This window comes from Lissotriton helveticus, chromosome 2_1 (assembly GCF_964261635.1).
Source record: "Lissotriton helveticus chromosome 2_1, aLisHel1.1, whole genome shotgun sequence".
NCBI classification, from domain to species: Eukaryota; Metazoa; Chordata; class Amphibia; order Caudata; family Salamandridae; genus Lissotriton; species Lissotriton helveticus.
In genome coordinates, this window is record NC_136059.1 from 2051380046 (window position 1) to 2051524224 (window position 144179).

Here is a 144179-nt window from a genome sequence, read left to right on the forward strand (position 1 = left end):
AGTTACTTGCGACACTTTTGTGAGACAACAGCAGTGCAAAAGATGCACCATGTTTTAAGATAGGCCTCACTTCATCTGCATCAAGATACTGTTAGTTTAAAATGTATATCTTTAGGACTGTGTAGGGGGCCTGGAGAAGCAGAAGCTTCTGTAAGTGTCAAAGTTGTTGAAAAACTGTTTTTCCTTCAATCTTTTCCCTTGTCTTTTCTAATTTTTAAATACATGTTTTAATATTTTTCAAATGTTTGTTCTCTCTTTCACAGATTGAAAGTATAAAAATAAAAAGTGAGTAAGTTAACGACAATTATAAGGTAAATGTTTTGTACTCTTTTCGTTACTTTTCTATCACATTCACCTACTATTAGTTCCACAGCTTCATTTCTTTAACCCTCAGTTTCCTGCCTTTGCTACTTCCCTCATTCCTTTCTCTATTACCTACTTACTCAACTCCTTCCACTCTTTTTCTCAGTCCCTCTCTTCTCATAGTTCCTCACTCTTGTTCACTCACTCCGTCTCTATTACTCTTAGTGTCTTTGACTGATCACTCTTTCACTACTTGTTCATAATGCTTTCTCTGTGTAGTTGAAGCACACTAAGGGGCATATTATGAACACAGCCAATAAAATTATTGCTGTTTTTATTGGCAGAAAACTGCTGCAAAAGTGGTTTTAGCGGCAGTTTTCTGCCGCAAAAGCGGCTTTAGCGACACATTTCTGCCGATAAAAGCTGCAAAACTTTTATTGGCTATGTTGATGATATGGCTCTATGTTATTTACATTTCTTTGCTGTTTCAATTAATCTCTGTTATTTTTTCTTTTCTGTTTTCTGTTTTTTCTCTCTGTTATTCCACATGTTTTAATCTTATTTTGAACATTCACTCACATTCTCCAAGAAACTCTTCTTTGTTATTGTTCTACTCTCTTTTTTTTCTTTCACTTCCTTTTTTATTTTGTTTTTCACAATTATACCCTCTTCCATCTTTTCTTCGGTAAATAGATCTATTAAACAGTATCTCTGGTTTACTCCCTATAGCTGTCTTTCTTTTAACATTACTCTCTGTTTACTTCCCTTATACTAACTCTTCTTTTTTTTTTTGTAAAAATTTTTTGGTTCGCTCCCGGTTCGCGAACCGGGAAGCGAACGGGGAAGCGAACCAAAAGAAATAGAGCTTGCCAGAGTGCTAAACATTCTAGCAATTTTTTTTGAAAGGGGAGGTAGTTCTGAAAAGAACTTTTTTTTAATGTTTTTGTTGTTTTATATTTTTTTTTATTTTTCTGAACATTTTTTGTTTTTTTTGTATTTTTTGAACAGTTTTATGTTTTTTTTGGTTTTTGATGGAGGGGAAACAACAAAAAACAGGCATTGGAAAGGGCTCAACAGGAGCAAAAAAAAAAATTACTGTCTGCGGCGTTTAGGGCAATTGTGATTTTCATAAGCTCGGTTGATTAAGGTAATACTCATATTGCCACAAGACAGTAATGCACCACAATACAAGCAGGTAAACTTCATATGGACAAAGTTGTCCTGAATGTTTGGCACGGTTTCCAGTGCCTCTGCTGCTGTCAAAGATATCTGTGATGATGACCTGGCCACAGGAGTTGTTGGGTTGTCCTGCTGGTCACGCATCTCTGCCCGGCTGTAGTTTAATGGATGCCACCTGCTCATATGACGATGCATGGTGTAGTTACCGAAGCTGTATTTTTTTAAGGTGCCTCTAGATAACTTCTCCTTACATATGAGGCAGGTGACATATCTGGCATTTACTTTCTTCTGCCCTTCAGGGATCGGAAAAAACTGCCAAATAAAACTGGGTTTCCGATGAGAAACCCGGGGCTGCTCTTCTAAAAACTGTGGTCCTTCTGTCTCCTCTTCCTCTTGCTCATCCTCTTCCTCCTCTGTGTTGCTGATGAACTGGGGAGGTGGTCCTCTCTTCCCATGAGGAGGTGGTGGTGGTGGTGGGGGTCCACCAGCTGAAGCTACCAATGAAGCCATTGCTGAACTATCAAAAAAGGTCTTCCTCTCACAAAGATAAAAGTCAGAGTGAGGAAAGAAGGAGGGGTTTTCATCATTTGGGAAAAACAACAGTTCTAAACCAATGAAAAGTGTTATTTTTAGGTCACCTGACCTAGCCTTACATCATTATGAAACCAAAAGTGAAATGAACCAATGAAAAGTTTTATTAACAAGTCACATGACCTGTTACACTTATGTTACGCGCTGCGGAACGCGCCCCGGATCGCTTCCGGGTCGCTGCCCTTCGCGCCTCGGTTCACGCTCCGGAGCACTTCCGGGTGCGCTAACGCGGCGCGTCATAAGACGCATTACGCGGCAACGCGATACGTCGCGCTTTCGCGACGCGCCCCTGATCGCTTCCGGGGAGCTGCGCTTCGTGTCTCAGTTCGCGTACCGGAGCACTTCCGGGTGCGCTAACGCGGCGCGTCATAAGACGCATTACGCGACAACGTGATATGTCGCGCTTCCGCGACGCGTCACGATGTTGATTTCTAACGTGGCAGTTGCGCAAACGGAACGTTTACCGGTTCGCGGACCGGGTCGCGGCATCAAATTGAGCTAACGGGAAGCTTCCCGGTTCGCGAACCGGGAGCGAAGAAAAAAAATATTTAAAAAAAAATTATTAATAAACATATAACATATATTTTTGGATTTAAAGAAGAATACATTTTACAGCTACAGATATTAGCTTTTAAAAAACCAATGAAATTCACTGAAAAAACCATAGGTTATAGACCATATATAGTTAGGAATTAGCATTTACAAAACCTTGAAAATTCACTGAAAAAACCATAGGTTATAGACCATATATAGTTAGGAATTAGCATTTAAAAAACCTTATTTTACTCACACAAAACCATTGAAATTCAATATATAGTTAGTTGTACTAACTATATATCGTGCACCCGCAATCCACTGCTGATCATGTCACATATTACATCATTCATGACATGGTCAGTGACATCACTGATGACATCACTGATGACATCTCAAATGACATCACTGATGACATCACTGATGACATCTCAAATGACATCACTGATGACATCACTGATGACAACATCCAGTGACTGTATTTTTCTGTAAAGTTAAAATATGTCTTACATATTGAAGAATGAGTGGATGTATAAGTGTCTTGATGAAGGATTTAGTAGGGGCATGACTGACTGTATGAGTGACTGATTAAATGTGTCTCACTGAGTGCATGGGTTAGTGACTAAACTGTCTTAATTTGTGCATCATTATGTCTGTTGTTCTGTAAACTGCTGCATGTGTTGATCAGTAGCTATATGATTAACTATATGGGTTATTGATTGGTTGCCCAAGCATTTGTATGGGAGACTGAGTGTGTGTGTGGGTGGCTGGGAGGTGTATGACTCTCTGCATAGATGTGTGAGCAGTTGATTCACTAGATGTATGGGTTCAAAAGTGCATGTGGAAACAGCTGTATGGGCGGTTGACTGTGTGCATGAGTGTATTGGTGAGTGAATGGATATCTCAGTGCTACATGTCAAAGTAAGTACATATGTAAAATACAGTACATGTGAGAGTTGATATATATAAATAAATGTGCATAAGAGCCAGTGAATGTGTGAGTGGCTGTATGGATCATTGTGAACTTGTATCAGGGATTGTATAAGTGAGTAAATATGTTTTAGTATATGTTTGAATAAGTAAGGTGTGTATAACTGTATAGTTGAGGAAATGGAGGTGAAATTGTTTCTTTGCATGACTGACTAGGTGTGTGAGTAACTCCATGGATGAGTGACAGTGTGTGAGTGTCTGTATACACTGAGTGTATCTAAGGTTATATTAGAGTCTGAAGAGGTTTATCGTATTAGCACAAGAATGATGTCAAATGAGATGTCATCAGTGATGTCATCAGTGATGTCATTTGAGATGTCATCAGTGATGTCATCAGTGATGTCACTGACCATGTCATGAATGATGTAATATGTGACATCATCAGCAGTGGATTGCGGGTGCGCGATATATAGTTAATGCAACTAACTATATATGGAATTTCAATGGTTTTGTGTGAGTAAAATAAGGTTTTTTAAATGCTAATTCCTAACTATATATGGTCTATAACCTATGGTTTTTTCAGTGAATTTTCAAGGTTTTTTAAATGCTAATTCCTAACTATATATGGTCTCTAACCTATGGTTTTTTCAGTGAATTTCAGTGGTTTTTTAATAGCAAATATCATAAGCTGTCGAATGTCAAGTACATGGTAAGTAAAAACATTTTCGTGTTTATGCACACTGATCTGCTTTGAATGCTGCCCCCCCCTCCCCCTCATTTCTATTAGGAGTACTCTCTCTTTGCAGATAGTGAAGGGTAGTTAACGCAGGCCTTTGCCCCCGTTGTAATCCGTCGTGCCTGCTTCTCTCTCCATTTGATTGATTGTTATCCAAGCATTTACTGTTTTAGAATTGGTTCTCTTTGGTTCATTCTCTCTTTACAAACAAGCACAGAGTCGCAATACTCTGTTTAGTCTTTGCAGATAGTGAAAAATCGTGTAAAAAAACAAAAGGAATCGAGCAAAATCAGTAGGCCACTAATGGGATCTCTTTTTGACCTCGCTAAAATAGAAACATTAGGAACAACCCCTCATGAGAAATACGAAACTAGTGAGATGAACTGAGCTCCACACCATGATGGCTGCAAGACAGCTCGGCTCCGCCACCCACCCCGCCCAAAATAACGATAAACTTTATGCAAATATTACAAATATATACAACACACCAGCAAAGTAACAGGGTAAAACATTTTATTAAATAACTATTTACATAACTATTTTATACTTTTTGTTGCCCGATCTGGCTAGCTCAATCGATCGAGCATGAAACTCATGCACTCTGATAGTTCAAAGTTTTGAGGAGTGCTTGTAACACTGTCTGAAGCTTATTTGCACTTGCTACAGCTTCACTATTCTCAATGTAAGTGGGGGCTGTTTGAGGACGTGACTGCATTTGAAAACAATGTGATGCAGTGCCACCCTGAACCGCTTGACGGAGGCCCCCGAGGGACGGTGTGATGGCGCAGACTCGGAGGGGGCGCTTGGCTCCGGCCCCCTCCCCAAGTCGTGTTGCCCTGGTGTGGCCTGATATCGCCCCCGACATAGGTGGCCGGCTCCCGGGGTCAAGCGGAACTTTTTGCCTTTTGGTGACTCTTCCATTCTTGACCTTGTCCCACAATCCGTTTCACCTAAAGACACGCTGTAGTGGGGCGCCCCTTTACCGTTTCAGTTGCCATTCCGCCCGCTTTTGCTACACTGTGCCTCTTACGCTATTCAGCTGTTTACCGCCCGCTCTTTCGACTACAGCGTCTCGCTCACCATGTAGTTGAGTTGCTCCCGCTCTTGCGGTGCAGCGATAGGCGGCTGCCACAGGACTCTCAAAATGGCGGCCGACTCTTCAGATTTGGGCGTGGTCCACTAAAATGGCCCTGCGACACCTTGGAACTCAGACGCTTGTCTGCTAGAGCTTGGGCTCCATTCTCGAAAGCGTCCCCTCAGCCTTGAAGATTCTACAAAAGTCTTGGGGGCCCCCGACTCCCGCAGGCTTCTGGTGGGGAGCGGCTGCCATGATTGCTCGTGGAATGGCCACGACGGAGCTATGAGATGGTGGTGCTTTCATGCTGACGCCAGCTTCAGTCTGAAACATCCAGAAACACTGTAGACTACCAATTCGATCAGTTCCGGTAGCGCCCCAACGTGACCCGGTAGGGAAGAACTTGCCCTCCCCTCTTTGACTGATGGTTCTTGTTGCCTGTCCCTTCTGTTGTCATTTAACAGAACTATTTAGCCTGCTGAAAGGGGTTGTGTTCCGACCGCTGGTTGGTGGAGACATTTTGACTATATTCTGGACCTGCGTTGTCGCGTAATGCGTCATATGACGCGCCGCGTTAGCGCATCCGGAAGTGCTCCGGTGCGCGAAGCGCAGCTTCCCGGAAGCGATCCGGGGCGCGGCGCGCAGCGCGTAACGTAAGCATAACAGGTCATGTGACTTGTTAATAAAACTTTTCACTGGTTCATTTTACTTTTCTCATTCTAATGATGAAAGGCTTGGTCATATGACCTAAAAATTACGCTTTTTATTACTTTCGAACATTATTTTTTCTTAAACATATGTTATAATGTTCCAGGCTAATGTACTTTCCCGGAAAATTTACAACTGTCCTGCAAGTAAAATATATTCCTTTTTCGAGAAAAAGGGCGTTTCTTCATCCCATGACGGAGCCGTTGAGCAAAAGAGGCTCGGCCTGCTGTCTTAGTCGCCGATACACCTGAATATCAGATTCTTATCGATCACTTTCTGTTGCAGGAGTAGAAAACACAACAGCCCTTGACCATTTATCTTTACTGCGTTCCTGCGTATTATACCTTTTACCCTTCATGTAATTGGACTGCTTTATTTCACTTGCCTTTTACTGATTCTAAAACAGTGACTATTATTAAAAACTTTACCAATGTAAATACTACTACCATGTTTTCTTTTAAAAACCTTTATTGTGAAAATGTCATTATACAAATACGGGCCTATAACCACGTGGGCCGGCCACGGAGCAAACTGTAATCGTATATGATGAGTAGACATTTACACTGTAGAGGAACGTAACGGGCGGGCCATTAGGTTGCAAGAACTAAGGTGTCTAACAGTTGCGGAATCGGTGGACGTACATTTTATAATTAAAATACGACAGGGCCAGTTACAATAAAATTATCTAGATATACATTTGCGGGCAAGTACCATGGGTGACGTTAATTCGAACTTTCAATAGAACAGTAATCAATAACACATCAGAACTTAATATCAATAGGGATGTCGAAATATTCAATCAATTCTCGTCCCCGCCCGCCATGTGCTTCAAAACTGCATACGTATCTCGTGATATCAAGGTTGTGCAACCAGTACACAACAAGGAGTTACGAGTCCCATTTATTCCGGTGCCATTTTGGGCGAGGACGGGCAGGTCCAGGATATAGTCAAAATGTCTCCACCAACCATCGACTATGATGATGTTCATATGCTGTATTTATTAGAGTAACACTCATCTGTCCACATGAAATTAATTTGCCACAATCTAAACATGTCATTTTAATCTTTCCAAAGTTCTTCTAAATATTTGGGACCGTTTCCCTTGCCTCTGATGCTGTCAGTGCCACTTCTTTGGTGAATGTACTGGCAAGTCGGGGGTTCTCCTCCAAATCTCTCTTTTGTGCAGCACTATAATTAATCGGTGCCACCTCTCCATATGACGATGCATGGTATAGTTACCATAACTATATTTTTTTTCGGTTCCTCTGGAGAGTACATCGTGGCAGATGAGGCAGGTAACGTACCGGGTAATTACCTTTTTTGCATGTAGAGGAAAGGAAAAAAAATTCGAGCGTCCGAGTTCTAAGGTGTCCCAGGGCCATTTTAGTGGACCAGGCCCAAATCCAATGAACAGGCCGCCATTTTGAGAGTCCTGTTGCAGCCGCCTGTCGCTGTAGCATCAAGAGTGGCCGAAACTCAGCTGAATGGCAACTGAAACGGTAAAGGGGCGCCCCACTACAGCAGACGAGCCTCCACCTGGGGGGGCCCGTTCACGCCGCCTCCCCCCCCCTTCGGGCACCCCACGCCGTTATTTGGAGCAGCATTGTAGGATGGCCACACCAGTGCGGCAACTTGCTAGACACCACCTCGGTGCCAACCGAATCTCAGCGCCTTGTGGTGTCTTCCATTCCGAAAATATTGTTGTGCTGCCTTCGGCCTATTCGCCGCAAGTGCGCACGCAACTCAGCTGCATAGCGAGTGAAACACCAAGGGGCGCCCCACTGCAGCCGAGGAACCTTCATCTTGGGGGCGACGCACAGCATCACTTTCCTTTCCAATGCAGTCAGATCCTCAAACAACCCCCACTGACTGACGCGAACTCACAGGCCAACGGAGCGCCCCACGACGACTTTCGGCGCAGCATTGGAGGATGGCCGCACCAGTGCGGCAACTTGCTGGACCCCACCTCGGTGCCATCCGGATCTTGGCGCGTTGCGCTGCCTTTGGCCCTATTCGCACATCGGTCCGCTACTGACGCCACCTCACAGGCCAACGGGGCGCCCCACGCCGACTTTCGGTGCAGCATTGTAGGATGGCCACACCAGTGCGGCAACTTGCTGGACACCACCTCGGTGCCATCCGGATCTTGCCGCGTTGTGCTGCCTTCGGCCTATTCGCACATCGGTCCGCTACTGACGCCGCCTCACAGGCCAACGGGGCACCCCACGCCGACTTTCGGCGCAGCATTGTAGGATGGCCACACCAGTGCGGCAACTTGCTGGACCCCACCTCGGTGCCATCCGGATCTTGGCGCGTTGTGCTGCCTTCGGCCTATTCGCACATCGGTCCGCTACTGACGCGAACTCACAGGCCAACGGGGCGCCCCACGCCGACTTTCGGCGCAGCATTGTAGGATGGCCACACCAGTGCGGCAACTTGCTGGACCCCACCTCGGTGCCATCCGGAGCTTGGCGCGTTGTGCTGCCTTCGGCCTATTCGCACATCGGTCCGCTACTGACGCCGCCTCACAGGCCAACGGGGCACCCCACGCCGACTTTCGGAGCAGCATTGTAGGATGGCCACACCAGTGCGGCAACTTGGTGGACACCACCTCGGTGCCATCCGGATCTTGGCGCGTTGTGCTGCCTTCGGCCTATTCGCACATCGGTCCGCTACTGACGCGAACTCACAGGCCAACGGGGCGCCCCACGCCGACTTTCGGCGCAGCATTGTAGGATGGCCACACCAGTGCGGCAACTTGCTGGACCCCACCTCGGTGCCATCCGGATCTTGGCGCGTTGTGCTGCCTTCGGCCTATTCGCACATCGGTCCGCTACTGACGCCGCCTCACGTGCCAACGGATTTTCTACGCTTTTTATACCCTATGCCGCATAACAGGTCATGTGACTTGTTTATAAAACTTTTCATTGGTTCATTTTACTTTTGGTTTCCTAATGATGGAAGGCTTGATCATATGACCTAAAAATAACACTTTTCATTGGATGAAAACTTTTTTTTTTCCCAAACGATGAAAGCCCCACCTTGTTTCTGGATGTTTCAGACTGAAGCTGGCGTCAGCATGAAAGCACCACCATCTCGTGGCTCCGTCGTGGTCATTCCGCGAGCAATCATGGCAGCCGCTCCCCACCGGAAGCCTGCAGGAGTCAGGGGCCCCCAAGACTTTTGTAGAATCTTCAAGGCTGAGGGGACGCTTTTGAGAATGGGGTCCAAGACCTAGCAGACAAGCGTCCGATTTCCAAGGTGTCCCAGGGCCATTTCAGTGGACCAGGCCCAAAAAGGAAAGAGCCTGCCGCCATTTTGAGAGTCCTGTGCAGCCACCTATCGCTGCACCGCAAGAGTGGGCGCAACTCAGCTGAATGGCGGATTTTGGCACAGTGTACCAAAAGCGAGCGGAATGGCAACTGAAACAGTAAAGGGGCGCCCCACTACAGCAGACGAGCCTCCACCTGGGGAGGCCCGTTCACGCCGCCTAACCCCCCCCCCCCCGGCGCCCCACGCCGTTATTCGGAGCAGCATTGTAGGATACCAAAACCAGTGCGGCAACTTACTTGACATCACCTGGGTGCCATCCACATCTCAGCGCGTTCTGCTGCCTTGGGACTATTCGCACAACAGACCGCTACTGACGAGCCACCCCCCGGGACGCCCCACGCCGTTATTCGGAGCAGCATTGTAGGATACCAAAACCAGTGCGGCAACTTACTGGACATCACCTGGGTGCCATCCACATCTCAGCGCGTTCTGCTGCCTTGGGACTATTCGCACAACAGACCGCTACTGACGAGGCCAACCCCCGGGACGCCCCACGCCGTTTTTCAGAGCTGCATTGTAGGATACCCAAAACCAGTGCGGCACCCAGGCAACATCACCTGGGTGCCGTCCAGAACTCAGCACGTTGTGCTGCCTTGGGACTATTCGCACAAAACACAGCTACTGACCATTGTTGCTTCTTTTTTCCTAAAAATGTTTAAATGTTTTTACTGTTTTTGTTGCGTTGTATATATTTATAAGTTATTAAAGTTTTATAATCCTACTACTTTGTTGGAGTGCTATATATTTTTAATGTGACACATAATTGTAAAAACTTTGATGTACAAAGAGGCATCCCTGGAATCTTCCGCTTCAGGCTCGGTCCCCTCCCCAATCACAATACAGGATGGTTTTCAGATAGTAGGAACGCGTGTGGTGTGACGGATCTCATCGGGTGGGGGCCTTGATCTACTGTAACTCCTTTGAAGAGGGGTGATTCTTTACAGCTGGGGCCATAAACTACATCTGCAGGGCTAGCTGATAGCCTGGGACCGGCCTGGACAATCGGACACAGAGGAAGAGGAGTGTCAGAGGGTGCGGTAGTGAATAGGGCGAAAGGGAGGTGTCGGGCGGGCACAGGGTGTGATTCTCAGGGAAGAGCAGCGCAGATGGGGGGAGGTTTATTGCCCATGCATAAGACAGAGAGCGGGGGTGACCAGTGCCTGGGGGAGATGCTTGCGAGGGTGGGGAGCCATGCTAAGGATCGACAGCGTGCAGAGACTGGGTCTGGTCAAGGCATCTAAAATGGCGGCCGTGCACGACAAAAGTGTGGCATTTGAAAAAAAGCAAGATGGCACAGACAATGTTTATCAACACTTCCTGATTTCCATCGAATCGAACGTTAACAGACGTTATCTCTCCCACACTACCGGTCCCCCTGGGCTTAAACGCCGAGATGGTAGGGACTGCATCCCGTGGAGATAGGCCGAGACGTCACTCAGCAGAAAAAAAAGAAAAAAAAAAGTCTATAAACATACAATAAGTTAAAAGTCAATCATTCTTGTTTCCTTGTAGTTCGCTCCCCAGTCCGCTTCCCGTTACGCGAACCGGGCGCACCCCACCAAAAAAAACGTTTTTGTTTTTGTTTTTTTTTGCCCCGCGGAGCCCTTTTAAAGCCTCCACATCAAACCTAGGGGGTCAGGGAGGATCTACTATGCCCCCTTATGGTCATTTGCCCCTTCGCTTTGGCCTCCTTTTGTCTCTCGATCCCACCGAGAGACAAGATGGCGGCCGTTCCGTGCTGTTTGGAATGTTTACAGACACCGGAGAGCCAATCAGCTTCGCTTCGCAAAGCTCCGTAACGCGAAAAGTACGCGAAACGGAGCGCTACCCGGGACGCTGTCACAGATATATATCTTTTTTTGAACGTTAATTTCTCAAAATCCACTGGAGCACATATATTGAGACCCAGCAAAGGCACATCGGGCTACCGGTCCCTACAATTTTGCCAAGTTTCATGCAAATCCATTCAGCCGTTCGATTTGTTATTTTTTTTTGCCCCGCGGGGCCCTTTTAAAACCTCCACATCAAACCTAGGGGGTCAGGGAGGATCTACTATGCCCCCTTATGGTCATTTGCCCCTTCGCTTTGGCCTCCTCTTGTCTCTCGATCCTACCGAGAGACAAGATGGCGGCCGCTACGGACTGTTTGGAATGTTTACAGACGCCGGAGAACCAATCAGCTTCGCTTCGCAAAGCTCCGTAACGCGAAAAGTACGCGAAGCGGAGCGCTGCCCGGAGCGCTGTTACAGATATATATCTTTTTTTGAACGTTAATTTCTCAAAATCCACTGGAGCACATATATTGAGACCTAGCAAAGGCACATCGGGCTACCAGTCCCTACTACTTTGCTCAGTTTCGTGCAAATTCATTCAGCCGTTCGGGCTAAAAGTGAGGCCAACCGCCCTATGGAAATTAACATGGGAAAAACGCGTTTTGGGACCCCCCTTTTTTCTCGGCCCCCCCTTGACGAACGCCCCCCAAATTTTCAGGGGCTGCTCAGAAACAAAATGTTCCATTTTCCTGAAAATTTCAGCCAATTCCGTCCACAAACGCCAAAGTTATTAGACATAGAATTTTCAAAAATCCCATAGAGAAAAAATCCTAACTATATATACCTACTGGCGACCGCCAGTAGGTAATATATATATATATATATATATATATATATATATATTACCTACTGGCAGTCGCCACTAGGTAGTTATAGTTAGGATTGTTTTCCATAGGAAATCCGCAACATTCTATTGGGAATAACTTTGGCGCCGGTGGACGAATCTTCGCGAATTTCTCAAAGAAGAGGGCCCGCTCCATTCTGCTCCTTCCCTGAAAGTTTGGGGGGGATTCGTCAAGCGGGGGCCGAGATATTTGGGGTGTCCCAAAACATGTTTTCCCTATGTTAATTTCCATAGGGCGGTTGGACTCACTTTTAGCCCGAACGGCTGAATAGATTTCTTCCAAACTTGGCAAAATTGTAGGGACTGGTAGCCCGATGTGCCTTTGCTATGTCTGAAGATATGTGCTCCAGTGGATTTTGGGTAATTTAGGTTAAAAAAAAAAATATATCTATAAGCGCGCCCCGGTACGCGCACCGGGGAGCGCACCCGGTGCGTAACGCGAGTACGCGAGCGGAAAGCTGATTGGCTCTCGGGTGTCTGTCAACATTCCAAACAGTCCAGAGCGGCCGCCATCTTGTGTCTCGGTAGGATCGAGACACAAGAGGTGGCAAAAACAAAGGGGGAAATGACCAAAAGGGGGCAGGGTAGACCCCCCCTGACCCCCTAGGTTTGATGTGGGGGCCATAAAAGGGCCCCGCGGGGCAAAAAATAAATAATTTCTTTTTTCGATTTTCGCGGGGGGAGCGCCCGGTACGCGCACCGGGGAGCGTATCGGGGAGCGTACCATGGGGACAACCAAGTGAAACAGTAAAATAATAATTTAAAGTGCTTAGAGGTAGGGTAGCTCTGAATAGAGTTGTTGTGTCATGTGGATGATGTAAGTACCAACATGTAGTTACCAATGCAGAGTCTTAAATTCAATGTACACCGTCTCCTCTGTAGATATCTTGCATATTGTTACAGAAGTCATTGTGGTATATGGAATCCATACCATAGTCTGTCAGGAAAGCAGAAACAGATCCTTTAAGGACTCCCTGAGAAGGCCTAGGGGATCATGGGTAGTCTACCCTGCTCCCTTATGATGTTTTCAAGTATTACATTTTACTCTCTTCTGAATCTACAAAAAATTGGCGGTGATATGGTGCATTAGAGACAGACAGTGACAGAAAGGAGGCAGGAGATGAAAAAGAGATATGAAAAACACATTGGAGATAATATAGTGGGAGAAAGGAAGTAACTATGAGCAAACTTACTATTTAACACAAAAAAGTTGCACAGTATACTGTAAGTCTCAGTTTATATTATAATCATTTTGGTACTATTTCATGAATTACATAAAACAATGAATAATGTCTCGAACAATTTTTAATTATTAAATATAAATTTATTGTTGAGATTGTTCATAATTTAATAACACTTGTAACATTACATCATCCGGAATGTCCTCCAAATTTTCATTACATGATTCAATTGCTTCAAGACAGTCAATTAGTTCTTGATCCTCAGACTCATCCATGAAATCCAAGTCTTCGTTAAGAATGTCCTTATCCATAATTTCAAAAGAAATTGTATTGGTATCCTCTTTACCTTCCATTTTCTTTGCTGTAAATTGCATAAAAAATAACGATATCAGTAGAGTTAGGGCACTGTTGGGTTTAAGTTCAGACAGGTACTTCTGAGTTTTTAACAGTGAAGTTATCTTTGGGCAGTGTATGGTATCAGGCAGGAAGTAGAAATATAAAAAAGTGCATGTGATGAAGCCTAAGTAAATTCATAATTATACCAGAGAAGCCTAACTCAATCCATAACTATAACAGAGAAGCCTATCTCAATCTATAACTATAGCAGAGGGACAGTAAAAAACTATCAGAAAACGTTTTTCCAATTTAAGTTAAAGTGCAGAACATAGTTGCCCTTACACATTAAACTTACCTTTCAGAAAGGAGTAGATGTTTTCAGAGGAAATCTTTTATAAATGTACCTCAGGTAGTACTAGTCAAAATGGCCGTGTTTCCCTCTCATTTTTAATATATATTCATGTCTATAACCAATGAAATGTCAGCACATAAAAATACAAAATGAAAGTAACATTTTCAATGGTTGCAAATTCTAACACTTTCATATGTGTTTTAGTCATGTAATTTACCTCAGGATATTTAGACAGGGCTACAGGCCAAATGGCTCAAGGGAATTCGACAAAATCTGGGAAAATGGTAGGGACTGGTATGTAGTAGGGCCTATTCTATATTTGGTGAAAATCTCTACAGAGGTTTTTATGTAAATTAACCTTTAAACATTTTTTGGAGCACTTACCGGTGAGCGCCCCGGTACGCGTACCGGTAGCGCTACGGAAGTCCTCCATCTTGTGTTTCGGAAGAATTGAGACACAAGATGGAGGACAAACAACGTTGGGAATGGGTAAAAGGGGGCACGGTAGACACCCCCTGAACCCTTAGGTTTTCTGAGGGGGGCTGAGGAGGCCCCTCGCGGGGGGAGCGCCCGGTACGCGTACCGGGGAGCTTACCGGGGAGCGTACTTTGGTGAAAAACAGTGAAAAAAGTTAGAGTAAAATAATCATTTTGAATGATCAGAGGTAGGGTAGCCCTGAAAAGAGCTTTTGGGTTCTGTGGCTGATTTAGGTACCTACAAGTAGGTTCCAATGCACAGTCTTAAATTTAGGAGGAATATTCTATTCCCCTCATCTGAGAAGTGCACACCATCTCCTCTGTAGATATCTTGCATGTTGTAACGCAAGTTGTTGTTGTATATTGAACCCATTCCATAGTCTCTCAAGTAAGCAGAAACAGATTTATTCACATGTTTCCGTGCTTTCTCAAATTGTGGACAAAATTGGTTGGACCACTTCCATTTCTGTCTTTGGCAGTTTGTGGAAAAAGTGTCATCAATTGCCCAAAGGTGTCCTTTAAAACCATTTCCAGACCTACCCCAGTCAAAGTGCCTAGGTCATTTCCACCACAGTGCAAAATTAAGAGGTCAGGGTGTGGCAGATGGTAAAAGGTGTTCACCAATGGTATCAATTGATGACATCTCAATCCTCTTTGGCCAATCCACTTGATGTCCACATTTGGTAAATCAAGGTTGTGAACATTTCTGATAGCTGCATACCTTTGAGCCCAGTGGATGTAGCTATGTCCAATAATCCAGACAGAATACATGGTGAGAGGAGGTTCTGGTGCAGTCAGATGAAGTGTAGGAATGAAATGGCAGTTGGAACAGTAGGAGTTTGCGAGAAAAAAAACTGTGGAGTTTCAGTGCTCTTGAATCACAAGCAACGATTGGTGGATTCAGATAGTTGAAAACTGAAAGTTAGGGTGCATGCTTCTGTTCTGTGAAAGAAGTAATTTGAATGGTTAGGAAAAAGTCATTTAAAGAAACATAGCACCGGATAAGCTGGTGTAATGAGAGGTCAAACATCCTTGCTGAGTTCATTTGCAACATTGTAGAATAAACTTTTAAACCTGAGAGTTCAGTGAGGAGGGAGTTGCTATGGTAACTGGTAGAAAGGGCTGAGGGGGGAAGGGTGTTTAGAGAGGGAAGAGTTTTAATTGGTTAACATGAGGGATATGTGTGTAGAATTAGAGGTTTTCTGTGCCATTCATGGTTGCAGTGCCTGGAGTACATATCTTTTGCTCTGCTAAAGAAATATTGGTGTGTGTGTCTGACACTGTTCTCAATCTCCCAAAGCATTTGTAAAGGTGAGTAATGATTCATTTAATATAGATATAGACTTGTATTCTCTATGGAGAAGATTTGGAAGCAAAATGTGTTTTTTTAATGTGACTTTCTTCATGTTTTTTGAACATGCTTGATAAAAAGATGTTGCTGGAAAGAGGAATTGTATTTTGTAAAAATGTGAAGTTTCAGTAGTGACCTGGAAAGCTTGTACATATGACCTGCGCTTTGTTTCTAAAATGTTATTTAAAAAACGATTTGGGGGCAAATGAATGGCTTTTACATGTTTGAGAAGGAATAAATAGTGTCTGCATGATTAAATAAATATATTTGAACCATTCACAATCTTGTCACCTGTGTTACCTCAGATTAGGAAGCACGTTGAGCTTCTTTGCTGTTGGTTTGTGTCATGTTTTTTGATAATGCTTGGTAGGAATGTTTGCAAGAGAGAGGAAATGTATTTTGTAAAATAGTGAGGTTTTAGTAGTGAAATTGAATGCTTGTATATAGGACCTGCGCTCTTTTTCTAAAATGTTATTCAAAAAACGATTTGGGGCAAATGAATGGCTTTCACATTTTTGAGAAGGAATAAATAGTGTCTGCATGATTAAATAAATATATTTGAACCTTTCACAATCATGTCACCTGTGTTACCTCAGATTAGAAAGCACATTGAGCTTCTTTGCTGTTGTTTTGTGACATGTTTTTTGATAATGCTTGGTAGGAATGTTTGCAAGAGAGAGGAAATTTATTTTGTAAAATAGTGAGGTTTCAGTAGTGACCTGGAAAGCTTGTACATAGGACCTGCGCTCTGTTTTTTAAATCTTATTAAAAAAACAATTTTGGGGCAAATGAATGACTTTTACATTTTTGAGAAGGAATAATTAGTGTCTGCATGATTAAATAAATATATTTAAACCTTTCACAGTCATGTCACCTGTGTTACCTCAGATTAGGAAGCACATAGAGCTTCTTTGCTGATGGTTTGTGTCATGTTTTTTGATAATGCTTGGTATCAACATTTGCAAGATAGAGGATTTGTATTTTGTGAAATAGTGAGGTTTCAGTAGTGAAATTGAATGCTTGTACATAGGACCTGCGCTCTTTTTCTAGAATGTTATTCAAAAAACGATTTTGGGGCAAATGAATGGCTTTCACATTTTTGAGAAGGAATAAATAGTGTCTGCGTGATTAAATAAATATATTTGAACCTTTCACAATCATGTCACCTGTGTTACCTCAGATTAGGAAGCACATTGAGCTTCTTTGCTGTTATTTTGTGTCATGTTTTTGATAATGCTTGGTAGGAATGTTTGCAAGCGAGAGGAAATGTATTTTGTGAAATAGTGAGGTTTCAGTAGTGACCTGGAATGCTTGTACATAGGACCTGCGCTCTGTTTTTTAAATCTTATTAAAAAAAATGATTTTGGGGCAAATGAATGACTTTTACATTTTTGAGAAGGAATAATTAGTGTCTGCATGATTAAATAAATATATTTGAACCTTTCACAATTATGTCACCTGTGTTACCTCAGATTAGGAAGCACATTGAGCTTCTTTGCTGATGGTTTGTGTCATTTTTTTTATAATGCTTGGTATCAACATTTGCAAGATAGAGGATTTGTATTTTGTGAAATAGTGAGGTTTCAGTAGTGAAATTGAATGCTTGTACATAGGACCTGCGCTCTTTTTCTAAAATGTTATTCAAAAAACGATTTGGGGCAAATGAATGGCTTTCACATTTTTGAGAAGGAATAAATAGTGTCTGCGTGATTAAATAAATATATTTGAGCCTTTCACAATCATGTCACCTGTGTTACCTCAGATTAGGAAGCACATTGAGCTTCTTTGCTGTTGTTTTGTGTCATGTTTTTTGATAATTCTTGGTAGTAATGTTTGCAAGAGAGAGGCAATGTATTTTGTGAAATAGTGAGGTTTCAGTAGTGACCTGGAATGCTTGTACATAGGACCTGCGCTCTGTTTCTTAAATCTTATTGAAAAAACGATTTTGGGGCAAATGAATGGCTTTTACATTTTTGAGAAGGAATAATTAGTGTCTGCATGATTAAATAAATATATTTGAACCTTTCACAATCATGTCACCTGTGTTACCTCAGATTAGGAAGCACATTGAGCTTCTTTGTTGTTGGTTTGTGTCATGTTTTTGATAATGCTTTGTAACAACATTTGCAAGATAGAGAAATTGTATTTTGTGAAATAGTCAGGTTTCAGTAGTGAAATTAAATGCTTGTACATAGGACCTGCGCACTGTTCATTAAATGTTATTTAAAAAACGATTTTGGGGCAAATGAATGGCTTTTACATTTTTGAGAAGGAATAAATAGTGTCTGCAAGATTAAATAGATATATTTGAACCTTTCACAATCATGTCACCTGTGTTTTCTCAGATTAGGAAATAGATTGTGCAGATGAGGTGAGGCATGTGCAGGGGTGCAAAGGAGATGAGGCCTGTGTCCATGAGTGCAGTGTAGAGGACTCACGTCCTCTGGCTCTTGGACAAGACTCATCTCCTCTGTGCCCCCTGGACAGGCCTCAATGTATTGGGTATAATTGATGGTAACAGGGTGCAGATGAGGTGAGGCGTGTCCAGGGGTGTAGATGAGCTGAGGCCTGTCTAGTGGTGTAGATGAGGTGAGGTTTGTTCAGGGTTGCAGATGAGGTGAGGATTGTCCAGGGGTGCAGAGGAGGTGAGGCCTGTGTTCAAGAGTGTAGTGGGAGAGAAGCCTGTCCAGGGGTGCAAAGGAGGTGAGGCCTGTGTCTAAGAGTGTAGTGGGGGAGAGGCTTCATGAAGTCCATTCCACTGCCCTCTTAGACACAGGCCTCAACACCTCTGCTCCCCTGGACAGGCCTCACCAACTCTGCACTCCTGCTTAGGCTTCACCTTATCTGCATCCTATTACCATCAATTATACCCAATACATTGAGGCCTGTCCAGGGTGCACGGAGGAGGTGAGGATTGTTCAAGGGTCAGAGGAGGTGAGTCCTGTCCAATGCACTCTTCGACACAGGCCTTACCTCCTCTGCACCCCTGGACAGGCCTCACCTCATGTGCACAATGTACTTACTAATCTGAGAAAACACATGTGACATGATTGTGAAAGGTTCAAATATATCTATTTAATCTTGCGGACACTATTTATTCCTTCTCATAAAGGTAAAAGCTATTCATTTACCCCAAAATCGTTTTTCCAATAACATTCAAGAAACAGAGCGCTCGTCCTATGTACAAGCATTCGATTTGTAAGCATATTGTGCAGATGAGATGAGGCTTGTCCAGGGGTGCAGAGGAGGTAAGTCCTGTCCACAGCACTGTTGGACACAGGACTTATCTCCTCTGCACCGTTGGACAGGCTTCACCTCATCTGCACAATCTGCTTACTAATCTGAGGAAACACAGGTGACATGATTGTGAAATGTGGTAATATATATTTTTTAATCATGCAGATACTATCTAATCCTTGTCAATAATGAAAAACCAATTCATGTGCCCGAAATCTTTTTTTAAATAACATTTACAAATTAGAGCACAGGTCATATGTATAAGCATTTCATTACACTACTGAAACCTCACTCATTTACAATATACAATTCCTTTATGCACCAACATTTCTTTACCAAGCATTATCAACAATGTATTAGTCTCTTTATATACTCTTCCTGACTTATTCTATTTTTCCAACTGTCCCCTTCTAACACCCTCTCTCTGACTTATTCCTTTTTACATCCTGACTCTGTGTTACACTCTCTTACACTCTCTCTTAGACTTACTTTCTCTTACACCCTGTCTCTAATTTATTCCCTCTCTCTCTTTTTAACAGAAATTTGTAAGTCATACTTTCTCTTACATACTCTTCCTGATTTACTCCGTCTTACAACCTTTCTCTTTGTAACATTCTCTCCCAGACTTACTCCCTATTACACCTCTTGTCTGTTTTACACCCTCTCTCACTCTTTATGACTTTTTTATTCTCTTCCTCTCTTCGTGTTATACCCTCTGTCTGGCTTACTCCTTGTTACATCCTCTCTCTGATTTACTTCCTCTTACACCCTCTCTCAAAGTTACTATCTCTCTCTCCCTTTTACAGCCTCTCTGTGTTTTAGTCTCTTTTACATCCTCTCCCGGTCTAATACCCTCTCTCTGTCTTACATCCTCTTACACCCTTTCCCTATCTTCCAACCTGTTACATCCTTTTTCTGACTTACTCCCTTTCTCCCTTTCTTTGACTTACTCCCTCTCTCTATTACATCCTTTCTCTGTCTTACAACATATTATACACTCTCTCTGACTTACTCCTTCTCTATGTTTTACTCCCTCTACTTGTTTCTTTGTCTGACTCTCTCTGTCTCTTTGTGTTAGTCCCTCTAGCTCTTTTTCTCTGTCTTACTCCTATTTACATAGTTGCTGTGGTATAAACTTAGATATGTTGTAAACTTGTGTTTATATATTTTATTGTCATTGCTTTGTTGTTTGGTAATAGTGGTGTATAATGTCTTTTATTTTTTTTGTTTACCACAGATTGAAAACAAGATTTCAATAGTAAGGAAATATGCCATCAAGGCAGAGGACAAGAAAAGATGCCAAGCGGAAAAAATCAAAAACAGCAACGGAATTAAAGCACTCGTCTACAACAAATATTTCACAAAACAGGAAAAAAGCTCCTGGTAAGACAACTAAGTCTTTCTTTCGGAACATATGTAGATCAAAAAAAAAATGTTGATGAGGATGGGAATATACAGAAGGAGAGAGCAAATTTGAAAAGGAAGGAGAGGCCCCCCAAAAATGTTACTACTGGAGCAGGAGAGAATAATATGTATAGGAATAGAAGGCAAAACCAAGTTAGGGACATTCGTAAACGAATGTTTCGCAATAGGGTGGTTTTAAATTTGTTAAAAAATATTAAAAAAGGTAAACAGAGAGCTGCTTTTTATAAGAAAAAGAAAAGTGTAGAGAAGATTGTTGATCAGGCTTTTGAACTTAAGAAAAAAATATTTATTTTAGTAATCAATAGAATTAGGACACTTAACAAGACAATTGATGTTTTCAAATCAAAGAGTAGATGCAAAAGAGTAATTAATCGGACTAATTTTTGTAAAGTTTTTTCTGGAGAATGGATGCATAGTTCAAGTTGTGAGCCATTTTTTAATGAGGAGAGTTACTTCCAGGAGAATGATTTGGTGCATGCAGTTGACACCAGTGGTCGAGCATATGAGGTGAAAGACGGTTGTCCGTTTGAAAAAGAGAAACTTGTGTCTAGAAATGCAGAAGAGGTGTTAACTGATGAAGTTTTAGGGAGACGTACTAAGGGTCCAGTGTACACTTGGAAGTGTAGTAGTATTTGTAGTGTGCGACAGGAATCAATCGATTTGCTTCAAAATTTCTTACGTACATATAGTAAGAAAAGTCCAAAACAGAAAATGAAGATGTTGCAAGACTTAGATCCTTGCAGAGTGAGAGAAAACACAGGTTTGCAAGGGCATTCACTGGCTTGTCTTTCTAGAAAAGTATGTCAGAGTGTTTTCATCATTTTAGGATGTTAGCAGTGCATCATAACAAAATGAGGAAATTAGTGAGAAGGTTGTATTATGCAAAAAGTCCAGCACTTAAGCTTAAACAATTAAACAGTGCTCTTTTGCATGGAACTGAATTAGATGTGAAGAACATTTGCTAAGAAATTGAGATTTGTTATTTTGGTGAAAAAGAGGACAGTGTAGAAATTGACACAATAATAGAAGGTAATGTGGAAGACAATGTACAGATTTCAAGTACAGAACAGTTTGACCAGGAAATTACCAAGTTTAAGGTGAAATCAAGTGAAAGGCCTAATTATACTTGTGTGTGTTGTCGACGGACTCATTATAAGATTCAGACTAGGTTAGTTGATTTATATGCAGAAAGTGAAATGGAAAATAATAGTGAATGGAAGAATTTTACAACTTTTTTGTTGGTGGAGAATTCTTTTGATTTGACTTCTGATCAGCGTATTTGTAAATATTGTTATAATAAATTAAATGAAAACAGAATGCCTGCTAGAGCTGTTCATAATAATCTGGAGTTGGTAGACATTCCTTCTGAATTGATGGATTTAAATACCTCTGAGTCTATTCTGATTCAATGTGTGCATCCTTTTCAGGCTATTGTTCGCATGGAGCCTAAGATAGGGAAAGAGTATTAAAGGGAAGAGTTGTTTATTTGCCTCTAGATTTCAAGAAAAATATTGATACAATTGGTGTAGAAAAAGTGGAAGAGGAACCTCTGGTTAATCTAGTTAATGGGGTTCCGACAAAGAGTAAGAAAATCTAGTAAGATTTAGTGGATGTTAGGAAAGTCAAAAAGGCAACGTTGTATTTGGTCAAAAACAATGAGTACTACAAACATGTATGTGTTGGAGCAGAGGAAACAGTTGCAGAAGAAGACAGTGATTGTTCAGCCGGCCAAATTTAAAAAGTTGATGTGTCTAGAAGTGAAGAAATATATGAACATTATACTTTTCATCCTTTGCATTCCAAAGAAGTAATGGGGAATGCAATTGACTTGTTTCAAATGAAATCAGCAAAAGGAAGTCACATTAGTGTATGGGAAGAAAGTTTGGAAGCTCGTTGTTTTCCACAGCTATTTCCAACAGGTCGAGGTGGACGATATGACGATCGACCACTTCAAATTCCTGCATCTGAATACCGGACTTTAAGATTATATGCTGAAGATCCAAGGTTTCGTCAATGCATCACATATTTGTTTCATCTACTGTATGAAAGTGACTTGTCTGGGCTTTCTTATGCAGTAAACCATATACTGAAAAGTGGAGCACATCTGCAAAATGTTTCGGCGAGGGACTTTATGGAGAAAGTCAATCTGCAAGACAATATTTTGGAATCTCAACTAATCAATCTCATGGCATGTCAGCGTGGAACAAACGAGTATTGGTACCGTCGTCATGGAGAATTGAAATGTATGCTAAGAAACTTAGGAACTCCTACATGGTTCCTCACTCTTAGCTGTGCCGAGTATGCATGGGACGACTTACTTCAATTTCTACGAGAGGCAAATGCAAACATTTAAAATATAGTATTCAAAACACCTGGAGAACTGTGTTCTTTGGATCCAGTGAATGTATGCAGATATTTCAATCATAGATTTGAAGCTATGATGTCTTTCATTACCAACAAAAAAAATCCTCCCCTTGGAGAGGTTTTGGATTTCTTTTGGAGAAAGGAGTATCAAGCGAGAGGTGCTCCTCACATACATATGTTGTTATGGATTAAAGATGCACCTAAATTTGGAACAGATTCGGATGAAACAGTGATGAGTTTCATTGAAGAGTATTCATCATGTGTTGTTCCGAAAACTACCGAAGAAAACAGTTTAAGGCAACAAGTTTTACGCTTTCAATCACATCGTTGTGGAAAGTACTGTCGTCGAAAATTCAGAAACAAGGACAAGTTCTACACAAAATGTCGTTTCGCATTTCCACGACCAGTGATTTCTAAAGGAAGAGTAAATAATTTGATGTCTTCTTTACGACATACTGTGACGAGAAAATCACCAAAAAATACATACAATTTAAAAAGAAACGAAGAGTCCAAGTACATCAACAACTACAACCCAGTGATTTTGTCCATGTGGAATGCTAACATGGATATTCAATTAGTTGCTGACAACTCTATTGCTGTGGCTCGATATGTGACGTCTTACATCACAAAAAAAGAAAAGACAGAACTGAAGGAAATGTGGGAGGACATTTCACTTGAAAAGAGTATAAGCAAGAAATGATACAGTTTCAGTTTGAAAAGGTGTTGTCGCATCGAGAAATTGGAGCATATGAATGTTCTGATCGGTTATCATCAGCAAGTCTCTACGCCAAGTCTAGAACAGTTATTTGGATGAGTCTAGGTCTTGCTGCAACACGAAACCAAGTTTTGAAATCTGTACAAGAAATTGAGTATTTGGCGGAGAAAGAACCAAACAGTACAGATATTTTGAAGACAAACATGTTGGAGACATACTATCCAAATAGAAGTAGTCATCTTGAGAACAGTTGTTTGTATGAAGTTCTGCCAAACTATATTTATAAGAGGACCATCAGAGAAGATATCAACAATGGAATATATGCTATCATTGGGTGTGAAGGATGTCTAGTGAAGCAGAGAAAAGGCCATTTGATTAATCATCGAAAATTGAGTTGCGAAAATCCAGATAAAAGGGAATTTTACTATTTAGCTCTTTTGCAACTCTTTAAGCCATGGCGTACAGAAGAGGAACTACTTGGAGATTTTCTCTGTTACGAAGATTCTTTTAATGCAACCAAGGATACCATAGAATGTTCTGATTTTCCAAATTATCTGTAAATGTTGAACGAAGAAATAGAGCAAGAAGCCACAATTGCAGCAGAGATTGCTAGAGACAGTTCTCAAGACAGTCAGAGTTCTGCTTCATTGAGTCAGGATCCACTAGCAGGACCAATTATCCAAAATGAAGCTGCCACTGCCATGGATGAGGTGGAAAGAGCTATGGAACAAACTCAAGATGATGTAGTTAACTTAGAAGATTTGGTGAAACAACTAAACCTTCAGCAGAAACAGATATATGACGAAGTCACAGAACAGGTTGAACATGGATTCAGTCATGAGAAAAAAGAGTGTTCATGTACATCATTTAAGCCTGTCCGACTGTATGTGAGTGGAGAAGCGGGACCTGGAAAAAGTTTTCTGATTAAAGCAATTGCAACTTATCTGCAGAAAAGGACTGAATCACCGCTGTCTTGTGTTGTTACCGCTCCAACTGGGCTGGCAGCACATAACATTAAAGGGATTACTTTACATCGTTTACTGATGCTACCAGTTGAGCATGATAACAAATTACAATACCACAAGCTATCTGGAGATGCTTGTTCTGAAGTTTCCAGAGTCCTGCAGAAAATGAAACTTCTTATCATTGATGAGGTAAGCATGGTCTCAAATCTAATGCTTGCTTTTGTGCATTTGAGAATGCAAGAAATTCTTAGAACAGACTATGATGTCTTATTCGGAGGAAAACACATTATTATTTTTGGAGATCTACTGCAGTTGACTCCAGTGAAAGGACAACCAGTGTTTAAAATGCTCACGCATGAAGATACCAGGAAGTGCCTAGGAAGCATTGGAAACGTTAATATATGGTTAAATTTCAAATATGCAGAACTGCTTCAAAATATGCGCCAGGCAAAGGATGAAGATTATAAAAATATTCTACAAGTTGTAAGAATCGGAACAGTAAGCGAGCATGGGAAAGAAGCATTACATGCACGATTAATTTCAAATTTGTATCCAAATGAAAAAATTCTTCCAGAGAATATTTTTAAGAAAATTACTGAGAACAAATCTGGGATATGTTTGATGCCAACTATGCAAGTATGTTCCATCTTCAACCACAAAATGTTAAAGTTAGAAAATGAAGAGATTGTGAAACTGGAAGCTATAGATAAAATAGAGCATATGGGAGCAACAATTATTTTGTCTGAAAATTTGAAATCAATATTGGATTCATTAGAGAAGAGTATATCTAAAACTGCTGGTTTTGAAAAGACTCTGAATGTGTGTTTAAATTGTCGTATAATTTTGAGAAGGAATTTAAATGTTGAAAGAAGTCTGGTAAATGGAGCAATGGGTCATGTTTTTGATTTTGTGAATTACAAAAATAGAGATGGAATTGAAATTTTAATTTGATGGCATTGACGAAATAGAACACATTTGTCATTGTTCAGCTAGATTTTTGCTTGTGAAAGACTTATATGTTCGCCGAAAAAAGTTTCCTGTTTGTTTGGCATATGCGGTGACAATTCATAAATCTCAAGGTTTAAGTGTAGCTAGTGCTTTGGTGAACATTGGAAAATCGGGATCAAACATTCTGCTGTTTATTGAATTCTGTGTTTGAGAAATGTAGCAGTGATAGAGCAAAAATAGAAAGTTTTTCAGAAATTCGAAATCTTCTAGACATATGTTCTGGACAAAATCAATTTTCACAGAATATTCAGCAGGATTGTCAGGAATTTTTAATGTATATGTTTGATGTATTGGAAGATGAAGGTGTAGATATAAAAAATCTTTTTAGCCTTTCTTATCAATGGCAGCATGACTGGGACAACTGTAGTTTATCAAGTAGTACTAGAATAGACACTGAAAGATTTATATATTTGACTTTACCAGACTGCAAATCAGTGTCTTTTAATAATCTAGTTAAAGCAGCTGATCACAATATGGTGTGTACCCAATGTAAGTCTGCAATGCTGTCCACATTATTTTTACAAACTTATGGTAAATATGTCATTTGAATGTTCCAACGATGAAATGAAATGAAATGAAATGAAATGAAAAAGAGATTTATAAAGCGCTCTGTGGCCAAGCGGCTTCCTGGCGCTGAGGAACACATAAACAACTGCCTAACAGGTGCGGGGAGGAATTAGCCCGGGAAAGCCTGAAGAAAGAAAAAAGTTTTGAGGGCTTTCCGAAAATGAGAAAAGATGGGGATGGAGCGAATAGAAAGGGGAAGAGAATTCCAGATCTGCGGGGCACGCACAGAGAAGCGGGTGCCCCCTGTGCGGGACTTACGGAAGCGGGGAACGTGAAGGAGAGAGAGGGAGGAAGAACGGAGGGAGCGGGGAGGGGCATGAGAGGAGATCAGAGAGTTGATATAGAAAGGAGCGGAGCGGGCTTGCGCCCGAAAGGCCAGGCAGGCAAGTTTAAACTGGGACCTGATCTGAACGGGGAGCCAGTGAAGGGTTTTAAGGGCGGGAGTGATGTGGGAGAACTTGGGAAGACGAAGGACAAGACGGGCCGCCTGGTTCTGGATGGCCTGGAGACGACGAGTCTCGTAGGCAGGGATGCCTACGTACAGGCCATTACCATAATCCAGGCGAGATGTAATGAGGGCAGTGATAATAACTTTAAGGGCGTCAACAGAAAAAAACCGGGAGATTTTACGGATGAGGCGGAGGGAGAGAAAACAAGAGGATACAACAGAACTAATGTGCGCATGCATCGAAAGATCATTGCTGACCTTGATGCCCAAGGTCTGAACAGAGGAAACCGGGGAAGGTGGAGGACCAAAAGAAAGGGGCCAATGGACAGAGGACCAGGGATTGGAGGGACCACCAGTGAGGACAAGCTCTGTCTTGTCAGGGTTGAGCTTCAAATGATTGAAGCTCATCCACTGGGAGATAAAGACAAGAGTTGACCTGAGCTTGGGAAGAGAGTGAGTGGGGGAAGATAGATCGAAGACGAGCTGGAGGTCGTCAGCGTAGTTATACACCGAGACCCCCAGCTCAAGAAGCGAAGAGATAAGGGGGCGGATATAGAGGTTGAAGAGAAGGGGGGAAAGAGAAGAGCCTTGGGGTACCCCACACGTGACCGGGAGGGGAGGAGCAGAGAAGGTGGAGAGGTGGACTGCCTGTGATCGTCCCTCCAAAAAGGAGGCGATCCAGGAAAGGGCAACGCCCTGGATGCCCGCTGCGCTGACACGGTCAAGAAGAATAGCATGATCGACCGTGTCAAACGCAGCGGACAGATCCAAAAGGACCAAGGCCTGAGGAAGATTGCCAACGGCCTTGCCCTTCAGTTCGTCAAGGACCGCAAGGACCACACCCTCAGTGGAGTGGCCCGGACGAAAGCCAGCCTGGTGGGAGGCCAGGATGTTATTCTCCTCGATGTAAGATGAGAGGCAAGATGTTACATGACTCTCAAGAATCTTCCCTAGATAGGGGAGGAGGGAGATCGGCCTAAAATTCGATGGAAGGGAGGGATCCAGGCCGGCTTTCTTCAGAATAGGAAGCACAATGGCAGACTTGAAGAGAGAAGGGACAGAACCCAGAGCCAGACAGGAATTAAGAAAGGATAAGGGAGGGGTGGGGCAGCTAGTGAATAAAGTTCTAAGGATGCGGGCAGGTGCGCAATCCACCGGGGAGCCGGACTTGACCTTAACAAGGAGGTCAAGAAAAAGCTCGGGTGAGATAGGTGTGAAGTGATCAAAAACAGAGGAAGAGAGAGGGGGGTGGTCCGGTAGGTCAAGGTGAGGCACAATCGGAATGTTGGCCTTAATGGTGGTTATTTTGTTAATGAAGAAGGTGTTCAGCGAGTGACAGAGGGATTGTGAAGGAGCAGGGGAAAGGCCGGCGCGGTCAGAAGTGGCAAGGCTACGGACCAAAGAGAAAATCTCACGAGTTTTGTTAGCCGAAAGGGCAACGCGGTCCGAGAAGTATTTGGATTTGGCCGCTAGAATGGCCGATTTATATTTATTAAGAAGAGCCCTATACTTCAAGCGGAGAATGGGGCAATAGGTACGACGCCAGCGACGTTCCGACCGTCTAAGCTCAAGCTTCAGGGATCTGAGGTCGTTTGAAAACCACCTGTGGGCATCGTGAGGGCGGGCCGATCTAATCTTTTTAAGAGGAGCGGCCTGATCACAGGCCGAGGAGAGCCAAGTGCAAATGGCGTCCGCCTGGTTATCCACAGGGAGGTCAGTCAGACCGGGGGCCGATAGAGAAAGAAAGGAGGAAAGATCATTGAGATCGACTTTATTTATAACGATGTAGACCTGATGGAAGTAAATTGTCAACTTCTATTAAAAATTTCGTGGCTTCTCAGTTATCAATATCAGGAAGAACTTTTGCAACTGTAGCTATTATTTATCATGACGGTCCTTCAACAACATCAGGGCATTACACATGCTATTTAAAATGTCGAAAAGGTTGGACTAACTGTAATGACACACATTTGAATTTCAAACAACGTTTGCCTTTTGACTTAAAAAATTCATACCTAGTGTTTTTAGAACCAAAATTTAAGTAAAGGTAATTGCCCTATGAAGACGGGAGCAGTTAATACAAGTTAGTTTGCTGTTTAAAATTATATTGTGAGTAAAAGTGATGAAGATAATATAAAAATTATAGTTCTCATAAAGGTATGGTAAGTGGATCGCATAGTAAGTGATATCAGTATTATAGGAAATGTTCAACATGAGAGAGCCAGAGATGGAATTATGAATATTTAAATATTGTGAAAATGTTGTTTGAGCCTTTCTTTCAGAACGTCGGGAAAACGGTAATTTTAGAGTTTGTTTTAAGTAATTTGAAAATATACTGATACATCTGACACTATTTGGCCTTAAGGAAAGGTGAAGGAATGAGCAAAGAGTCATGACTGAACAGAAGGAGTATATGAAAACATTGAAACATATTTCAGATGTTCTTGGAGCTTTTTTTCTAGAGAGTCGATGAAATGGAATTTTTAGAGAACAGCAGAGTACCTTCCAACGTAAAAGACCTTCATGATGTACTATTTGGCCTAAAGGAAAAGTAAGTGAATCAAAGATTAGTGTACATATGTGATTTGTAAGTTTATATGTTTTTTTAAACACAATCTTTTTGATTGTGGTTTTTTTTCCTGCTGTCATATGATGAATAGTTTGAACTCACTGTTTTTAGTGAAATTCAATATGTTCCTAGAACAGCAAAAATAAACTATCTAACATGTTGTATAAATTATTCTACAGTTTGTATTGTGTAATTTATATTGTATTCCCATTGTCTCACACTCACTTTCCTTTTTCCTCTCTCTTTCAGCTCTCTTTACTCACTCACACTGCCTTTCTCTCACTCTGTTTCACACCCATTCGTTTACTGCACTTCTTTCACAACCCCTCATTTTCATTTCAACTGTCTGCATCCCCTCTCTCCCTTGCACCACTTTTCAGCTTTCAGTCTCTCTGTTTTACTTTCCTTTTCCGTCTTTTCCTCCTTTGCTCTTTTAGTAATTCCTCTTTACTCACTCACGAGTATTGTTGCACTTTATCACTATAACTCACCCACTCTCCCTCGCTTATCTTTGTTTGCTCCTTTTTTTCCCCTCTTCTCTCTATTTTCCATTCACTACCTCTATGTCCTCAGTCCCTCACTCTCCTTGTGTTATGTTCACTTGTGTTTATCTACCTTCTATCATTTCTCTTACAACAACTTCACTGCTCCTCTCTCTTCGTTCTTCACCCCATTTCTTTTAGTCCGGTTCCATTACTACCCCTCATTTCCTATCTTTCAATGTTTTTCTCTTTACTTTCATCACCGAATCACTTTCTCTCAGTACCACTGTTTTAGTCCTCTTCTCCTCTCTTTCCTTCTTTTGCTCCCTTTCTCATTTTCCTTTCCTCACTCATTGTACTCCACTTCACTCAGTCCTTCTCTTAGTCTCTCTGTGTACTAACTTCCTCACTCATTTTCCCTCATCCTTCTATATTATCCTCTCTCCCTTCATCCCTTCACTCTATGACTCTCCTTCACTTACTCTCAGTTATCTTCCATTCCTCATTCTTCTAAATGCATCCTTAATTATACTCCTTTCCCTCTCAGTCACTATCTTTTTAATTACTCCTGTTTCCTGATTTAGTTTTGCTAACTCACATTCTTTTAGTATCTTTCTTACCTTCAGTTCATTTCTCTCTTCTTCTCTTCCTCTCTGTCAGTGAATCTATATGCCTTACTCTTAGTAATTTGCTCTCCTTCTATTTCTTTTTCCCTCTTTTTGTCCTTCTACATTACTTTATTTACCTTTCTGTGTCCTTCACTCTTACTTTATTTCTTAATACACTGTTATGATTTTTAACCTCTTCATTTGTATCTTTTATTTTAAAATATATATTTTACTAATTATAACTTATTTTTTCTTCTCTCTTTCACAGATACAAAGTGAAGTGAAAAAATGTAATTAAAGTTACATTAATTATATGGTAAGTGTGACTTAAAAAATGTAGTTTGTCATCACCCTTTGCTTTAACCTCACTATTATTCTCTCACCCTACCTCATTCCTGTTTCCTTACTCTGCTTCCCTCACTTATTCTTATCCTCCATGTTTACTCCCCTTTCCCTAACTCCCCTCCCACATTCAACTTCTTTCAGTCCCCTGCTTTACTTCCCTTACCCTCTGTTCCCTTCCTTTGCTCCCTCATTCATTCCCTTTCCCTTAATCATTTACTTCACTCCTGTCACTCCTTCTCTCAGTCCGTCTGTCCTCACAGCTCCTCACTTCCGTTCCCTCACTCTGTCTCTCTTATTGTCGCTGTCTCTCTCCCCTCATTCTGTCAATACTCTTTCGTCATGCTCACTCCCTACAACTCACCCACACTCCCTCACTTACCTTTGTTTGCTGCTTCACTCACTCCCTTTCAGTCACTCCTTCCTTTACTATCTCTCTCCTTTCTCTCTGTCACTCCCCATGTCTTACACTTATTCACTTTTATCCACCCTCTTTCACCCCTCTTTACTTAGTCACTGCTCTTTTCTAATCCTCCCTCACTGTTTTACTATCTAATACACAGTCCTTTTGTGTTGCTCCCTCTAGCTCTCTTTCTCTTAACATCACTCTCTCTGTCCCTTTCCCTCATGCTCATTCTTTCATTCTTTTTTTTTTTTTTTTTGGTACGCGTACCGGGGAGCGTACCGTTACGCGTACCGTGGAGAAAAAAGAATGACGGAGTTTTTTAAAAATGTTTTTTTTTTTATAAATTAGAGGTAGTTCTAAAAAGAACAGTTTTTTTATTCTTTTTGTTGTTTTATATTTTTTTATTGTTTTTTTGAACATTTTGTACTTTTTTTGGCTTTTCTGAACAGTTTTATATTTTTTTTGTATTTTTTATAGGGAGAAACAAAAAACAGGGAATTGAAAATGGCTCAACTGGAGCACAAAAAAAATCAGGAAAAATTATGGTTTTGTCGGGCATTTGTGGTTATCCATAGCAACATTGATTAGTGTTATGCTTTGCTGACCATAACTAATTGTTTTGTTACAATATATACAAACAATTTTGTATCCCCCAAACTTTGTTTGTATATTTGGAATCACTTCACTTGCCTCTGCACCCGATGGAGTGGGTTCTTTGGTTGTTGAGGTTCTGGATGATGATTGGGGTAGGTTTCTGCAGAGTTCCCTCACCTCTGCTGCAGAACAGTTATTAGGGTGTAAACGCTGCATATGCCGAATCATAGTATGATTCCCAAAGGAATATTTTTTTGCAGGGTTCCCCCTGGATAGCACAGCACCACAGATGAGACAAGTCACCTTCGCAGCGTTGACTTTTTTGAACCCCTTGGGATTTTTGTAAAACTCCCATATGAAGTGCTCTCTTGGTTTGTATGGGGGATTGTCTTCAGGCAGAAACTGCCTTCTCTCTTCCTCCTCTTCCTCCTCCTCCTCCTCTTCTTCTTGACCACCAATGTGATCTTCTGGTGGTCCATGTGGTGGTGGTGGTTGTGGGGCAGATGCTCCAGCTGCTGATACTACTGTAGCCATATCTGTAAGCAAAAAGGAGGTCTTCCTCACTCAAAGAACAAAGTGAGAATGGGGAAAAAAGGTGGGGGCTTTCATCATTTGGGAAAAAAAAACTGTTCTGAACCAATGAAAAGTGTTATTTTCAAGTCACATGATCCAGGCTTTCATCATTTAGAAACCAAAACTGATCTGAACCAATGAAAAGTGTTATTTTCAGATCACATGACCCGACGCGCTTACGCTACGCGCCCCGGTGCGTGCCCGGGGGCGCGCCCGTCGTCGCGCCCCGGGGCACGCCCGGCGGCGCTTACGTTGCGCGATCGAATGCGCTCGGGTGCTTCCAGGTGCGCTTACGCTGTGCGTCATATGACGCATCACGCGCTACGCAATACGTCACAATGTTGTTTTCGTTCGCGGCAATAGGGCTAATGGGACGCTCACCGGTACGCGCCCCGGGGCGCGCCATAACAATGCGCTCACCGGTGAGCGCATCGGTACGTGCCCCGGGAGCACTCCGGGGCAAAAAAAGAAACAAATAAATAAATAAACATAAAAACAATAGTATTACATAATTATAAAATATAAAATTCATTATAAAAAATATTACAGTTCATACTGTATGTATATCAGAGCTCTCCCTAGTGAGAGCGCTAGGGCTGCGAGCTAGTTGGACCGACTATTGAACTTTATTGAGATTTTTATGCTGTGCATTTCGTTTTAAGGACATTTTAAATTGTGTCACTATTTCTTTGTTGGGGGATCTAATCTACTTATTTTAAAGGGGAATTTATTTGAGGCACATAGACACCCCTCCACACGCTACTGCTCCGTGCTCCCTGCCTCGCCCAGCCGTTTATTGACCCGGCTGTAAGCGACGGTGGGCGCCATCTTTGGTGTGGCTGGGGCTGCGCTCTAGTCGCGCCGGCCTCCCGCCCTCCCAAGCTATTTAGCTTGGCTTGTATCTTGCCTCACTGCCTATATCAGAGCTCTCCCTAGTGAGAGCGCTAGGGCTGCGAGCTAGTTGGACCGACTATTGAACTTTATTGAGATTTTTATGCTCTGCATTTCGTTTTAAGGACATTTTAAATTGTGTCACTATTTCTTTGTTGGGGGATCTAATCTACTTATTTTAAAGGGGAATTTATTTGAGGCACACTGACACCCCTCCACACGCTACTGCTCCGTGCTCCCTGCCTCGCCCAGCCATTTATTGACCCGGCTGTAAGCGACGGTGGGCGCCATCTTTGGTGTGGCTGGGGCTGCGCTCTAGTCGCGCCGGCCTCCCACCCTCCTCACACCCTATATAATTGGTACCATGACCAGACGGCGCAGCGGGCTGGCGCAGCGGGCGCGCGTCGAAGCTGCCCCTAAGCCAAGCCCATCTGCGCCCGTCCGTGACCGGACACGGCCCAGGGCCACGACCCCTGGCCCCTCAGTGCGCTACTCGTCTTTGCAATTAAGACAGCTGAACCCTGGCTACCTTTGTCAACATTGTATCCCCCTGCCTCTCTCCACTGCAGTGGGTACTATTCCTTCCCCGTGTCCTGGGTGCCAATACCAACTTCCGCGACCTCGCTTTCCAGACTCTCTAGTTTCTGACGTGCCCAGAGATATAAATGTCTCATGAGCTGAATACTATTCATTTTCACGGGTGTCGAGCAGCGCTTATTAACACACGCTCCCTCCCATGCCACAGTTTATATATTAGCGACTTTATTATTGCCTATGATCTCGATTTTCTTTTCGCCACTGAAACCTGGGGAGACGCTGGCTCAGGACCGGATTTTTGCCAGGCAACCCCTGAGGGCTACAGTGTTGTGAGACATGACCGACACACAGGAAGAGGTGGAGGACTTGCCATTATTCATAAGAATCAGTACTGTACTGGGCTTGAACCTATGCAATCTGCCAACTGTGAGGCAGCCACTTTCTCTATCAACATTAACTGTAAACAAGCCCTTAAAGGAATTCTGCTATATCGACCTCCTGGACCTCAAACCCCTTTCTTGCTACACTTTCTGAGCTAAATGACCATATCATATGTTCAACGGAATATATGATATTGGGAGATTTTAATTTCCCTTTGGAGGAGCAGGGTAACCATGATACTATTCAACTTACTGCTGATCTCCTAACTTTAGGACTTCAACAATTGATAAAGGGAATTACTCATCAGGCGGGACACACTTTAGACGGGTTGTTTACTAACAACCCGAATATCTCTGTATTAGATACTCTTCCCCTTACGTGGACTGATCACAGGGCCATTATCTTCAGCATAGATACTCGGCCTGTTAACCCTCCCCCCTCCAGGCCACGCACTAGGACAGGGACTCGTGCCTGGAAGAATGCAGATATCCCTCAGATGGCAGATATTCTGACATTATCCCCCCCTACAGGAGGAGCCAATTCTGCCCCCTCAGCCTCCGATTTCCAAGATTGGATACAAAAACGCTGCTGATCAGGTGGCCCCTGAGAGGCTCATACGACCCAACAGAACATCTCCGTCGGCGGTTTGGTACACCGAAGAGCTCAGGCTCCACCGACAACACTGTAGGAACTTAGAAAGGCGTTGGAGGAAATCCTACTGTATCATAGCCAAGCAATCCTACAAAGATGCCCTGACAATTTATAAAAAGGCTATTACTGCTCGAAAAACTACCTTTTTCTCGGCTCGAATAGAGAATGCCAGGAACTCGGCCAGAGAACTGTTCTCAGTGGTTACCACCTTGTCTACCCCTTCTTCAGGCCCCGGGGTTGAACCTTCCCAGCCTCTCTGTAACGCTCTGTCCAGCTTTTTCATCACTAAGGTGGCAGACATCTACTCATCCTTTGCTGGGGATGTAAGGACAAGATCCAGGGCCAGCGGTAAGGAAGAACTGTCCATTGACTATGACTCTTTCTCTTCTTTCCTCCCCACTACGCTAGACCAAATTAGCAGACTTGTTTCTACTATTAAGTCTGGCTCCCCCCTGGATCCCTGTCCCCCCTCAGTGATGGCCAACTTAAGAGAGGTGATCTCTCGCCCTCTTATGGAAATCTGTAACACCGCATTTCAAACTGGTCTCTATCCTGCTCCATGGAAGAAGGCAGTGATTAAACCTCTTTTGAAAAAACCCTCCCTGGATCCTACTGCATTGGCCAGCTATAGACCTATTGCGTGTCTCCCCTTTCCCGCCAAAATATGCGAAGCTCTGATGAATAAACAACTCTCTGATTTCGTCGATACCCACCAACTTCTCGACGAAACGCAGTTTATCTTTAGGAAAGGGCATGGAACAGAGACCGCCTTAATAAAGGCCTCTAATGAGATAAGAGCTATCATGGACCAGGGAGGTGCGGCCGTTCTGATCCTTTTGGACCTGTCTGCAGCCTTTGACACGGTCGACCATGCTATTTTGGTCGACCGTGTCACAGCTCTGGGGATAAATGGCATGGCTAGAGATCTTATTTAATCTTTTCTCGCCAACCGCACCCAGACAGTGAAGTTGGGTAATTTCTACTCCCCTATCTCTGCACTCCCTTGTGGAGTTCCACAGGGCTCCTCGCTAAGTCCTACGCTATTTAATATCTATGTAGCGGACTTAGCGAGGGTAATAAAGGCCCATGGGGTGCGACTTACATCTTACGCAGACGACACCCAACTGGTCCTAGGAATCCATAAGGACGGCCCAGTGGTGGCAGCCAATTTCCAAAAGGCCATGCTTGCTGTCAGTACTTGGATGTCCTCCAATTGTCTGAGGCTTAACTCGGACAAAACCGAGGTCATGACTTTCGGCAAACTTTCCCCGGAATGGTCCTCCATTTGGTGGCCCAACCAGTTGGGCTTTCCTCCGGCCCCTGTTGAGAAAGCTAGAAACTTGGGAGTCATTTTTGACAGCAAATTGTCATTTAACCTTCACGTCAACAAGGTTGTGTCATCTGCTTTCTTTATTCTAAAGAAAATCAGGAAATTGTTGCCTTACCTCCCTATTTCAGCTGGGAAGACCCTGGTCTCCACCCTAGTATTCTCTAAAATTGATTATGGGAATGCCCTTTTCCTCAACTCTCAGTAACCTGTTCTGTCTAAATTGCAGTCCATACAGAACATGGCTGCTAGAATTCTTTTAGACATTCCCCGCCGCCAGCCTACCACTCCTGCCATTCGTCTTCTTCATTGGCTAAGAGTAGAGGGCCGCATTAAATTCAAGGCCCTCTGCATTGCCTACAAGGCAGTGCATGGCGTCGGTCCTAAGTTTCTGACCGAAGCATTTCAGTTGTATATCCCAAAAAGACAGTTGAGATCTGCTAACATCTGCCTCCTGCCGGTACCTCGCACAAGGACAGTAACCTGGCGAGACAGACGTTTCCTGGTCGCTGTGCCTAAGCTTTGGAACCTGCTGCCACTCGCTATCAAAACTGCCCCCAATTTGATGAGCTTTCGGAGGCTTCTAAAAACATGGTTGTTTAACCAGTGAGCTTGCTGCTCGGTCCATCTTGCCGCCACATGCGCCAAGACACCTTCGGGTAATTGTTTGCGCATTAAAAATTTCAAAAATAAATAAATAAATAAATAAATACCTATAGAGATTTGCTATTAAAAAACCTATGAAATTCACTGAAAAAACCATAGGTTTCACATCAGTTATAGTTAGGAATTAGCATTTAAAAAACCTATAAAATTCACTGAAAAAACCATAGGTTTGACACCAGTTATAGTTAGCTGGAAATTTTACTCGCATAAAACCAATGAAATTCCCACGTTATAGTTAGTTGGACTCACTATAACTTGCGCGTGCAATGCACTGCTGATGACGTCACATATTACATCACTCATGACATGGTCTGGGACATCACTCATGACATCACTGATGACACCATCCAGTGAATGTGTGTATTTAAAAAAAATGATTATGTGTTACAAATGTATATGTAAAAGTTGATGGAAGAATACATGTTTAAATAAGTGTTTACATGGATGTTTAAAAAAAAAAATTGATTGGTTAACTCGCTTATTAAGTGTATCTTAGTGAATACATATATTAGTGAGTAATGTTTAAATATTTAAATATATGGATTAGTGTTTCACTTTGTGTATAAGTGGCTGCATGGGTTGGTGAGTAGCTACATGTGTAGGTATATGGGTTATTAGATGTTTTTCTTAGTATCAGTATGAGTGCTTGTATGGTTTGCTGGGGGTATTAGCACATAGATGCATCAACATTGATAAGAGATAATGGTCGGTAGGAGGTGCAGTCCTCCGGAGGTTTACCCGGCTTTAATAGCGTAACGATAATTGCTTCATTTATCGTTGGAGGCATTGTACCACTCTCCGCAACCAGTTCAATGAGCATTAATAACTTAGGGATCAGCAAATCAGAAAACGTTTTATAAAAGGAGGCAGGAAACCCGTCACTACCAGGGGCAATGCCAGCCCTCATAGAGGACAATGCCCAAACTATCTCCTCTCTTTCGAACGGCCGAACAGGGAACTCACGATGTGTGTTAGTGAGCCAAGGTAGCTGGATATACGTGAGATAGTCCATGATACTGTCCTCTGACACCGGGCCCCTGGAGGAATAGAGGGTGGCGTAGTAGTTGCGAAAACGGTCTGCAACTTGAGCCTCGGTCAATTCTCCGCCATCTAGCAGAGACCATATAGCGGGTATGGCTGTGGCATGTCTGCGCTGTTTAGCCAACCTGGCCAACACTGCGCCTGGGCGCTCACCCTCCCTGTAGGAGCGGGCGATAACGTACTTCCCTAGATGTTTAACCTCAGCATCTGCCTCCTCATGATACTCCCGGAGTGTCTGTGCCAGCTCCTGTGTCAGGTCCGATTTGAATCCCCCACCAAACGTGCCTCTATACTCTTAAGACAATTCTTTAATAACGCCAAGCGGTCTCGAATGGATTTGAGGACACCAGCATGTTTAGAAATGATGACTCCACGGATGTACGCTTTAAAGGATTCCCACACAGTGAGGAAGGACTCCACTGTTCCCTCATTTCTACCAAAAAAGTCTTCTATTTCTGTTGCCAGATCTTGGCGAAAGGCGTGATCTAGCAACGCGTATGGTGGCAGACGCCAGGAGAAGGGGGGATGACGATGCACCAGGACGCGGATGGTAACTAGTAGGGGGGAATGGTCAGAGTAGGTGCATGGGAGCGTCACACATGCCTGTACACTGGAGAGGATGTGTGAGAAGAGGAGCCAATAATCAATGCGAGTGTGTATGTCATATTGTGTGGAGTAGTGTGTGTATCCCCCTTGCGTTGGGTGTTAAGTCCTCCAGACATCCTGTACCCCCAATCTAAGCATCTCCGCGGTCAGTACTCGAGACAAACCCGAAGGTCACCTGCTGGGTCCGTCCGATGGATCCAGAGCTGGTTGTAGTGTGAGGTTAAAATCACCTCCCCATAGGATATGCCCCTCCCCGAGATTCCTAATTTTGCTGGCGAGGGTCCCGTAGAATGAAAGGCAGTCAAAGTTTGGGCCATAGGCCATAGGCCATAGGCGTTGACAACGTGAAATGTCATACCTTTCCCTTCGCATTTAGTAATGACATAGCGGCCCTCAACATCTGTCTCAACTGGAGTGAGCGTCAAATGGGACCTCGGGTTCACCCAAGTAAGAACTCCCCTAGCACTTGAGGTAAATCCGGCCGCATGTACATGACCCAGAAGGCCTCTATAATGTAGTGTTGTACTGTCCTGTCTCAGATGGGTCTCCTGCAACAACGCTGTGTCAACCGCATGTCGTGAGAGGTATTGGAGTACTCGCCTTACCTTCCTATGAACGTTTAGCCCCCTAACATTCCAGGTCAGCAAAACTATAGTGTCATTGTCGTGTGTCTGTTGTACCCGTCCAGTAGACACAATGCGCAAACGGACAACATCACCGTTGAGTATGCTTTGTGCCATAGCGATGGCAATGTATATATGTGTCAGCTAGTGTATCCCTACTTGTCAATGAGCAACACGCACTGCTTCCATCTGTCATGCCAACAACGGTCCCTTAAACATCTGCAACTATAACACATATTGCCATTTGCATTAACTGCAACAAAAGGAACACGCATGAAATCCCCCAACCCCCCACCCACGCTTGCCCAACCCCAACAAGGCTATGCCCCCCAACCCCCTACCTCCCCCAACTCCCTCCCCTCTATTCAAAACAGCACTACTGTCTTCCTCAGCCTCCCACCCCCATCCTGCAAACAAGGAGGCCTAATCCCAATGAAGTAAGCTAAACAACACAATACAATAAATCGTCCCCAGCTGAAAAGGCAAGGTAGACGAAGGGTGCAACACACAAGGGCAAAGGTAGCCTGCTCTCCAATATGTTGTGACAATAATCAAACTAGCAGCTTATCGCCCCGTGCCACCCCTCCAACCTAAGTAAAAAGAAAGACTAATATGACTATCAGCGACCCCATAAGCAAGTAGCAAACATCAAGGGGATGAACTAGGAACCTCCCCCCTGATTAGAACTCCACAATCAGCTGCATGGTCCGGTAAACATGTAACCTAGAAAGAAAAACTACTGCAGTTCCCCACAGCTTCAACACATCATTATATAACAGGCCTTGGTTCAACAGTGACTGCTCCAGTCATAGCAAATTTAGCGGAGCGAGCCCCGCCAAGCCATAGGTCCAGGCTCTGTAATAAGCAATCAAAGAAAAGGGGGGGGGAGTGGAGAGTGCTTCACCAATCAAACCCCCAGACACACTGCGTCCCTGTAGTGGCGCATCTGCTCGCAGCATCCCAGCAATGCAATGTATCATCTATCCGAGTGCAAGGCGGGCACGGCAATACCACCGGGCGAAAGAGCATATCTCTCTAGCTCTGGGGTAGTGGTTGCTGCTCTCACCAATGAGGAATCCCAAAGTCAATCCTGGTCATCCATGTTTCCGCCCGAGGCCTCCCCCGACAGGTCATTATCGTCCGTGCTGAGCCGATCCCTGAGCCTGTCTTTCATGGCTTTCTTTAACGCTCTCGGGTCCATGAAAATCGTGGACTTTCCCTGTCTGTTAATCCACAGCTTGGCTGGATAGAGCATTGCATAGTTAACGCCCATTTCGTGTAGTTGACGCTTCATTGGGACAAATTGTCTTCGGGCCTCTTGTACTTCCCCTCGTAGTGCAGAGGCTGCTTCTCGCGGACCAGTTTTAGAGCAACGTCTCGGTCCCTATAATTTAGCAGCTTGGCAACTACGGGCCGACGGGGTGCCCCTAGCTTGGGTAGCGGGCCCAGGGTGCGGTGTGCTCACTCAACGACGAACATCCCAGAGAATGCGGGCCCCCCCAGCAGTTTCTTCAACAGGCCTTCCACGAACAGTTCCATGTTGCCAGTCTGAATGGATTCCGGCAGGCCCGTGATGTGTATATTGCATCTACGATACCGCGCCTCTAAGTCCTCAGCCGTGTCTTGGAGAACTTGGAGCACCCTACCAAGCTGCTTATGTTCAGTATCCAGGGTCATCTGCGATTCCTCAACTTCTCCAATACGTCTCTCTGACATATCTATGCGTTCAGCATGTTTGTCAAGGCGCTCTGCCACGCGGTCCATTCGGTATGTAAGGGCGTCCATTTTGGTCCCCAGAGAGGCTATGCCGCCCTGCAAGTTTTTCTCCATGGTCAGTAATATAGTACGTATATCCGGCTCAGTCTTATCCCCTCCCGATGCAGTGTCAGCGTCCTCCCCTTCTGCACGAGTAGGAGTATCCACGGGCTTTGGCGTTTTGTTTTTCTGAAACGTCAGCTTAGGCTGCGATCTGTCCTGTCTCCCCATGGCAATCCTCAGTGACGTGTCGCAAGCGTCTGAAGAACTTCTTGGTACGCCAGCAGCCAGCGGTAGGGCACGGGATATAAGCACCGGGTGGTATGCAACGCCACACCCTATAGCCGCAGTCCGTCTCAGGGGGGGGCACTCAGGCAGTCCAGTTACCGCCACCAAACACCCAGCCATGGCAAGATCAGCGCACAGAAGTCCACAATGCGCCACTATCCACGCATTCGGAAGATGGACTGTTACAGCAGTGGGTGCGCAGGGGGCAGCAAGTATAACACCATAAAGCCCAACGTCAGGACCCGTGCCCCTCCAGTGGCATAGATCACGTACTGCAAGTCCCAGGGCGGCGGCAAGAGGCAAGTCCAGTGACACCGCTCTCCAAAAAGACTGCCAGTGCTTTAAGTACACCCTAAGACGGGCCTCACAGAATCAGAGCAAATGGGGATGCCCAAGATGGCGGCACATGGTGGGATCGGTGATGGCACCCCAAGCCGAGCCACCAATGCTGTAATTACTCCTCCAGGCGGGCCCCACAGGTCCAGGGCTAGGGGGCTGCAGCTGGGAAGGGACCGGGACTGGAGCCCTCCGCCGCGTGCCCCGTGCTCCCCGTTCTGTACGTTGTAGCCTCCCACTCAGGTCTCAACAGGGCCACACAGGTTGTGAAGGGCCTGCACTCCGGCCAACGAAGACGCAGCGACGTCGTTAAGGCCTCCGGGGCGTCGCACCTATGCGCTGGCACTACCGCAGGCACCACCGCAGGAGGTATGTGCCCTAGTCCATTCCCCGCAACGCTGCTAATCTCAGTCAGGGGGCAGGCCCGGCAGAAGCCGCAAAGCCGGGAACTCGATTTTTTAAAAGCCGCGGCACCAAGGGGCTGCAATGCAGGGTGACACCTCCCGCCCGGCCGCCCCGCTCACCTCGGCACTCGCGATCACAGCGCTGCCACCTCCGTCAGTACAGCCCCTCCCCGCAGCGCTCCGGGGATGTCAGCGCCCAGCCCATACTCTGTCCCTCACGCCTCCGGGGCCGGGCAGCGTAGCGGTCTGGGTTCAGGTAGGCCGCAGACCCCTTGTAGACACCGCAGTGCACGGCATCCCTGATCAGCCAATCTGTAGCCCCGATCCGGCCCTCGTCTGGGTCAAACTGTGCACCGCACGTTCAGCGGCAGTTTGGAGGCTCTTTCAGCGAAACAGGTCACCAAAGTCATCAGGATAATTGCATGGATCGAGGTTTAGGCGGAGGAGCGCACAGATCTGGCGGCCATCGCTGTTGCCGGCTAGCTCCGCCTCCCACACATGTTATAGTTAGCTGGACATTTCACTCATACAAAACCATTGAAATTCCCCCGTTATAGTTAGTTCAGCTAACTATAACTCGCGCGCCCGCAATGCACTGCTGATGATGTCACATATTACATCACTCATGACATGGTCAGTGACATCACTCATGACATCACTGATGATATCTGAAATGACATCACTGATGACATCACTGATGACATCATCCAGTGAATGTGTGTCTTTCTAAAAAATAAATATTTTTTATATATGTAGATCTAAAGGTCGATGGAAGAATAAATGGGTAAATAAGTGTCTAAATGGATTTTTTTTGTAAAAATTATTGCATAATTGACTTATTTAGTGTATCTTATGTAATAACAGGTAATGTTTAAATATGTAAATATAAGTATCAGTGTCGCACTTTGTCTATAAGTGGCTGCATGGGTTGGTGAGTAGCTACATGGGTGTCTATATGGGTTATTAGTTGGTTTTTTGAGTATCGGTATGAGTGTATGGTTCGGTGGGGAGTATTACTTGGCGCATAGATGCATGAATGAGTGACTCACTGTTTGTATGTGTTTTGAAGACAGCATGTGTGCAGGACTGTATGGGTGGATGAGTGTGTATTGTCGTGTATTTCTATAGGTTCTGAATCGATCCCCCTATTCCTGACCCTATTCTGTTTAAACTAACTAGCTAGTTAACTAACAGTCAGCCCATGAGGCAAGAAAACCCCCATGATGCAGATACCGTTATCTGACGCAGTCACACTACGGCACAGGAACGTGTTATCTGATTAGGTCATAACGCTTGAGATCTAATTAGACAAGCGACATTCCTCCAGCCCCTGATAAGGCATACGACGTTCTCATAACAAATCAAACCTATGACAACCTGGATAATCCGTGCGGCCATTGTTTTGATTTCACAGAGAACTTTAGTAAAGAATGTGCTAACGAGCAAGTCGTATGACATCTTTATTGACGTACCTATGTCCATCCTTACGTCAATCCCGGCACCTTTAAGGTATAAATATTGCCGACCTTGCCCTATGCAAACACACGCGTGGTGACAAGACGGAGCAGCCATACTTGCCGAAGCCGAGAGCAGAAGCAGACCCCGCTGGCAGCAGCCCCGCCTTCCTGACGCGCTGAGAGACGCGCTGCTATCTCAAGCCGAGAGACCCAGCACCGGCGCTTCCGGGCAGCCCTCGCAGGCAGCCTGGAATATCGAGAGCAGAGAACGAGATACCATTCCTCATCCATCCTAAATTCCAGGTACAGAACTGAATAACCCCTCCTAGAGAATTCTTTAGTTATTCACTTGGCAAAAACAAACTTAACTTAAACTGTAACTTTCTATTCCCGCCCACGCATTAGACTTAGGTCAGGTACACGGGGTAGGCGTATTTAGAAACACCAGTTGAGTACGTTTAGTCAAATGTATATGTGTATGTAAATATATTTTAATCATTCTAAACATCATATGGCTCAGAAACCATATCAATGTTTTTACAGTATTATTTTATACTATTGCTTCTAATGTATGCACTTTACTTAACTATAAGTATTGCAATAATATCGATCCATTTCTCTTGTACGAGAAAAGAGACTGATCAATAAATAACATCTTTTATTGAACACGCCCGTCTCTTCCTTTTCTCTACATTCTGATGAGACTAAGAATGCACGTACTGACTGAGTAAAATAATTGCCTTGTGCTCACACGACTCTTGAGATTGACTCTTGATTAGGGGAGAGCAAAGTTGTCATGTTCTATGGTTGTCAGAAACTAAATCCCTTCTTGTCTAATCAGGGGAGTTAATCCTTCCTTGAACATTCGAGAAAGTTTCTAGCGAACTCTGAGCTTAGCTGGCAAACCCAAAAATTAAGTCTAGTATCGACAGTAGTAGACCTAGTTAACGTCTGGTCTAGGCCTTTACTGCTGTAGGTACTATTCCAATGCGCAGAGCCTATTGGGAAACTAGGAGCTACACTACATGGCGCCCAACGCGTTTGGAAAGGGCGATAAAACTAACGTAAGACATTTAGAGTAACTCAGTCGTGCTTTCTCACTCAGACCCCTTTTCCCAAATACTCCAAAGACGTCTGGAGTGGGTGAAAGGTTATTATATCCTCCAAAACCTCGCAGGAGGGAACTCCTATGTATGGTTCTTGGTCTAGTCAACGTTGAAGGATAAAACAGTTCCAGAATATTGTGCATCTAATCTCTGATTCCATAAGAAACCTGATCTGCAAATAAAAATAATACCATCCTGTCAGTAAAATGGGAGACAGTGATGGAGAAAGAGAGGCAATTAGATTAGCTACTGAAATAGCAGATGCTGATGCTACCATGCAAGCAGCAGACGCGGATATAATACTCATTCCGGTCATTAAAAGGAGATCTATAACCTTAAAACTTATAGAAAATGGACTGACACCTAGAGGTGGCACAGTCATATTCGTAATTGAGGCACACGAATATCGGCAGACAGAGGTATACTATACATGGATACATTTTCCAGCAGCAAATGCTGTAACAAAGTACTTCCACTATTACAAAGTAGAGGAACCTCCTGAAACGTACACTCCTTTTGAGGAGGTGGAAGTACCACTCAAATTCCAAGAGCATTTGCTCTTATTTGATGGCGCCCTAATACATAACAATCACATTACAAGGCTCGGTCCTTTAGGTAGACCAGGAGCAACGTGGCCGGTCTTAGCCGGATACACACCACACCCAGACATCGAAGGGATGTCTACTGGAGAGCTGTTAATACAGCTAAAACAATTACTAAAAATTCATAGACAATTAGTTCAGTATGTAATGCGGACTTCAACAATTCAGCCAGCGATTAAACTTCCACAGCTGACCCCTCACCAGGGGAACACAAATAAAATTACACCACAGAACATCCAATCCTGCCTAGGTAAAGTTCCAGCTAAACGGGAACAGATACCATTCTGGTTGGCACAGAAAATTACCCAAATAGAGGCGGTGTTTCCTGACACCACCCCGCTGGAAAAACACAGGATTCTGACTATATGTCTCCCAATGGGAATCGCACCACACATTGAGGACTGTGACACTTGGGGTACAGTCTTTGCTTCCATCTATACAAAAACGCACGGTGTTCCATCCATTTCGGTAATACCAGATGTGCTAAAACAAATTCAAGATGAATACGGTCCAGAACCTGCTTTAACTCTTGGTATGAAATTACTAAAAGACTTCAAGCAGGTCTCGGCTATATTATTAGCCAACATAAAAGGTGAAGCAGCAAACGTGGCGATCCGCCAAAGGTTAAAAGAGACAGATATAGCAGACCAACCAGCTGAAATTGCCAGAATCATAGAAAAATCCTATGAAGAACTAGGCAGAGATAGTCTAGGTGGAATACCAGTAAAACCGCAACTGACTACAAGTCCAGAAAAAATATTTTTTAATAATAATAATTCACCAAAAAAGAACTGGGATGGAAATAAACAATCCAATCCTAAAGAAAAGAAATTCCAGTCCAGAGGAAGGTCTCCTAGGCGAAGAGAGAAATCTCCAAACCCGAGACAAAGGTCACCCCAGAGTGACCCCTCTGGGAATAGATATAACCTTAGAAATAGGGATAATATTAAAAAACCTGATAGATATCAAGACATTGATACACGTCCCTCTCAATCTTTTCAGAATTCCTCGCAGAAATCGGAAAGAAGAGGACGATCAGAAGAGCACGCCAAGTCCAAAGACAAGGAACCTGCTCAACTGAAAAAGAAATCACAATTTCCAAAAAAGAAGGTAGCCAGTATCAAGGTAGTTAACAATGCCGAGAATACTGAGGACACAACTGAAAAACGGAGAGTGGGCTCAGACAATGCTAGACAGCGCAGCAGAGGTGAGCATAGCTCGCAAAGTCCTTATGAATCATCTGGAGACAGTGGACACGAATGAATACCTTCAAGTGGAAACTGCAGATACCAGAGTTAGCAAGCCCCACAAAATATACGAGATAACATTACGTATAGAGGGAGATAAGACTAGGAAAATTAGGGGACTATTTTGGGATAACCTCTCCAAAGGCTATGACATCCTTCTAGCTGAAAAAGACTGGCCACCAGAGTTTGTCAGGGAGTGCCCTCATGGCGAAGAAGTAATTATGCCTGCCTTCTCGAATCAAATACCGATTCATAAAAAATATACACTTGCTAGAAAGTGGGCAGTGGCCTTAGCACCTGCTTTATATAAAAATCATGTAGGATGGGATGAGGATTCTCCTCCTCACAAAGTCCAGTTAAAATCACAACCAACTGCACAAAGGCAGTACCCAATTAAGCAAGAAGCTAAAAAACAAGTAAATGAAATACTAGATCAGCTAGAATACCAGGGGGTGATTGAAACTTGCACCTCACAAATGAACAATCCTTTGTTTCCGGTCGCCAAACCAGACAACTCATATCGTCTAGTTTTGGATTACCGACACCTTAACACATGTTGCAAAACCTTTGCAGTGCAAAACTCACACAGTGCTGCACTAATGAATAACATAGTGCGCAAAAAATACAAAACAACCTTGGACATCTCCAATGGATTCTTTTGTCAAAACATAGCACCAGAGAGCAGATATTTAACTGCATTCTCAGTAAATGGCACTCAAAAACAATTCTGTCGGTTAGCCCAGGGGTACAAGAATAGCCCGGGGGTATTCTCAGCGAGAGTAACAGAATTACTACAACTATATGATGATGAAGCATTATCTTATGTCGATGACATTTACTTAACAGATGATGACTTGGAGACTCACTTGAAAAGAGTGAACACCATAATACTTGGTTTCGCTGCAGAGGGTTACAAATTCAACTTCAAAAAGTCCAGAATTGCCCATCTGACGGTCCTATTCTTAGGATATGAGTTATCAAGTGAAGGTAAAAGCCTGGCAGACAATTTCCTAGAGAAATGTGCCGTAATCCAAGCTCCTAAAACACTAAAAAACCTACAGTCAATTCTAGGCTTCCTAAATTTCGGAAGAACATATATTGCAAATTACGCAGAAAGGGTCAAACCCCTTTATGATCTAATTAAACCAGACTTTAAAAGATCCAGTTGGACTCAAGCACACACAGAAATTTTGAGATCCTTACAAACAGACATGCTAATTAAAACAAAATTAGAAACCCGTGATAATACACGCAACCTTGTGATCCGAGTCATCCCAGGGAGATGCGGATTCACATACCTAACCTCTAATGAGGGAGATAAGGTACCAATTGCATTCAAATCACACTTGTACACTAAGGCTGAAATGAAATTTAGCCCAACGAAAAAAATTCTTACAGCAACACAGACAGCTATAGCAAAAGAACGAGCCCTGGCACAAGGTAAACGAATAGTAATCGTGACACCAATACCAGCCTTAGAGGCGGTAACAAAGGCAAGCATTCCAAATGCTAAAGCACTCCATCCGAGATGGATACAATGGGCTAACTCTCTTGCTGCAACAGACGTGGTGTACGAATTTGATCCTTACTTAAAAACACAAAAATTTCTCCAATATGAATTTGAATGTCCTCCGCCAACCGAAATTCTGCCTCTAGAACACTACGGCTGTATAATATATACAGACGGATCAGCACAACCCGCAGTAGGGGGTAAACAAGCTTACAGTGCTGCGTGCGCGATTGTTAAAGGTCGTTGGCACGAAGGGAAATTTAAACCAACCCTCACTAAAACACAATCTCTAGGAGATTGCACAGCTCAGCGAGCTGAACTACTAGCATTCAAGATGGCGCTTGAAAATACCGATCGAGAATTCCCCACACTTATAGTGTGCGATTCGTATTATTGCGTTCAGTCTTATAATGAATACTTGCAGATCTGGCTTCAGAACGGTTTCAAGGATGCGAAAGGTGGCACAATCAAGCATAAAATGCTCTGGGAACAAGTAGCTCTTTTACAAAAAGAACTACCAAAGACTCACGTGATACATACACTGAGTCATCAACGTGATGGCGTTCACGTTGCAGGGAATTCATTGGCTGATGAGGCCGCGAAAGCAGCTGTGCAAACGGCTTCCGTAGCAGCCGTCACCCGGTCAAAAACAAAAATAGACAGCGAAATATTACAAGCTGTCAGCGCTTCAGAAAAGGATTCGATAGAACCACTCCCTAAAGGCTTTCCAGTAAAATACTCATACATAACTGATGAAAACAATGTTCCTTTTGCTCGAATCCCTGGAGTGGGGGATAGGGCAATTCCAAACATGGAACACAGATTAGGACTAATAATAGCGGCACACGAAGGGCTTGCTTCTACCCATGCTGGCGTCTCAGCCACAGTATCATTATTAAAACAGAGATACTGGTGGCCACAAATGAGAAGACAAACAAGGAACTATGTTCTAGCATGTGAAATATGTCAAAAAATGAAAGTATCAACTGTGAGACGTCCAGCACAGACGCCCCTTCTAATCTCGGATAAACCATTAGCATGTGTTTATCTAGACCACTGCGGTCCCTTACAAAGGGATGGTAACTATAAATATATCTTGGTCGCAGTGGACTCATGCACGAGATTCATATGGATGTGGCCCCAGCGAACGGCTGACGCCAGAACTGTTATAAAAGATTTGCGGGTCTTTATCGGCACATACGCAATTGGCATTCTGCATTCGGACAATGGTCCTGCTTTTAGCTCTCGGGCTTATAAGGAGGCCATGGTCAGCATGGGCGTGCAATTGCGGTACTCTTGTCCATTTCACCCTGAGGGGAACGGAATTGTTGAAAGAAAAAACCGTGACATAAAGCAATCTATAACGGCAAAGGTATTAGGTTCGGGAGCTGGGTGGGTCAAACATCTAATAAGTGTCCAACGTAGTCTAAATAACTTGCCAAGAAATTCTCTGAAGGGATTCAGTCCGTACGAATTATTATTCGGAACTAGGATGTTGATCTCTGACCTTGATAGTCAGACTTCAGTGGTAATAGAAAAAACCTTTGATGTCAAAGACCGTTTGGCTATTTTGCAGGACTTAAACAAAACAAGAAAAGACCTGAGCAACATACAGTTGAAACAACAGCCAACGACCACTGAAAATTCACCACCTGTCCCAGCAAGACCTGTCTGGATTCCAAAAGTCGGGGATCTAGTCAGGGAGAAGATCGCGGTAAAGAAGGAATTTGGGCCTTCTTACAGAAAAGCAGTTCCTGTCTTGTCTGTCAACGGGACAAGATCAGTTGTACTACCGCCACTTGCTGGAAAAAAGGAGAACCGAGTTGTATCCATCGACCTGGTAAAACCACAACATGTGGCCAATAACAAACAGTAGGCCAAGTGGACTCCCAATAAGTAGCAGAACACCAAGGTTTGCTACCAGTACAGAGGTCCTATCAAAGAGGCTCATCACATTCGAAACGCCTACAGAAGAACAACAAGGACTATGCAACAATGCAATAGAACAAAGACCTCTGAAAACCCAAATAAAGACATTTAGCAGAGAGACACCAATCTATACTGAAGTGCCAAGTGAAAATGCAAAAAACAAAAATCCTGAACCAATTGGAACAATTGACAGAACTGCATCTGGTTACTTCATCAACTTCGATGATTCCTCTGACGGCTTCAGTGAACAAAAGACACAGCCATCATCAAAATCCTTTAAAGACAAAGCAAAGGAACTTTTGAAACAACTAAAAGAAACATGTCTGATTTCTCCATGGATTGAGTTTTGGGTGGGTTTTGGTGCATTTATCCTCATACTTTGGCTCATCATGGTATTTACCTTGGGATGCTTCATTGAGGGAAAATATGCTAAAATGGACACAGCAAGTCAGAACATCAACTTGGTCCTCAAACCACACACATCTTCACACGTCGAGAAACAAGAACTTTCTTCAGAACTTTCTTCAGCCAACTTCACAGCAATTCCAATACCTGGTGGGGTAGCCTGGGACAACACTGACTATGAAATTTATGGTCCGGTCGAGATCCTGAAATATCCACACCAAATCAAGATCTCCTTGAGTGATTTTGCAAAACCAAACTCATTTGCTGATGATTGGGACTTTGAAAGTATAAACAATATGATGTCTGACTTAGTAATGTCTGCTAAATTTACAAAACATGATTATTTGCAGGGTTCTACAAATTATGATAGTATGTATTGCTATAACCATTATGGTAACCATTTCTTGCATAAATCTGCACAACCTAGAAATGTTTTAAATTATAATCAATGGGAACATTGTGCTACACCTCCAAAAGGGAGCTCTAGAACCGTTTATGACAAATATTCATGTTTTTCAGGTTTTAACATAACTAATGCTGAAACATTTTATTACAAATTGTCAAACAAGACGGGGATGAAAACCATGATAACCAACACAAAATTGATTTATTCTGATTCGTTCTTTGAAAAAATGAATACTTTTGGATTTGATTATTGGGACAAAAATGTTGATTTGAAAAGTGTTTGGGGTACAAAAGAATGGCAAGTACAGGGTTTAGAAGCTTTGTTTAGAGCCTGCATGATCCCAGAACAAATGATATTTTTAAATGACACTGTTCAACAAACCACCTGTCTTGGCTTAGCCAAAATCAAAGATTTAAATAACCTGTCTATTCCAAAGCCAACAATGTTTAGCAATAACTCTGATACAGATGAAGAAATAGACATAAGCCATATACTTAACCAAAACAGAACACATCCTGATTGGAAACAATGGTTGATCTGGCCCACAGATACAAATAACTGTCAAGATAGATTCCTGAATAAAACACAGGGTTTCAAAATGACCAGGCCAGACCCTAGATATCCCCAAAGACATCACCCAGGGATAATAACAACCTACAGTGTGGGCAAATTATGCCTTCAATGGCTGCAAACTTCCACACTGCCTGAAATTAAGCAACACCTAACTTTACTTACTGATGGTGCTGACTTGCGTGATTTCATACTGGGACCACGCAAACAGCGTCATAAGCGTTTCATAGCAGCCTCTGTATATGCAGCATACAATGAGGCCTGGAAGGTTACTCAAATTGAGACAGCAGAGAGAATACGTGAAATTGATCGTATTAATTTGGAAAAATCACTTTCTGTAGTGGACAATGGGTTAATGACTCTGTCCTCCAGAATTTTTTCATTGGACAGCATTGTGTCTTCAGCAATCGATATATTATCGCAAGACTTACTGTTATTACAACATGGACAGTCACAATTGCGTTCTATTGTACAGCTTGGCTGGACGTTACAAAATCTGCGTTCAGGCTACGTGCCTTGGCGTTTAATCAACACAACGTCACTATTCCAAATCTTTAACCTTACTGATAGACAAATCGGTATGGCGCAGAAGGGTGCTGATTATACAATCTTGAGCATTGAAAAACTAGAAAGATTACCAATGACAATGTCAGAACGACCTGTCAGTGAATGGATAATCCACGGAATCATAAATATTCCAATCTCAACCTTCAGGTTTCAATACTGCCAAAAATATATACAGGCTGGCATGTACGAGAAATTGGGAAAGGGGTACCTTAAAACAACTTGGAACCTGCCCTATTCACATGCATGTGTCAGTAACAAAGGACAGAAAGTGTTTCTTAGTGGCAACAATTGTGCTATGTCACTAAGCGGCACGCTTCTGTGTAACGGTATTAGTTTGCACGGAGCCTGTGAAGGGAATTCATACAACCTTTCATGTCACCAGCAAGGCGCACCTGCAACAGAAATAGAACCATTCTTTCAAAGACTCTATAATGGGAGTTACATTCTTATTGTAGACCGCAGATGTTGTAGTCTTATGCCCGGGACTCCTTATCTCGTCACTACGACGGCGAAGGTCAAGTGCTGTGGACGTTCTTTGTTCCCCAGCTCCTTTCCAGACAGGGAGGCGAGGGCATGGCCCAGTTTGAAAATTACTTCTATTCGAATAGATACTTTAAGCAGAATGAAAACAGTGCTTCTTCAGACGCCTACAAGGCTCACGTCATCAAAAGAAACGTATGATCTACAAGTCGCAAGGACGACTGCAGAGATACATACATTATTATCAACTAATTCCCCCGTACATTTCGCGGAAATCCTGAGCGAAATCTTAAATATTTCTGATACCACTGGGGTCTCAAAGGTATTTAAGACAGTATTTTCTATGGCATTAACACCATTCAAAGCCATACTGGGTATTTTTCCAGATTTCGTCCATTCGATTTTTGGCGGACTTCCCCTGATCCTGGGACTAATTGCAGGAATCCTATTCCTAGTCCTTATTTTCCGTTATGGCAACCCATGTCACAGATCAAACTCTCGCGACAATGGAAGATACGATCCTAGCCATTGGATACCGGGACCGGATATCAAAAATCCTGGGACTCTCCCGGCTTAGAGACCTAAACATGACTTGGTTTCTATCATTTCGACCAATGTGGCAAAGGTGTGTTTTACCTGTACTAAGGTGTCTGCTATGCGGAGAAGAATGCGTGTTGGACACCTGTCTGACGCTACAATCGGATGCGCCAGTGGATGCAGATACACTGTTGGTTCCTACCAAGGTTCACGCACTGTGCTGCCCTCAAAGGCTGCCAATTCTGATGACGGCATTCCTGGAATCTTCACCACTACGATTGAAGGGTAGTGAAGTTCGAGATGAAAGCAGCATCGAACAGGTACGACCTTCTGTCAGCAATGCAAATCAGAATGTCAATGGAGACAATCATGCGCACGAATGCATGGTTACCCCTATTTCCGACTTAGAGGAACTTTCCCATGAAGCTGTTGACAGTTTTTTCGAAAGCCTGAATGATATGATGTTCTCTCCAGAACAGAAATAGAGACTTTTGAGTAAACTCGCACACGGCGTTCCCTGAATTCGGCCTTCAACTTTAAAAAATAAAGTCACATGAACAATTACAATCCAGTTCACGGACAGCAACTTTTTTCAGCAAGCCCTTAAAATATTTTTCTATATATTTTTTCCCCGGGACACTGATCTTCTGCTTAAAGTAAGAAACTATTCCTAGAGAACTAAGATTTCTATTTTTAGATACTTTATATAGACTTTGGCTGCCCGCTGGTATGTTCACAAAATATATTATGTGATGAAATGGTTTCGACTTTTCTTTCTGTATAGCCATATTAAGAGCCATTTCATGTGTATTTCTCATATACCAACAAGCAATAATGCATAAAATGCGTGTTTACTTTTGCATTTAATTCATAGCTTAAGTGCATACAATATATATGACTGCAATTTTTCAGTATATTTGAAAATTTCGAAATGCATTTATGTATTTTGGGGTGGTAAGGTATACACTATACTCTATAGTATGTTGTACTATGTTATACTATGCATAGATTAGTAGATATGACCATAGTTAGCGTGGAGTGGGTGTCGTGTATTTCTATAGGTTCTGAATCGATCCCCCTATTCCTGACCCTATTCTGGTTAAACTAACTAGCTAGTTAACTAACAGTCAGCCCATGAGGCAAGAAAACCCCCATGATGCAGATACCGTTATCTGACGCAGTCACACTACGGCACAGGAACGTGTTATCTGATTAGGTCATAACGCTTGAGATCTAATTAGACAAGCGACATTCCTCCAGCCCCTGATAAGGCATACGACCTTCTCATAACAAATCAAACCTATGACAACCTGGATAATCCGTGCGGCCATTGTTTTGATTTCACAGAGAACTTTAGTAAAGAATGTGCTAACGAGCAAGTCGTATGACATCTTTATTGACGTACCTATGTCCATCCTTACGTCAATCCCGGCACCTTTAAGGTATAAATATTGCCGACCTTGCCCTATGCAAACACACGCGTGGTGACAAGACGGAGCAGCCATACTTGCCGAAGCCGAGAGCAGAAGCAGACCCCGCTGGCAGCAGCCCCGCCTTCCTGACGCGCTGAGAGACGCGCTGCTATCTCAAGCCGAGAGACCCAGCACCGGCGCTTCCGGGCAGCCCTCGCAGGCAGCCTGGAATATTGAGAGCAGAGAAAGAGATACCATTCCTCATCCATCCTAAATTCCAGGTACAGAACTGAATAACCCCTCCTAGAGAATTCTTTAGTTATTCACTTGGCAAAAACAAACTTAACTTAAACTGTAACTTTCTATTCCCGCCCACGCATTAGACTTAGGTCAGGTACACGGGGTAGGCGTATTTAGAAACACCAGTTGAGTACGTTTAGTCAAATGTATATGTGTATGTAAATATATTTTAATCATTCTAAACATCATATGGCTCAGAAACCATATCAATGTTTTTACAGTATTATTTTATACTATTGCTTCTAATGTATGCACTTTACTTAACTATAAGTATTGCAATAATATCGATCCATTTCTCTTGTACGAGAAAAGAGACTGATCAATAAATAACATCTTTTATTGAACACGCCCGTCTCTTCCTTTTCTCTACATTCTGATGAGACTAAGAATGCACGTACTGACTGAGTAAAATAATTGCCTTGTGCTCACACGACTCTTGAGATTGACTCTTGATTAGGGGAGAGCAAAGTTGTCATGTTCTATGGTTGTCAGAAACTAAATCCCTTCTTGTCTAATCAGGGGAGTTAATCCTTCCTTGAACATTCGAGAAAGTTTCTAGCGAACTCTGAGCTTAGCTGGCAAACCCAAAAATTAAGTCTAGTATCGACAGTAGTAGACCTAGTTAACGTCTGGTCTAGGCCTTTACTGCTGTAGGTACTATTCCAATGCGCAGAGCCTATTGGGAAAATAGGAGCTACACTACAGTATGAGTGTGTTAGTGAGTGAATGACTGTCTCAATAGTATCTTTACGAGTAACTACATATGGTTTAATCTAGTGTATGTGAGTATTGATGTATATAAGTGATTATATGTGAGAGTGAGGGATTGGAAGAGTTCCTGTATAAATAAGTATGTATTTCTATAAGTGATTGTTTAAGAGAGTAAGTATATGTACGTTTCTGTAAAAGTAAGTGTAGTGGTGTGTGTATAGCTGTATATGCAAATAAATGGATGTTTGATAGTTTATTTGCATGTGTGAGTATGTGTGTGAGTAACTCTATGGATGAGTGTCGGTGTCTAACAGGATGTGAAGAACTGTAATCTTCATTCTCAGGGGTCTTACTAATATAAAGAACTTGGCACAGAAGCTGAAATATGAAAATACATCTTTATTAAACTTAATTAAGTGAGACTACGTCACACAGAAGCCTTTAGCAACTGAATGAGGCAGTCTAAAGAGTACAAAACACAGAGGCCTTTTATATGCTTAGGGTTACAAACTCAGCACAAAAGAAAGGGGCAGTCCTAGCTTTTGCAAGCATGCAAAATACCTAATATGGACATACAAGATCTGCAAAATATTAGCCAATAGGAAAATATTCAGAACAAGGCATCATGTAACCAGAACGTCCCCCTTAAGTGTGTTTCTGCCCAACCCATAAGTCAATAAACTATAGCACCTATAGGTCAATCAGTAATGGCAGAACATGTCTGTTTGCAGTTAGGCCAGCTGGTGTCTGAGATTGCTTTTCAAAACAAGGACAGAGGGGGTTTTCAACATGTTGCAGTCCAAAGGGCAGATACACTTCATGAATAGAGCAGCCTGTGTAAAGGCAACACAAATTGACGTCAAATGTAAGATGGAGTCAAAATTAAAGAACCTCAGATGTATAGGTGTATGAGTACATATGATGAGTGAGTACATGTATGAGTGACTATATAGAACTGTTGGTGAATGAGTGGATGTGTATGTAGATGGTGGAATTACTGAATAGGTTGTTGTAACTGGTATTGGTATCTCCATTTTTTGAAAATTGTTGTTTCTATTTTTAAATGTGTGTATCAAAGGTTATATTACGCTGAGACGAGGTCTGCCACTCTTTCACAAGGATGATGTCATGAGTGAGGTCATCAGTGATGTCATGTGAGATGTCATTAGTGATGTCATAAGTGATGTCACTGACCATGTCATGAGTGATGTAATCGTGACATCATCAGCAGTGCATTGCAGGCGAGCGAGTTATAGTTAGCTGAACTACCTATAACAGGGGAATTTCAATGGTTTTGTATGAGTCAAATGTCCAGCTAACTATAACATGTGTGAAACCTATATTTTTTTCAGTAAATTTCTACGGTTTTTATAAATGCTAATTCCTAACTATAATGTGGCTGAAACCTATGGTTTTTCCAGTGAATTTCTAAGGTTTTTTAAATGCTAATTCCTAACTATAACGTGGCTGAAACCTATGTTTTTTCAGTGAATTTCAAAGGTTTTGTAAGTGATAATTTTTAAATGTATTAATTAATATATTTTTTATACTGATTTACTACGATGTTTTAAAGTATTTATTTTTAGATATTTTATTTTTTAAATTATTTTTTATATAAATTGAAGAAAAAAACAGTTTTTAAAAATATTGAAATTGTAATATTTTTTATTTTATTTTATATTTTTTTAATTTATATATATTTTATATAGCAGGCAATGATATCCTATGGAAGGAAATTCAAGTTACTGGTAAGCATGGTTAAAATTACTTTTCAGGGACAGTAGTGAGCTGAAAGTTAAAAGATGCAGCACTGAGGTCTCTCCTGAGGTGAGTAAATCAGAATTCGTAGTTTGACTGATTTTAAATGAATTTTTTAAAGTTCCAAAACTCCACACTTAAAAGAATTTCCAAGTGAAACTAGTCAATGTTAGCCTATGGAAGGAAATTCAAGTTACTGTAAGTATGGTTAGAATTACTTTTCAGGATCAGTAGTGAGCTGAAAGATACAGCTCAGTACAGTTCCTGGGGGCCAACTAGCCCACCAGGAACCTCAAGTATGCGCCAGAGGGCTGCGTTGCAGAGAGGTGTTCTGAGGTCATGCCCCTCTTTACACCTCTCGGCAACGCAGCCCCCTGGCGCGTTTGCAGAGGGTGAACTAATTCCCCTTGCATATTAGGGGTCCCTGGGGGCCAACTAGCCCACCAGGAACCTCCATTATGCGCAAGGGGAGTGCATTGCAGAGAGGTGTAATGAGGCCACGCCCCTTTTTACAACACTCTGCAGCGCAGCTCTGTGGCGCTTACTGGAGGTACCTGGTGGGCTAGTTGGCCCCCAGGGACCCCCAGTATTCAAGGGGAATTACTTCCCCCTCTGCCAACGTGCCAGGGGGCATGTTTACAGAGGGGTGCAGGGAGGGGTGGGGCTTAAGGTGACGGATTGCACCACTCTGCAAACACGCCCCCTGGTGCGTTTCCAGAGGGGGAACTAATTCCCCTTGAATAATGAATGAACAAATGAATTCTTTTATTGTTTGGTTACTCAAAACCATTACATTAAAACAAAATACAAGATTACAAAATTACAAAAGTTAAAACCAAAGGAGTTTGTTCCACCCAAGGGGCGGGGTAGCGATGAAGGAGGGTCATATTAAGGCGTGGATCTGCTAAGTCTCTATGAGGGGAGGCCCTTCCCTGCCATCAGCAGAGTTCGTGTCTGATAAATGAACTTTCCGAAGGAGGCCATGTGTTTTACCGTTGTCAAGGTATAGAGGTAGGTGGTCGCCTCCTTTGCCGTGCGGAATCCTGATTGTCTTAGAATTGGCCTAAGATAGAAATTGCGGGCCACGCGCAGGGCCGGGCGGCAAAATAGTAGGTGGGCCAATGACTCACGTTTGTACCTGCAGAGCCTGCATTCCCGGAGTCCTGAGCCGGCCATGCCGAAGGCATATAGTTCTTTGAGAGGCAGCGGGTGTAATCTGTAGGCTAAGATCTTATGAAGGGCTGCGCGGCCGACGGCCTGCTTGAGGTGATGTTTGGGATTATGCAGGATATGTGGTAGGACCAAGGACACGTGTAAGTGTTTTTTTTGCCAGCGACTCCAGGTCCAGTTCTCTTGACCGCGCCCGCACTTGTTTTTTGATGGAGTATTTGATGGCAGTGTAACTGACATGTTTGGGGTTCCAAGACTCAATGGCAAGATTGAGATGGTCCTTCGCCGCCTTGAGAGTGGCCGACCAAGGATTCCCTGATTCTCTGAAGATGCAATTCAGCGTTGACTTAAGTGTGTTCTCCTTGGCCGTCGTTGTTAAAAAGTAGTATTTGCTTAGGGCTGCCATCTCTTCCAAGTTTTGCTGATTGAGTGAAAACTCCAGTCGGACAAGAGTGTTTCTGACACACCTCGGAAGATGGAATAGTCTCTTGTAGGCTCTGCAGTGGAATTTTTTCTAGTTCTTTATGCAGTTTCCCTGGAAATGCTTGGAGAGCATAGTTTAGGGCCGGCATTAATTTTGCTTTGAGTACACGTTGGATGGCCATTGTGGACGGGCTATATAAAGAAGCGTGCATCTTGCAAATGGCGTAAGTTATAGATTTGCCTTTGCCTTGAATAGTCTAGGTGTGCGCTAGAGAGCCACGACTCCTGAAAGCAAATGCCCAAGTAAGTGTACCGCTGAGTGCTTTCCAGCAAAAGGTTACCAAGCCGCCATTTTAATGATTTTTTCTTTGAGTAGTTTCCAAAGATAATGATTTTGGACTTGGATGAATTTTCTGCAAGCTTATTTTTATCGTTGTATGCGGCGAGTGCCGTCAACGCCTTTTGTAGCCCAATTCTCGTATGGTCCAAGAGCACCAGGTCGTCGGCGTATTGCATAAAGTGAATTTTTGTCCCGCCGATCTTTGGGATATGCAGTGCTGCCCCAGACAAGGCTCTCTCCATGTCAGCTGTATATAAATTAAATAGCATTGTAGCTAGCACGCACCCTTGTTTTAGCCCACGATCCGTGTTGATCTTTGCGGATGCATGGTCCCTCGAGAGTTTGATTCTTACCCACGTTTTGTGATACAAGGATTGGATCGCCCTCAACAAAGCTGGGTTGATATTCCATTGGGCCAGCTTTCTCCACAGTATTGCACGATCTACCCCGTCGAACGTCGCCGAATAGTCAATAAAGCAGGCGAATAAGGGGGGGCTTTTGCGTGTCTGAGCGTGGTGGACCAGATAAGAGAGTGCGGTAATGTTGTCGACTGTGGCGGACCCTGGTCTAAATCCAGTTTGACAGAATGGAAGGAGACCTTCAGCGTTCGTCCAGTCTGTAAGGTCCCTCAGGATCGCACTGGCATATGCTTTTCCCTCGATGTCTAGAAGGGCAATCAGGCGATAGTTTGATGGTTCAGATTTGGGGCCCTTTTTGTGAATTGGCTGTAGTAGCGAGCCTCTCCATGAATCAGGGACATCCCCCAGAAGCCAGCATTCGGTGTACAGGTGGGTCAGGGTCTTTGACCAGAAGTCGATGTTAGCCTTAAATAAGTGTCCGGGAAGGCCATTAGGCCCCGGGGCACCATTTTGTCTGATGTTTTTTAGAATTTTGGACACTGACAGTCTTCCCGGCGGGGCAGTCATCTCAGTGATTAGATCTGAGTCAGCTCCAACGTTGATTGTTTCATTTTGCTTGGTGACGGGGCCAGTTTCAATGTAGAGTGCTTTTACATGGGCGACCCAGATAGGAGCCTCGAGGGAGTTCTCTCGGTGGTTTGTACATCGTCCGAGTCTGCTTAGATAGTGCCAAAACTCCTGCGATTTTCCTGGGCTCAGTAGGTCAAAGATTTTCAGCCATTGTGCTTCGCAGTGATCTGGTTTTGCCTCCCAGACCTTCTTTGAGTGACTTTTGCTGGCCTCTTGGAGTTGTTTCTTCATTGGGCTTGTGCCATGTTTATAGAAGAGTTTACGTTTCTTGCTCAGTTGTTTGGCGCTGATTTTGAGTTCCACCTTGTGTCCATATGTGGGTTGAGAGTCCCTGTTAAATGTGCTGTTTAAGGTTCCACGAAGGATCGCAGCCAGGGTCACAGTGATGGCATTCCAGGTTGCTATTGCGCCCTTTATCTGTTCATTCGGTGGCCAGCCTGGCCACTGGTTTGCCCAGTTGTTAAAGGATGTGATAGAGGTCTGTGCCCATTTAATTCTTCTAGGCAGCTTTATCAGATCTTAGTCATTTGATGCACCAATGTAGTCGAGCCTGTGGCGAGTGTCCGCTATGAGATTCAATGTGATGGTTAAGGCAGCGTGGTCGCTATCGTTACGCGGGTGGACTGTAAAATTTGACATGAGAGGTTGTAGTTTTTCACTGAGAATGATGTAATCAATCGTTGTTTGGTTGTTATATGTAGGGCCGACAAAGGACCCTGGACTCAAGAGGACCGAGAGCGCTGTCACCAGCTTGTAAGTTTTTAATAAGTCATTCAGAGCAGTGGTAGCCCCAGGCTGAAGTCTTCGTGTGGTTGATATCCCTATATTATGGGTATTGAAATCACCGAGGATAATGCATTCCAAGGCCGGATGTTGGAGGATTAAGGTCTCAAGGAGCGTTGTCAGGGTGGCCAGATTGGATATGGGCCCATGTGAGTTCTGATAGAGGTTAATTAATAAGAGCGCAATGTGTCCATTTATCAGGCGGCAGCCTTTCAGGATGCCTGCCTGTAAATTGTCCGGGAGATTAGGAATTACCACAAATTCCAGATTGAGTGAATGCTTTATGTACACGCATATCCCCCCCCCCGACGGTCTTCCGAATATGTTAGGCTTTTTTGCAGAATTTCCATATTCTGCATATCCTCTTGAAAGCGGGTGGAGCTGGCAGGTTTCTTGTATGCAGATGATGTCTGCCTCTTCCATGAATGTCACGGCGTTTTTATTAGGAAGCAGCCTTCTAAGCCCTGCGACGTTCCAAGTCAAGATTTTCAGACAACCCAGGGATGATCCCTGTCTGGAGGGTTTTGTTGGATGATGGTCATGTTGCAGAGAGGTGGCTCGAGGCATCATGGCTGTGTTAGAATCTTGAGTTTAATGCTAGTGGCAGCCAGGACCAATCTTTACTTGCGTGTCCCAAGGTTGCGCATATGCGTGTGCCCTGGTTTGTATTAGTTGTTATTTTAATTGGGGTGCTGATGGTTGGGCCAGTGTTTGTAATGCCTTTGGACCCCTGGAGGATGGGCACCATGTGAGGCCCGTCAATGGGGTGGGCATGCAGGCATGAGATCCCTCCAATTCGCTGAACTATGCTTCCCATCTGGGAGTGTGCGGTTTGAGTTTTTAGAGGGAGTGGGTATTTTTGAATGCGCGTAGATTTTATTATTATGCCCCAACTTTCCAATAGCTTGTGCTGGCTTCTCAGGACCTCGACCTTGTGCGGGCTCACGAAGATTAGCTCCGTGGATTTATTTTTCTCCTCCGCTTCTGGCTCGAGAAAAGAGATGCTATCAATGTCTGTAGTGTTGGTTCCCTCCAATCCTGGGATGTTTGCAAAAAGTTTTAATAAATTGCTACGGTTAAGAATATCCCACGACCCCTGGGAGGCGTAGTCAGGGTACAACGTTATCTTGCGATCCTGGGGATGGCTTGTTCGGCAGGATGAGTCCGCCCCATGGCCTCCTATTTGTGGTATTTGTACTGTGTCCTGCCTGTTTAGCCCCAGTGGCCCCAAGTGTCGTGGTTGGGCCTCCATCTGTGACAGACTGGGGGCGCTTACGGTTAGTGGCGGCTGTTCGATTTCCCTGAGGTCCATAATAGTCAGGGACGCTTGCGATGCGCAGCCCTTCGCGGATGTTGATAAAGCAGCGACCCGAAGTTCGTATCTGTTTGGGTTTGCTTAAGTTGCTTCAGCGGAGCTTTGGCCATGGGGATCCATTGCTTGTTTTAGGTGTGGTGCTGTTAAGACTGGCTGGGGGGTGACAAGCGAGGTTATTGCTGAGTTAGTCAGATGAGTGTCTTCTGCGTTTGACTCGATTGTTTCCAGTGTTTTCACTGTTGCTCCCAGTTTGGTCGTATCCTGATTCACGATGTGGGTGGACATCGCATTCTCAGGCCGTAGCCATTCCCGGATGGTTCTGGGAGCGAGAGATTTGTTTCTGTTTGCCTTGTTGAGTTTTAAAAAAAAATTCTTGTTTTTCATAGATAAGATGTGAACGTCTGGGTTGGTTGATGTGTTTAATATGCTGAGGCTCATGATTTTGTATTTTGGTTGTGATGGCGTCTGATCTGCTCATGCTGAGCATGGGTAGTGGTGCCTCCCAGGCAGTTTTATCTTCTTTATTAATCTGTGTGGAGTGGTTTGTTAGGTTTCTTGAACCTTCTGTTTTTGGAGGGTGCGGAGGTGGTTCCTGCGAGATCGGGTCCTTGATTTTGCCGACTTCATTCTTGAGATCCTCAACTAGTGTGGTCATGATGTCCGGAAGTTTTCCTAAGTTGTTCAGGATTGGACTGCAGCAGCATGGCACGGGCTTGAAGTGTGTGTTGTCCTGTGCTCTGCGAATCAGGGAGTTCAGATGGTCCAATTTACAGTCGCTTCCAGATATTAAGTTTGCGACAGTTTGTAGGATATTTATCTGGGCATCGAGCTTGTCGGCGTGCATTATTGCCGCACCTGTCATAGAGATGAATGCCTCATTGATCAAAGTTAGGTGGTCTGTGATCACTGGGGGATTCTCCCCCTATCCGGGCTTCTACTCATTGAAGATGGTAATAAGGTCGTTTTATCTTGGTCCCGGGGGCTCTGGTGCAACAAGTTCGAAGGTGGGGAGAGCCGGGCCAGTATTTCTGTGATGATTCCTCCCTCATGAATTTCATGTGTGTGGCTGGTTGCATCAGGCGTGTGCTCCCCGGTTGCCGGGGGTGCGCTACATGTGCTGATCGATATGTCAGCCGCGAGGGCCCCATTTAGGATCGAGTTCGGATGAGTATCTTCCCGTGAGCGATGTAAGGGCGTTGTTGGTCTATTTAAGTCGGGTGTGGGTGCGACCCTACCCGGAGCCTCTGGCTTGGAAGGTATGCCACCCTGTAGCGTAGTTATGATTGGTGACAGGGGCCTTCCTGGGGCCCGTGAGGCAGTGGAGCTGGAGGGTGGGCTGTCCTCTGTGGCTTTGTTGGGTGGAGTGCAGCTTGAAGATCTAATTGGTGCACCTGGACTTGTAGCCAGGGGGTGAAAGAAGCTTCTTATGTCTCTGTTTCCTGAAGAGATATTTGCCCCGGGGCTGAGAATAGAGTGAGCCGGGTTATAACGCCTCCCATCTTGCCCTTCATGCGACGATGTCAGTGTAGGGAACGCAGTTTGTAGTCCTAGGGATGTCGGCGTTGCACCGGTCGCACCCGGAGTTCCCGGGGTTCCCCCCTCCGACAGCCCAGGTCCGGAGTAAAGGCCACCCGCGCCTGGGGAGTAGAAAAGTTTTGCCTTCCGTATCCTGGCTGTTCTGTGTGGTCGGGGCTTTTCTTGTGCCTGCAATAAGGACGAGTTTCTAGTCCTCATTGTTTTTCTCTGTTTTGGCTGTCACTTTTTTTTTTTTCCTACAGCAAGGTGGTCGCTGCGATGTATCAATGACAAACAGTAAGGGGTTTTCCCCGGCGTCTGCCCTTCTGTTGGCGACCAACAGAACTAATTCCCCTTGAATACTGAGGGTCCATGGGGGCCAACTAGCCCACCAGGTACCTCCAGTAAGCGCCACGGAGCTGCGTTGCAGAGTGTTGTAAAAAGGGGCATGGCCTCTTTACACGTCTCTGCAAGGCAGCCCCCTGGTGCATACTGGAGGTTCCTGGTGGTCTACATGGCCCCCAGGGACCCCCAGTATTCAAGGGGAATTTTCCCCCCTCTTCAAACGCGCCACGGGTCGCTTTTGCAGAGTGGTGCAGGGAGGGGGTTGGGGTTTGAGGTGAGGGATTGCACCACTCTGCAAACGTGTCCCCTGGTGCTTTTGCAGAGGGGGAACTAATTCCCCTTGAATACTGGGGGTCTCTGAGGGTCAACTAGCCCACCAGGAACCTCCAGTATGCACCAGGGGGCTGCGTTGTAGAGAGGTGTAAAAAGGGAAGTGGCCTCTTTACACGTCTTTGCATGGCAGCCCCGTGGTGCATACTGGAGGTTCCTGGTGGGCTACTTGGCCCCCAGGGACCCCCAGTATTCAAGGGGAATTATTTCTCCCTCTGCAAACGTGTCAGGGGGCGTGTTTGCAGAGTGGTGCCTTAATTTTTTGGGGGGATTGGCAGGGTACGCGTACCCTGAGCGTATCCAGGGATTTGTTAAAAAAACAAACTTTTTTTTGGGCCTTGGGGGTCCTTGGGGGACCCCCTAAGCAGGCCTAGGGGGTCAGGAACCTCCAGTATGTGCCAGGGGGCTGCCTTGCAGAGAGGTGTAAAAGGGGCGAGGCCTCTTTACACGTCTCTGCAAGGCAGCCCCCTGGCGCGTCTCCAGAGGGGAACTAATTCCCCTTCAATACTGGGGTCGCTGGGGGCCAACTAGCCCACCAGGAACCCCCAGTATGCACCAGGGGGCTGTGTTGCAGAGAGGCGTAAAAAGGGGAGTGGCCTCTTTACATGTCTCTGCAAGGTAGCCCCCTGGCGCATACTGGAGGTTCTTCGTGGGCTACTTGGCCCCCAGGGACCCCCAGTATTCATGGGGAATTATTTCTCCCTCTGCAAATGCGCCAGGGGGCGCTTTGGCAGAGTGGTGCCTTACTTTTTGGGGGGGGATCGGCAGGGTACGCGTACCATACGCGTATCCCGCATTTTTTTTTAAACATTTTTGGGGGGCCTCGGGGTTCCTTGTGAGACCCCCTAAGCAGGCCTAGGGGGTCAGGGTTTTTCTAACCTTCCCCCTTTTCGCATTTCTTTTTCTGTTTTCTTGTGCCTTGGTTCTACCGAGGTACAAGATGGCTGCCAACACTTCCTGGTTTGGAGTGCTGACAGACAGTTGACATCCAATCAGCATGCAGCTCGTGCTCAGGAAGGTACAGTTGCCAAATTTGGTGTAATTCCGTTCAGCCGTTCGGGCTGTAGCCCTGGCTAAAGGTCCTATGGAAAATTGCATGTGGAAAACACGTTTTGGGACCCCCCTTTTTTCTCAGCCCCCGCTTCACAAACTTTCAGGGAAGGAGCAAAGCGGAGCAGGCCATCATCTTGGAGAATTTCGCGAAGATTGGTCGACCGGCTCCAAAGTTATTCCAAATAGAATGTTGCGGATTTTCTATGGAAACTTGGTCCTAACTATAACTACCTACTGGCGACTGCCAGTAGGTAATATATATAAATACATATATAAAAAGGGTGATCAGCCCCCATGACAGTGTCATGTGATCAAGGCTTGGTGAAGCCGAAACGCGTCATGGCGGACTGGTGTTGGGTCCCTAAATAAAATATTCCTGCACTACCTATGGGTCTGGCATCGTCTACTTTCCAAGCTGCTGTTTTCTTAGAAGACGTCTACATACCGAAAATATTTCCAGGACTGCTTCCTCGAAATCTGTGAGACCCCTCCACAATCTGGGCAGGAACGGCTTGAAGCTGCTGTTTCGTTTTTCAGAACTTTCTTTTGTTGTACTCCTGGTGAAGGAGTTGCCGTCAGAGCCCCAGGAGAAGCGGATATTCCATCAGCAAAACAGGAAGGAAGGTGGTGGTTCCGGGTCAGAGGTCGGCGGAAGCTGATCGTGGACGGGAGCCGCATCGAGAACACCTGGGACGCTGAAGGATCCTGCGGAAAATCCTGTGTGGAGTGTGCAAGGCGTCTACTCTTCAGCACAAGCTCAAGTAAGAGTATAGATAGCCTTTGAATTGACTGTACCCAACTATAACAACTACCATGTCCGCAGACACGGTCAGGGGGCGTGTGGAGGCATCGAGGGGCATGTTCACGGATTCCCCGGCTGGGGATTGTCCGACCGTTGCAGCCGCTGCTACATTGCCTGAGCCCCAAGAACAATGTTCAGAACTTATTTAAAGCCCTGGAAAAATGTTGCAAACACGAACAGGCAAAATGGTGGGAACACTCTTCCCTGTCTGGATACCTGGAAGTGGGCAGAGTGCCCCGTGGGCTTAGAAGCATGTTGACCCCTTCCTATGAAAACCCTGACCCCCAAATGCTCTCGGACTGGGCTCAATGTAACCTTGACTCATCGCGGCGCCTTATGTTAATACTGGTACAATATGCCGAAAGTGATCGAGTGAAACTTTTGGCTGAAATAGATCGAATCAATGGAGAAATTGAGAAACTAACCAGTACTCCTATTATAACCAAGTACCGGGAATATATGGAAATAAGGCTAAAACGCGAGGAAGATGTCATTAAAAAAAGCAAGGCATTTAAATTCCAGCGTGATCGTCTTGACTATGAGAATGGACAAATATTCACATTCTCTAAAAAATATGATAGCTTGAAAGCGGGCAAGGCGATCAGTAGCTCTGTCAGCGAGAAACCCACTGGCTCAGCAACCAGCAGGCTCAACCCTCATCTATTTCAGAGGAGAGCTCGCAAATAGATAGCGAATCTGACACTGAGCAAAAACAAAAAGAAAGGTCGGGGTTTTGAAAATTTACCATGGGACAGGAGCTGGAGGTAATGCAAATGAAGAATGACCCTCCGATCTGGTACCCAGGGAGCAAGCGCAAACAAACCTGCAATAGGAAATGCGCAGAAAGGCGCAAATGTAATCAGAGGCGGAAACGCAGGAGGGAGACAGAGAAGGCAACGAGCACGGTGGCAGCGCAATCAGGCGCAACAATAACTGATGCACAGACAGTTATCAATTTGACAGACATTGCACTTACTCCGGGAGAAACCTCTATTCTATCTTTAGGTTTGTCCTACAGTGCACGTGGAGATTTTGATTATGCCAGCACCAAAATAGACCTTTTTAAATATGTCCGCAAATTGAAGCTCAAGAAATATCATGCCACTACAAAGCCCAATAAGGTGTCTGCAGTCTTTGCACCTGATTATCCTGCGATTAGGGGGGTGGCCCTGACGCAGGAATTAATGGAACTTCAACAAGAAGATGAGGTATCAACGCAACCTGTTCCAGGTGAGGGATTAGTACCAGCCATACAATCTACCCCATTGAAGCCTAAATCCAAATTCTGCCCACTGCTATTGAAAGACAACTTGGACAGTTTCCATGACATGGTGTCAACTGACCTCAAGAACTTGCATGTTAAGATGGCGATGGCAGCCAGAAGAAGAAACTACAGGGACTCAGAATATCATAAACTGATCAAGAAACTTAAGGCAGATAAAAATGTGATCATACGCCAATCGGACAAGGGCGGCAATGTCGTCTTATGGACTAGGAAACAGTACATGGAAACGGCACTGGGTCAACTTACAGACCGTGACTGTTACAAAAGAACTAATGTCATGGAAGTACAGCAGGCACACACGGATATTTACTCTAAACTGATGGTGTGGAGAAGTATAGGCCTGCTTACTTTGGAGAAATATAATTATGTAAAGGTGGAATGTCCAACTACCCCTGTTATATATTTTATTCCGAAAATCCATAAGGACCCACTTTGCCCACCTGGCCGCCCTATCATATCTGCACGAAACAGTATTTTGGAAAATGTTAGCAGGTATGTAGATTTTTTCCTGCAAGAACATGTTAAAGCTCTACCTTCATTTGTCCTAGATACTGGTGATTTGCTTAAAAAGATGGCTAATTTCAAGTGGAAACAAGGATACCTGCTAGTGGCAATGGATGTGTCATCCCTTTATACCAGTATTGTACATAGGGACGGTATTCGAGCAAGAGCCTTGAAGCTGGTGAATGAGGGAATTTTGGCAATAAGAGTGTTGACTATTCAAAATCCCCTTGATTTAGATATAGTTTTGGTGATAGACGGAGGAGTATGAAGGAAGGTTAAAGCTAAGAGGTGTGTACGTACATACCTTATCACAGTGGAGCTATTAATTATTTCATTAATAATATGACTACGCTGACATGTGTGCTTGAGTCTCTGGAAAAACCATCAGTGGGACCTTGGATTGATGTGATAGGGAATGGTTTCGGTAGAATAGGTAAATGGCTAGGCAATATTGGTGGAACTGTTGTTAAATCAGTTCTAACACCTTTGATAATCACAATGATTTTTGCAATTATTCTATTTCTTTTATTTACATTTCTAAAATGCATGATTAACATAGGTCAACTAAGGAATAATGGATTTAGAAACCTACAAGGATAAAGTTTATTAACAGTTCAAGATAACGGCAGAAAGTGATTGACTGTTTAAAAAGTCGAAGACGTCTGTTAATTGAGAAATGGCAGATTTTTTTAAATGAATGGGATTTTTAGTGGTTATTTAAAAATAAGTAAGGGGAGGAGAGTATGAAATCTTTCCAAATGTGCAGATTTACATGACAAATTCTTTGTGTGAATTTAATAGGTTTTTTAAATGCTAATTCCTAACTATAACTGGTGTGAAACCTATGTTTTTTTTAGTGAATATATATATATATATATATATATATATTACCTACTAGCGGTCCCCAGTAGGTAGTTATAGTTAGGACCTAGTTTCCATAGGAAATCCGCAACATTCAATGTATGTATGTATGTATTGCGACTTATATAGCGCACGTATCACCCGAAGGCATCAAGGCGCTTGCCTTGGGAACCCGTCCTGGCTTTTTCCTGTGAGATAACCCCTACTGGGTATCCCCAGGGTGAAAGCCAGGTATCCCGCAGCAGGTGGGCTGCCGTAGTGGAGATTAAGCAACTATTGCCCAGAGTTGCAGCGTGGGACCCCATGATTAGAATAGGCACCGAGGCGAGAATTATCGAGTCCGTGGACATTTTTGGGCTCAGGACCCTGCCGCGTCGGGAATTGAACCCTGGTCCCGGGCCAGACCTCTGCATCAGAGTCTGCCGCTCTAATCAGTGAGCCATACTCCTCCACTATTGAGATTAACTTTGGCGCTGGTGGACAAATCTTTGCGAATTTCTCAAAAAAGATGGCCCACTCCGCTCCGCTCCTTCCCTGAAAGTTTTGGGGGGGATTCGTCAAGTGGGGGCTGAGATAAAAGGGGGGTCCCAAAACGTGTTTTCCCCTTGTTATTTTCCATAGGACGATTAGACACGGCTACAGCTCGAACGGCTGAATGGATTTATAAGAAATTTGGTAGAAAGGTAGAGTCCGGCTCGCAGATTACGCTTTTCTTTGAATGGTGTAAATCTGTTCAGTAGTTGCTGAGAAAATTAACTTTGAAAAAATATATATTGGGCTACATTGGGCTATATATATGTTAGAGCCCAAATGTAGCCCAATGTAGCCCAATGTAGCCCAATGTAGCCCAAAGATGGCCACCAGAGACAAAAAAAAACAAATGTAGCCCAAATATCAGCCAGATGTAGCCCAACTATAGCCCAATGACAGAATGTCCCAGAGTGTTCTAAAGAACAACTAGAGCGCTAACAGTCTTACTTATGACAAAAGTATGGCACACCTGAAGTAATCTTGTTTGGAATAAAGTGTTAACACTTAAAACATTTAATTTGCAAAGGAACAAAATGAGGGGGTTCATTTTGCCATAGAAATTATGATTAGTGCTGAAGAAAGAAAACTTAGGGCACATTTTGAGTGACTTCTCAAATCCTCTTATATTTCATTAAAAAAATTCTGATATGCAGTCTCCCAAGATGGCCACCAGAGACAAAAGAGCCCAAATGTAGCCCAAATATCAGCCAGATGTAGCCCAACTATAGCCCAATGACAGTAGTTAGGACCTAGTTTCCATAGGAAATCCGCAACATTCTATTGAGAATACCTTTGGCGCCGGTGGACGAATCTTTGCGAATTTCTCAAAGAAGATGGCCTGCTCCGCTCCGCTCCTTCCCTGAAAGTTTGGGGGGATTCGTCAAGTGGGGGCTGAGATAAAAGGGGGGTCCCAAAACGTGTTTTCCCCATGTTATTTTCCATAGGACGTTTAGACACGGCTACAGCTCGAACGGCTGAATGGATTTATAGGAAATTTGGCAGAAAGGTAGAGTCCGGCTCGCAGATTACGCTTTTCTTTGAATGGTGTAAATCTGTTCAGTAGTTGCTGAGAAAATTAACTTTGAAAAAATATATATTGGGCTACATTGGGCTATATATATGTTAGAGCCCAAATGTAGCCCAATGTAGCCCAATGTAGCCCAATGTAGCCCAAAGATGGCCACCAGAGACAAAAAAAACAAAAGTAGCCCAAATATCAGCCAGATGTAGCCCAACTATAGCCCAATGACAGAATGTCCCAGAGTGTTCTAAAGAACAACTAGAGCGCTAACAGTCTTACTTATGACAAAAGTATGGCACACCTGAAGTAATCTTGATTGGAATAAAGTGTTAACACTTAAAACATTTAATTTGCAAAGGAACAAAATGAGGGGGTTCATTTTGCCATTGAAATTATGATTAGTGCTGAAGAAAGAAAAATTAGGGCACATTTTGAGTGACTTCTCAAATCCTCTTATATTTCATTAAAAAAATTCTGATATGCAGTCTCCCAAGATGGCCACCAGAGACAAAAGAGCCCAAATGTAGCCCAAATATCAGCCAGATGTAGCCCAACTATAGCCCAATGACAGTAGTTAGGACCTAGTTTCCATAGGAAATCCGCAACATTCTATTGAGAATAACTTTGGCGCCGGTGGACGAATCTTTGGGAATTTCTCAAAAAAGATGGCCTGCTCCGCTCCTTCCCTGAAAGTTTGGGAGGGATTCGTCAAGTGGGGGCTGAGATAAAAGGGGGTCCCAAAACGTGTTTTCCCCATGTTATTTTCCATAGGACGTTTAGACACGGCTACAGCTCGAACGGCTGAATGGATTTATAAGAAATTTGGTAGAAAGGTAGAGTCCGGCTCGCAGATTACGCTTTTCTTTGAATGGTGTAAATCTGTTCAGTAGTTGCTGAGACAATTAACTTTGAAAAAATATATATTGGGCTACATTGGGCTGTATATATGTTAGAGCCCAAATGTAGCATAATGTAGCCCAATGTAGCCCTAAGATGGCCACCAGAGACAAAAAAAAACAAATGTAGCCCAAATATCAGCCAGATGTAGCCCAACTATAGCCCAATCACAGAATGTCCCAGAGTGTTCTAAAGAACAACTAGAGCGCTAACAGTCTTACTTATGACAAAAGTATGGCACACCTGAAGTCATCTTGATTGGAATAAAGTGTTAACACTTAAAACATTTAATTTGCAAAGGAACAAAATGAGGGGGTTCATTTTGCCATAGAAAATATGATTAGTGCTGAAGAAAGAAAAATTAGGGCACATTTTGAGTGACTTCTCAAATCCTCTTATATTTCATTAAAAAAATTCTGATATGCAGTCTCCCAAGATGGCCACCAGATACAAAAGAGCCCAAATGTAGCCCAAATATCAGCCAGATGTAGCCCAACTATAGCCCAATGACAGAATGTCCCAGAGTGTTCTAAAGAACAACTAGAACGCTAACAGTCTTACTTATGACAAAAGTATGGCACACCTGAAGTCATCTTGATTGGAATAAAGTGGTAACACGTAATAAATTTAATTTGAAAAGGAACAAAATGAGGGGTTTCATATTGCCATAGAAATTTTAACGCAAGAGCCTTGAAGCTGGTGAATGAGGGAATTTTGGCAATAAGAGTGTTGACTATTCAAAATCACCTTGATTTAGATATAGTTTTGGTGATAGACGGAGGAGTATGAAGGAAGGTTAAAGCTAAGAGGTGTGTACGTACATACCTTATCACAGTGGAGCTATTAATTATTTCATTAATAATATGACTACGCTGACATCTGTGCTTGAGTCTCTGGAAAAACCATCAGTGGGACCTTGGATTGATGTGATAGGGAACGGTTTCGGTAGAATAGGTAAATGGCTAGGCAATATTGGTGGAGCTGTTGTTAAATCAGTTCTAACACCTTTGATAATCACAATGATTTTTGCAATTATTCTATTTCTTTTGTTTACATTTCTAAAATGCATGATTAACATAGGTCAACTAAGGAATAATGGATTTAGAAACCTACAAGGATAAAGTTTATTAACAGTTCAAGATAACGGCAGAAAGTGATTGACTGTTTAAAAAGTTGAAGACGTCTATTAATTGAGAAATGGCAGATTTTTTTAAATGAATGGGATTTTTAGTGGTTATTTAAAAATATTCAAGGGGAGGAGAGTATGAAACCTTTCCAAATGTACAGATTTACATGACAAATTCTTTGTGTGAATTTCGAATTTGTAAGTTGACTGTAATCATAATTGGTGAGCTGATGCTATTTCACTTATAACGATAGAGAAATATAGCTCAGAAGTGAGATACCATTTTATTAGAAATGGAGCTGTTAGTTTTCTCATTTACTTTGCTCCTGCTCATTTCCTCTTCCCAATCAGAGATCCCCGCTACAAACATTCTCCCCTCACAGTTTCCGGTAGACATGGCAGGGGTTACATCAATCTTCTGGTTAGGAAGCATTGTGAATGAAATTCTTTAGTGTGTGTTCCCTGTGTATAATTTTAAAAGACTTCCACTGAAATTTCGATGTAGGTCTGCTGAATGCATCATTTTGTAAAGGCGTTTGTCTAGAAATCTTTTAATATTTTATTTCCACATCTCCAGAATGCAGTTACATAGGGTGCGAGTGGAGATGTGCCTTATCTTACGAAATTATTTAGTACCAATAATTAATATTTGTGATGCTGTTTGTTCTGATTTGCCCAAAATAAGCTAACTATATCCATGCCATGCTGAATCCGCAGTTTTGCTAAATTCCCATGCATTAAATATGTATAAAAACTCCTGGTTTTAGGAATCAGGAGGGTGACTTCTAATTTTCCTCCTGAAACTCTGTCCGATTTCTTTGAGATTTTCCTTACATAGAGTGCTGTCTGAACTCTTCATGATTATGATACTTTAAACTAGGAAATATTTCTTAGGATTCATATTTCTAATGCTGATGTTGTATTTTTTCATCTGAGTCTTTATGACATTTAAGGCGAGCTTCTTTAACACCTAACGAGAATTCCTGAAATACATTGTCTAAATGTATTTTTCATCCAGGGCTTAATTTTTGAGTTGTACTGGTCTCTATTTGATCATATTTGTTATACTAATTGGATGGGGTCAAGGAAAGAGTACTGTTCCTCTATCGCATAAATAAAATGGCGTGAAGGCACCGAGCTGCCTAGGTAAAACTTGAGGTGTTTGAAATAACTGGAGTACGTATGATTATTGGGATTTGGCACCCACAACTACACCAAATCAATAATTGAAAATCTTTGGGATTCATAAAAAATGTCTGTATACACTTGAGCAATGTCTGTTATGTGTGTAAACAAGACAATTCTCTTCTAATACAGAAACCCATTAAAAAGCCCAGCCATCCATTAGTGCACGCTATAGAGTGCAGTCCTTAGCTGTGCCCTACCAAATTCCTGATCACTTGAGAAAAATAACACATAGTCTACTGGTATACTCTATGATCCACACCTTCTTCTATGTGTCAGCAGGACTTGTATAGGTCTCCTGCAACTTGACAATATGCCATTCATATATTGTTTAGGTCTCCTGCAACTCGACAATATGCCATTCATCTATGCCGCTTTGGATCCTATTGGGCATATTATCAAGGACGGGAGATACATTATCGCCGCTTTTATCGGCAGGAAACTGCCGATAAAGCGGGGATAATGGGCTTGATAATATGCTCTATGAATTCCTATTGAAGCCCATGTTAGATGTGAAGGGCCAGATTCTGAGAATCTGGCCCTTTGCGAGCGGTATTTTTGCATTTGGGATGCATCATCCCAAATGCAAAAATCGCAATTTTAGAAATCGCTACATTGCGATTATTTGCAATTAAGGAATCTCAATTTGAGATTCCTTAAATGCCATGCATGAACCATTTCAAAATTGCGAATTCGCAATCTTGGGCTGCTATTTACCGCGAAGTCTGACTACGTGGTAAATAGCAAAAACTTTGAAAAATGCACTTTAGTGCATTTTTCTAAGTTGTATGTTACACACACACATGTCCTTGGGGACATGTGTGTGCGCAACACCAGTGTACATTACCATTTCAGGGGTGCAACAAGGTGTCCTTTGGACACCCTGGTACCCTTGAAATTGCTTCCTTATTTGCGATTCGCTAATTGCGAATCGCAAATGAGGATTGACTCCCCATTCATTCCTATGGGCCTTTAGGCCCATAGGAATGAATGGGAAAGCCATTCCTTATTTGCGATTAGCAATTAGCGAATCGCTAATAAGGATACAGTAGAAATCGCGTTTTGCAAGTCTTTAATAGCGAATCCTTAAAATTCGCTATTAAGGACTCGCAAAACATGACTTTGATGAATCTGGGGGTATATCACTTAGCAAAAAGAAGGTTTCCCCAATGCACACGGGAGACATTGAAAAAAATGGGCATTATGGCAAGGATACCATTTCTATTTACAACCTGCTGTAGAGAAAAGGACGTAACACTTGCACTAAATTATTTTTATTGAGAATTGAGCATGATCGAGCCTATAAATTGTCAAAAGTCATGCCCTTTAACCTGTGTACCCAAACATAAGGTCACCTGGGAGGTGATGATACTATATGAAGTATTTTTGCATGCGCAAACGGTGTTGTGACCCGTTTGCACATGCACAAATACCTAAGGGCCATGTACAAAACCTAATTAGCAAGTCACAATTTATTTGCGACTCGCTAATTAGGATATACGACTCGCTATTGGGAAGGAACATTTCAAGGGCGTTCCTTCCTAATAGCGAGTCTGAGTCCTATGGATGACTGTTTTGTGACAGCAATTGCAGTCGCCAAACAGTTGCAATGTACCACCTACTTCAAGTAGGTGGTAAAGAATTCACAAATGGGAAGGGGTCCCCAGGGGACCCCTTCTCCTTTAGGAATGCATGGGAAAATATGTTTTAAGGGCAGGCAGTGGTCTTAGAGATCACTACCTGCCCTTAAAAAATGAAATGAAAATGTTTCATTTTTTTTCTTTTTTACATGCATCCTGTTTTTCTTTAAGGAAAACAGGCAGCATTTTAAAAACAATTCTGCTTTATTTAAAAGCAGCCCCAGACATGCATGTCTGCTGAGCCCATCAGGCCACCATCCCTGGGAAGGCAAGCTATTCTCAATGGGGTTGCAAATTGCGAGTGGCTCATTAATATTCATGAGCCTCGCTTTTTACAACCCCATTGGGAATCGCTAACAGTGTCTCTGACACTATTGTACATTTGCTTTTGCAACTCGCAATGTTTCACAATTTGCGAGACACAAAAGCAAATGGTCGTACATCTGGCCCTATGTATCTATATTTAATCTTGATAGCTCAGAGTTTATCAAGCTTCATCTGATTTAGCTTAATTTATTGTCTACCCTCAAGTACTTAAATCCTTATGTATTCTGCCTGGAATATTCCGGCTAACTTGGATTTTATCTCACTCACATGTGTAAGTGGTAAAGGGCTCTATAAAAATGTTAAATGAAAGCAAGAAAAGTGGGAACACCTGCTTGGTTCATCAGGCCAAAGACTTTCTCTACCTACAGCCATTTGCACTTTTTTTAATCACTGCATAGTCCACTCTAAGAAATGTTTGTGATCACCAATTGACCTGCATGAACACCTATCTGATCTGGACCATACCTGCTAAGCAAACCGAACTTTCAGAAATACTTCAAAGTCAACATTTAGGAATGTAATTGATCTATATGATCAAGAGGCTTCAAGATCCTTTCAAAAGACTGTCAGTTTTTTACTTCTGGATGAAGATGGAGGGGCACCACCAACAAAAACGCATTAAACTGTATTTCTGTTGAAAGGTAAGCAATTCGTAATATCCCTTCTATATCTCAATGGGGATCCTATCTTTTCTCTGTGCCTCTGCAAATGGTGAGAATTTATCACATTCTTCATTTCATCTTTTCAAAGAAATTGATCATGTAAAAGTGACTGCTTTGTTTTTATCTCAGACTTCATAGTTCTGCCTTATTACTGAGCTCTAATGTTTCACTTGCAGATGGGGTTAAATATATCACCAGTGCTTTCTGGTTATTTTTGGACTACTCTATTGTCACTATCCCTAATTCATTTAGGGGCATATCAGCAAGGCCAGGTGATAATTATCCCTAAGCGCACTTAGCGCTAGGATAATTATCGCCGGCTAAAGCGGGTTCCTATCGGGAGATAGCGTGCTATCAGCAACATATCTCCAATGCGATAGGAATCCAAGCGTTAGCTGGAAAAGAGTGTGATTATTGCTGAAAATCCAGTGATAATCACACTGCGACCGGCGATACCTTGCTGATAGGGCAGGATGTTCTGTAGTGTAGCTCCTATTTTCCCAATAGGCTCTGCGCATTGGAATAGTACCTACAGCAGTAAAGGCCTAGGCCAGACGTTAACTAGGTCTACTACTGTCGATACTAGACTTAATTTTTGGGTTTGCCAGCTAAGCTCAGAGTTCGCTAGAAACTTTCTCGAATGTTCAAGGAAGGATTAACTTCCCTGATTAGACAAGAAGGGATTTAGTTTCTGACAACCATAGAACATGACAACTTTGCTCTCCCCTAATCAAGAGTCAATCTCGAGAGTCGTGTGAGCACAAGGCAATTATTTTACTCAGTCAGTACGTGCATTCTTAGTCTCATCAGAATGTAGAGAAAAGGAAGAGACGGGCGTGTTCAATAAAAAGGTGTTATTTATTGATCAGTCTCTTTTCTCGTACAAGAGAAATGGATCGATATTATTGCAATACTTATAGTTAAGTAAAGTGCATACATTAGAAGCAATAGTATAAAATAATACTGTAAAAACATTGATATGGTTTCTGAGCCATATGATGTTTAAAATGATTAAAATATATTTACATACACATATATATTTGACTAAACGTACTCAACTGGTGTTTCTAAATACGCCTACCCCGTGTACCTGACCTAAGTCTAATGCGTGGGCGGGAATAGAAAGTTACAGTTTAAGTTAAGTTTGTTTTTGCCAAGTGAATAACTAAAGAATTCTCTGTGAGGGGTTATTCAGTTCTGTACCTGGAATTTAGGATGGATGAGGAATGGTATCTCTTTCTCTGCTCTCGATATTCCAGGCTGCCTGCGAGGGCTACCCGGAAGCGCCGGTGCTGGGTCTCTCGGCTTGAGATAGCAGCGCGTCTCTCAGCGCGTCAGGAAGGCGGGGCTGCTGCCAGCGGGGTCTGCTTCTGCTCTCGGCTTCGGCAAGTATGGCTGCTCCGTCTTGTCACCACGCGTGTCTTTGCATAGGGCAAGGTCGGCAATATTTATACCTTAAAGGTGCCGAGATTGACGTAAGGATGGACATAGGTACGTCAATAAAGATGTCATACGACTTGCTCGTTAGCACATTCTTTTGCAAAAGTTCTCTGTGAAATCAAAACAATGGCCGCACGGATTATCCAGGTTGTCATAGGTTTGATTTGTTATGAGAACGTCGTATGCCTTATCAGGGGCTGGAGGAATGTCGCTTGTCTAATTAGATCTCAAGCGTTATGACCTAATCAGATAACACGTTCCTGTGCCGTAGTGTGACTGCGTCAGATAACGGTATCTGCATCATGGGGGATTTCTTGCCTCATGGGCTGACTGTTAGTTAACTTGATAGTTAGTTTAACCAGAATAGGGTCAGGAATAGGGGGATCGATTCAGAACCTTATAGAAATACACGACACCCACTCCACGCTAACTATGGTCATATCTACTAATCTATGCATAGTATAACATAGTACAACATACTATAGAGTATAGTGTATACCTTACCACCCCAAAATACATAAATTCATTTCGAAATTTTCAAATATACTGAAAAATTGCAGTCATATATATTGTATGCACTTAAGCTATGAGTTAAATGCAAAAGTAAACACGCATTGTTATGCATTATTGCTTTTTGGTATATGAGAAATACACATGAAATGGCTCTTAAAATGGCTATACAGAAAGGAAGTCCGAGACCATTTCATCACATAATAAAATATTTGTGAACCTACCAGCGGGCAGCTAAAGTCTATATAAAGTATCTAAAAATAGAAATCTTAGTTCTCTAGGAATAGTTTCTTACTTTAAGCAGAAGATCAGTGTCCCGGGAAAAAATAAGTAGAAAAATATTTTAAGGGGCATGCTGAAAAAATTGCTGTCCGTGAACTGGATGGTAATTGTTCATGTGACTTTATTTTTAAAGTTGAAGGCCGAATTCAGGGAACGCCGTGTGCGAGTTTTACTCAAAAGTCTCTATTTCTGTTCCGGAGAGAACATCTTATCATTCAGGCTTTCGAAAAAACTGTCAACAGCTTCATGGGAAAGTTCCACTAAGTCGGAAATAGGGGTAACCATGCATTCATGCGCATGATTGTCTCCATTGACATTCTGATTTGCATTGCTGACAGAAGGTCGTACCTGTTCGATGTTGCTTTCATCTTGAACTTCACTACTCTTCAATCGTAGTGATGAAGATTCCAGGAATGCCGTCATCAGGATTGGCAGCCTTTGAGGGCAGCACAAAGCGTGAACCTTGGTAGGAACCAACAGTGTATCTGCATCCACCGGCGCATCCGATTGTAGCGTCAGACAGGTGTCTAACACGCATTCTTCTCCGCATAGCAGACACCTTAGTACAGGTAAAACACACCTTTGCCACATTGGTCGAAATGATAGAAACCAAGTCATGTTCAGGTCTCTAAGCCGGGAGAGTCCCAGGATTTTTGATATCCGGTCCCGGTATCCAATGGCTAGGATCGTATCTTCCATTGTCGCGAGAGTTTGATCTGTGACATGGGTTGCCATAACGAAAAATAAGGACTAGGAATAGGATTCCTGCAATTAGTCCCAGGATCTGGGGAAGTCCGCCAAAAATCGAATGAACGAAATCTGGAAAAATACCCAGTATGGCTTTGAATGGTGTTAATGCCATCGAAAATACTGTCTTAAATACCTTTGAGACCCCAGTGGTATCAGAAATATTTAAGATTTCGCTTAGGATTTCCGCGAAATGTACGGGGGAATTGGTTGATAATAATGTATGTATCTCTGCAGTCCTCCTTGCGACTTGTAGATCATATGTTTCTTTTGATGACGTGAGCCTTGTAGGCGTCTGAAGAAGCACTGTTTTCATTCTGCTTAAAGTATCTATTCGAATAGAAGTAATTTTCAAACTGGGCCATGCCCTCGCCTCCCTGTCTGGAAAGGAGCTGGGGAATAAAGAACGTCCACAGCACTTGTTGTAGTTACTAGATAAGGAGTCCCGGGCATAAGACTGCAACATCTGCGGTCTACAATAAGAATGTAACTCCCATTATAGAGTCTTTGAAAGAATGGTTCTATTTCAGTTGCAGGTGCGCCTTGCTGGTGACATGAAAGGTTGTATGAATTCCCTTCACAGGCTCCGTGCAAACTAATTCCGTTACACAGAAGCGTGCCGCTTAGTGACATAGCACAATTGTTGCCACTAAGAAACACTTTCTGTCCTTTATTACTGACACATGCATGTGAATAGGGCAGGTTCCAAGTTGTTTTAAGGTACCCCTTTCCCAATTTCTCGTACATGCCAGCCTGTATATATTTTTGGCAGTATTGAAACCTGAAGGTTGAGATTGGAATATTTATGATTCCGTGGATTATCCATTCACTGACAGGTCGTTCTGACATTGTCATTGGTAATCTTTCTAGTTTTTCAATGCTCAAGATTGTATAATCAGCACCCTTTTGCGCCATACCGATTTGTCTATCAGTAAGGTTAAAGATTTGGAATAGTGACATTGTGTTGATTAAACGCCAAGGCACGTAGCCTGAACGCAGATTTTGTAACGTCCAGCCAAGCTGTACAATGGAACGCAATTGTGACTGACCATGTTGTAATAACAGTAAGTCTTGCGATTATATATCGATTGCTGAAGACACAATGCTGTCCAATGAAAAAATTCTGGAGGACAGTCATTAACCCATTGTCCACTACAGATAGTGATTTTTCCAAATTGATACGGTCAATTTCCCGTATTCTTTCCGCTGTCTCAATTTGAGTAACCTTCCAGGCCTCATTGTATGCTGCATATACAGAGGCTGCTATGAAACGCTTTTGACGCTGTTTGCGTGGTCCCATTATGAAATCACGCAAGTCAGCACCATCAGTAAGTAAAGTTAGGTGTTGCTTAATTTCAGGCAGTGTGGAAGTCTGTAGCCATTGAAGGCATAATTTGCCCACACTGTAGGTTGTTATTATCCCTGGGTGATGTCTTTGGGGATATCTAGGGTCTGGCCTGGTCATTTTGAAACCCTGTGTTTTATTCAGGAATCTATCTTGACAGTTATTTGTATCTGTGGGCCAGATCAACCATTGTTTCCAATCAGGATGTGTTCTGTTTTGGTTTAATATATGGTTTATGTCTATTTCTTCATCTGTATCAGAGTTATTGCTAAACATTGTTGGCTTTGGAATAGACAGGTTATTTAAATCTTTGATTTTGGCTAAGCCAAGACAGGTGGTTTGTTGAACAGTGTCATTTAAAAATATCATTTGTTCTGGGATCATGCAGGCTCTAAACAAAGCTTCTAAACCCTGTACTTGCCATTCTTTTGTACCCCAAACACTTTTCAAATCAACATTTTTGTCCCAATAATCAAATCCAAAAGTATTCATTTTTTCAAAGAATGAATCTGAATATATCAATTTTGTGTTGGTTATCATGGTTTTCATCCCTGTCTTGTTTGACAATTTGTAATAAAATGTTTCAGCATTAGTTATGTTAAAACCTGAAAAATATGAATATTTGTCATAAACGGTTCTTGAACTCCCTTTTGGAGGTGTTGCACAATGTTCCCATTGATTATAATTTAAAACATTTCTAGGTTGTGCAGATTTATGCAAAAAATGGTTACCATAATGGTTATAGCAATACATACTATCATAATTTGTAGAACCTTGCAAATAATCATGTTTTGTAAATTTAGCAGACATTACTAAGTCAGACATCATATTGTTAATACTTTCAAAGTCCCAATCATCAGCAAATGAGTTTGGTTTTGCAAAGTCACTCAAAGAGATCTTGATTTGGTGTGGATATTTCAGGATCTCGACCGGACCATAAATTTCATAGTCAGTGTTGTCCCAGGCTACCCCACCAGGTATCGGATTGGCTGTGAAGTTGGCTGAAGAAAGTTCTGGAGAAAGTTCTCTTTTCTCGACGTGTGAAGATGTGTGTGGTTTGAGGACCAAGTTGATGTTCTGACTTGCTGTGTCCATTTTAGCATATTTTCCCTCAATAAAGCGTCCCAAGGTAAATACCATGATGAGCCAAAGTATGAGGATAAATGCACCAAAACCCACCCAAAATTCAATCCATGGAGAAACCAGATATGTTTCTTTCAGTTGTTTCAAAAGTTCCTTAGCTTTGTCTTTAAAGGATTTTGATGATGGCTGTGTCTTTGAATCACTGAAGCCGTCAGAGGAATCATCGAAGTTGATGAAGTAACCAGATGCAGTTCTGTCAATTGTTCCAATTGGTTCAGGATTTTTGTTTTTTGCATTGTCACTTGGTACTTCAGTATAGATTGGTGTGTCTCTGCTAAATGTTTTTATTTGGGTTTTCAGAGGTCTTAGTTCTATTGCATTGTTGCATAGTCCCTGTTGTTCTTCTGTAGGCGTTTCGAATGTGATGAGCCTCTTTGTTAGGACCTCTGTACTGGTAGCAAACCTTGGTGTTCTGCTACTTATTGGGAGTCCACTTGGCCTACCGTTTGTTATCGGCCACATGTTGTGGTTTTACCAGGTCGATGGATACAACTCGGTTCTCCTTTTTTCCAGCAAGTGGCGGTAGTACAACTGATCTTGTCCCGTTGACAGACAAGACAGGAACTGCTTTTCTGTAAGAAGGCCCAAATTCCTTCTTTACCGCGATCTTCTCCCTGACTAGATCCCCGACTTTTGGAATCCAGACAGGTCTTGCTGGGACAGGTGGTGATTCTTCAGTGGTCGTTGGCTGTTGTTTCAACTGTATGTTGCTCAGGTCTTTTCTTGTTTTGTTTAAGTCCTGCAAAATAGCCAAACGGTCTTTGACATCAAAGGTTTTTTCAATTACCACTGAAGTCTGACTATCAAGGTCAGAGATCAACATCCTAGTTCCGAATAATAATTCGTACGGACTGAATCCCTTCAGAGAATTTCTTGGCAAGTTATTTAGACTACGTTGGACACTTAATAGATGTTTGACCCACCCAGCTCCCGAACCTAATATCCTTTCTATTATAGATTGCTTTCTGCCTTGGTTTTTTCTTTACACCATCCCGTACCCTCAGGAAGGAAGTGAGAAGGTTCCCGCTGGACTGTGCTCATTTGGCCATGTTTCCCCCCCAGGCTGGATTGCCTGAGTGAAAGAAATGGTCGAACGTAGCATGCTCTTAGCGTATATGCCATTTAGACTCGCAAATCTTGTATAATAGTCCGGACGTCAGCCGAGGATCTACATTATAAGTGGAAACTAGCCTGTATATGTTAATCGCAAGCCATTCTTTTTGCTGGTAATATTATCTGCCTTGATACGACGAGGTATTAAACTGCTTCTCTCCCCACTGCGATCTCTGTTGCAGTTTGGGCAGTTTTTTACAAACATGGTGTAGTGCAGGCTCATGCCTGGCCACCAGTACCGTGATTGTAATTCTTCCAGAGAATCTTTTAATTTAAGGTGTCTGTGACCCTCGCCCATGTGTGCGTCTGCGATTAACAAGCTTCTCCTGTCCATGTTTGGAATCACTCTATCCCCCACTCCAGGGATTCGAGCAAAAGGGACGGAGTTTGCATCGATTATGTATGTATAATTGAGTGGATAGTTGATCGGTAACGCTGAGCAGTCGCCTTTAGATGACGTTTTCACCGCCAGCCATGTTTCACCGTCAATGCATTTTAATGTACACTTTTTCCGATCTACGGGAGCCGATTTAGTGGCTGCCGCTGCGGCTGTTTCAGCCAATGAATTCCCTACAACGTGAACGCCATCACGTTGATGACTCAGTGAATGAGTCACGTGAGTCTTTGGTAGTTCTTTTTGTAAAAGAGCTATTTGTTCCCAGAGCAGTCTCTGCTTTATTGGTGCATCTGTGTCATCTTTGTAACCGTTCTGAATCCATGTCTGCAAATCGCTGTTATATGATTTGACGCAGTAATATGAATCTGACACTATAAGTGTCGGGAATTCGCGATCCGCATTATCTAGCGCCATTTTCAAAGCTATTATTTCAGTTTGTAGTTCTGAATTAGTTTCTACTGAGTGTGATTTTGTTAATAGAGGTTTTAATTTACCTCCGCGCCACACTTCTTTTGTAATCTCACATGTGGGGTTGTATGCATGTTCTCCCCAAACGGAGGGTTGAGCATGTCCGTCTGTATAGATTACACAGGCGTAATGTCGTAGAGGCAGAATGTCGATTGGCAGAGGATACGTCTTTTCATATTTTAGATTCTTTAATTCTTCTAGTTCTCAAAAAATTGTCAACCAGGCTATACTTGATAATTCATATCCTTCGTATAGAACTGTTAGATGGGCAATTCTGGATTTTTTGAAGTTGAATTTATAACCCTCTGCAGCGAAACCAAGTATTATGGTGTTCACCCTTTTCAAGTGAGTCTCCAAGTCATCATCTGTTAAGTAAATGTCATCAACATAAGATAATGCTTCATCAACATATAGTTGTAGTAATTCTGTTACTCTCGCTGAGAATACCCCTGGGCTGTTCTTGTACCCCTGGGCTAACCAACAGAATTGTTTTTGAGTGCCATTTACTGAGAATGCAGTTAAATATCTGCTCTCTGGTGCTATGTTTTGACAAAAGAATCCATTGGAGATGTCCAAGGTTGTTTTGTATTTTTTGCGCACTATGTTATTCATTAGTGCAGCACTGTGTGAGTTTTGCACTGCAAAAGTTTTACAACATGTGTTAAGGTGTCGGTAATCCAAAACTAGACAATATGAATTGTCTGGTTTGGAGACCGGAAACAAAGGATTGTTCATTTGTGAGGTGCAAGTTTCAATCACCCCCTGGTATTCTAGCTGATCTAGTATTTCATTTACTTGTTTTTTAGCTTCTTGCTTAATTGGGTACTGCCTTTGTGCAGTTGGTTGTGATTTTAACTGGATTTTGTGAGGAGGAGAATCCTCATCCCATCCTACGTGATTTTTATATAAAGCAGGTGCTAAGGCCACTGCCCACTTTCTAGCAAGTGTATATTTTTTATGAATCGGGATATGATTCGAGAAGGCAGGCATAATTACTTCTTCGCCATGAGGGCACTCCCTGACAAACTCTGGTGGCCAGTCTTTTTCAGCTAGAAGGATGTCATAGCCTTTTGAGAGGTTATCCCAAAATAGTCCCCTTATTTTCCTAGTCTTATCTCCCTCTATACGTAATGTTATCTCGTATATCTTGTGGGGCTTGCTAACTCTGGTATCTGCAGTTTCCACTTGAAGGTATTCATTCGTGTCCACTGTCTCCAGATGATTCATAAGGACTTTGCGAGCTATGCTCACCTCTGCTGCGCTGTCTAGCATTGTCTGAGCCCACTCTCCGTTTTTCAGTTGTGTCCTCAGTATTCTCGGCATTGTTAACTACCTTGATACTGGCTACCTTCTTTTTTGGAAATTGTAATTTCTTTTTCAGTTGAGCAGGTTCCTTGTCTTTGGACTTGGCGTGCTCTTCTGATCGTCCTCTTCTTTCCGATTTCTGCGAGGAATTCTGAAAAGATTGAGAGGGACGTGTATCAATGTCTTGATATCTATCAGGTTTTTTAATATTATCCCTATTTCTAAGGTTATATCTATTCCCAGAGGGGTCACTCTGCGGTGACCTCTGTCTTAGGTTTGGAGATTTCTCTCTTCGCCTGGGAGACCTTCCTCTGGACTGGAATTTCTTTTCTTTAGGATTGGATTGTTTGTTTCCATCCCAGTTCTTTTTTGGTGAATTATTATTATTAAAAAATATTTTTTCTGGACTTGTAGTCAGTTGCGGTTTTACTGGTATTCCACCTAGACTATCTCTGCCTAGTTCCTCATAGGATTTTTCTATGATTCTGGCTATTTCAGCTGGTTGGTCTGCTATATCTGTCTCTTTTAACCTCTGGCGGATCGCCACGTTTGCTGCTTCACCTTTTATGTTGGCTAGTAATATAGCCGAGACCTGCTTGAAGTCTTTCAGTAATTTCATACCAAGAGTTAAAGCAGGTTCTGGACCGTATTCATCTTGAATTTGTTTTAGCACATCGGGTATCACCGAAATGGATGGGACACCGTGCGTTTTTGTGTAGATGGAAGCAAAGACTGTACCCCAAGTGTCACAGTCCTCAATATGTGGTGCGATTCCCATTGGGAGACATATAGTCAGAATCCTGTGTTTTTCCAGCGGGGTGGTGTCAGGAAACACCGCCTCTATTTGGGTGATTTTCTGTGCCAACCAGAATGGTATTTGTTCCCGTTTAGCTGGAACTTTACCTAGGCAGGATTGGATGTTCTGTGGTGTAATTTTATTTGTGTTCCCCTGGTGAGGGGTCAGCTGTGGAAGTTTAATCGCTGGCTGAATTGTTGAAGTCCGCATTACATACTGAACTAATTGTCTATGAATTTTTAGTAGTTGTTTTAGCTGTATTAATAGCTCTGCTGCAGGCATTCTTTCGATGTCTGGATGTGGTGTGTATCCGGCTAAGACCGGCCACGTTGCTCCTGGTCTACCTAAAGGACCGAGCCTTGTAATGTGATTGTTATGTATTAGGGAGCCATCAAATAAGAGCAAATGCTCTTGGAATTTGAGTGGTACTTCCACCTCCTCGAAAGGAGTGTAAATGTCAGGTGGTACCTCTATTTTGTAATAGTGGAAGTACTTTGTTACAGCATTTGCTGCTGGAAAATGTATCCATGTATAGTATACCTCTGTCTGCCGATATTCGTGTGCCTCAATTACGAATATGACTGTGCCACCTCTAGGTGTCAGTCCATTTTCTATAAGTTTTAAGGTTATAGATCTTCTTTTGCTGACCGGAATGAGTATTATATCCGCGTCTGCATCTTTTAGTGCAGTATCTGCTGCTGCTATTTCAGCTGCTAATCTAACTGCCTCTCTTTCTTCATCACTGTCTCCCATTTTACAGACAGGATGGTATTATGTCTATTTGCAGATCAGGTTTCTTTATGGAACAAAGATTAGATGCACAATATTATGGAACTGTTTTTATCCTTCAACGTTGACTTGACCAAGAACCATACATAGGAGTTCCCTCCTGCGAGGTTTTGGAGGATATAACCTTTCACCCACTCCAGACGTCTTTGGAGTATTCGGGAAAAGGGGTCTGAGTGAGAAAGCACGACTGAGTTACTCTAAATGTCTTACGTTAGTTTTATCGCCCTTTCCAAACGCGTTGGGCGCCATGTAGTGTAGCTCCTATTTTCCCAATAGGCTCTGCGCATTGGAATAGTACCTACAGCAGTAAAGGCCTAGGCCAGACGTTAACTAGGTCTACTACTGTCGATACTAGACTTAATTTTTGGGTTTGCCAGCTAAGCTCAGAGTTCGCTAGAAACTTTCTCGAATGTTCAAGGAAGGATTAACTTCCCTGATTAGACAAGAAGGGATTTAGTTTCTGACAACCATAGAACATGACAACTTTGCTCTCCCCTAATCAAGAGTCAATCTCGAGAGTCGTGTGAGCACAAGGCAATTATTTTACTCAGTCAGTACGTGCATTCTTAGTCTCATCAGAATGTAGAGAAAAGGAAGAGACGGGCGTGTTCAATAAAAAGGTGTTATTTATTGATCAGTCTCTTTTCTCGTACAAGAGAAATGGATCGATATTATTGCAATACTTATAGTTAAGTAAAGTGCATACATTAGAAGCAATAGTATAAAATAATACTGTAAAAACATTGATATGGTTTCTGAGCCATATGATGTTTAAAATGATTAAAATATATTTACATACACATATATATTTGACTAAACGTACTCAACTGGTGTTTCTAAATACGCCTACCCCGTGTACCTGACCTAAGTCTAATGCGTGGGCGGGAATAGAAAGTTACAGTTTAAGTTAAGTTTGTTTTTGCCAAGTGAATAACTAAAGAATTCTCTGTGAGGGGTTATTCAGTTCTGTACCTGGAATTTAGGATGGATGAGGAATGGTATCTCTTTCTCTGCTCTCGATATTCCAGGCTGCCTGCGAGGGCTACCCGGAAGCGCCGGTGCTGGGTCTCTCGGCTTGAGATAGCAGCGCGTCTCTCAGCGCGTCAGGAAGGCGGGGCTGCTGCCAGCGGGGTCTGCTTCTGCTCTCGGCTTCGGCAAGTATGGCTGCTCCGTCTTGTCGGTAATCACAAGAGAGTATCAGAGGGTCAAGAGTGAGACAGGCTGAATTGTCAAAGACAGAACAGGTGCGGCGCTCCCACTGGCCATATGACTGAGGGGCAAGGGTTATAAAATGTGCCAGATCAAGATCAGTATCTGGTCTCTGGCTCCCATCAGTCACCATTCGGAACCGCCCTTCATCATTTGGGGCTCCGAGGACCAACACTATACCAGATCTTGGTGTTCTAGCAGAAAGGGGTAAATCTTCCTGTTAGTCAGTAAGTGTTATTGTTATGGTTGAAACCATATGTGTTGGTAAAGTGACTGACACGGTTGACAAAAGTGTAGTGTGCAGTGCAAGAAAAAACCAGGAAAAGTATAAGGGGGTGAATAAAATTGGTTTTAAGGAGCAAAAACTAATTTAATGAGGTATAACTCCTAGCACCAATATTAAAAAATAGCCAAGACAGGGTGAATTTATAACCTGTCTAGTGGTGTGACGTGGTCGACATGTTTCAGCAAGATTGGCCACTAGCCTTGCTTTCTTCAGGACCTATTAAATACAGCTACTGCAAACAAAGAAACCCAACGTGACAAAAGTGAAATGTAGTGTAGGAACGACACAGAAAAGTCACCTGAACCTCCAGGTTGTGTCTGTTCCAGATCTCTTCATACACTCAGCGGTGGGCTGAAATAAAAAATATAAAAGATATGGCGTGAGCTAATCCCCCCATATATCTGTCTGAGACAAGCCTGTCTAGTATACCTGGTGCAATTAATCCACATAGGTGTGGTCCATGACTTGGACTCTGAGCAGGCACACTGACCAAATTAGTGTAAAATACAAATAGTGGAAATTGAAGCATTTCAAGTTTCACAAGGTACTTCTTACCTGATTAGTAAGAAGTATACACCTCACCTCGCCTGGCTGCGGCTCAGGACTGGTGAAGCACCGCTCTAAAAAAAGGTGGATAAATTCAAAGAAGAATCATCTACCGTATCATGCCTGGACTTGATCAATGAGAGCACATGTCATCGCTAGATGCTAGCAGTTAGAGAGTGGCGGTAGAAAATGTCATGACCGCTTGTACCCGGAGGATATATCATATTGCATGTTACCTTTAGTTACAGGACCCATTGCCCACTGAGTTATGCCCAAACGTAGGAACATCTAATGTCCGTACCAATTGCGAATAAAACAGCGTGCCCCATGAGGGAAGGACTGCAAATGCATGGAACAAGAAGACTCAAAAAAGCCCGTTAGTAATAGATCGCATGCTCAAGAATGCGTGGTGTGGCTCTAAAAACGCATGCTGTAGCTCTGACAACGCTGCGCGCACTCACCTATCCGTCGGTACTTCCTAGCGGCATCTGTGCCGTCTGGGGAGGTGCCGGCGGTGTGTTGTTGAGGGGAATATATTACACGTGCCCTCATTGGTCCCTGACGTTCACGTGACGCGCTATTAAGTGCGTCACGCGTCAGTGATACAACGAAGTCACTGGTAGGGGCAGTGTCCCGGCTAGGTAGCCAATAGCAAGCCTAGTCAATGTAAACAAAAACCCTAGCTAAATCCTTCGAGACTTGAAGTCAGAGTTGTGCTAATTTGTGTAATCAGCCGAGATTCCGGGTAGTGTTACTGCACAGGTAGAGTAGAGGGCATCGTATGGGACACCTTAGATTTAAACAGGGCTGGCCACAACAGTGAGATCCTTGGTCTCACAAAGCTGACAAGAAAAATTATGACAAGAAAAATGTCAGAAGTCATATGAAAATGGTCATTAGTTTGTCATACGATGGAAGACATAGCGGGCAACAGGAAAAGTATTGATATGTAAATATATAGCGCAGTCTCCCAGGAGTGTAACTAGGGATGATACAGATGTCATATTGGCTTCAAATACACTGGCCTAAAGCTGTGTATGCATTAGATGACCATTAGGGCTAATAGCCACGCTGAGTCAAAAGCACAACAGGGGGATGATTCAAAACGAGGACCACGGGATGTCATCATTTAGCCCCATACGGTCAGTCCCCAACCTTAGTACCCATTTCTGTTCTTTCCTATGCAAAAAATCGCTCACATTGGTGACATGGGATGGAATGAATGGTTTCTCCAAGACCGTCCATTTAAAGGACGTAGGTGTGTGACTTTGCGTGATGAAATGGTTGGTAAGTTTGGTAGCCTGTCTCCTGCAATTAATGGTACTTCTGTGCTCAGATAACCGCACCTTTATTTTGCGGGTGGTCATCCCTACATATCTAAGCTGACACGGGCAGGTTATGAGATAGATTAGTTTATCGCTGCTGCAGTTCGTGAACTTCAGTTGTCTCCAAGGCCTAGAGGTCCCGATGTCTATCTCAGTTGTTCTGGACGTTTGGGCACATGATTGGCAAGTGCCACAAGGATGGTGGCCAGACACAGGGGATAGATCCCAAAGGGTACCTACAGCTCTCGGAGTCTCATCAGGGGGTCTGGTGTGTACCATTCTGTCCCGCAGATTGGGTCCCCTTTTGAAGGAGAATAATGGTTGTAAAATAGAATGTGTTCCTGAGTTTAAGATGGGCCAGCGTTTCTTGACCGCTTTCTTAATACTGTGGGACAGTGTGCCAAAGGTGTGTACAAAAGTTAGCCTTTCAAGGGGTGCTTTCGGAGTGGTAGGTTCTAAAAGTGCTGCCCTATTGTTGTTGCTGGCCCGTTTCAAAGCTCGATGTACCAGACGGGGAGGGTATTTTCTTGCAACAAACTGGCTTTTAAGTGCAGTGGAATGCGTTCGGAAAGCAGTGCTGGTGGAACAGTTTCTTTGGACTCGCAGGAACTGTCCAAACGGAAGATTGTCCCGCAATGACTTGGGATGGTGACTGTCATACAACAACAAAGAGTTCCTGGACATAGGCTTTCTGTACAATTCGGATTCTAAACCCGTGGACGTGGCTTTAATCATGAGATCAAGAAAGGCTAGCTTGTTTTCGCCAATCTCAATGGTGAAACGTAAAAAGGCATTCCTGCTATTCAACCAACCTAGGAAGTCTTGACAGCTGTTTCTGGAGCCACGCCACACCACCAAAATATCATCAATATATCGTCTCCATGTTCTTATCTGATCACGATATGGATTGGACTCGTTAAGGACAAACCGCTGTTCAAAATAGTGTACGTAGAGGTTTGCCAGGCTGGGGGCATAAACGCTCCCCATGCTCGTTCCAGACACTTGTAAATAGATGTTGTTTTCGAACCGGAAGAAGTTCTTCTTCATGGCTAAGGTGGCACAAGCCATGATAAAATGTACTGGGGTGATGGTATCTCTCTCGGTGGTGTCCAGTAAGGAATGAATGACCTCCAGGGTTTCGTCCTGGGGTATAGAGGTGTATAACGCCTCTACATCAAACGAGACTAGTAAGTCCGTATTGATGTCAAAATCGAGGTCAGGTAATATACGTAAGACGTCGGTGGTGTCCTTGAGGTAGGTTGGCATAGTTTGGACCATGGGGCGTAAAAAATGGTCGACAAACGTGGAAAGGGGTTCCAAAACGGACCCAATGCCCGAAATGATGGGTCTACCTGGTGGTGGGCGTTTCTCCTTGTGTACTTTAGGTAGTATATAAAAGTAAGGAGTCACCGGATATTCAGTATTGAGGAACCGGGCCTCTGACTCAGTTACCCATCCTTCGTTCACTGCCTCTTCTGTCATATCGCGAATCGTCCTCTGCAGATCTGCTGTGGGGTCTTGGTCCAGGAGGCGGTAGGATCTGACATCGCTCAATTGGCGAAGGCATTCAGCCCTGTATGTCTCGGTGTCGAGGACGACGATTGCTCCTCCCTTATCGGCTGGCTTTATCGTTATGGATTTATCAGCCGATAAAGATTTCAGAGCCTGATGCTCAGCCTTAGGGAGATTACAAAAGGTTTTACTGTCGTGTTTGAAGAGCTCATCGATGTCCCTTTCAATCGCCTGCTCAAAAGCCAGGACATTCGCTGGCATAAGATGAGTAGGTGGATTGAACGTTGATTTTGGTCTTAATCCAGTATTGGTCATTACTTCTTCCTGGTCCGGTTTCTCTTTGTCCATAAAGAAGAAGTGTAGTCGCACCTTTCTGATAAATTTTGCCAATTCCACACGAGTATTAAAATGTTCGTTTTTGTATGTTGGAACAAAGCCCAGTCCTCTGTTAAGAGGCGTTTGCTCAATCTGGGTGAGTGTGCGGCTACTCAAATTGATCACGATGCTGTCTCCGTCTTGTCACCACGCGTGTCTTTGCATAGGGCAAGGTCGGCAATATTTATACCTTAAAGGTGCCGAGATTGACGTAAGGATGGACATAGGTACGTCAATAAAGATGTCATACGACTTGCTCGTTAGCACATTCTTTTGCAAAAGTTCTCTGTGAAATCAAAACAATGGCCGCACGGATTATCCAGGTTGTCATAGGTTTGATTTGTTATGAGAACGTCGTATGCCTTATCAGGGGCTGGAGGAATGTCGCTTGTCTAATTAGATCTCAAGCGTTATGACCTAATCAGATAACACGTTCCTGTGCCGTAGTGTGACTGCGTCAGATAACGGTATCTGCATCATGGGGGATTTCTTGCCTCATGGGCTGACTGTTAATTAACTTGATAGTTAGTTTAACCAGAATAGGGTCAGGAATAGGGGGATCGATTCAGAACCTTATAGAAATACACGACAGTTCTTGGTCGCAAAGTTTTTATAGTAATAACGCCTGAAGATGTGTCACAGAAGTTTTTATTGTAATAACGCTTGATCTTTCTAGCTTCTCCACTTGGGCAATTCTTGATGGCTTAGAGTCTATGGAAATTCTGAGGTTTCCTTCTTCCTGTTAGTCAGTAAGTGTTATTGTTATGGTTGAAACCATATGTGTTGGTAAAGTGACTGACAGGGTTGACAAAAGTGTAGTGTGCAGTGCAAGAAAAAACCAGGAAAAGTATAAGGGGGTGAATAAAATTGGTTTTAAGGAGCAAAAACTAATTTAATGAGGTATAACTCCTAGCACCAATATTAAAAAATAGCCAAGACAGGGTGAATTTATAACCTGTCTAGTGGTGTGACGTGGTCGACATGTTTCAGCAAGATTGGCCACTAGCCTTGCTTTCTTCAGGACCTATTAAATACAGCTACTGCAAACAAAGAAACCCAACGTGACAAAAGTGAAATGTAGTGTAGGAACGACACAGAAAAGTCACCTGAACCTCCAGGTTGTGTCTGTTCCAGATCTCTTCATACACTCAGCGGTGGGCTGAAATAAAAAATATAAAAGATATGGCGTGAGCTAATCCCCCCATATATCTGTCTGAGACAAGCCTGTCTAGTATACCTGGTGCAATTAATCCACATAGGTGTGGTCCATGACTTGGACTCTGAGCAGGCACACTGACCAAATTAGTGTAAAATACAAATAGTGGAAATTGAAGCATTTCAAGTTTCACAAGGTACTTCTTACCTGATTAGTAAGAAGTATACACCTCACCTCGCCTGGCTGCGGCTCAGGACTGGTGAAGCACCGCTCTAAAAAAAGGTGGATAAATTCAAAGAAGAATCATCTACCGTATCATGCCTGGACTTGATCAATGAGAGCACATGTCATCGCTAGATGCTAGCAGTTAGAGAGTGGCGGTAGAAAATGTCATGACCGCTTGTACCCGGAGGATATATCATATTGCATGTTACCTTTAGTTACAGGACCCATTGCCCACTGAGTTATGCCCAAACGTAGGAACATCTAATGTCCGTACCAATTGCGAATAAAACAGCGTGCCCCATGAGGGAAGGACTGCAAATGCATGGAACAAGAAGACTCAAAAAAGCCCGTTAGTAATAGATCGCATGCTCAAGAATGCGTGGTGTGGCTCTAAAAACGCATGCTGTAGCTCTGACAACGCTGCGCGCACTCACCTATCCGTCGGTACTTCCTAGCGGCATCTGTGCCGTCTGGGGAGGTGCCGGCGGTGTGTTGTTGAGAGGAATATATTACGCGTGCCCTCATTGGTCCCTGACGTTCACGTGACGCGCTATTAAGTGCGTCACGCGTCAGTGATACAACGAAGTCACTGGTAGGGGCAGTGTCCCGGCTAGGTAGCCAATAGCAAGCCTAGTCAATGTAAACAAAAACCCTAGCTAAATCCTTCGAGACTTGAAGTCAGAGTTGTGCTAATTTGTGTAATCAGCCGAGATTCCGGGTAGTGTTACCGCACAGGTAGAGTAGAGGGCATCGTATGGGACACCTTAGATTTAAACAGGGCTGGCCACAACAGTGAGATCCTTGGTCTCACAAAGCTGACAAGAAAAATTATGACAAGAAAAATGTCAGAAGTCATATGAAAATGGTCATTAGTTTGTCATACGATGGAAGACATAGCGGGCAACAGGAAAAGTATTGATATGTAAATATATAGCGCAGTCTCCCAGGAGTGTAACTAGGGATGATACAGATGTCATATTGGCTTCAAATACACTGGCCTAAAGCTGTGTATGCATTAGATGACCATTAGGGCTAATAGCCACACTGAGTCAAAAGCACAACAGGGGGATGATTCAAAACGAGGACCACGGGATGTCATCATTTAGCCCCATACGGTCAGTCCCCAACCTTAGTACCCATTTCTGTTCTTTCCTATGCAAAAAATCGCTCACATTGGTGACATGGGATGGAATGAATGGTTTCTCCAAGACCGTCCATTTAAAGGACGTAGGTGTGTGACTTTGCGTGATGAAATGGTTGGTAAGTTTGGTAGCCTGTCTCCTGCAATTAATGGTACTTCTGTGCTCAGATAACCGCACCTTTATTTTGCGGGTGGTCATCCCTACATATCTAAGCTGACACGGGCAGGTTATGAGATAGATTAGTTTATCGCTGCTGCAGTTCGTGAACTTCAGTTGTCTCCAAGGCCTAGAGGTCCCGATGTCTATCTCAGTTGTTCTGGACGTTTGGGCACATGATTGGCAAGTGCCACAAGGATGGTGGCCAGACACAGGGGGTAGATCCCAAAGGGTACCTACAGCTCTCGGAGTCTCATCAGGGGGTCTGGTGTGTACCATTCTGTCCCGCAGATTGGGTCCCCTTTTGAAGGAGAATAATGGTTGTAAAATAGAATGTGTTCCTGAGTTTAAGATGGGCCAGCGTTTCTTGACCGCTTTCTTAATACTGTGGGACAGTGTGCCAAAGGTGTGTACAAAAGTTAGCCTTTCAAGGGGTGCTTTCGGAGTGGTAGGTTCTAAAAGTGCTGCCCTATTGTTGTTGCTGGCCCGTTTCAAAGCTCGATGTACCAGACGGGGAGGGTATTTTCTTGCAACAAACTGGCTTTTAAGTGCAGTGGAATGCGTTCGGAAAGCAGTGCTGGTGGAACAGTTTCTTTGGACTCGCAGGAACTGTCCAAACGGAAGATTGTCCCGCAATGACTTGGGATGGTGACTGTCATACAACAACAAAGAGTTCCTGGACATAGGCTTTCTGTACAATTCGGATTCTAAACCCGTGGACGTGGCTTTAATCATGAGATCAAGAAAGGCTAGCTTGTTTTCGCCAATCTCAATGGTGAAACGTAAAAAGGCATTCCTGCTATTCAACCAACCTAGGAAGTCTTGACAGCTGTTTCTGGAGCCACGCCACACCACCAAAATATCATCAATATATCGTCTCCATGTTCTTATCTGATCACGATATGGATTGGACTCGTTAAGGACAAACCGCTGTTCGAAATAGTGTACGTAGAGGTTTGCCAGGCTGGGGGCATAAACGCTCCCCATGCTCGTTCCAGACACTTGTAAATAGATGTTGTTTTCGAACCGGAAGAAGTTCTTCTTCATGGCTAAGGTGGCACAAGCCATGATAAAATGTACTGGGGTGATGGTATCTCTCTCGGTGGTGTCCAGTAAGGAATGAATGACCTCCAGGGTTTCGTCCTGGGGTATAGAGGTGTATAACGCCTCTACATCAAACGAGACTAGTAAGTCCGTATTGATGTCAAAATCGAGGTCAGGTAATATACGTAAGACGTCGGTGGTGTCCTTGAGGTAGGTTGGCATAGTTTGGACCATGGGGCGTAAAAAATGGTCGACAAACGTGGAAAGGGGTTCCAAAACGGACCCAATGCCCGAAATGATGGGTCTACCTGGTGGTGGGCGTTTCTCCTTGTGTACTTTAGGTAGTATATAAAAGTAAGGAGTCACCGGATATTCAGTATTGAGGAACCGGGCCTCTGACTCAGTTACCCATCCTTCGTTCACTGCCTCTTCTGTCATATCGCGAATCGTCCTCTGCAGATCTGCTGTGGGGTCTTGGTCCAGGAGGCGGTAGGATCTGACATCGCTCAATTGGCGAAGGCATTCAGCCCTGTATGTCTCGGTGTCGAGGACGACGATTGCTCCTCCCTTATCGGCTGGCTTTATCGTTATGGATTTATCAGCCGATAAAGATTTCAGAGCCTGATGCTCAGCCTTAGGGAGATTACAAAAGGTTTTACTGTCGTGTTTGAAGAGCTCATCGATGTCCCTTTCAATCGCCTGCTCAAAAGCCAGGACATTCGCTGGCATAAGATGAGTAGGTGGATTGAACGTTGATTTTGGTCTTAATCCAGTATTGGTCATTACTTCTTCCTGGTCCGGTTTCTCTTTGTCCATAAAGAAGAAGTGTAGTCGCACCTTTCTGATAAATTTTGCCAATTCCACACGAGTATTAAAATGTTCGTTTTTGTATGTTGGAACAAAGCCCAGTCCTCTGTTAAGAGGCGTTTGCTCAATCTGGGTGAGTGTGCGGCTACTCAAATTGATCACGATGCTGTCTCCGTCTTGTCACCACGCGTGTCTTTGCATAGGGCAAGGTCGGCAATATTTATACCTTAAAGGTGCCGAGATTGACGTAAGGATGGACATAGGTACGTCAATAAAGATGTCATACGACTTGCTCGTTAGCACATTCTTTTGCAAAAGTTCTCTGTGAAATCAAAACAATGGCCGCACGGATTATCCAGGTTGTCATAGGTTTGATTTGTTATGAGAACGTCGTATGCCTTATCAGGGGCTGGAGGAATGTCGCTTGTCTAATTAGATCTCAAGCGTTATGACCTAATCAGATAACACGTTCCTGTGCCGTAGTGTGACTGCGTCAGATAACGGTATCTGCATCATGGGGGATTTCTTGCCTCATGGGCTGACTGTTAATTAACTTGATAGTTAGTTTAACCAGAATAGGGTCAGGAATAGGGGGATCGATTCAGAACCTTATAGAAATACACGACAGTTCTTGGTCGCAAAGTTTTTATAGTAATAACGCCTGAAGATGTGTCACAGAAGTTTTTATTGTAATAACGCTTGATCTTTCTAGCTTCTCCACTTGGGCAATTCTTGATGGCTTAGAGTCTATGGAAATTCTGAGGTTTCCTTCTTCCAGTAGGTGGTGTTGCCAAATCATCAGGCCAGGTAGTGAGTGGGTCATAATTTTTCCAATCGCTACATGCAGGGCCAGACTGAGAATTTGAGGCAGCCCTGACAATATTTCCGGACCAGTCCGCACCCCCTTGGTGGAGCATGTTTGAAGCACTGCTGCTTAACAAAACAGGCACCCAGCACTGCTGCTTTTGTTACTGGGGGCTGATATTGAATGATTCCTGCAAAATTGGCCCCAGTAAGAAAACCGCCCCCTTCCACTGCTTCAGAACCAGCCTACACCCTTCCGTCCTCCTGGGCAAATGCCCAATATCTGCTATGGCCACTCCGGCCCTAGCCACATGTGGGTATTTTCATTTTGGAAGCATTCAATTTGAGATGGCTCCATGTCATCCACTAATCACCGGTTCTGAGGCAATTGAAAATTTGTGAGTTTCCAGTGTCTTTGGGGATTTCAAGATTAAGGATTTTCTATGTCATATGCGCAGTTATAGCATATGAGGTGAAATTAATTGAACAGTGCTGGTAATGACTTCATGTAGATGTTAAAAAGCATGGGTGAGGTTTAAAGCTTTGAAGGACCGGTCCTTTCGTGAAGAATGGTTTGGATGAGAATGGTGGGGTATGGATGACATTAATTTGATTTTGAAGGTAAAATGTGCTCCAGTTGAGAGCAGCTCCCTCTATGGCGGCTTCATGGAGTTTTTGTATTAGAGTGTCATGGTCAACTGTATCAAGGGCAGCTGAAAGGTCAAAGAGAAGTAGTGCAACAACGCCATTCTGGTACACTGTGTTCTTAAGGTCATTCCAGAAGGCAATGAGGGCAGATTCTGTGTCTATTCCTGGACAAAATCCTATTTGGAAGTCTGAAAGTATAGAATTTTCTTGAATGGATTGTGACATCTGAGCGAATGCTAAACATTTTATCAGTTTTCCCAGGAAAGGTCCATTTGTAATTGGTCTGTAATTGTCGGTGTTAAGCGGTCCAGTTTTGTTTTTGTAATGGGCGTATGGATGAGTTTTTTAGGTCTTCTGGAAATATTTCCATAGTTAAGGAATAGTTGATGATTCGTCTTTAAGACTGGGTGGTAAACTCCACCCCGCTAGCAGAGTTTGTGGAGTTTTACCAACTCTGCTCGGAATGCAAAGGTCATCAAATACTCTGTCAACCTCAGTGAAGCAGAGTTTACTGGCACCCACCCCAGGTTTGCATGCTCACAGCTTTTACATCACAGACAATTATTAATTTCCCTGGTTTTAAGATGGCTACTGCTTGGGACATGAAGGCACAGAACACATATATAGATTCGAGTGAAGCACATCTTGTTTCTCTTCCATTCCCCAGTAAGATCCTGTTCCTGTTTCCTTCCGCACCATGGACTGCTGCAGTCTAGAGGAGGTGGATGCTACTATGTCTGCAGGTGGCTATGCTGGCTTTGGAAGAACTGCTGGACACAATGCAATGCCTTAGCTTCAGCCCCAATGTGATCTTCGGGGAGTACAGCCTATTGGAGCCAGAACCCACACTGCGAAGCGAGCAGAGCGTCCCAAGGTACAGTGTTGCTGTCACACCTGGATCTTTAAATAATTTTGGCTTGTGTTGCACTGTTTTGTCATGTGGTGGTACATCCTGTAACTTTCAGCATATCTCCATGCTGCTGTGTCTTACTTTCTGTCAGAAACTCTTGCTCCCCTGCACATTGCCCATTTCATGCTCTTATTTTTTTTTAATTATTTCTATTAACCCATTTCGCTGTGATATAAAGTTCTGGAATATGTGGGGATCCACAAAATTCCACCACCCTGCATTCCCCAAAGTCTTCTGATAAAAATGGTATCTCACTTGTGTCAGTAGGCCTAGTACCCACGGCAGGAAGCGGCCCAAAACACAACGTGGACACACCACATTTTTACTGTGAAAACTGACACTTTTTTTTACAAAGAGCCTATCTGTAGGTTTTGAACCCTAGCTCTGCTGGCACCATGGGAAACCTAGCAAACATATACATTTTTGAAAACTAGACAACCCACCAAATCCAGGATAGGGTGACTTGTCTGGCTCTCACCAGGACTGTTATCCAGAATCCCTTGCAAACCTCAAAGTTTGTAAAACAAAACACATTTTTCTCACATTTCTATGATGGAAAGTTTTGGAATCTGCACGGATCCAATAAATTCCAGCCACCGGCATTCCCCAGTGTCCTCCAATAAAAATGGTACCTCACTTGTGTGGGCAGGTCTAGTGCCTGTGACAGGAAACGACCCGAAACGCAATGTGGACACATCACATTTTTACTGTGAAAACGGACCCCTTTTTTTCAAAGTGCCTAGCTGTAGATTTTAAATCCTAGCTCTGCCGGCACCTAAGGAAAACTAGCAAATCTATACCTTTCTGAAAGCTAGATACCCAGGGGAATCCAGGATGGGGTGACTTGTCTGGCTCTCACCAGGTTCTGTTATCCGGAATCCCTTGCAAACCTCAAACTGGTCAAAACACATTTTCCTCACATTTCTGTGATGGAAAATTCTGTAATATGCGTGGATCCACAAAATCCCACCACCCCGCATTCCCCAAAGTCTTCTGATAAAAATTGTACCTCACTTGTGTGGGTAGGCCTAGTACCTGCGACAGGAAACGGCCCAAAACGCAATGAGGGCACACCACATGTTATACAGTGAAAACTGACCCTTTTTTTAAAGTGCCTAGCTGTTGATTTTAACCCTAGCTCTGCCGGCACCTAGGGAAACCTAGCATTCCTATACATTTTTTAAAATTAGGCACCAAGGAGAATCCAGGATGGGGTGACTTGCCAGGCTCTCACCAGGTTCTGCTACCAAGAATCCCTTGCAAACTTAAAACTTTGTAAAAAAAATAAATTTCCCCCGCATTTCTGTGATGGAAAGTTCTGGAATCTGCATGGGTCCACAAACTTCCACCCACCCCGCATTCCCAAAATTCTCCCGATAAAAATGGTACCTCACTCATGTGGGTGGGTCAAGTACCTATGACAGGCAAGGGCCCTAAACATATTGTCGAGACTTTAAAACTACCTATCACAAAACAACCTGGTTTTCCAGGGGGGGGGGGGGGGGGCTGGATTTTTGGCCCCTGGCTCAGCTAGTCATGGGTGCATGAAACATCTGTTTCTGTGGTGCCTGTCATGGATGGCATTGGATTACATTTCCTAAATGTGTTTTTTTAGGTGTTTCATGTTTTTTTTCTTCAAACGGTGTACAGGTGGGGTAGTATATTTAATGCCTTTGGATGATGTGTGATAATTTTTGTTTTTGGCATTTCTGAATTAAGGCTGTTTTCTCCTGTGTTACCATGCCTCCTTTGTCTGGCCAGTATGTGAGTGTGTTTGCCATAGGCCCCTATTTGTCTGTGTTCCCCATGCCATGTGACCAATGGCCATTTATTTTGTATAGACAGTAGCCATAGGCCTGCATGTGTTATTTGTTTTCCATGCCTCCTGCTTGTTGTTTGGCCATGTAGCTGGTGGCCATTTTGTGTCAGAAGCCAGTGTGCTTTTGCCATAGGTCTACTTGTGTTCTTTGTTTTCCATGCCTACTGCTTGTTATATTAATGTGTGGCTGGCGGCCATTTTTTGTGGCCAGCCAGTGTGCTTTTGCCATAGGCCTGCATGTATTCTTTGTTGTGGCCATGCCTCCTTGCTGATTGTTGTTTTTGTTTGACCATGTGACTGGCAGCCATTTTGTGTAGCCAGCCAGTGTGCTTTTGCCTTGTGTTTGCAAGTCTTCACTGATGTGTGCATGCCTCCTTGCTGGTTGTTGTTGTTTGACCATATAGTTGGCAGTCATTTAGTGTAGCTAGCCAGTCTGAGTTTGCCATAGGCCATCATTTCTTCTTTGTTGCAACCATGCCTCCTTGTTGGTTATTGTTTTAATCATGTGGCTGGTGGACATTTTGTATAGCCAAGTAGTGTGCTTTTACCATAGGTCTGCATGTCTTTTTTGTCCCCCATACCTCCTTCCTCACTGTTTTTTTTACAATGTGGCACTGGCTGGCACCCATTGTGTGTGTCCAATTAGTGTGACGTTGCCATAGGTTTGCATGGATGAGATATCAGTTTAATAATATGCTTGAGGATCATTGTAGTATGTATATTAAGAATATGATATTGATGAACAATGTCTATATAATATTACATGCATTTTTTGCACTTTTATTATTTTGCACCTCCAATAGGTTTCTTCACATCCTTCCTTTCTAAACTTAGCAATTATAGATTTCAATATTATAACTTTTATTTTATCTTTTAAATGTTTTTTCATTTATAAAAATTTTAATTCACTTATTTTCATTTTTTTATTTGAATGTTCATTTAATGGTAATGTTTTTTTTTTATTTAAATTTGTCTTCCAATTTTTTCTTTCCATTTTTTTTCAATTTGACTTGCTTGATCCATCATCCATCTATCCATCCATCAAAGGTGCACAACCACACAAAAGTATTCAGTTTTTAGGTATATAATTCCATTTACTTCACAGTACTTGATCCATGGTATGAGAAAAATCTACCCACTACTACTCTCGCACTACTTGATCCACTGTATAAAAAAAATCTACACCCTTTAATTCCTTTTTCTGATGTTTCAAAAGGTGGATTTTTGGGGAAGCCAGAAACCTGGCAGAACAATGGCTGGAAGTTTGAGTCCCCCCCACGCAGGTCTGGGGTGCTGCCTTCAACTTCTAGAGAGGGAAGTCTTGTCACACAGCAACCAAAAACACCACCTACCAGAACACCAGCAACAACAGCTCGAGAAGGACCAGACCCATCCTCTACGTTGTATTGCTTTCATTCTGCAGGGCTTAAGTCCAGTGCAGAGGCAATGGCAGAACCAATGACCATCCACATATCTGGAGGATCCAAAAGAGCTCTATATGGATCACAACTCATTCATATATTGGTATGGGAAGATGTGCTAATGGCAAGAGCTCAACAGGTTGTAAATAAAGTATCTTGCTTGTCCTGCTCCCAATGTGCCTGCTGATAGTGTGTTCAGTGTATCTGTTGCTGTTGTTACAGTCTCTTGCCTCTAAATATGGAGATGATAGCGTGCGCGGGACCACTAACGCAATTTAACCATACTCACCTGGACCCAAAAACATTCACACTTTCAACTAGTAATCCTGCTTTTTACTATTAATCGCTTATTATTGTGTCCTTTTAGGACATATACCTGTAAACAATGACGTATCAATCCTTGTCACCTTTACTATAAGTCTTAGGGATCAAATAAGGTGTTAGAATAATGGGAAGTTAGTCTAATAATTGTACCTAATTGTTTATCTATCCTGAAAGAACAACAGACTCAAGGTGAGTTTTGAACGCTTTATCTATGCAAGGTTTTCTGAGTCAAAGGCCACGCTACAGTGACCATAAATTTTACAAGCAAGAATATAATCAATAGGACATAAAGTTTGTAAGTATCACAGTAACACCTTTAGAGATTGGTACCTGGGAAGGGTGAGAAAGGGAAATATCACAAGGACATACCACATGGATTATATTTACCTGGAATGGTGCAAAGACCAATCCTGGCCATGGGCTGGGGCAAAAGACAAGGCTCCCAACTAATCAGGTGCCCATGGGACAAGACAGGTGCGGTTCAGGACAGATGACCTCAGCTAAGTGCAACGCCAGCGTCACACCCCTCTCTCTAGGCCAATTAGCACCCCGACTGGGTAATCGATAATTTCCCCAAACACCTCAATTCTTCTGACAGAGTGCTCCGCCAGCACCTCTGCTCTCGATCTCTTATAGCGTGCGTTGGGTCAGTGACAGGTCAGCTATTCGGACAAGTCGGACAATTTCTCTAACTAAACCTACCTTAGTTATACCACTTCCAGGGCAATGTACCACCCTTAAATGTTGCAAATCTATGTGTTCCCCTTCAGTGATTGGTCAGAAAGACGAGGAGAGGTCATACTAAGATAAGGTAATTTCATTTGACTTGAATTGATAAAGTTCCCACCCACAATTTATTCTCTCACGATTATATTTCGCCCACCAATATCATTTCATTTTAGCATACAATGTTGTAACAATTTGCAAGTTGTCTTCCTTTTCCCAGATCATGGGGTGAGTTTCTCAGGCGCATCGCGGGTAAGACAATCCTTGGCTTGGTTTCAATGACACAGCTCGAGGTCTCCCGTTTCTCCCGGCACATGCGCGGTGCAATTTCAAAAAGGTGTCTCAAGTCAGCCTTCAGGCCCAAATACAAGCTATTAACAAAGTCAAAGAGAAACATATTAGAATACAAAAATATATTAATGAACTGTATACCACTTACCTCTACTCTAACCCCATTACTTTATTTTAACTTTTTCATTAATAGTTAAATGGCACAAACAAGTTTAGGACAAGCAGCAGCATAAGCATTAGCATGTGAGGTTTGAAGCAGCCATTTCTGGCATTAGTGTGCAGAAACAAGAAGTTCCCACCAAAAGCAGAGGTACGTCACATCACGTAGATGTGGCGGACGCATGCGCAATAAAGTTCCTGCGTTTTCGCAGGCCATATTAAGACACTCAGGTTACTGTTATTAAAAGCACATACACAAGCTTCCCCAGCTTACTAAATTTGTCATTAAATGCAAATATTAATGGACAAAACATGTTGATTAATATGTTACATATTATTTCGAGAGGGTTGAATCCAAGCAAGTTTCTGTATGGGTGAAACCTTGCTCCATTAATCCCCTCTTTGATGATATTTTATATCATCACAAATTAAGGAACCAGATGCCAACTTTAACATTCTCCCAGTTCAATTTCATCAATTACTTTGGGACTTTTTTTCCACTTTCATTCTGGAAAACTTTAATTCTCTTATATATATCCCCCTTTGACTCTTCCATTTGAATTTCATCTAATTTTTGTTTCTTCTTTTTCTCATTCACTGTATATCTTTTCTGTTTCTGCAGCATTTGCACCAAATCATTATCACCAATATTACCAGTGATTTTCCCATTATTGCCATCAGTACGTTACCTACAATACTTCTACCTACATTAGAAATCCAATTACCAATAGAAGAGAGACCATCAGTAAGTCTCTTTCATGCACTATCAACCTCCAGTAGTTTCAATTCTTCTTCCAAATGAGTAATATTTGTTACATACCTTCCAATTTCAACACCTTTATCAGGTATGTATGTACAACAATATTGCAACTTCAACATTCTACAGACTGCGCCCTCTTTTGCTAATAATATATCAAGAGCAAGTCGATTTTGTAAAACCATTGATCTGATCACAACCAATTCGGTATTGATCAATAAGAATCCTCCAGCAATGTCTGTCGATAAGCAATCCACCCCTGTAGATAATTTACAAATTCTTTGAGTATTTAGAACTACTCCCACTGAAGGTATCAATGCACTGAATATATCACCTACAATTTCTGCAAAACTAGCTCTTTTTTATCGTGTTAGTTCATTTTCTTGTTCATTGTTTCCAGTGATTGTCTTTACATTGTGTACTTTTGGGAATACTATTCCAAAGTAGCAACTCCCATACCAATGATCAGGCAGCTTAAAGTAAGCTTTGTTCCCACAAATATAATAGACTCCAGGAAACACTGGATCAGTTCCCCCTTTCAGTCCCCAACCCCCAATTATGAGGAAATTATGTTCACATTCACTGGAACCGATGAATACATTGTTATACTCAGTTGTCTTTCTTTGGAGAAAGATTTTCCCCTTCTTTTCAAAGTCCAGAGCCATTGCAGCATGAGTTTTGCCAGTTGCCATAAATTCCTCCCTTTCAGCCCATTTGGGTGTCTGGGGTTTCGTTTCAGTGGCCTTTCTATGGAAGTCCTGTCTCCTTTTCTCCACTAAATTTAAAAATATTTTTTCTTTTCGTGTAGTTAGCATATTAGATTGTCTTTTTGTGCATCAACTATATTTATTGTTTCTATTGTTAGAAAATATTCACCCATGAAATGTGAGTCTTTACTACTAAGGACGAGGTTCATTCTTCTACGTATAGGAATTTCAGAAAAAATTACATTTATGTTGGAATAGAAATACTTTAACCTTCCTGTTCTATAAAATAAGCTAGTTAATATGCTACAGATAATGCCATAGGTCAGGGGTAAATGGTGGTAAGTAACACCTTCAGCTACTGAAGTTGGTAATTTCATACAGACATAACAGTCACTAATTTGCATTGTCTCTACATAGTGTACTAATGGATTAGAGAATACATTCATATCAGTTTTGTTTCTATTTCTAAAGTGATGTAATTCTATCTCGTCTGGTGCTTCTCAATCTACTCTATCTTGTTTGTGGTGTGCTATCTTTCCATGTCTACTAGTGTCATTCTGTTTAGCAGCCATCAAGTACGGCATTGCTATTGTCATTCCTAGCCATACTATAAGTACTATAAGCACACTACATATACATATCCTGCAGCATGTCTTTATACAACTTCTTTTCGAGTTTCCAGTAACTCTATTATCAGCCATTTTGACTAAGGAGGCTTAACCCCTCTTTGAGAATTTTACACAGAATACTCCTGTGATTTTGCCTCAAGTTGGCCTCACTTCTTCAATAGATTGATCAGTAATCAATTCTTCATCACTTTCATCACTGATTTCCAGATTCTCCAAGGATGACGTAAGTCCATTCAGGGCCTTTGAATTTATTGTTCAGCTTTTTCAGGCGTGTACTTCTTCTTAGATTGCTTGTAGACGGTACAGTTGGACTTGTCACTCCGTCTACTTGTTCAGGTTCTTCAACTATTGTGACTAGGCGATATTTCAGTCTTTTAACAAAACCAGGCCATTTATCGCCTTTTCAGAGTCTTTTAGCTGGCACTGTGCTTTCTGTTTCTTCAGATGTTCTTTTGTTTTCTTTCAATCAATCAATCAATAATAACACTTGTATAGCGCGCTACTCACCCGGAAGGGTCTCAAGGCGCTTGGGGGGGGTCCGCTACTGCTCTAACAGTCAGGTCTTGAGTTGTCTCCTGAAGGCGAGGTAGTCCTGGGTCAGCCGAAGGTGGATGGGGAGGGAGTTCCATGTCTTGGCCGCCAGGTAGGAGAAGGATCTGCCCCTCCGGCGGTGGCTCTTCGGATGCGTGGTACGGCGGCAAGGGCGAGGCTAGCGGATCGTAGCTGGCGGGTGGGCGTGTGGAAGGTCAGGCGGTCGTTGAGGTACTTGGGGCCCAGGTTGTGGAGAGACTTGTGTGCGTGGGTGAGGAGCCTGAACGTGATCCTCTTGTTGACGGGGAGCCAGTGCAGGTTCCTCAGGTGGCCGGAGATGTGGCTGCGTCGAGGGATGTCCAGGATGAGTCGGGCGGAGGCGTTCTGGATGCGTTGTAGTCTTTTCTGTAGCTTGGCTGTGGTTCCGGCGTAGAGGGTGTTTCCGTAGTCCAGCCGGCTGGTGACGAGGGCCTGGGTGACCGTCTTCCTGGTTTCGATCGGGATCCATCGGAAGATCTTGCGGAGCATGCGGAGGGTGTGAAAGCATGAAGAGGAGACGGCGTTGACTTGTCTGGTCATCGAGAGGGAGGAGTCCAGGATGAAGCCCAGGTTGCGTACGTGGTCTGTCGGCTTGGGGGCGGTGCCCAGGGCTGGGGGCCACCAGGAGTTGTCCCAGGCGGTGGGTGATGGCCCAAGGATGAGGACTTCCGTCTTGTCTGAGTTCAGTTTCAAGCGGCTGTTCTTCATCCACTCGGCGACGTCTTTCATACCTTCGTGGAGGCTGGTTCTGGCGGTGTCGAGGTCTCTGGTGAGGGAGAGGATCAGCTGGGTGTCGTCGGCGTAGGAGATGATGTTGAGGTTGTGTTGGCGTGCGATGGCTGCGAGAGGTCTCATGTAGACGTTGAAGAGGGTGGGGCTGAGTGATGATCCTTCCGGGACGCCGCAGATGACTTCGGTGGCCTCAGAACGAAACGGGGGGAGGCGGACTCTCTGTGTTCTTCCAGCGAGGAACGAGATGATCCACTTCAATGCCTTCTCTTAAATGCCGGTGTTGCTGAGGCGTTGGACTAGGGTGCGGTGGCAGACAGTGTCGAACGCGGCGGAGAGGTCCAGGAGGATGAGTGCCGCTGTTTCCCCGTTGTCGAGAAGGGCTCGGATGTCGTCGGTGGCTGCGATGAGGGCGGTCTTGGTGCTGTGGTTGGCTCTGAAACCGGACTGCGAGGGGTCGAGGGTTCCATTCGTCTCGAGGAAGGTGGCAAGCTGTCTGTTGGCGATCTTCTCGATGACTTTGGCAGGAAAAGTGAGGAGCGAGATGGGGCGGAAGTTCTTGAGGTCGGTGGGGTCCGCTGTTGGTTTCTTCAGTAGGGCGCTGAGCTCGGCATGCTTCCAGCTCTCCGGGAAGGTGGCGTTGTCGAAGGAGGTGTTGATGACGTCTCGGAGTTGGGGTGCGATGGTGGAGTCGGCCTTGTTGAAGACGTGGTGGGGGCAGGGGTCAGTCGGAAATCCGGAGTGGATGGTGTTCATCGTGCGGGCTGTGTCTTCGGTGGTCACTGCGGTCCAGGTGCGGAGGGTGGCGGTGGGGTGCGTTGGTTCGACGGTTGGGTGCGAGGATGGTGTGCCGAAGCTGTTGTGGATGTCGGCGATCTTGCGGTGGAAGAACAAGGCGAGGGAGTCGCAGAGATCTTGTGAAGGTGTGATGTCGTTGTTGCCGGTGCTGGGGTTGGAGAACTCCTTGACGATGCTGAAGAGTTCCTTGCTGTCGTGGGCGTTGTTGTCCAGTCGATCCTTCAGAGATTTCTTCTTGGTGGTGCGGATGAGCTGGTGGTGCTTGCGGATCGCGTGTTTGAGGGCGGTCATGTTGTCAGTGGTCCAGTCGAGGAGCCAGGCTTTCTCGAGGGTGGGGCAGGTCTTCTTGGAGTCCTTGAGTTCGTCGGTGAACCAGGGGGCCTTCTTGCTTCTGGGTTTGCTGGGAGGGTTCTTCAGTGGTGCGAGGTCGTCGGCGCAGGCGGTCAGCCACTGCGTGAAGTTGCGGGCTGCTTCGTTGTGGTCCGGTGTGCTGGTAGGTGGGTTCTGGCTGAGGGAGGCGGTGAGCTGGTCGGCGGGGATCTTGCTCCAGCTACTGTGAGGGGCCTGGTGCGGGTGGTGGTGGGTAGTGGTTTTTCTGAAGCTGAAGTGGACGCAGCTGTGGTCGGTCCAGTGAAGTCCGGTGGAGTGGCTGAAGGCGATGTGCTTGCTGGATGAGAAGACGGGGTCAAGCGTATGGCCGGCGTAGTGGGTGGGGGTGTTGACCAGTTGCTTGAGTCCGAGGTTGGCGAGGTTGTCCAGCAGGGTGACGGTGTTGTTGTCGTTGTTGTTCTCCAGGTGGAAGTTGAGGTCCCCTAGAAGGATGTATTCGGCGGAGGGGAGGGCGTGTAGGTGAGGGTGCCTCTGAGGGTCGTCTTTGGGTCGGTGTGAATCTGGAAGTGGAGGTGTTTGGCGGCGGTGTAGGTGTTGTCGGCGTCGGTCGTGATGCGGATGGTGTTCTTGTGGACGATGGCGATGCCTCCTCCGGTCTGGTTGATGTAGTCCTTCCTGATGATCTTGTATCCATCCGGGATGGCAATGGCGATGTCGGGGGCTGAGGAGGCGTTCATCCAGGTTTCAGTGAGGAAGGCGACATCTAGAGATGTTGTGTCGAGCAGGTTCCAGAGTTCAACGGCGTGTCTGTGGTGGAGCTGGTGTTGAGTAGGATGCACTTGAGGTTGTTGCTGGAGCTTGGCTTTGCGGGTGCGGTGCATGTTCGGAGGCAGGTGAACTTGCAGGTTGTGCAGGTGAAGGGTCCGTGGAAGCGCTTCGGGGCGGCCCGGCAGCAGGCGGGGTTCCGGCCGGCATTGAGTGCGCTGAGGGTGGCGGCGTCGTAGGTCTGTCGGGTAGTCTTGCGTCGGTGGGGGCCAGGGGTCCTGGCGCTGGGCGCGGTCCAGGCACGGACGGGCGCAGACGGGTTTACCTTTGGCGTTCTTTAAGTTGTGGCACAACTTAGTTTTCGTCAACTTCAGGTATCCTCGCGACCTGACCTTCTCCAGGGCTTATTATTGTTGACTGTTCTGCCTGGATGGATTTTTTAGACTAATCCGACCTGGTTCAGGATTTGACTTTGTTGGGCCTGGAATTTTATCTTCGTCCTGAACCCCTGTGACTAATCCTGTCTGGTCCTGCACAGGTCTTGCAGTTTCTTGGTTGTCTTCTGCCTGTGCGCTTTGTCTAGTACCTATCTGTCCCTCCTCAGACAGGGGTGTTCTGGTGGGAGTTTCGTTTGTCTGAGTATATTGCTCTTTCCTTATCTGGTCCTCCTCATGATTACCATTAGCTTGGATTTCTGTAATCTGAGTACGTTCTTTTATTCCTATCTGGTCTTCACTATCAGTCTGACTATCCAAATACGTTTGACTTATTGTTCTTACTCTTATTTCAGGTATGTCAACCACTGGGATCCATTCATCCTGACTGGTGCTCAGTTGTTTTTCGTCAACTACTTCAGCCTCAGCTTTTCAGGTTCTGTTACCCTTTTGGTGTGACTTGCGTGGATCCAGCTGGGGATTCCCTTGCACTTAACCGCTATGGTGGTGACCAGTATTACCTGGTGTGGCTGTCCCCACCTTGGTGCTAGGCGAGATTCCCGGGTGTGATTTTTATCGCTACCCAATCTCCAGGGTTCAAATTATGTGCTGGAGTTGAATGTCTGGCTTCAGCGTCTTCCCCAACCTGGTGAGAGATAGAACGCACTTGGTCAGCCAACTCTTTGCAGTACTCCAACACTAAATCATCAGATATAGTTAACAACTGATGACCTGGCACACATGCTTGCCTCATTGCCCTTCCCATGAGCATTTCATGGGGGCTCAAGCGTGTTTTCTTGTCTGGAATGCTTCTGAGTCCCATCAAGACAAGAGGTAAAGCATCAGGCCATTCTAATTGGGTAGATTCACACATCTTTCACAATCTTGCTGTAATTGTGCCTTTCAATTGTTCTACCACTCCAGAAGCCTCTGGACGGTATGCACAGTGCAGCTTTTGTTCAATTTTGAATGCTTCACAGATTAGACCAATAATTTCATTATTAAAATGTTTTCCTCGGTCTGACTCATTCGTTACTGGAAAACCAAACCGAGGAATGAGCTCTCTCAAAAGAAGTTTGGCTACAGTTAAGCTGGTATTCCTATGGGTAGGGTAAACTTCCACCAATTTTGAAAATAGGCAGACAATGAACAAGACATACTTTAATCCTCGACAAGCAGGTATCTGATTGAAATCAATCTGATAAATGGGCCTTCTGCCTTCCCAATTTTCCCTGGACAAACCACAGTTTTCCTACCAGGGTTCATTCGCTGGCATATTAAGCATCTCTGGCAAAGACTCTCTGCTATGTTCCTGACTTTGCATTGAACCAGTCCTGTCTGAACAACCGGACCATTGCATCTCCCCCTATGTGTGAGTCCCCATGGTACATCCTAGCAATTGGTGCAAGCACACAGTCAGGTAACACTGGTCTCCCATCTACGTAAACTATCGCACCATCTTCATGTCTTGCCTGACACCCTATTTTCTGCCAGTCTTCTCTTTCTTTGGGCTCTGCTTCACCTTGTAAATTTTTCACTTCCTCCCATGTATTCACACCTCTCAATAGCATAAGTTGGCAGCTGTTTCCACATGCTTCAATTTTCTTATTTACTGCCATTTTATATCTGGCACAATGTTGGGCCACTTGGTCAGCATATCGGTTACCAGCTGTCACTTTGTCATTTCCAGATTGGTGAGCAGCGCACTTGACAACAGCCAATTCTTTAGGCAATTGAATTGCTTCAAGTAATTCTTTTACAAATTGTCCATTTTTAATAGGGGTTCCTGAAGAAGTCATGAACTCCCTTTGCATCCATTGCTGGCCAAAGTCATGCACAACCCCGTAACCATACTGTCTATCAGTGTAAATAGTTACTCTCCAATTTTTCCCAATTTTGCACGCTTTTATTAAAGCAATCAATTTGGCTACTTGCGCAGACTTGTCTCCTGGTAAACAGGATGCTTCAACTATACCAGATAATGTGCACACAGCATAAGCAGCGCTTAATCCTCCTTCCTCATGGCGCATACACAAGCCATCTACAAACAGCTCATGTTCTGGGTCCTTTAAAGGTTCTTCACCTATTTCTGCGCAAGGTTTAGTACTGAACTCAGTTAAGTTGATAAAATCATGTTCGACTTCCTCCCTTACTTCCTCAAAATGAGAATCTGGCAATAAGGTTGCTGGATTTAGAATAGTGCATCTCACTATTGTCACGTTTTCTGAACCAATGATAATTCTTTCATATTTAGTCATTCGACTAGGAGTTAAATGCTGACTACATGTTCTGGTTAACAGAATCACAACTGAATGTTACAGGGTGTCCCATGATAATGGATTCACTTTGCTCAAGACTCATGCGAGTCACAGTTACCGCTTTCAGACAACGTGGCAGTGCTGATGCCACTGGGTCCAATGTGGCAGAAAAATATGCCACAGGACGTCACATTAACCCATGAGTCTGGGATAGGACTGAGAGGGCACAATTGTCTCTTATGTCACAGAATAGTGCAAATTCTTTTGAGTAGTCAGGCATCCCTGATGCTGGAGCTTCACACAGACTATTACACATTTTTTAAGAAAGCAGTCATGCTTTCATCGTCCCATTCAACTGGGTCCTTTGCTTGTTTCTTTGTCATTTGAATCAATGGTGTTCCTAGCACTGCAAATCCCACAATCCACTGCTTGCAGTAACCTACAACTCCGAGAAACATTCTGATCTCTTTCTGAGTTTGGGGTAATTTCATGTTTTGAATTATTTTGATTCTTCCAGATGTCACTCTTCTGACCCCTCTTTCTAACTGGTGTCCCAGATACTTCACTGAAGTTATGTTATGTTATGTTATTCACACTTATACCGCGCCCAGCTGCCCCAGCAAATGGGCGTCCTGGCGCTTAACAAGGTACACAAAACACAACACAATTAAAACAGAGAAAAGCAGGATACAAAAGCTAAAGGCTAGACAAATAGAATAGTCTTTATGGCACGTCTAAACTGCAAAAGATCTTCCAGAGCCCGTAGGTGGGGGGGGGGGAGAGAATTCCACCATTTTGCCGCTAACACCCGAAAGGAGCGGCCACCGACTCTACTCAACCTGAAGCGCGGAACAGCTGCCAGGTTTTGGCCCAGAGATCTGAGGGTTCGCAAGGGTACATATGGTACCAACAAGTTCTCCAATATTTGAGGGGCTGAGCCCTTAAGAATTTTAAAGGCAAGGCATAGGACCTTAAATTTGATCCTCTGGCTCACAGGGAGCCAGTGAAGAGAACACAGCGTGTTGGAAACCGAGCACTGCCTTGGCAGACCTATCACCACTCTGGCTGCAGCATTTTGCACTCGCTGCAGCCGGGTGAGTTCCGACTGATTAATCCCCACCAAAAGCGAACTAGCATAATCCAGCCGGGACAACACTGACGCTTGAACCACCAGTTGCCTGGTGGGTGCGTCGAAAAATTTCAGGATAGGTCTTAACCCTCTGATAATACCGTAACAGGAGGCCGCAACCTTCTTGGTGTGGCAGATGAAACTAAGGTTCGGATCAAGCCAAACCCCTAGGTTTTTTATCTCTGCTGCCGGAGAAGGGGTCACCCCCAATTCAGGAGGCCACCACCGGTCACCCCATAACTCCGCCTGCTTGCCAACCACCATCACCTCGGTCTTTTTGGCGTTCAACTGGAGACAGTTGGACTTCATCCAGTTGGCCACTGCCCGTAGTCCGTCTCGGAACCTGGGGGCCTCCACATCCGAGTCCCCACTTAGCGAGACCGCCAGCTGCGTATCGTCCGCGTATGATACCATCGTCAAGCCCCATTGCTTGACCACCGCAGCCAGCGGCCTCACATACAGATTGAATAGAGTGGGACTTAACGAGGAGCCTTGTGGGACCCCCAGATCCGAAGGATGGGAGATAGTTGTAGAGCATTGCAATTTATCTGGGGACACTTTATGTCCTCCTTTTGCTAAACGTTCAATAATGCAATGGAATAAATCACACAGCCATTTTGGGTTCTTGATGCCAATAATAGGTAATCGATATACTGCAGCAGGACAGATTGTCTGGGCAGCACCAGTGATTCAAGACATTTTTTCAGAATCTGATAAAAAATGGATGGAGTTTCCGTGTACCCTTGTGGAACACTATTCCAAACATAAACATGCTTGTCAAATTCGAACGAAAATAAAAACTTGCTGTCTGGATGCAGTGGGATGGAAAAGAAAGCATGGCAAAAATCAATTACAGTGAAACATCCTGCTCCCCATGGTATTTGATACAGAATCACTGCTGGGTTTGGTACTACTGGGCAACATGGGACGACAATTTTGATAATCTTTCGGAGGTCTTGAACCACCATGTACTTTCCGTTTGGTTTCTTTATGCCAATTATGGGTGAATTGCAAGGACTGCTCATTATTTCTTCTAGAATGCCTTGTTCAACCAAACGCTCTATTTCTTTTGCGACACCTGCTTTTATTTTGGGACTCATTTTGTACTGACGAATATTTGGTTAAACTGCACCTTCTTTGACTGTCATTTTTTAGGACCCCTGGTTAATCTTCTAAGGACATTTTTTTAAACTCTGCTTCTTGCCAGGCTAGCATAATTTTATACATTCCGTCTTCATCTGGAGTCTGGATTTCAACACCATTTGTTGTGCAAAAGATTGTGCAGTTCATTTTGCACAGTAAATCCCTTCCTAGCAAATTTACAGGGCTAGAATCGCACACTACAAATGTGTGCATTTCTTTAAAGTTACCTATGCACACTTCCATTGGTACTGTGACAGGGGTCCTAATGTGTTTATTAGAAACGCCCACTACTTGGATCGCTTCTCCTGAGAGGGGAAGGTTTGGGATGTCTGCTGTTCTCACAGTAGAACTGGTAGCACCAGTGTCCAACAAAAAAGTAACATTATTTCCCTCCACTTTCCCTTCAATGTAAGGACCTGACTGATCTACTGGTAAGGATGCGCCAAGTACGCAATCCTCTTCCCCCCCCTCTCAGGCACCGTCAATAGGACTTGTCCTCGAAAAATGTGTCCTGTAAAAGAAACTGTGGTGTTACCGTATTTTTCTTACCACTTTCCTCCTGAAATCCGGTGTCCACACTGTATTTGGGTTGACTCACAAAATGTGGCCTAGGGGCTTGAGGTAACTGATTCTGTATTATCTGTTGCGGGATTCCCATTGACACCTCATTCTGTGTCCGTGAATTTAAATTTTGAATATGGACATTATTATTCTGCATTAATTTACATTTGTTTCTCCAATGCCCCAATTTTCCACACCCATGACAGGGAAACTTTTTCTTTGCATCTTCTTTACTCATTTTTCTTCTGGGTATGCCCCCACTACTTTCACCTTGGCCTTCCCCCTTTTTCTGATTATTTGCTTGCTGACTTAACTGAAGTTCCTGCTGCTCTGCCATTTTTACTTGAGCTCACATTACCTTTTCTTCTAATTTATTTAGTTTGCTATCAATTTCATCCTCACAGTATTTTGCATACTTGATAATTTCGTCGGCAGGCTTTGCTTGCCAACCCAGTTTATGTTCTCTAATCAATTGTGAGATTTCTGGTTTTAGTCCAGACACAAAACGATAAATAAAATGTGTCATTTCCTTATTATCAATGTTTTCTAAACCACTGTACTGTTTAAACACCTGCAATAGACGTTCATAATATGCATGTACAGATTCATCTTTATTTTGAGTGGTTCTGTCTATTTTAGTCCAATCAGTTTCTTTTGGAGGAATCTTTCCCTTTAAGTAAGTTATCACCTGATTATATTTTTTCATTAAATCTTCTGACGGGGCTCCCGTTTTAGGATCTCTAGTGTATTCATCATTTGGCCACTCTACTGTAATTTTACACTCGGTACACAAATCAGCTGGAACAACAATGTCAAATAAACCATCTAAATCTTTTAACAATACCTCCGACACTTTCACAAATCTTTCAACCTGCCGGTAAAATTCTACAGGTTTTTCTATGAGCTTTGGGAAGACATTAGTAAATGACAAAATATCTTGTCGGGACCATGGGACATATACATAACCTCCTCCTGGCACTTCTCTCATTGGACACAATCTTTCGACTTTATACGCTTGTTGTAATAACTACTCAGATGTGGTTTTATTTGCCTGTGCCTCTTCCTTTTCTTTTTCCATCCAGCTTTCCATTTGTCTAAATCTCCCCATTTTTGCAACAACGACAACACTTCTTTTATCTGCAATTTTCGTCCTGACACATTCATGTTTTCCAAATCCTTGTCAGAAAATTCAGCTCTATATGGTTTCTGTAATACCTTTGATTTGCTAATGTCAATTCCCACTTCAGAAGCCAAATTCATTAACTTTTCATGGTATATCTTAATATTTCGAGTAATACTTCTGCATATAAACAACAATTCATTTTCATCAAAAGAATTTAACCTTTGCAATCCCACATTTCCAGCTACCATTTCTTCCAATTCTACCCTTAATTTAAATATTTCCAATACTTTAGGCTGTGATTTTGGGTTTTCTTTGTCTCGGGTCCATCAATCTAATTCTTCTGGGCTTACTACAGTTGCATTTGTCATTCCTGAGGATGTTTCAATCTGAACTTCCTTTAAACATCAGGGAGTAATTTTCCTGATTGAGTCACTCACTGGTTCTCGTATGGGTAAATCCATTAAGGAAATTACTGACTCACACTCACTTGCTTGGTCATCGACTATTAGATTTTCCTTCCTGGGCTGTACTATGGGTGCAGCTAGAACGGGACTTTTAGGACTAGTTTGCTTGTCTCCATATAGAGGAACTACAGGACCTATAGTTACTGGTATTATCAGGGCTTCGGGACTTTTATTTAACTGGGTTATTTTCTGTATTAACTCTCTATGCTGTTTGTTTAATGCTTCTTTTTCTCTTTCTTCTAATACCTTTTCTAATGCGGTTTCATGTATAATCTGCGGAACTAAAGGTGGTTGTAAAAACGGAGCACTAGGAGTAACTCTATGAGTTTCTTCTTGGTAAGGTGGTGGAAGTATTCATCATCTGAATCACCACTAGTCATCAAATCTATCGTTTTCTCTGTATTTTTACTTCCTGATGGTTCTTCTAGGGTCAATACAGGATATAATCCTTCTACCAACATGGACTCTCACCATCTTTTCATTTGCTTATCTTGAGTATCCTTTGGAAAATTGGAAAAAAATCTACTAAGACTTCTATCACCTCGAGATCTATCTCGCTCTAAAGCCTCTGTCTTCCACTCTTCTAAGGCTTCATGTTGCGTAAATCTTGGTCTGGGATATAATACATTCATGCGAGTTCGCAAATTGTGCAATATTCTGCCATTAAATGTACCATGTTCTGGAAAGGCTTATATGCCTTTGTCTTTGGTGTAGTCAATCCAATTTTCTAACCACACACAAGTGTGGTGGCCTCTTTCTACCATCATGTATGATGCAGGCGTATTGGGTGGTGGAATAATAATCCCTTCTCTTGTTTTAATAGCTTTGTCCTTTAGGAAATAATTCTTTATTTTCTTGAAAAAACAAATTTTTCTCTTTCCTCTGTACATGATATAGGGTCTTCCTCCAATCTGTTGTTCTTTAGCAAATCCTAAATATTTTCTATCAGGATGATTTTCTATAAATGCTGGATCTAGATGCCACATATACCACTATTTAAATTTCTATGGAATTTCAGTAAATTGATTTAATTCATTGTGTTTACTTTGCAGAAATATTTCTACAATACCAGCACGTCTTTTTATTTCAATGACCGATGAGGTCTTGACTTACAAGCAGTGTTAACCATTGACTGAGAGGCTTTTCTGTGACGTGAATGCCACTCTCTGCACTCACCCCTCCTTTACAATTTTCTCATGGTTACACACTCGCTGTTTCTACCAATTCCCAGCGCGGCTCTCGATGATGTCAGTGCAGCACCTGCGACTGACTCCCTCCTTTACAAGATAATACGACAATTCTATTTCTTTCACAATTCAATTATACATTTCATTACTTGACAACATTAAACATCCGCTACTGTGCCTGATTGACTAAATTTAAAGGAAAGATAATTTCTTTCACAACAAGTAAACTTTTTTCCGTCTACCCTTCATACACTGCGAGTAAGACAACCTTCTTCTTACTCTTCACTTAAGCAAAAAGAACCTGCTACTCCTTCAGAACTACCCTTTCTAGGTGATATAAGACCTAAGTTTCACCAGCGAACTCCTTTGCTATCAATCACTCTCACTTTTATATTAGAAAATTATCCCTAACTAGTGCTTCAAGTTTTACCTAACTTTACGGACCTTCTTCCTCAAGGCAAGTAACCTCACAGCAGTATGGCTTCTATTTACCAACCGCTTTCATTATCCCAGGATATTCCAGACAACATTTAACAATACAAGCAGATATTGGTAAGTACATAAAATCCATAAATCAATAATCAAAGCGCAACTAACTACCTATATTTAACTAAACCCTAACCATCATACTGCTACCAAAAAAGTATACTGATAGCGCACGCGGGACCACTAGCTCAATTTTACCATAATCACCGGGGCCGATAAACGATCACACTTTGAACTAGTAATCCTGCTTTTACTATTAATCGCTTATCAGTACGTTGTGTCCTTTTAGGACTTATACCTGTAAACTATGACTTACCAATCCTTGTCACCTTTACTATAAGTCCTAGGGATCGAATAAGGTGTTAGTCTAATCATTTTACCTAATTGTTTATCTATCCTGAAAGAACAACAGACTCAAGGTGAGTTTTGAACGCTTTATCTATGCAAGCTTTTCTGAGTCAAAGGCCACAGTACAGTGACCATAAATTTTACAAGCAAGAATATAATCAATATGACATAAAGTTTGTAAGAAATCACAGTAATACCTTTAGACATTGGTACCGGGGAAGGTTGAGAAAGGGAAATAGCACAAGGACATACCACATGGATTATATTTACCTAGAATGGTGCAAAGACTAATCCTGGCCACGGGCTGGGGCAAAAGACAAGGCTCCCAACTAATCAGGTGCCCATGAGACAAGACAGGTGCAGTTCAGGCCAGATGACCTCAGCTAAGTGCAACGCCAGCGTCACACCCCTCTCTCTAGGCCAATTAGCACCCCGACTGGGTAATCGATAATTTCCCCAAACACCGCGATTCTTCTGACGGAGTGCTCCGCCAGCACCTCTGCTCTAGATCCCCAATAGCGTGCGTTGGGTCAGTGACAGGTCAGCTATTCGGACAAGTCGGACAATTTCTCTAACTAAACCATTTCCAGGGCAATGTACCACCCTTAAATGTTGCAAATCTATGTGTTCCCCTTCAGAGATTGGTCAGAAATACGAGGAGAGGTCATCTAAGATGAGGTAATTTCATTTGACTGGAATTGATCAAGTTCCCACCCATAATTTATTGTCTCACAATTTTATTTCGCCCACCAATATCATTTTATTTTAGCATACAATGCTGTAACAATTAGCAAGATGTCTTCCTTCTCCCAGGTCATGGGGTGAGTTTCTCAGGCGCATCGTGGATAAGATAATCCTTGGCACGGTTTTAAAGCCACAACTCGAGGTCTCTCATTTTTCCCGGCACATGCGCAGTTCAATTTTAAAATGGTAAAGTGTGAGTATGCCAGTGCCCCCATATCACTTTTTTAATATTTTCCATTGAACTTCCACCCCCCCCCCAAAAAAAGGAGGTAGTGGAACATTAATATTTGTGTGTCAGATTTATGCTTCCTTACCATTTTGTAGTCTCATATATATATGCCAGAATGCAGTTGGACAAGTGTGCAATGAAGAAGACTCTACAATTTATTTGTGGCAGTGGAGACAATGCCTGCCTCCCTCACATGCCTGTCCTTCTTTGCATAACTTAGCACGGCTGCCCCATAATATCGTTGATTTACAAGAGTGCCAATCCCAAATTTCAAAGGGTTGCCTGCATCAAAGATGAATTGTGTACCTACACCTAACCTACCCATCCTTAGATTGGAAGAGGTACCTGCAACTATTGCAACGGCTGAGTGAGTGATTGTGAGTGATGATTGATGATTCATGTGGTAGCAAACAGTGAGGAAGAATATTGAACTGTAATTTGTGAACTTGCTTGAGATGATTTGCAACGTTTGGGGTCGAAATGATGAGGGATCATTTTTTCCTGTAGGTGATTGGCCTTTACAAACTTACTTAGCGAAAATTGACCTATACGGCCCACTCCCATGATTCTTCTGTTTTTTCATCACCGAGGAGGGCTGCGCCAGGTTATCATTTGATTTACAAAACTGCTGAATTCCAATCCGTTGCTTGCATCAAAGGGGAGATTGTGTATCTACCACATGCTTGGAAAGGAACGGGTAATCACTGCACCAATGAATGATTATTGAGCGATTGTGAATGATGACTGATGATTCATGTGGCTGAGGGTGTTCAAATGAAATTTCGGAACTTGATTGAGATAATTTGCAATGTCTGAGGCCTGAATGATGAGCAATCATTATTTCCTATCGGTGATTGGCCCATTCACACTTTTCCAGATTTACTTGCAGAGTCTTCTTTCTGGTTCTTCAAAGACCAAAACTGTCACTTTACTTAGAAAACAAAAACCTATAGAAAATACTGTAATTCTGTTTCTCTTCTTGTTCTTCAACAGCAGTGAAATACATGTATATCTTGCTCGGGTCATGACTGGGACGGCATTACTCGGAGCCAGGACTAGTTAGGAAGAACTCAGGGCAGGACCTGTAATTCAGGTTCTGGGTACTAATTTCTTTACATATCCCAGTGTGAGTCGTTTACTCTTTTTTACTCCCTATGTACTTCCTGTTATTGCTAATGTGCTTATTCTGTAAAGTGCTTATTTGTCTTTAACATGAGTGCTAAGTTGATATGTTCGTTCACCACCATGGGGAGAACTATGCACCTATTTTGCCCACCCTGCAATTCCCCACCTTAACTGCCTCAGTTCTTTATGTCTACAAATGCTTAATTTTTTTACGCATTATGTAACTTGGGCATTTGCTGCAATTTGCTTACATATTTCATATCCCACTGTATGCTGTTCACTCTTATTACAGTTACTTTATATTTTATCTATTCTATATGTACTTCCTGTCATGTTCTCAAGCTTACTCTGTGAGGCGCTATGATACCTTCGTGTCAAGTACCTGCTATATAATTTTTGTTGTGGTGTTAACTCTGTAAAGAGCTCTGATACCTTTGGGTAACATTCGTGTATATAAAACTCAAAAAGAAAATACAAGTAAATGACATCTAGGATGTGTCCTGTGATGTGTGTGGGTTTGTGGACGATCTGATGTAGGTTCAGTGCATCTAGGTCAGTGTTGATTATTTTTGGATGGGGTATATTGGTTTGTCAAACCAAATGTTTAGGTAACCAATATACCTAGGTTGTAGTGTAGTTTTATCAGGTTTGAAACTGTGTTTAGAAGTGTCACTAGGAATGCTGCATGAGTTGGAGGAGCTATGTAAAGCAGTAGCACGTTACAGGAGAAAGATAGTGTAGGGTTGCATCTGGTGAACCGGAGATGTCTTCAGCTTTAGTGAAATTTAATGTTTGCTCGAATACAACAGCTAGGCCACCTCCTCTTTTGCCTATATGATTTTGTGAGATAGTTTGATAGTCTAGAGAAAAGGCTTCTTGCAACACTGGTTCATTTAGGTAGAGTAAGTTAGGTTGTGTGTCGCTGAGTAGGTCGTAGATGTGATGCTTGTTTTTTTTAGAGTGATTGGACATTTATTAGTAGGCAGTTTAGAGAATATGTTTTGGGGATGGTGTGACTTTGTCTCTTAGAAGAGTGAGCTGTGTTTTGTTGACTTGCAGCAGGTGTGTCCTTAGTGCTGATATTAGCTGTATGAGGATAGCAGTGTAGCTGTTCTGTATCGTGCTCCTCATTCAGCAGGCTAAAAGGGCATTTTTACGGGTCTGCATGTGTAGGTGGTGTAGTTGATAGTTAAGTTGGTGAGCTGTGTTGTTTTTGTAGAGTAACCTTGTTGTGCAATAGACATGGATTAGCAAGATTGTGAAGAGTGGCATGTTGTTTATTTTGTTTGCGTCTGTTTACGGTGGAAGATGTATGAGTTAGTGGTGCTGGAGCAGCATTTGGGTCATGCTGTAAGGTTCTAAATTGCCCAATAGATGAGGGGCGGTTAGACGAGAGTTGCTGCGTTGCTGTATATGTGTTAGGTGTGGGGGGCACAGAAAAAGCTTGGCGATAGAGTTGGGTTACGGTGTGTATGAATGTGTAGTCAGGAGAGTAGGAGTGGGTGTTCATTTCTGGTTTGAGACGCAAAGTATTATGAGGTATTGTGTGTGAGAGATTTTGTTGTGCTTGTGTGTGTGTTATGTTTGTTTTTGTGGAGTAGTGAGAGGAGGTGATGATGTATTTGTTTTCTGAGAAATACCTGTATTTATAGTATTGTTGGTAAGTGGAAGTTGCAAGGTAAAAGGGGTAGTGATGTATTTTAAGAGTTGAGTGTTTGTGTAACATTTTATTGCTAGAAGAGGTAATATGTGTGGTGGAGTGGAGTGTAAGGGTTGTGTGGTTCTGTTTTTGATAAAAAGAGGAGGAAGATGATGGTGGATGAAAAGACGGAAGGCTGAGTATAGGTTTGGTGGTGACCAAAAGGGGCATGTTAAGAGTAAGTAGAGGGTAGATATGGTGCTTTGTATGAGCAGGGAGTGAGTGCCTGGATGGGAAATAGTTATGTATTGTGTGGATTTGGGTTGTATTGGTGATTAGTGCATTGGTTAGTGGTATGGGCTAGAGTTGTGTTTTGTGTGTGAGTAAAAATCGGCATTGTGTTTTAGTTGTGGTCAAAGGGTGTTTAGGTGTGGTTTGTGGAGTTTTGTAGTGGGTGTTGAGAAATTGAAAGGTGTGTGACATTTGTAGTATATGAGTAGTGTATGTTTGCTGTGTGTTGATAAGTTTGTGGATGTGAATGGGTTAGGGTGATCGATGGTGAATGGAAAAAAAAGAACCAATTCTGGCCCTAGGCCCGACCAGTTCCAAACCGGACTATATTACAAAACAAATCAGCATTAGGGATCCAGACAACAGTGCAGTCGGGCACTCAGGGCAGGGGCACATGTCTTATAATGCAGAGGGCTTTTCCATCCAAACAACACATTTCACCTCTCCTGGCAGGCAATCCTGTCACTTTTTCAAGGCCTCAAAAAGAAAAAAAGAGTCAAAATGTCACCCTCGTTGTGGTACTTCACTTGAATCCGATTGGCCTGTTTTGCTGTCCACGTCTATATTTGGGACTTCCAGTTGCTAGAAAGTAATTTAGCAAATCTTATGTTCTTGATAAAATGTGAGTAAATTACAGTTTGATTAATATTTTGTCTAGGCTGGAGATCTAGGCATCCAAATATTGGAAATGGAAGTCTTGGCTTGCATCTCAGAGGGCATTTTTGGTCGAAGTTCTATACGGAAGGTCGCGGCGTTGTCATTCTTGTTGTGGTCTGTGCACCAACAACACAGCATACCAGTTTTAAGGTTGCTGAAAGGGATGGGAGCCTGCATAATAGCTCAAATTGGGCTTGTGACGCTATGATTACGCCTGAGCAAATGATGGATGAGTTAGGCCATTTGAGGCTGTTATTGGCAAAGTGACGTCTACACTACAGTGTTTATGTCTACTTATGTAATTTAATTTGAATTCTATCTGTTTCGGCATTTTTTCACTTTATTTTCTTCTATATTTTTTTATTGGTTTTACTTTCATAGTTCAATGATGTGACTTGCCGTAATAGCAACAGTCGATGGCCATGTAACATAAAATTGTGTGATGTCATCAGGGCAATCGTCACTTGAGGTTACTTCCTGTGAAGTCATGAGGAGAGAAGTCAAAGAGTGTGTGGTCATTTCCGCTTCCCCTTGGCATTTTGCTAAATCATTGTCCATGTTCACAATCTTGATTTCATGGGTGAATAATTGTTCTTTCTAAAATCATATTTACAATTGGACAGGGTCGAATACAATCAAATACTTGGTTCTTACAATTTCTGATCTGAACGTGGCAGTTTCTTTCATTTTCTAGGTAAGCAAATAGAAACGGTGCTATTCTATTCACTGCCACAGGGGAGTCCGGAAATGTTAAACCTGGCGCTACGTTTGCATAATTGTCATGTAAATTCATAAATAGGTTAATGATATTCAACTAGCAAACTTTGGGGCACTAAAATGACACTTCTGCATAAGGTCACAATCACAGTTATGTATGTTCATGTCAGTAGCACATAAAATTCCGGCCCTTCTGCAAGATTTATGTTCACATGCTGTTCATCAAAGTGCAATTCACTGGAGCAAATCCTCTCCCATATACATAATTTCCCGAGGAATAGGATGCTATTGGCTGTCTAATTATGCAGTATTGGCATATGTGAAGTGATTTGTAGGAGCCATCTATATTATTTATTGAGGTGGTGTGCTTTCATTATATTTTACTGCGCATAGGTATGGAAATCATCGTGTCATAGCCCAAATGTATGTTTACCAGAAACCGTGCCTAGATACATACAGACCATATTCACTATGCAAATACATACACAACTTGACACATATTTTAGATTTGAAGTTTTATCTAGAGCTGAAGGGACTCCCGTGGTTAAATGATGGCCAAAAAGGTATATATATTGCCCAAATGTTCCTTAATGTCTCAAATGAAATGGTAAGCCATTTTAACTCGTCTTATTCTGAAATTGTAAAATACAGCAGAAATGGCAATTTACAGAAATTGCATTCATTAGAACTAAACTTGACATTGTAACAGCCTGAGCATTATTTCGGAATGTAGCTCGGTATTGATATTTATGAACAGTGACATCTCACTAATAATACTGAAATAGAAGTATTAGACTACATCAATTATTCTATAGTTACATTCCCGAAAAACAATTCTCAATGGAATTACAGTCTTACAACAATGTGAATGTTTCTACAGGCCATTTAGATTATTAAACTCTGACATTTTGGTTATTTTGCGCCTCCTGGAAAAAATAAATCGTATTTATGTACTTGTAATGGTTTTTATGACCCAGCACACTGTTTTTAATGTTCTTTGGCAGGAAATGGTGGTAATTGCCTGCCATCATGATTTTGACATGATCTCAAATTTCTGAACGGCCTACAGTGGCATGTGACTAAAGCAACGTAAATGAAGACTCATCAAGCATGAGGAAATTTCCTTGCACAACTGTATTTAGGTTTTTTACAAAATGATTTTTTTTTTTTTGCTGTAGTGAAGCTTTCTCTATGCCCGTACCCTTACCATTCCTACCCTGGAAACTGATTTAATCCAAACCTTGCCAGGCGTAAATCTCTTGCCTCTGAAGTAGGACTTAGAGCTCAATATAATACCATCGAGAGGTAAGACTCTAGTGGCACAACCCCCTCTATATAACCGGATATCATTCTCGCCGCGAGCGGACGTGCGCTGGCAGTGTGGCCTGAGTGTTATGCAGACAAAGTCTGTTCTTTTAATGCTAGTGATTGCACAATTTTTATGCATTCATGTTTTATGTTTAATTGCACACTTACCCTGCACTCTTGCTTTGACCACTTCTCCCCGGTCCACCGCGAGGCTAGCTAGTTTGTGTGGAGGGAGGCTCGTCTAACTTCCGGTTAGATGGTGGTTAGCGCTCTAGTGGCACAACTCCCTCTATATAACCGGATGTCATTCTCTCCGCGAGCGGACACACGCTGGCAGTGTGGCCTGAGTGTTATTCAGACAAAGTCTGTTCTTTTAATGCTAGTGATTGCACAATTTTTATGCATTGATGTTTTATGTTTAATTGCACACTTACCCTGCACTCTTGCTTTGACCACTTCTCCCCGGTCCACCGCGAGGCTAGCTCGTTTGTGTGGAGGGAGGCTGGTCTCACTTCCCGTTAGAGGGAGGTTAGCACTCTAGTGGCACAACTCCCTCTATATAACCTGATGTTATTCACGCTACGCAGTGGATGCGCCGCCGGCACGCCAAAGGCAAGCCCATCTGCGCCCGTCCGTGCCCTGGAGTCGCCAGGAGCCAGGGACCCTGGTCAATTTGCATCAGACCATGGCCCCCTATCGAGCTTAGTATACTCTACCAAAGAGTTGCTGGAGATAAGACCCATTCCCTGCCCCACCCGCTGGTCTGACACTTGGCCAACCCCTGAGGGCCCTTTTTCATGCCTAACTTGCTGGTTTCAGGGCATCCTTGACGAGAGGATACCAACTCATGCGGCCTCTCACTGTGTCTCTGCTAATCTACAATCCTTTACCCCTCAATCCGCCACATTTGGCAGCTTTAATTCAGGACACCCCTTAACCAACACAGGCAAACTTTCCAACAATTCATACATCCTTGCCCAAGCATTCTGCAGAGGTTTGGGATCTCCTGTCCTCTGTGAAGCCTGAACTTGTGTTTCTGACCGAAACATGGCTTAAGCCCCACTCCGTCCCCTCCATCACTCTTGCCCTGCCTGAAGGATATAGGATTGTTCGGATGGAGAAACAATCAAAGGTGGGGGGTGGAATTGCTATAGTACATAGAGATAGCATCAAGGTCACAATACTAGAACAACAAAGTGACACGACTATGGAAATGATGGGCTTTCGAATTAATTTCTCGTCCCAAACGAGCTGTAAGGGGGGCCTACTTTATCGACAGCCTGACCCGGTAACTGATATTTCTTTACAAATCACTGAATTAATTGCTCCTCATGTGATCGCAAGCAGTAATTTTTTACTGCTGGGCGACTTCAACATTCATAGTGAGTGCATTTCTAATGTGGACCCCAGGACATTCTAGGCAGATCAAGCCCTATTGGGATTAACCAAGCTCAACGAGGCCCCTACGCATATAGCTGGCCATACACTGGATATTATTTTTTCCAATTCTTCCAACATTTTTTGTGAACCTCCGCAGTTACTACCATGATCAGACCATGCATCAATTGAATTTTCTATTCAGGCCCTAGGGAAGACTAATAGCCCTAGCCCTGCTACTCACCATTTCTGCACACAATGGAAGATAGTCACCCCTGACGTCTTCCAAGCCTCTTTTGTAGGGCCACGGATCTCAGTATCAGACAACATAGTGGATGCCCTCGCCAAATACAATCTAGCTGTTTCTAGCACCATTGACATGATAGCAACACTGAAATCACTCCCCAATATTTCCAAGCGCCCTCAGACTGCTTGGTATTCCCCCCCAACTTCGAGTTCAGAAACAACTCTGTAGGAAGCATGAAAAACAATGGCTTCTTACCCATGATGAGAAAGACAGAGATCGTTTTTTTGCCACACTGGCCGATTATCATGGGAAAATTAGGGCGCCACGCAAAGCCCATATAGCACTGCAATTGGATCAGGCTCATAATGACCCCAAAGTGTTATAGTGCGTTCTCCAGTCTTTTACCAACCTTAAAGCTTGTGAGAACCCAGTAGCTCCTACACAAAAACTTTGCAATCACATCGCAACTTTTTTTATACAGAAAATCGAGCTCATTTATAACAAAATAGTTCTGTCACGGAGTCAATCTGTACACATCACACCTCCTGCTCTGCCTGCACAGACAACTACCCAGTTACTGGGAAGTTTCCCCCCGGTTATAAAGGTAGAGGTAGAGTCACTGATTCATACAGTTAAATCAGACTCTCCCTTGGATACTTTCCCGGCCAGGATTACCACCTCTCTTGCCTGTCAACTGTCTTCCTCTATAGAGTATCTGCTAAATCTCTTACTGAGAGAGGGCCATGTTCCTGTAGAATGGAAAGCAGCACAGGTCATACCTATTCGCAAGAACATCAAGGCCCCACTGACTGAGCTCTCAAATCTTCGTCCCATCTCTCTTCTTCCTTTTCTGAGCAAGTTATTGGCGAAGCATATAAACAAACATCTCTCGAACCATGTCGAAATGACGGGTAGTCTAGATCCCTCCCAGTCAGGCTTCCGGCCTAAATACAGCACAGAATCAGCCCTCCTGGGGATAACATCAGGATGACCCTAGATATGGGTCATTCCACGATTCTGGTGCTGTTGGATCTATCCGCCCGTTCGACACGGTTTCTCATCAGATACTTCTCAGGAGATTGGAGGAGATTGGACTCAGAGACTCTGCTCTTCAGTGGTTGTCGAGTTTTTTATCCTCTCGCTTGAAGGCCTTTAACCTTGGCCCGTATCGTTCCTCGCCTACAGAATTGACCAAGGGAGTTACTCAGGGCTCCTGTCTGGGCATGAGAACTATCTCACAATGGATGAGGAGCAATCTCCTCCAGTGCAATGTTGGAAAGACGGAGATTATGCTCCTCGGTGAGGCCCAATTATTATGGACTCCTAATTGGTGGCCTACTGATCTGGGTACCCCTCACGGCTCCGAAAACCTGTGTTAAAAATCTTGGCGTTTGACTCGAAAAGGCCCTTACTTTGAAGAAGCACGCTGCTTAGACAGCTGGCTCCTGTTTTCACACGTTGGGCTTGCTGAGCCGAATCCTCCCTCTGCTGCCTGATTCAACCTGGAAGGCACTGACCCAGGCACTTATCTTAAGTTGTCTGTATTATTGCAATGGTCGTCTGCTGGTCTCCGCCAACGAGTCTCCTCTCAACAGACTGCAGGCTGTCCAGAATACGGTGGCCCGCCTGATTCTTAATGCCTCTCCTAGGACTGCCTCTCGTCCCCTGCTCTATCAGCTCCACTGGCTCCCTATTCGGGAGCGAGTGAAGTTTAAGGTCTGCTGCATCATACATAAGGCCCTGTCTAATCTTGGTCCTACCTACCTTGCTGATAAATGTATTCCTTATACACCTTTGAGGTCTCTCCGTTCGGGATCTAAATCCCTGCTTCAGGTACCCAGAATCAAAAGGGCCAGAATGGGTGGGAAGTCTCTATCTTACCTGGGTCCCCGTTATCGGAACAAACTTCCATTACACCTGAGACAGTGTTTGGATCATTTTCAATTCAGGAAACAGCTCAAGACTTCTCACTTCTGTTTCTGATTTTCAGCAGATAGTCTTCTATACGCCGCCCATCAAAGTGCAGAGATACCCCTTTGGGGGTCAATTCTGGTAATTTACAAATAAATAAATAAAAATACATTTTCACTGCAAGTTCACCTTGTCTTAATCCCTTGTACTTGAAATTGTTCCCATTTGAGTTTATACATTTTTCTGCTCGCATGTATGTATGTCTTTGTTCAGAGGCGTAACAAAACCTTAGGGCTATCCCCTGCAAGGTGCGATGAAGGGGCCCTCCTCACCTAAATGCAATCTATGTCCTTCACCTATCAGCTTTACAAGGTCTCTCAGAACTGCACAACCTACAGACACTTGCAGCTGAGCTATTCCCAGTTTACACAAATGGCTCTGGATTGAGATTATGTTGTCCCTTAAGTGCAAAATGGCTTATTGGTGGCACACAGTAAATTACATTAATCAGACTTGATGGTAAACTGGGGAGTAGGTCTGTCACTGATAAAAGAAAAAGTGGCATCTTTGGCAAATTGCTATAGTTCTTAGTGTATGTAATGCTTGTTCTATCAAAGAGGAAATTACAAGATCTAAAAAGATCTTTTATTTAAGTGAGGAAATGACAGAGCTGGAATGCAGACAACTTTAGACACGAATGAAAATCAATTAATTAGGAGGCTTATGTAGTACGAACCACCAAAATAAAGACATCTAAGCACTGACAAGATCAATACTTTGTTTCAGGATTTGGGGACATAGTAGAGAGCAATATAGTTTTTTTTATTAAGTCATGAAAACACGTTTGAAGCTGTTGATGCCACTGTCTGGGGCAGCCTAATAGGCATACATATAAACCCTGGTTTAGTTTGTCCATTTATCACCAAAAGCAGAAGTGTAGAATGGCAAAAAGGCCGTGTACGAAGAGAGAATTTGAAGAACACAAGGCTTGGTGCATGAAGCCCCTGCAACACCCCTGGGAAATGGCAAAGGCAAAAAAGATGTATTATACCACTACAATGATGAAAACCATAACATCAATCTGCTAAGGGATTCTGTTAGCTTACTCATCCATCAGGTCTCTTCCTGGTGGTATTGGCTTCACAGAGTTTGGTGGCCAACTGGGGCTCTTTCCTTTCACACAAGATCATCAGAACACAGCGCAAAATATGAATATCCTCTAGTCAAGAATTCTCATTTGTTCTTCCCATCTCAGTGGGTGAGGTACTTTTGGCTCCCTGATCAGCAGCATGTCAGGGTATCTGCCCCTGTTGTGGCAAGAGTATGAGGTCTCACAATAGCTTAAAACAGCTGTTGTGACTCCCAACCTTAAAAAAAGGTCTTCCCATGGATGATTGCCAATTTTAGACAAAATTCTTTTTTGCCAGTGTTGAGCAAGTAAAACCAAAGGTGATTATGGACGGAATGTTGAACGATGCAAGCACTCACTCCCAGTCAACTGATCTGGGTTTAATCCATCATCATTCTTTAGCTCACTCCGCCACCCCAATACAGACATGGCTATATGCAAATCAATCTTACCCTGTGCCTCATGGGAACAGTCCAGCCCAAACTGGCAAGTCATGTCTTCCCTGGACCGGAAACAAGCATCCTGGGACTGGTTTCTGTCTAATCAGCCATCATCAGCCAGGCTAGCTTGAATCCAGTGGCAAAGTGAGCAAGGGACCCACATCTGGGCATACCCTGCCAACTTAGGGCGAACAAAGCAAAACCAAAGGGGATGATGGACGGAGTGTTGAACAATGCAAGCACTCACCCCAAGTCAACTGATATGGGTTTACTCTATCATCATTCTTTAGCTCACTCCGCCACCCCAGTTCAGACATGGCCATATGCAAATCAGTTTGACCCTGTGCCTCATGGGAACAGTCCAGCCTGAACTGCCAAGCCGGTTTCTGTCTAATAAGCCTTCATTAGCCAGGCTAGCTTGAATCCATTGGCAAAGTGAGCAAGGGACCTGCTACAGGGTTCTGAGGTTTTTCCGCTGTTTTTTAAAATTATATATGGCTCAACTTTCAAATGGACTGGACTTTCAGCACTAAACAGATGACACTCAATTAAGTATTCACCTGGAGGAAGGTAGTTGCCAGGCTCTGTTCCCATATTTTTATTGGCTCACACAGACTGTGTCCTCTTGTTGGCAGCATTCCCTAATCATGGAATCATTGCCTTCATCCAGGACCTTTCATCAGTAATCATGCCAAGCACAAATGTAGCTGTTGTCCCCTCAGGGCCCACTGAAGGCACCAGCATAAACACATGGTTAATACAGTAGAATGTTGAATGCTGTCTTCTTTCCAGAAAATATTAGACCAACTGAAACCTGCTAGATCCAGTATTCAAACAGGAACTAGAACAAGAAATAACTGAATTCTTCCCACAAAATGAAGACACAGTCAAGCAGTATTCCACGATATGGGAGGCATTTAAAGTCACCATCTGTGGAATCTGTATTGCAAAAAGCGGGGGAATTCTGAGGGATATCCGCTCCACGCTCTGCAGGCTGGAAGCAGAGCTCAAACAAACGGAACATATGATGCAAGATGCCCCCACCCCAGAATTGCAGGCTCAGTTGAGAGGCTTACTTACTGAATATCAGGAGACAGCTGAGAGCGCATGTAAGTTTAGAGGGAAATACGATCAAGCGCGCCGATAAGGAGAGGGCAATAGACCAGGGAAGGCCCTCACATCCCTGATTCGCCCTCCTTGCTTCTCTAATATGGTCCTTGATGACGAAGACGGTTAACTACATAGGAACACTTCTGAGATTGTGGGTTTCCGCAGCTTCTACAAAGCTCTGTTCAAGACACATAGAACCCGCCCAGTGGATTTCAGCCCCTTCTTTGAGGACACCGCAATAGCCTGGCTAGGAAATGGACAGAGGGAATTTCTCCTAGCACACCATGAAAATGAGGAGATCATATCTGCCATAATGCAACTACAATCAAGCAGGGCCCCAGGGCCGTACGGCCTCCCTGCCAAATTTTATAAAACATTCTGCCACTACTTATTCCCGTACTGCGACATGTCTATGAAGTAGCACGTGAAACAGGCATACTACCCCCAACGATGCGTGAGGCGCGCATAATCTCCTTGCCCAACCAGGCACCAAAATATTAGCAAAACTGATAGCCAACTGTATCAGCCCTCTCATGATTGCCCTAGTACTTCCAGACCAATCGGGATTCGTACCCAACAGAGGCACGTCTCAAAACCTGCGCACTTTGTTTGCGGTCCTCCAGGACATTAATTCCGATATGAACGCCACATCAATATTTCTCAATGCTACCAAGGCGTTTGATTCACTAGAATGGGACTACCTTGCCTTCGTCTTGCTTCTTTCCTGGCCTGGATAGACGTGCTATACACTGGCCTACAGGCTAGAGTCATGGTCAATGGAGTCCAATCCTCCCCCTTCACAACAGCCAGAGGCACCCTCCAGGGGTGTCCCCTCTGCCCTTACTTTTCGCCATAGCGATTGAACCCCTGACGGCCAAAGTCCGACAACATTTCCGGGACCATTTGCTGATATATCCTAAAAACAAATCTTTAATTCCCTATACGCTGATGACCTTACGTTATATCTGCGTGATCCAGACGAAAGCCTTAATCCCATTCTCAGATTCCTCATCCTATTTTACCACCTCTCCAGGGTTAATATCAACTGGGGGAAATCCCAGATGTACCCCCTTACAGACACCACCACACATTTCAAGCCAGACTATCCACTCAGGTGGTGTGGAGATACACTTACATACCTCGGAATAGTCATTTCTCAGAGCCAAGACGAATTGATGCTGGCCAACTAAGGATGAGTGCTTGATCTCTCACTGAAAAAATCACCAGGTGGGTTGTGTTGCCCCTCTCCATGGCAGGCATAGCCTCCCTGATTAAAATGGTAGTACTAGCCAAATTGCTTTACCTATCTACGAACATCCCTTACGCACCTAGCCGCCAATTTTTTAAGATGTCAAAACCCAACTGATTAGTCTTGTTTGGGGCGGAAAGCAAGCCAGGCTGAGTAGGGACACCCTTACGCGACCCTTTGCAGCAGGGGGATTTGAGGTACCTAATTTAGAACTTTATTTCATCTGCGCTCAGGCTCACTTCGCAGCATATTGGATACATCCCCTCCCCTTATATGCCCCATCTAGCGATAGAGGACGGATACATGACCCCCACATCATGCTCAGCATAATTGAGCGCCCCTGCGGTCCTGGGACATCAGGCCTCCACCACTGTTCAATGCACCACTAGCGCCTGGCAGGATCTGACTCAAAGAATTCACTGTCTCCTACTCTATTCACCCTCATTGCCCCTCCTGGAGAGACATGATCTCCCGGTCACACAAGAAGGGGGCTGCCCCTGCCTGCTACGCAAACTGTCCAGACTTACCTGGAGACAACTCTATGTAAAAGGATAGTTCTGCCCTAGCAACAAATTCTTCGGAACCTCCTCCCCCACCCCTCTAGATCAGTTTTACTACATTCGGCTTAGGCAGGATATGCGGATCCTCACCCCATGCTTCCCACAAGAACCTTCCATTATGCCCCCTTCATGCCTTTTTGCAGCAAACCACTCCTACACATATGGTGTCACTCCTATATCTCACCACTCAAAATGAATGCTAGTGTGACCTTCCCCCAGCTAAGAATAAATGGGAGGGTGAGCTGGGGCATCCCCCTCACTGAAGAGCAATGGTCCTTCTGTTGTCACCAAACTGGGGAAGTCTCCGTCAGTAGCAGACTACGTATCATACACTATAAATACATTCACCATTTATACTATACCCCTGCACGGCTACATTGCCCTCACGTGCATGATAAAGATCACTGCCATCTATGTAGGGAGGAAGGAGCTGACTTCAAACACCTGGCTTGGGACTGCCCGCCTGTCCGCCAATACTGGGGGGAAGTTATTCTCGCTTTAGATAAAATTACAGGGATACACGTGTCGGAGGACCCCCTCAGCGCACTCCTGGGATACACTGAACCGCTGAGGTACGGCGATATGTTTCCTTGGCACTCCTCCTTGCTAAAAGACGAATTGCCTGCAGATGGGGCAGAGGAAGAGCTCCTAAATTTAAGGATTGGCTCCATGACCTTATATATTGCCAAGAACAGGTACATACCTATGCTGATCTCTTACCACCCTCCTCTCGCCCACGTGACATCTGGGCTCCTCTCCAGATTTATCTCCTGGAGCACACCACAGCCACAGGCGCAACCACTGACTCCCACACTGAAGGGGATGGCACACAGGGCGGGGATGAGAATTGATGCATGGGTGACATCAAACAGAATGGGACATAACAACTAAAATGTAACTACAGGGTTTAGGGCAAAGCATGTATGAACGTAAGTAGGTGGCAGGAATCATCAAATGTGGACATTTTATTTTGCTAAAATTGGTGAATAGTGGCATTATTATTATGTTATTTGACTTTTAGACCATAAATGTCAGGGACCTTTTCTGGGGCCAATTATAATAATTGGCCACCTGACGCAGCCAGCCAGATGTGGTTGTAGGCAGCTTGCTGTGTATCTTCTCTCCCACCTCCAATGATATTTAAAACGTCACCTTGCCTTGCCGGCCCGCCTGGGATGTAGGCATCATGCTGTGTATGGAACAATTTGGCACCAATTAAGGTCTTTTGAAAAAAGAAAAAAGATTAGACCAACTGCATTAGCATAGGGTAGCAGTGTCTGGGTCCTGCACATGTCTTCTTGTCAGGAAACGGAACACAGCAAAGGCCTTCAAAAAATAGTGATCATTTGAACATGTTCAAGTGTCAGCACACTTGAAAAAGAGTTTTGCTCCAACAGTTTTACACAGCTTTTCATAGCAGTACAGAAGCTCCCTATCTCATCTCTGCACCCTCAAGTGTCCTCCTGTTCATCACTGTTCCACATTCGTCTCTGTGCCTACCTCTCAACGTGAATGTGCCTACTCTTCCAGATTTCCTACAGTCTTTTAGTTCGAAAGGGTTCTTTCTCACTTCCTACTTCCGTTCTTTGCCTATATGCCTTTTCAGTGCCACTGTACTAATTATTTTACTCATATAGTATATTTAACTCAGGTCAGGCGGACACCTTTATTACCAGGCATTTTCAGATCAGCAGTGTGTCACTCCAGGCTTCTGGTTTCTTTGCCATCTCCATCAAGTCTAGAGCTGGTCAACTCTACTTCTGTATACCATTTCACTCCAGAACCACCTATATTGGCAAGTTCAAAGACACAATACTGAAAGACGTAAATTAGACTGCCATCATCCTGAGGCTTGATGCTTCCTGTTCTTGCAAATCAGGATGCATGCACCATCTTAGAGTGAGGGTTGATGTGTCCTACCCCCTTATTTCTGAGTAAAGAGAGCAAATAACTGCTTCATGTGAGGATGAGAGTAAGTAAACCAACTTTCAGTGGCGGAAAAAATTGAAATATCACCAAATGCAGTGGCTATTCCATATTCACCTGTTTTCTTGGCCAGAGTTTCTTATGGCAGCATGATGAACCAGCTCTACCTTTAAAAACCTGAGAGTCCATATTGACCATTATCTCTCTTTAGTTCCCCAAATTCGGACAGACGTGAAAGTTTGAGCCCAGACTGGCTGTAAATATTTTTCCATTCTTGGGCTCAACATAAAAGGCTGCACTTATGAGAGTTGGAAAACACACAAGATGATGGATGGAATGTTGACAATGGCAAAACATTCTCCCCCAGTCATAGATCTGGGTTTAATCCATCGTTATTTTGCTCACCAAGCCACCCCAGTTCAGACATGGCCATATGAAAATCAGTCTTGACCCTGTGCCTCATGGGAACAGTCCAGCCCGAACTTCCAAGCCATGTCTTCCCTGGACCGGAATCAAGCATCCTAGGACCGGTTTCTGGCTATCAGCCACCTTCAGCCAAGATAGCTTGACTCCAGTGACTTAGTAAGCATGGGACCCACGTCTGGGCGTACCCTTCCCACAAAGGGTGAACAGCAAAACACACAAGATGATGGACGGAATGTTGCACAATGGCAAAACATTCTCCCCCAGTCACAGATCTGGGTTTAATCCATCGTTACTTTGCTCACCAAGCCACCCCAGTACAGACATGGCCATATGCAAATCAGTCGACCCGGTGCCTCATGGGAACAGTCCAGCCCAAACTGCCAAGCCATGTCTTCCCATCACCACCCCCTTTTGTACGCACTTATGAGAGTTGTCATTTTATTTTGTATGAACTATGACAATGTCTGTCATGTCATGATAACTGTTGGACAGATTCACATGTTCCAAGTGGCTCAAGACCAAGCTGTGTGATTGATTTACAGAGGAGTGAAGAAACCACATTATGTTGTGCTCCATAGAATTAAGGGTAGTATGCCAGGCCTATAGAGGTATTTGTTACAAAGGCCATTTGTGACTTAACAAGTAATTATATGATACTGCTCCAGAAGACATTTGAGATATTCAGCTCCAATGAGAGTTATCTCTTTGAGATACTAAAGAAATCATTCCAGAGGAGCATTTTTCGCCATCTATGAGGCTCCATTTGGCATCTATTGCCTTCAGATATGTAAACACCTTAGATGCCATTTAGAACCAGCCATTTCATAACAATATATAGCTAAGGTTAAGTCACTGCTCTAACAGGCAATGCTTCTCTTTGTACAGTAGCCAACATTCTACATACATACACATTCTCCATAATAACACCAGTACATGAATCTATATTTTTAATAGAACATGCTTACTTTTCATCTATGTGCTGCACTCCTTTGCATATTTCTCCTTCCTATAGCTATTCTACCCATCCCAGCTACTAACAGTCTACCTCATGCGGCCCTTTTTTTTTACTCTCTCCTTCACATCTTCCTTTTCATATGGTTCTCCTCTCCCTTTCTCTGTCACTTAGCTCATGTCTCTCCTCTGCCATCTCTTCCATGCTTTTTTTTCTCACCACTACTCCACTAGGTTGTTTACATTTTCCCCCTTCCATATGTGTCTATGTGTCACCTGATTTCCTCTCACGTCTCTCTTTCTCAATCGCATGGTTCTTTATCATCACCACTCCCTTTCTCTACTAGTTGGTTCTTGATTGCATATCTGTCTCTTTATCACCTCGTTCACCCTTCTCTCCACTCTTGCTCAGCTATCTCTCGCTCTCATAATTAACTCTTTATTACCTCTTTTTTACCTCTTCCCCGTTACTCGTATCTTCATACCATATTCGTCTCTTTATAAATTTGCTATCTCCCCATCTCCTGTGCTCTCTTTCTAACCTGTCTCTGTATTACCATGCTCTCTCCTATCTCCCCGCTCTCTCTGCTTCTCTCTCAGCTCTTTCTCATATGTTTCTTGATGTACCTCACTCTCTCTCCTCCACTGTCTTTTTGTTACCTCTTTATCATGTTCATCACTTTTCCCCTCTTTCTCTCTCTCTGCTACCCCATTCTCTTCTGTCTGTTGCTTAACCACCTCTTTTAGCTTGCCCCTTTCTCACCTCTCTCTAACTAACCCGCAGGTCTCTTCCTAATGCCTGTCTTTTGTGACTATGCATACTCTCTCAGGGCTATTGCCTTCTCTGTGTCTCATTACCTCTCTCATCTCTAGTGTGTTTTTCATCTCTCTTCATCTCTCTTAAATGCCTATCTTTTCCCTACCTCTCTCTCTGTCTCTTCTTCTGTGAAGTGTTTTTTCACTTCCCTCTCTTCCACGCACACTCTATTTAACTTAACTGTCTCCGCCTCCCAGCCCTTCTCCCTCTTCCATTTCCCCTCTGTGTGTCATTTTGCCTTTATCTTTTCTAAAAGCCTCTATGTCTTTATCACCAACTCCATCTCACTCACTCTCTTCATCTCTTTCTCTCTCTCAGCTATTTCTTTGACTCCTGACAGTTTCATCTGCAACCCTTTCACTGGCCTCCCCTTAAATTTCTCTCTGTGGTGTTTGACATATCTATCACTCACACATCTGTCTCTTCCCTGTCTCTCTACCCTGTTCCTTTCTCATTTGCCTGCTTCTTTATCACCTCTTATCTCAGTCTCTTGGCAGCTATCTCTTGCCTAGTTCTGTCTCACACCTGTCTCCTCTCTCATCTGCCCTTTTCTCACCTCTCTGTTGTAATGAAGGCTTTGACACTCAGCAATGTTTAGGTCAAATTTATAAAGCATGTGCCAGAAGAAGAGCAGTGCTCCCTCCGCCTCCACTAACAATCACCAACTGTTCTTTCCTCAAACTGCCCTTTCCCACCATTCTAATTCACTGCTGGCATATACCACCACCAATGTTCTACATTCTTTGAGGTGATGTCACACAACTTCCTCTTTTTTATAACAAGACACATTTTTCAGAATTATATTAACAGTAGTTCAATTGAAAGAGCATGAACAGTTCGTAAAGAATCAAGCACTTAAAATGACAAATCTGCCTTTGGCTTCCAAAATATGAATGCATTTTTATCATATTTCCCCCGCGAGCACGCAAAAATGGACACGAACACGCAATTGCGCCCGCACGTAGGAAATGCACAATGCGAGCATGCAACTAGCACCCGGAAACGGAAATACGCAACGCGAACACTGAAATCAAGATGGCCGCGCCCATGTAGGACCGCATGGGGAAATTTGCGGTAGCCGCGCTGAAAAAAATCCCGCGAACACGCAAAAATAAAAAAATCCGCTAGTTCGCAAAAGTTTACGGATTTTACGGACCGCGAGTACCCTTTTGCATGAATTTGCGTACCGCGAATTCGCAAAATGTGCCCATACTTAAACATGACATTCAGACATTTGGTGCTGGCAAATGAAAACATGAGGCCTTTAAACAGATGCTTTCAACATAATAAATCACATAAAACATGCATAATTAATTCACTGTTTGATTTTAATGTGACTAGTTTAGATAGTTTCTTCACTGTAGAATGTGGTTTTAACTTCATATAGTTGGACTGAATTAACACAATATTTTAAAATGTAGAAATAGAGAAACATGTTATGAGTTTAGTTAAAATAAACTGTTTCTTTACAAGAAGGTTTGGAGATGAAGGTATATTAAATAAGATTCATAATGAGTTGTGGGAAGGATTTCGCCTACCTGATGGATGACGTGTGCCGACAGCAGAGAAGTGGAGATGTACTTTTTGAGAATGCTGTTTCCAATTGGATCAAGAAAGATAATCATGCACGTGCTTTGCAACACTTTTAGTTTTATAAATACATTCCTAGTTTAGGAGTTGCAGACTCAGACAGATTTAGGGACGGCGACCTTTACAGACTTCTTCAGACAAAGATTTAGAGACCAACAGAGGAGGAGAAGACAGACTTTGATGGATAGCAGACCAGATGCAGACAAAAGGCAGTTTAGATATAGGTTTTGTTGCATTCTGACTTTTATTAAAAACCTCAAGCTTTATGGTTTGAATAACTGGCTTTGCCAAGGCTTATTTGCTCTATGTTTTATTTCTCTTTATGGGAGATTAAGCAATTATTAATTATTGATGTAGCTTCGTGCTAATCTCGCTCTTGCTTTATTTTGAATTCTTCATGAGTTCTGACACATCACTTGTGCCGCATTTTCTTAGAATAGGGATTCTTTCCTTTATGGAACGTGGTGTTTGCAAATTACAATATGCTCTGCACTAACTTAATTTTTCTATTATCAATTCTGTAACCTTATTGATACCTGACTAATGAATGAAGAGTTTGATAATCTTTCATTAGAAAATAAACTACGCACAACTCTCATTATTGACTAAAATATTTATTTGTATTTTATTACTGCCTGTGTTAATGAAAGAGCTTTTTTTGGGCAAAATATGGTGGCAAAGATTCATCACCTTTAGAATACATAATGGTGTGGAAATAGGGTATTGGTAATTAAAGGTTAAATGTGGCTGCCACATTTACAACATTTTCCAAAGAGAAATTATACCAAGAATTCCACGCTATCAGCTTGGTAGCAGAGGTAAGGTTTTACACTTTGTCCAAAGGGAGCAGAGTTTACCCTGACTGGAGCTACAAAATAAATGCCTAAGTTAGAATAATGGCCCAAATCCCCAAAAGTCCTGATTCCAATTGCTAGAACTTGAAGACTGGCAAAGCGGTATAGGCATGCCATACTTGAAGGTGGTTGCTGAAGGAGGTGTGAGTATTAATAGGGAGAAATGTGCTGTGATAATATTGATTGTGGTAATTGCATTTGTGGTAATTGCTTTGGATTTGATCATGGTATGCGGTAAATGTGTTTGCGATAATTGTGGTTATGGTAATTGTATGCAGTGTGCTAGATTGAGGGAATGATTTGATTGTGGAATTTCTTGCGAAGTTAGCACGAGAGTCGAGTGAATGTGGTTTCGGGCCGGACGTGGCCCAAGGACTGAGATTTGAGTTGCGGGTCCCGAAGTGGCCCAATATACCGGGTTATTAAAAGGTGCAGAATAAACCATGATTGGGATTGTCTGACCGTAGAATTGAGCAGTTGTTGTTAGATGTCTTCAACAGCTCCACCGACGGCAGGGAACTTGCATGAATGGGACAAGTGCCAACTGTGTAGTGGACCCAGAGCACAAAGGGAAAACTGCAATGGTTCAGGAGATTTCCCGCTGGTCGAGGTTTCGCAGCGAATGTGCATACTTCGAGTTATTGATTACTATTAATCTTTTAGAAGGCAGACAATTACAGATGATTGTGCGAATGAATGTGTACAGAGGTATTGTGAAGGACGGTGAACTGCTGTGAGGAGTAAGAGTGATGGCAGACTGTGCCGTGCCGTGATAGCTCCATTGTGTGATACCGATTACCGTATTGAGATTGGTTGAAAGAATTTGAACTGTAAGAGGATTGGAGGAAATACGTTTGAAGTTTACGGAATTAAATCAAAAGATTGCATTGCATTATTCCAAAAAAGAAATGGGTTAAAGGCTTTAAGAAATGTACCTGATCTCTGCATCTCTCCAGCATCTATCCCACGTCTTGTCTCTTTCTCTTATCTTCCAGGAAGCACCCAGGCTCCCCTGAGTCAATCAAAATGCTGCGATGCAGCCTTGTGATTTGTAAGCACCCAGAGCCCCCCATAGCCAATCACAATGCTGCGATGCAAGGTTGTAATTGGTCCGAGCACCGTGGTTCAGTGCTCAGATGGGTAATAGGAGCCTGGCTATGTTCCGACAGCCTGGGTGGAGCGCATGATGTTTTGGCTGGCACCAGAGGACCGGCCAAAGCATCATGCACACTTTAGGGTAGAGTAACCATTTTTCCTCCCTGACTTGAGGGGAGCCAAGCTACGCCCGTTTAACCTGACGATACTAAAAATAAAATGATAATAACTTTAGTTATTTTCATTTTTTTCTTTTACACTGCTCATGAGCAGTGGAGCAACGCTCCTCCGCCTTAGTGGAGTAGCCGTCACTGCAATTATGGAATGTATTTCCAGTAGGTAATATTGCTGCACTTTTAAGTCTACCGAGCAAACCCACCCGTCCATAAGATGTGTTCAGATAGGGCCCCCTTCTACTTCTGAGGGATCCCTGGTAGCATAAGACTAACATACTACTGTTGACAGGTCTCCAGTGGCAGAGAAGAGGCAATCAAACACTCATAATGCATGTGTGGTGCATTGCTAAGGGTAAAGGATAAGGCATGAGATAGTGGTTCAATGCAAAATGATGAGTTCACTTCAGAATGTGATGAGGGGTCACTGTGTATTCTGTAACTCACAGACATGCATTAGGTTTGGGTAGAATTTGGATCCCCTGAAGGGTATGGGGCTCTTCAGGGTTGGGGGCTCCCTGTGACACAGGGGCTGTAGGGACTTGAGTTACGCCACTGCCAAGAGAAAGAAAGACACTTTACCCCAAAAATGTAAACATGTCAAATAATCAAACCCCCCTAAGGAAAGGCTACTGTCAATTTATCGAGGCTGTTCACGTGGCATTCAGTAACAGAACTGCTGCTTCTACTCCGGTAGCAGCTGGATGAAACCACTCAATATTTAATATCTATTTCTTTGGGTAGACTTTGAATTTAAGCATAGTTTTGCTGTAACTCTTACTCAGAAAGACTTGTGAGAGAAATATTAATGACCCAATGCTTTGGATTAAGAGAGAATCCTGTTTTTATGACATTGAATTCCTGGTAGATCCTGCATGTAAATGTTTAGGTACATCACTGTCCTCATCCAGGTGTGGCACTAAAGATAACAACATGGTAAGGGAAGAGGGAGGATGATTCAGCCAGAGCAGCTCTTATTAAAAGTATTTGGTGCTCCTTTCTGCAGTGAGGCATGTCATCTTAGATGCTTTCCCTCAAACCATTCAGAATGTGGCTGGAAATTGTTGGCAGGAAGGGATGTACAAATGATGCCTGCCCCAATAGGTATCTACTACCTGCATCACATAGAAGATCCAATAATGTGGCAGAGACCCTCATTGCCAGTGCACACTTTTGTTGCTGCTGCAGTCCCTGCATACTGAATCTTACCCTTCTAGTGCTCTTTTTACCTGAGGATCCAAGGTTAAGGAATCTGGCTTGATCATAGCTCACCGTGTGCAGCTTTTCCTTGAACACAGCTCAAAAAGTGTCAATGTGACTATTTCTAGTTTAGTATTCAGCTCTTTTTGAACCCTGCAAGCAGTGTTTCATTATGTATGACATTTTATGCTCTGTTATGTTATGTTGTTATGCTGGGTTATACTTCGGCTATTTATGTTGCGTGCATATGACCCAGGAAAATATCCTGGTGTATTCAGAAAGGGTTGTAAAGCCCTGTCTCAGGCCACATTTAAGACCCAAGCTTTCATTTCCTTAAGGAAGTGTAGGATGTTGTGGACAGCTCTGATGTGGTCAGGCTATTATTCCAGGCTTTGGGGCCAGGTAGGAAAAGGACCTAGCTCTTGCTCAGTGGATGCAGGGGATGTGGGCAAAGAGAAGGTTGGTCAAGTGGAGTTGTCTGGTCAGTGTGTGTGACTGGATGGGACTCTTGAGGTATGCTGGGATTGTGTAGTGCCTTGTAGTTGTAGGTGAGCACCAAATACGTTCTGCCTAAACATTTGTTGTGGCATAATTGGGAATTCCTCTCCATCAGGTAGGGAGTGGAATACCCGATGGGCATCCTTAGGTAGCTCTTTATGGAGATGAAGAATACCACTTTGGTGGGTGTGAGTACCTGTAACCTAAACAAGGGATGTCCATAAACATAGGGTCTTCATACTTGTAGCCTTACAGGTGATTAGTAGATCGCAAACAAACAATTAAAATGTTACTTTCTTAGAAAGTGATACTTGGTTCTTTGTGCGCTATGATTTGAGAGACTGACAAGCTGATCAACCTCTCCTACACTTCTCTCTAGATAAATATATATAGTTATCTATTCACTGACCAAAAAATTGGTTAAAGTAACGTTATAATTAGGTGTGATGAAAAGATCTATTTTTGTTTTTAAAAAACCTAAGAAATTCACTGAAAAAAACAAAGGTTAAAGAAACATAGTTAGCCGAATATGTCAGTGACAACATTGTCATTGTAAACTAAGAAATCACAGAAATTCACCAGACATAGCAGATCTAACTTTAACTTGCACACCGCAATGCACGTGACCTCACATATTACATCACTCTTGACATGTTCTATGGCTTCACTTATGACATCACTGATGACTTCTCAAATGACATAATTGGTTGTGGTTGACATGGGGTTTGTCTTGTAGCCAGGCCCTGCTTCCAACTCCCAACAAGGGCTGCTGGGGTGAATGTTTGAAGCTGTTCAACATTCTGCCCATCAATTGTTCTTTTTGCATTTGTCACCCTGAGTGGGATGGGTATGCCCAGACGTGGGATCAGTGCTCTCTGTGGCACTGGAGTCAAGCTAGCCTGGCTGATGAGGGGTGAAACCCCAAAACTGGTCTGAGGATGCGTGTTCCAGTCCATGGAGAACCTGAACTGGCAGTTTGGACTGGACTGTTCCCATGGGGAGCAGGGTCAAGACTGATTTGCATATGGCTGGGTTTAAACTGGAATGGCATGGGGAGAAAATAAACCATGGATTTAGGCCCAGATCTCTGTACTGGTGTGAAAGTTTGACATTGTTTAGAATTCTATCCATCAATTGTCCTTTTTGCATTTGGCACCCACATTTGCTAATTGCTGGGTTTAAACTGGAATGGCATGGGGAACAAATAAACAATGGATTTAGGCCCAGCCCTCTGTACTAGGGTGAATGTTTGACATTGTTCAGCATTCTGTCCATCAATTGTCCTTTTTGTATTTGTGACCCAGAGTGGGATGGATATGCCCAGATGTGCGTCCTGTGCTCTCCATGCCATTGGAGTTCAACTAGCCTGGCTGATGATGGATGAAACCGCAAAACCGGTCTCAGGATGCTTGTTTCCGGTCCAGGGAGGACCTGGCCTGGAAGTTTGGGCTGGACTGTTCCAATGGGGAGCAAGGTCAATATTGATTTGCATATGGCTGGATTTAAACTGGAATGGCATGGGGAGTAAGAAAAGAAACAATTAATTTTGGCCCAGATCTCTGTACTGTTCAACATTCTGTCTGTCAATTGTTCTTTTTGAATCCAGCTCCAAACAGGCAGCCTTTGGATGTGTGCAGCGGTAGGGTGGGGGGGCAAGGGCTTGGCCTGCCATAAGGCTCTGTGGCCAAAACATCAGCAGGCTTTTAAACACACACCATGCACAGCCTTTGGTGTTTGCAGCATAGAGTTAGCCTTTGGACCCCAGGATCCCCATCCCTTCGGGCCAGTTGCAATAAAAAGTGGAGGGCAGTGTGCCCCCTTCCTAAGCTTTAAGAGGCCCCATAGAAGCTATCCTCCAGAGCCACATGCAATTAAACAGGGGAGGAGGGCATGCAGCCCACTCCCTGATTCTTCATAGGCCCTGGGGATCCCATCCCCTTGGCCTTTTTCTGTTTCGAACGAGAGGGAGACTCTACAACCCCCTCCAAGAGCCTCATCAGACCTGGGGACCCCAGCCCCCAATTAATCAATCAGTAGATTTGTAGGGCCTACTTGACATCCATGAGGGTATTCAGGTGCTGGCAGGGTCCAGTTGATTAGCTAAACATCTAGGTCTTCAGTGCCTCTGAAACAGATGGGGAGGTCCATAGATGAAAGGGTAGATTGTTCCATGCTTTCGCTGCTGTGTAGTAGAAGAAGTGACCTCCATATCTGCTACGTCAGATGCAGGGGCTGAGGGTTAGAGAAAGTGACACGGAGCCAAGGTGTCGGGTGGACTGATGGAAGTTCAGGCGGTGGTTGAAGTAGGTGGGTTCACAGTTGCGTAGGGCCTTGTAAGCATGGGTCAGGAGCTTGAACTGGCATCTTTTCTGTACAGGGAGTCAGTGAATTTCGTTGAGCTAGGGGGGGTGATGTGGGTCCATCTCCGGAGATCCAGGATGAGTCTGGCTGTAAACTTCTGTATGGTCTGTAGTTGTTGGAGCAGGTGAGATACGATGCCTGATTAGAGAGACTTGCCATAGTCCACATGAGGAGATGAGGGCCAAGGTGATGGTGCATCTTGAGCTTTGAGGTAGCCATGCAGAGGATGAAGAAGCAGGAGGAGGAG